General features: G+C 44.1%; 1 protein-coding gene across 1 annotated transcript; it reads right to left on the reverse strand.

Annotated features, from left to right (window-relative positions):
* Nucleotides 1–18057: 18057 nt before the first annotated feature.
* Nucleotides 18058–74795, reverse strand: LOC122932137 (thioredoxin-like). Its single transcript, XM_044286388.1, has 5 exons — nucleotides 74714–74795; nucleotides 39554–39658; nucleotides 36822–36881; nucleotides 27256–27321; nucleotides 18058–18283 (listed from the first exon to the last, which is right to left on the reverse strand). Exons 1-5 carry the CDS (start codon nucleotides 74738–74740, stop codon nucleotides 18221–18223), a joined length of 321 nt encoding a protein of 106 aa, XP_044142323.1. The 5' UTR covers nucleotides 74741–74795; the 3' UTR covers nucleotides 18058–18220.
* Between the last annotated feature and the right edge of the window lie 69384 nt (nucleotides 74796–144179).

The raw sequence follows: 144179 nt of genomic DNA on the forward strand, positions 1-144179 counted from the left end.
GGTACCACATTCAGTTTTTTATCACAAGCGTGCAAAATGCATTGCACCCGCGCGATAAAAACTGAACAACGGAACGCAATTGCATACCTACTTGCACGGGTTTGCCTCAACGCATCTGGACCTTACCCGGACATGCTCGTGTGAAAGAGGCCTTAGGGTTTAGTTTTAGCCTGGGGGATGTAGCTTAAACCTTTAGTGACCAGCCTGTTTGGTCCTTACTGACCAAGCGTTTTCCTTCCTTTTTTCATCGTCGCCTTCCAAGATCTATAGCTTTTTTATTTTTCTGTCTATCTTGTTGTTTGAGGGCTTGTTTTTTGCGGGACAAGTTGTAGTTTTTAATGGTGCCAATTTGGGCTACACACTTTATTATTAATGTTAATTAACTCTTTCTGGGAGGGGGACGGAAAAAAACTGCAATACTGACACTGAGTTTTTACATTATAAATTTTCCCGTGTTCATTTTTTGGCACAAATAACATAATATATATATATATATATATATATATAATATATATTCTCTGGGTCAGTACAATTGCAAAAACATATAGATGTTTTTACGTTTGTGTAATAAAACCCCCTTTTTTTTTTTTTTTACAAAGAACATTTTTTTCTATTAGCCGTATCCCAAGACCTATAACTTAAAAAAAAAAAAAATCTTTGAGTTGTGTGAGGAATTGATTTTAAAGGGCTTCTGTCACCACCCCAAGTCATTTTTTTTTATTTTAGGCTAATTAAAATCCTTATACTGCGATTTTTCAATATATAGGGTTCTTACCCTTTTCTGTTGGCTAGTTTCTTTAAAAACTGCACTTTTATCATATGTAAATTACCTCTCTACCAGCAAGTAGGACGTCTACTTGCTGGTAGCCGCCACATCCTCCTTTAAAAAAAAACGCCCCCTCCTCCTGCTGATTGACAGGGCCAGCGAGTGCTCTCCTCCTCCGGCTGTCCCTGTCTGCAATTCAAATCCCGCGCCTGCACCTCATTTGGCGCAGGTGCTCTGAGCGAAGGACGCTTGCTTCTTCAGCACTCCCTCAGTGCGCCTGCGCCGATGACGTCGCCTCTAAACCTGAAAGAGAAGACGTTATCGGCACAGGCGCACTGAGGAAGTGCTGAGGAAGCAAGCGTCCTTCTCTCAGAGCGCCTGCGCCGAATGAGGTGCAGGCGCAGGATTTGAATTGCAGACAGGTCCAGGTTGGGGGGTGACAGAAGCCCTTTAATGGGACGACGTATAGTTTTCATTGGTATCATTTTGGAGTAAATAACCCTTTTTGATTGCTTGTTATTCACTGTTTTCGGTAGTGACTAAGAATAAATTAGAAATTCTGGCATTTTATAGTTTTTTTTTCTGACGTTAACCGTAAGGGATAATTTACATGATATTTGTTAAGTACAGGTCATTACGGACACGGCGATACCAAACATATGGGGGAGATTTTATTTTTGCTATTATTTTCATTGTACAGTGTATTTTCAATGAATTTTCATTTTCAATGAAAACTTTTTTATATAATATTTTTTTAAGCTTTTTTTTAATCACCTTTTGATTGCTTCTAAATCCCAATGCATTATCCCTATAGTGCTTTACATTTTAATGTCGGTGCTATACTGACATTGACCAGCAGAGCCAGCCAGAGAGGAGTAGCCTGCTGGGAAACACTCAAGGCAGGCATGGGGCCCACATCAGCCAGCCCATACACATTTCAGCACCCTGCAAATGCGATCACGGGGTGCTGCTCCCTCCTACACCACTTACATGCGGCGGGCATCATTGCCTGCTGCATGTAATGCGTTAAACAGCCCAGATTGGTACTCTGGCCGGTCCAGGCTGTAAGAGCAGGAACGTGGCTCTCATTTGAGAGCTGAGCCCCCGCTGTCAGCTGCAAGGGGAACCCATGCAGTGATTAGACTGGGGTGCCTAAGGCCCCTTAGTGACCACCGTGAAAGGGAGTATGGGTGGTCAGTAAGAGGTTCATAGTTAAATGATTTCTTTGTTTGCATTCCTGTCAGTACATTAGACCACTACAGTGCTGCCTCATTGGGAGGCAGGGTATGCGTGTGTTGTGTGTGTTTTTAGACTCAGTAACAAGCAGCTAGCATCAAAGGAAGTATACAGTCGTGGCCAAAAGTTTTGAGAATGACACAAATATTAGTTTTTACAAAGTTTGCTGCTAAACTGCTTTTAGATCTTTGTTTCAGTTGTTTCTGTGATGTAGTGAAATATAATTACTCGCACTTCATACGTTTCAAAGGCTTTTATCGACAATTACATGACATTTATGCAAAGAGTCAGTATTTGCAGTGTTGGCCCTTCTTTTTCAGGACCTCTGCAATTCGACTGGGTATGCTCTCAATCAACTTCTGGGGCAATTCCTGACTGATAGCAACACATTCTTTCATAATCACTTCTTGGAGTTTGTCAGAATTAGTGGGTTTTTGTTTGTCCACCCGCCTCTTGAGGATTGACCACAAGTTCTCAATGGGATTAAGATCTGGGGAGTTTCCAGGCCATGGACCCAAAATGTCAACCTTTTGGTCCCCGAGCCACTTAGTTATTACTTTTGCCTTATGGCACGGTGCTCCATCGTGCTGGAAAATGCATTGTTCTTCACCAAACTGTTCTTGGATTGTTGGAAGAAGTTGCTGTTGGAGGGTGTTTTGGTACCATTCTTTATTCATGGCTGTGTTTTGGGGCAAAATTGTGAGTGAGCCCACTCCCTTGGATGAGAAGCAACCCCACACATGAATAGTCTCAGGATGCTTTACTGTTGGCATGACACAGGACTGATGGTAGCGCTCACCTTTTCTTCTCCGGACAAGCCATTTTCCTGATGCCCCAAACAATCGGAAAGAGGCTTCATCGGAGAATATGACTTTGCCCCAGTCCTCAGCAGTCCATTCACCATATTTTCTGCAGAAGATCAATCTGTCCCTGATGTGTTTTTTTTTTGGAGAGAAGTGGCTTCTTTGCTGCCCTTCTTGACACCAGGCCATCTTCCAAAAGTCTTCACCTCACTGTGTGTGCAGATGCGCCCACACCTGCCTGCTGACATTCCTGAGCAAGCTCTGCACTGGGGGCACTCCGATCCCGCAGCTGAATCCTCTTTAGGAGACGATCCTGGCGCTTGCTGGACTTTCTTGGACTCTCTGAAGCCTTCATAACAAGAATTGAACCTCTTTCCTTGAAGTTCTTGATGATCCTATAAATAGTTGATTGAGGTGCAATCTTAGTAGCCACAATATCCTTGCCTGTGAAGCCATTTTTATGCAACGCAATGATGGCTGCACGCGTTTCTTTGCAGGTCACCATGGTTAACAATGGAAGAACAATGATTTCAAGCATCACCCTCCTTTTAACAGGTCAAGTCTGCCATTTTAACCCAATCAGATTGACATAATGATCTCCAGCCTTGTGCTCGTCAACATTCTTACCTGAGTTAACAAGACGATTACTGAAATGATCTCAGCAGGTCCTTTAATGACAGCAATGACATGAAGTGTAAAGGTTTTTTTGGGATTAAGTTAATTTTCATGGCAAAGAAGGACTATGCAATTCATCTGATCACTCTTCATAACATTCTGGAGTATATGCAAATTGCTATTATAAAAACTTAAGCAGCAACTTTTCCAATATCCAATATTTATGTAATTCTCAAAACTTTTGGCCACGACTGTATGTACACAAACAGAGAAAAATGATCACTGGCTCTTCTAATGTTACAGTGTTACAAGTAGCTAAATGACGCTGTGGAAAACAAACAGCAACACTCCTTAGGCTACTTTCACACTCGTGTTTGGTGCGAATCCATCTGTGCAGATCCATGACGGATCCGCACCAAACGCGAGTGTGAAAGTAGCCTAAGGAGTGTTGCTATTTGTTTTCCACAGCGTCACTTAGCTACTTGTAACAGATAATACAAATGCTTCCTAGCTGGCTTACATTTAGACCATATTCTATGCCTAAAACAGGCATAAACATTGATGAATGAGATGGGTCTGCCCACCCGTCCCCACCCACGCCACATCCACTTTTTTTAGACCGGGTGTAAGGGGGTAAAAGTCACAGATTGCGGAACAACTAACTGTTGCGCCACCATCTGCACCAGAAATATGTACACCGGATATAAGTGTAATGGCTCATGCACGCGGCCGTTGCCCGGCCACGGCCGTATTGCGGCCCACATACGGCGGGTCCGCAATACAAGGGCACCGGCCATGTGCATCACGGATCGCGGACCTATTCACTTGAATGAATCCACAATCTGGGAGTTGCGGAACGGAGGCACGGATCGGAAGCCCACGGAAGCACTGGTGCCTTTCACAGTAGTTCATGTGTACTACTGTGAAAGGCACCAGGAAACTGGTGCCTTTCACAGTAGTACACATGAACAGTATATAGAATGTTTCTTCATAAACTGGTTTAAATTCATTCCATTACAATTTTATAGAAGATCATTGGGCACATTTTTGATTGTACCATCAAGAAATAACACATTGCTTTTTAAAGCATAAAACGAATTAAGAACATGATGCCTGTGTCATTGTTTGTATGGAATGTAAATCGTTTATATGGTTTTTCACATCTCTCTCTGGTGTATGTTTAGTTTCTTGCATGGAATACAGGGATCTGAGGACACCTAGTGGCAACAATCAATGCTGACATAAATGTAAAAACTAGCACAATTACAATATAATTGTAATTGTATGTTTGTAATAATGTTTTTAGCAAAAAGTTGTTATGCGCAATTGTCAAAGGGTATGCCATTATTACAGTATATGCCATTATTAATATTTGTTGCTAACATCAGATATTTTATTGCTTTAATGCACATGCAATCAGTCGAAATGAGCAGTTTTCAACTGTTCATGGGAGCCTCCGACTCCCGTCCCTGCAGTTCCGTCTTATAGGTCTCATACCACTAGGCTTGAAGCCTATAAGGCAGTAGAATGGTGTGGAATGTTGCAATGACATCATCACAACATCCTGCACTGGGTCGTGGGTGGCGCTGATATCACATGGTCAGGAAAGACAGGCATTCATGTCTTATTGTGCCGCCTGAGATCTGGCACAGGTCGAGGAGATGTTACTGTGACCCCCTTCTACACATGCGGCACACCTTCACCAGTAGCTCAGGCAAATTGGGGTAGGTTTTGAGAAACCGCTGAACCACTAAGTTTAAGACGTGGGCTAGGCATGGGATGTGTCTGAGCTTGCCGAGCTCCAAAGCTGCCACTAAGTTACGTCTATTATCAGACACAACCATGCCTGGTTCTTCTAGGTTGAGTGGCGAGAGCCACAGCTCAGTCTGGTCTCTTATAGTGCTGAGCGCGAATATTCGAATAGTGAATTTTTATTGCGAATATCACCACTTCGAGAATTTGCGAATATTTAGAATATAGTGCTATATATTTGTTATATCGAATATTCAGCATTTTTTTTCCATCTGAACACGATTTCTCTCTGCTTCTTGCTTGTGGGACAAGGAGAAGGAAGCAATGTCAAGTTCACAACAATACTTAGTACACCAATCAGTAATCTGTAGTTAGACCTCCTAAAATGTGAAGTTGCACGTAGTGCGAAAAAATATTCTAATCACTGCCGATTAGCGCAATCGCAAATATATTGGAGCACTTGACTCTATCTGCATATAAAGCTATTGTAATGTTCTGCCGTGCCAACCATTTTCTCCAGTCTCAGGAGAAACTCATGAAACTTCTAGCAGCTTGAAAAATGTAGCCAAAGTGACCCTCGACTGTATTTCGCGTTACGAATGCGCATTACGCAATTTTTACATTGCCGATTTTCGCATTCAATAAAATAATCTTAAATTCTTGGATTCGCAAATATTTGACAAATATTCTACAAAATATTAGTGAAATATCACAAATTTGAATATAGCCCCTGCCACTCATCACTAGTCTCTTATCCCCTGCCAGAGCTCTGCGGCGGTGTGCTGTTTGTCCCCTAAGCATATCAGCTTTAGCGTGGCCTGTTGCCGCTTCCCCACTGCAGTGCTACACTGCTTCCAGCTACCGACTGATGTCTGACTGGTGCTGCACGCGGATAATTCGGAGGTGGAAATTTAGGAGGAGGAGAAGTGGGGGTTGGAGCCACTAACATAGGTGCTGGCGGAAACCATGATTGACGTAGGGCCCGCAATCCTTGGCATCTGTAGCACCTGTGCCATCCCAGGGTATGACTCGCTCCCGGCCTCCACAACATTCACCCAGTGTCCCGTCAGGGAAATGTAGCATCCCTGGCCGAATGCACTTGTCCATGTGTCCGTGGTTAAGTAGACCTTCCCAGTAACTGCGTTGGTCAGGGCACGTGTGTTGTTATGGGACACATGTTGGTGTAAGGCGAGCATGGCACACCTTGAAAAATAGTGGCGGCTGGGGACTGCGTAATGCGGGAAGGCCGCCAACATCAGGCTGCGGAAAGGCCTCAGTGTCCACAAACCTAAATGGCAACATTTCCAGGGCCAGTAATTAGGAAAGCTGCGCATTTAGTGCTATGGCCTGTGGGTGGGTGGCTGGGTATTTGCGCTTGCGTTCAAATGCCTGGGGTAAGGAAATTTGTATGCTGCGCTGGGACACGAAAGTGGATGTAGTCGCTGATTGTGCTTGGAAGGTCCAGGTGCAGGGCGGGAGGCATCCGGGCCTGCGTCTAGGACAGGGGATTAGCCAGCACGTAATACAGGGGAAGAGGAGGCAGTGGTGTGACCCGCAGACACAGATTGTGGACCCAGGCGTTTGGCTTACCTATTACAGTGCTTTGATGCCATGTGGCGGATCATGGTGAGGTTGCTAGTGTTCACACCCCTGCTCATTTTTGTATGGCACAGGTTGCAAATTACAATTCTTTTGTCATCCGCACTTTCCTAAAAAAAAAAGCGGCATACTGCGGAACACCTACCCATTTAGCAAGGGAGATTTCTGCAATGGGGTGCTCCATGGAACAGTTGCGGGCCTGTTTGGTTTGGCCCGCCTTCTCCCTTTTGCCACCCCACTATCTCTTCCAGTCAGTTGCGATGCTGCAGATCCCTCCCCCTCTGTACTACTGTCCTCGCTCGGTCTTCCTCCTTCCCAGGTTGGGTCAGTAACCTCATCGTCCACCATCTTCTCTTCCACTTCCTCACTCTGATCATCCTCCTGATTTGTTGACCTAACCACAACCTCAGTGATTGACAACTGTGTCTCATCCTTTTCCTCAACCTCTTGAGACAGTAATTGCTGTTGAGTTATTGGCAACGGTGTCATTATCCACCTCATGAAACAGTAATTGCCGTTCCCTACCGTCATGTTCTTGTGACTGTGGATGCTCAAGAGTTTGAGAATCAGGGCACAAGATCTGTCCCTCTTCAAGCGTGCTTGGCGAGAGGGCCAAATCAAGGAATTGCGAGAGAAAGAGGTCATCGAAATATCCGAGTGTGGGATTACTTGTTTGGCAAGATTCTCCATGGTGGGAGGAAGGAGTATCAAGACTGGACTTGGTGGAAGACAGGGTGGTGCTTAACCGACTGGAAGCATTATCTGCTGCAATCCAACCGACCACCTGGTTGCACTGGTCTGACTTCAGGAATGGTGTCCTGCGCCGCCCTGCAAACTGGGACATGAAGCTACTGTAGGTATCGTGGATGACTGTTTTTCTTGTGCTCTGGCAGCAGGCACAGTTTCAACGCGCCCAGGGCCACGGCCTCTGCGTGCACCATCAGCATCATGGCCACTTCCCCGGCCCTTACTGCTTGCCTTCATTTTAAATGTGATATATGCTTGAAAGTATGTCACACGTACAGTAACGTAGGATTTGGTAGTGTATTCACAAAAAAATTTAAAAGGGTATTTGGGATGTGGAAACGTCACACAGGAGATATCCCGCAGACAATGTCAATGCTGTGACCAGTTGCTAATAAAAAATTACAGGGAATGTCACAGGTATTTAGGATGAGGAAACGTTATACTGGAGAGATACCACCGGTTAATGTCACTGTCCAAAGCGTCTACGTAAAAAGTACACTTTATGTCACAGATAAAAAATTTAGCCGCACACGTTACACTTGAGATGTGGCGCAGCTAATTTCACTGTCCGCAGCGGACACCATCTACGGAAAACGTACACTGGATGTCACTGATGTTTTAGGAATGCACACACTTTACACAGGAGATGTGGCGCAGCTAATCTTACTGTCCGCAGAGGACACCGTCTATTGAAAAGGTACACTGGATGTCAGATATTTTTTGTATGCACACACTTTACACAGGAGATGTGACGCAGCTAATGTCACTGTCCGCAGCGGACACAGTCTATGGAAAAAGTACACTGGGTGTCACTGATATTTTAGGGATGCACACACTTTACACAGTAGATGTGGCACGGATAATATAACTGTCCTCAGCGGCCCATCAGGTGCTATTTAGCGCAGGATGTGCTAAAAATATATATTGCTGCTGTCACACACAAAAGTCTTTAAAAGAACTTTTGGGTCTCTGAAAAGTTTTTGTAATAAAAATCTTCCAATAACACTCCCTACACTGTCTGTCCCTTCCTATGCACAGCTCTCCCTGACTAAGACAGAGCCGAACACGTGTTTATAGCACCCAATGACGTGTTACGGCCAGCCAATCACTGTAGTGCCAGTAGCCAACATGGCTACGGTATTAGAGTGTGTGCCAGTACCTCCCTGCACGTTTATTGGCTGAGTAGCCATGTGCCGAGCATCGAGTTGCTCGAGCCGAACTAGTGTTTGGCCGAGCATGCTCGATCAACACTAATGTATAACACTAGGGCTCGGAGGAAAGGTTGGATTGAGAATTTGGCACCAGGGGGAGGGGGTGGATGCCATTTCAGTTTTCAACTCAGGCAGCAGAAAGGTTAGGGCAGCCCTGCTGATGCATCATATGTGTGAGTGCACAACCTATTAGACCCCTAGACAATCGGCAACTCAAGTTATGAGATCCAACTATTTGACTCTTTGGTGATGGGTTATTAGAATTTATTGTATGGCTGAAGCTGCATGATAACTTTGGCTAAGACAAATGTTGCATGACCAAAGATTGCTGTGTAGCTCTGAAGCATTGCAATATAATGGAAGTAAACGGGAGAGCAGCACAGCAAACAAGTTGCAATGACCAAGACACTGTGGGTGTGCTTTTGGAATACTTTCCACCAAGTGGATGGTGTTCATGTCGTCCCTACAGATGGATCCAGGCAATGCCACCCTGATAATTCAAGCCTGTTTTGTCCTACACAACTTCATCAGCTTCCTTGGATGCTGAACTGGACCAATGAACTTGAACCAGACCCTGCATGGTCAACCCGTAATTTCTAGACTGGTTGTGTCACGAGGGTGTCAAGAGCCACGTCTGACTCCGTTATACCCGGGGTCAGGAAGTCGCAGCGGGTGGCTGCGCGCTCTATGTCTAAAGATCACGTTGTTTCTTAGTGATTGTTTTCTGTGTTTGCCTTGCAATCCTTTTTGTCTCACTCAGGGATCCGTAGCTTCTCCTCCTCAGCTGTTTCTTGTCTGCCACTCCCAACCTCCTTATATTCTCCTCTCACACTTCTCTAGTTGCCAGTTATAGAGCTTCCTGCCTGGACTTCTATACTGACCCACTGGAGCTGTGAATCCTGGTTGTTGTTCCAGAGTGCTACCCTCCGGATCCCTGTTGGGCTTTTTGTTGTCTCCTGTTGTCGCCCACCTGGGATTATATGTTTAGTCTGTATTGTCTGTCCTCCCCTTGGTGTTTTCCTTTAGAGCTAGTGGTGCGGACTAGTGTTCCCACCGCCCTGTTCACTATCTAGGGCTCATCTTAGGGAAAGCCAGGGTTTTAGGCACGTGATCGGCGTACGGGTGAGGAACCCGTCTAGGGACGTCAGGGCAGCCAGGTGCCAGCCGCAAGGTGAGTCAGGGGTCACCACCTTCCCTCTCACTTGGGCAGGGCCTTCCTCTTTCCCTCCCTCTGTGTCACGTATGTGATAGTCACGCCGATCGTGATATTATAACTGGCCTTTATTTTTTTTGGGGGAAAAAAAAAAATATATTTTTTTTCTCTCTACTTAGAATCCAATATGGATCCTATTGCTGCTTTGGCAAAACAGCTTCAAGGCCTGTCTTTGGAGGTGGCAGGATTGAAGGCGTCTGTCCTCCAACAACAGCAGCAAATGCAGCAGACCGCAAGCCCAGCGGTTGCTATGGGTAACCAGGTTGTTACAGAACCCAAGGTTGTTCTTCCTGACAGATTTTCTGGGGGAAGGGACAAATTTGTGACGTTCCGTGAGGCCTGCAAATTATATTTTAAGCTGCGCCCTTACTCCTCAGGTAATGAAGAACAGCGGGTGGGGATTGTTATTTCCCTGCTTCAGGGGGACCCGCAATCCTGGGCGTTCTCGTTACCCCCTGGTTCCCAGGCTCTCCGGTCAGTGGAGGGATTTTTTGGGGCTTTGGGTCTCATATATGATGACCCTGACCGAGTCGCCCTGGCTGAGTCGAAGTTACGGAGACTCCTACAGGGAGATCGGCCAGCAGAGGAATATTGCTCAGAGTTCCGTAGGTGGGCTACGGATACTCAGTGGAACGACCCGGCTCTCAGGAGTCAGTTCTGCTCTGGGTTATCTGAAAGGGTTAAGGATGCGCTGGCGCTGTATGAGACCCCCCTTTCCCTTGATGCTGTTATGTCCCTCTCTATCAGAATAGATAGACGTCTTAGGGAAAGATCGAAAATTCCTGAGCAATCGGTAACCTCTCCCAAGCAGCAGTTAGTCTGTACTGACTTAGATGAGCCTATGCAGCTAGGAGGAACTTCTCGTCAGGTCCGTCCTCCTGAGGTTCGCCGTAGGTGGGGGGCTTGTTTTTTCTGTGGGGGGAGGGGTCATTTCATTAATGTCTGTCCCTCCTTTCTCAAAAAAAAAAAGACCGTCGGAAAACTACTAACCCCAGGCTGTGCGGAGGATGTCAGCCGGGGGGTATACGTTTCCTCCATACGAACATCTCAATTTGTGTTGCCAGCGGTTATTGTTTTTGGTGTTAAGACGGAGTCTATTTCTTTTTTTCTAGACAGTGGAGCAGGGGTAAATTTGCTAGATGCCCATTTTGCCCGCACTATGGGTTTGTCTCTCTGTATGCTGCAGAGACCTATTCCCATATTCGCTATTGATTCTGCTCCTCTGTCTCAGAGAAACCTCACTCACATTGTCCATAACTTACACCTTCGGGTAGGGGACCACCATAATGAGTGTCTTTCATGTTACGTTCTGGAGGGCCTTCCCTCTCCTGTGGTATTGGGTCTTCCCTGGTTGGTAGCGCACAATCCAGTGGTGGATTGGCAGGCCAGGGAGATATTGGAGTGGAGTGAGCATTGCAGAGAGAATTGCTTAAATAACAATTGCTTAATCGCCTCCATAGCTTCCCTACCTACATTTATTTCGGACTTTGAGGACGTTTTTTCTGAAAAGGGTTGTCAGAAGCTACCACCTCATCGTCCTTATGATTGCCCGGTTAACCTGATTCCCGGTGCAAAATTACCCAAGTCCAGGTTGTATAATCTTTCGGGTCCCGAGAGACAAGCCATGAAAGATTATATCTCCGAGAGCCTGGCTAAGGGACACATCAGACCCTCTTCTTCACCCGTGGCTGCAGGGTTTTTCTTTGTTAAAAAGAAAGATGGGGGCCTGCGTCCTTGCCTAGATTTCCGTGAGCTAAACCGGATAACCATCCGAGACCCATACCCTCTTCCTCTCATTCCTGACCTTTTTAATCAGATTGCGGGTGCTAGGTGGTTCTCCAAACTTAGGGGGGCCTACAATCTGATTCGTATCAAGGAAGGGGATGAGTGGAAGACAGCTTTTAACACCCCTGAGGGGCATTATGAAAATGTAGTCATGCCTTTCGGTCTGACCAATGCCCCTGCTGTCTTCCAACATTTCGTTAATGATATTTTTAGTCATCTCATCGGCAGGTTTGTAGTCATATACCTAGATGATATCTTAATTTATTCGGCTGATCTGAAAACACATGAAGTACATGTCAGGCAAGTACTGCAGGTCCTACGGACGAATAAATTATATGCGAAAATTGAAAAATGTGTCTTCGCCGTTCAGGAAATACAGTTCCTGGGATATCTATTATCTGCTTCAGGTTTCCGTATGGATCCTAGGAAGGTCCAGGCAATTTTAGATTGGGATCTTCCTGAGAACCTTAAAGCTCTACAACGGTTTTTGGGTTTCGCAAATTTCTATAGAAAGTTCATTAAAAATTATTCAGTGATCGTTAAACCCCTTACTGACATGACTAGGAAGGGGACTGATTTTTCTAAATGGTCTGACGCCGCTAAAATTGCATTTTCCTCTCTAAAAGAGAGATTTACCTCGGCACCTGTTCTAATTCAACCTGATGTCTCCCAGCCTTTTATTGTTGAAGTAAATGTGTCAGAGGTGGGAGTGGGGGCTGTATTGTCTCAGGGTCCGTCTCCTGGCAAATGGCGTCCTTGCGCTTTCTTTTCCAAAAAGTTATCTACAGCAGAAAAGAACTATGATATTGGAAATAAGGAGCTGTTGGCGATTAAACTGGCGTTTGAAGAGTGGCGTCACTTCTTAGAGGGAGCAATCCACCCCGTCACTGTGATTACGGATCACAAAAACCTTCTGTACCTAGAATCGGCTAAGCGTCTCACCCATAGACAAGCTAGGTGGTCGCTATTCTTTACCAGATTTAACTTTGTAATCACCTATCGTCCTGGGGCAAAAAATACCAAGGCAGACGCATTATCTCGTAGTTTCCCTGGAGGGGGTAATGTTAGTGATCCGGTACCTATTTTACAAAGAGGAGTGGTTGTCTCTGCTGTACACTCTGTTCTAGAGGGAAAGGTGTTAGAGGCCCAGGGGGACGCCCCGGCCTCTTGCCCCTCAGAGAAATTGTTTGTACCGTTAAACCTGCGTCTTGAATTATTAAAGGAACATCATAATTCGGCACTTTCTGGGCACCCGGGTAGTAAAGCAACCTTGGAGCTATTGTCTCGTCGTTTTTGGTGGCCAAGGTTGCGTCAGGATGTAATGGATTTCGTGTCTACTTGTTCTACTTGTGCACGCGCGAAAGTCTCTCATACACGTCCAGCAGGGTCTTTATTGCCACTTTTCATCCCCAATAGGCCATGGACACATCTGTCAATGGATTTCATCACTGACTTACCGTTGTCTGCGGGTAAAACAGTTATCTTGGTAGTAGTAGACAGGTTTAGCAAAATGGTACACTTTATTGCGCTACCCGCACTTCCTAATGCTAAGACTCTTGCTCAGGTGTTTATCAGTGAAATCGTGAAGCTTCACGGGGTCCCTTCCGATGTGGTTTCGGATCGGGGAACCCAGTTTATTTCTAAGTTTTGGAAAGCTTTTTGTTCCCGTTTGGGGGTACACTTGTCCTTTTCCTCAGCTTTCCATCCTCAGTCGAATGGACAGACTGAGCATACCAACCAAAACCTAGAAACATATTTAAGGTGTTTTGTGTCTGAAAACCAAGAGGTGTGGTCATCATATTTACCGTTAGCCGAGTTTGCCATAAATAATCGCTGTCAGGAATCCACTGGCAAGTCACCATTTCTTGGTGCATACGGTTTTCATCCCCAATTTTGTACTTTCAAAGAGGGGGGGTCTTCTGGGGTTCCCGAAGAGGAACGGTTTTCTTCATCTCTTTCATCGGTATGGCAGAAGGTGCAAGCTAACTTGAAAAATATGAGTGGTAAATATAAATGCATGGCCGATAAGAAACGGTCGCCAGGTCCGGACCTAGGAGTGAATGACTATGTGTGGTTGTCTACTAGGAATATTAAGTTGAAGGTTCCCTCTTGGAAACTGGGCCCTAGGTTCATTGGTCCTTATAAAATAGTAGCCGTCATTAACTCTGTGGCTTTTCGCCTGGAGCTACCTCAGACTTTTAAGATCCATAACGTCTTCCATAAGTCGTTACTCAAGAAGTATGTTCCACCTCTAGAACCATCACCGCTGCCACCTCCTCCTGTTATTGTGGATGGTAATCTGGAGTTTCAAATATCCAGAATTGTTGATTCTCGTCGGGTCCGCCGCTCTCTTCAGTATCTGGTGCATTGGAGGGGTTACGGTCCCGAGGAAAGAATGTGGGTTCCAGCGTCAGAGGTAAACGCCAACAGGTTAATTCAGGCTTTCCATGCCTCTCATCATGAGAGACCGGCTCCTGAGTGTCCGGAGGCCCCTCGTGAAAGGGGGGGTACTGTCACGAGGGTGTCAAGAGCCATGTCTGACTCCGTTATACCCGGGGTCAGGAAGTCGCAGCGGGCGGCTGCGCGCTCTATGTCTAAAGATCACGTTGTTTCTTAGTGATTGTTTTCTGTGTTTGCCTTGCAATCCTTTTTGTCTCACTCAGGGATCCGTAGCTTCTCCTCCTCAGCTGTTTCTTGTCTGCCACTCCCAACCTCCTTATATTCTCCTCTCACACTTCTCTAGTTGCCAGTTATAGAGCTTCCTGCCTGGACTTCTATACTGACCCACTGGAGCTGTGAATCCTGGTTGTTGTTCCAGAGTGCTACCCTCCGGATCCCTGTTGGGCTTTTTGTTGTCTCCTGTTGTCGCCCACCTGGGATTATATGTTTAGTCTGTATTGTCTGTCCTCCCCTTGGTGTTTTCCTTTAGAGCTAGTGGTGCGGACTAGTGTTCCCACCGCCCTGTTCACTATCTAGGGCTCATCTTAGGGAAAGCCAGGGTTTTAGGCACGTGATCGGCGTACGGGTGAGGAACCCGTCTAGGGACGTCAGGGCAGCCAGGTGCCAGCCGCAAGGTGAGTCAGGGGTCACCACCTTCCCTCTCACTTGGGCAGGGCCTTCCTCTTTCCCTCCCTCTGTGTCACGTATGTGATAGTCACGCCGATCGTGATAGGTTGTTTGGAAACTCTATGTGGACTACTTCAGCAGCCCTGAGGGAGCAATTTTGTGGCAGATGGATGCTAATCATGGCAGATTTGATCTTTTCTAGTTAGTTATTGAATTCATGTCCCTGTTGTTGGTTAGTTAGTGTAGAGACTCACAAGAGAATGAGTACCCTGTGAATGGGCTTGTGAGCTAGGGTATTTTCATGTCCAAATTTCAATTTCTTTAGAAGTTTAATTGTTTTAAACACATCAAATATTGTATAAATTACAATATAAAAAGGCAATATTTAGAAATTGGAAAATACCTTCCAATACCGCGTTGTAATAAACCTTTTTAAAGTCGGGCCAAACAGTATGATGAAGAAAACTATTTAAAAAAATTACATTTTTAAGAAATTAACAAAAAATTTTAGAAAAATCTGACAAAGGAAAATGTGAACTGTTTGAGCCCCAGAGTTTTTTTTTGTTTGTTTTCACTCCCTGCCTTTCCATGGGCCATAACTTTTTTATGTTTTCTGTACACATAGCTGTATTATGACTTTTTTGTTGTTGTGTAGGACAAGTTGCATTATTGTATTGTTCATGTATATTAATTGTCAGGAAAGGGGGCGAATATTTTAATATTTTTGTAATATCTTTAAAAACATTTTTTTTTTGTACACATTTTTTTTATAGTTCCCATAGCATTAGCATTGTAGTGTATGAGAAATACACTGTATTGGTAGGAACTAATGGGTGACAGCTTTGTATTATTGGGGAATACAGAGGCTGCCGCACACACACTACAACTCCACTGATTCTCGCTGGGGGAGCTGGAACACACCCAGAAGCACACTTCCAGGTTTTGTGTCTCCAGATGCCATGGTCATATTTGACTATGGAATGTTAGGTGTTAAAAGTCCACGATCAGCATTACTGCCAATTGCAGAAATTTGGCCCAGGTGTCTGCTGTGTGAAACAGTAGGCACCCGATTTCTATGGCGACCACTCTGCTCCAGAGCCGGCACCATCTTTGAAGACCTGACATGTGACGTACTATTACATCACATTTCGAGAAAGGGTTAATAACAATCTGTTTGCCTCATGACAGCCGTGAACCTGAAACTAGGTTTTCCAAAAGCCATGGATGTTTCTCAGTTTGCTTGATTTTTATGACTGATTATCTATGCCAGCCCTCACGGTCTGCCACCTCTGATACTGATCCAAATAGCAAAGTCTGTGGGAGATATTAAAGGGGAACTGTAACTTCTCCTGACACATCTGTGTTAATAACGCCTTTATCCATAAACTTCTAGCAAAAATAATTGAAGAATGGCACAACACAGAGTCAAAAAAAAGATGCTCCTGAATTGACTGTGAAAACACAAATGTTTTTTTTTTTTAATCTATAATCCCAAACCAATGTTTGGAGTTTGCAAACATGACTGTCTTTATATATAAATATATTTATAGGACTTTGTAATGACAAGCCTACTCAATGAAAGAAAAGGTAACTAATCACTAGTCAGACCACACATGGAGAACTTTCTCTGGGCTCCAGTGAACAAGGCAGACATAGCAGAGCTGGAGAGGATTCAGAGGAGGGGGGACTACAGTACCCCGAAAGATTATCAAAATAAGGTTTGTCACATTAGAAAAAAGACGAGGGGGTATCTAATTACTATCTCTAAATATATCAGGGGCCAGTACAGAGATCTCTCCCATCATCTAGTGACAAAGGGACATCCTCTGCGTCTGGAGGATAGAAGGTTTATCCCCTTATGTAATTCGTTTAGTTCTTTATACTTTATAAAGGCTACAGCTGACCCCTCAGATTTGTATTTCTAACTCTGGGTTCACACCTGAGCGTTCTGAAAGGAGCACTCTATATGCGCGATTGTACCGGCGTTTACAATCGCGCATACAGAGACAAGCGAACGCCCATTGTCGCGCGTTCCCGAAAGTCTATGTACGGGAACACGCGACAAAACGCCCCAAAGAAGCTCAAGAACTTTTTTGAGCGTAGGGCGTTTTTAAACGTGCTGTAAAACGCTCAAGTGTGAACCAGGGCCTTAGGGAAGCATTGGTTTTCATGTGTTGAGCGTTTTACAGCGCGTTTGAACGCGCTGTAAAACGCTCAGGTGTGAACCCAGCGTTAAAGTTACCAGTGCTTAGTGAACACTGATTTGAACAGTAAAGACTGAATTCAATGGAAGCTGTAAACATACAGTATATAGGTGGTGAACTCCTCCTAGTGGTAGCTGCAGGTAAACACCATGACAGCATGGAAAAGCAGATGCAGTTGCGTTGCCTGCTCCTCTCTGCCCTTTGGAAGGTATTCAGCCATTGCATATATGATAAGAAAAATCATCTGTATGCTATATGGATATAGGCTGTACTCATACAGCCTAAAGCGTAATTGTTTCCCATGAGAATGAAGCCCAAAAATTGGAATAGCACATGTGACAAAAAATATAACTGTGTGAATACAGTCTGATCAAGTGTTATGCCCTCGTTATTCTATTCATTTATAGTTCAGGATAATCCAAGGTGGACAACCTCTTTATACACTGGTAATATGTTCTTTCATATGTATTATTATGAGCTCTCCTATTAATTCACAGTTTTTTTTCCTGTGGACAATTAGGTCATGTAATTTTTAATTGGACATAAAATGTAAATTTATGGACATTTTTTAAAAATTTACACTGCCTTTTATAGCCAATGTAAACATATCAAAGCCAGGTAACGTAGCACATGGTAAAAGGGGTTCTCATGATTATTGTAAAAAAATTAAGTTCAGTCTGCATATAGTGGATGGCAATCTCTTGCCAAAAAAGCTAAAACCTGCGCTGTACCACATATGGCTCCAGAGTTTCCATCATTGTTCTGCTAGATTTATTTCAAGCTGACTGCTCAGGGCATGACCTTTCTGCTGCAGCTCTCACAGCAACCACATCTCAGGGGCTGTGTCCTTTCTGCTGCACCTCTTTCCTTATCACAGCTCAGGGACATGCCCTTTTTGCTGCAGTTCTCTCCCTATCACATCTCAGGGGTTGTGTCCTTTCTGCTGTAGCTGCCTAACAGCAGATGGCTGCTGGGATTTAAAGGATGGATCTGATCATGTGCATTCACCACAGAGATGTTACCGAACTGTACAGAGAAATAAGGAAAAGGACAAACTGTAGATGGTGTTATACAGATACACTTTATTGAATATCTCAGTTGCTATACTCGATTTTTATTGCATGCCATTACAAACGTATTCAAATACAGGCTTGAAAATGTAAAATATTTTTCATGGGACAACCCATTTAGACAATTTTAACTGAATGGCAGCTGTTGAAAGATCAGTTCATTTCCATCAGATTGTTTAGCAATAGCTCCATGTTGGCCCCAATGACTTGATATTTCTGTAATACAAAATGTGAATTTATTAATAACATTCATTAGAAATGGATTGTGGCTTTGACTTTACAGCAGTATGGTTTTATGTAACACAACGAAACAATAACCGTTAAACTGACATGTATGCACGGCTAGCATATTGGTAGACACTAATATAAGGTGCAGATAAGCTGCTGATTACAGTGCCTGCATTTTATATGCAAAGTATGAGGACATCTCTCGAGTGGAAAATATCCGCAATGTGCGTTCATGTCCTAGGGCAGAGGTGGTGAACCAGAGGGGGGCACTGAGAGCCCTCTCTGTGGGCATGTGGCTCTGTGTGGGCTGTGCGTAAGGTTGCCACCTGTGCACTATTAGTAGTGATGAGCGGCAGGGGCAATATTCGAATTCGCGATATTTCGCGAATATTTGGGCGAATATTCGCCATATATTCGAGAATTCGCGAATTCATGATCTCCAGGCATTATTCTCGCACACATTTTTTTCGCATAAAAAATTCGCATGAACTGGTATTTCACAAAAAGCGAATATTCGCAATTACGAATATATTTTGCGAAATCCGAAATATTCGCAAATTCTCGAAGTGCCGATATTCGCGATTAAAATTCGCAATTCGAATATTCGTGATCGACACTAACTATTAGTAACGAGCCCTTCCATTGTGGAGTGCTCACTAGTACAGCCTTTGTCCCCCTCTTCTGCTTGTGTTAAAAAAATTAATAAATAAAACTCACCTCATCCATTTGACTGCACCGCGGGGAGCACTTGCTACTCACTGGATGCCCAGGACAGAACCTGCGCTCCAGCGTGATGACTGAAAAGAGCAGGACCTGTAGCGTAGGTCTTGTCCTGCGTATCCAGTGAGCAGTGAGTGTTCACCACAGTATGATCAAAGTGAGGTGAGTTTTTATTTTTTATTTTTGCACCAGAGGAGTAGGGAAGGGGGCATTAATACTACTGTGGTCTCTAATGGGGGCATTATTAATACTGGGGGCCACTTATGGAGGAAAATTTTTACTGAGGTATTCATTTTACTGGGGGCCATAAATGGGGGCCTTATTAATACTTGTGGCCACTAATTGGGCATTATTAATACTGGGGTCCACAAATGGGGGTCTTATTAATACTGGGGCCACTAATGGGGGCATTATTAAAACTGGGGGCCACTAATTGGGCATATTAATACAAAGAGGCCTTATTAATACTGATGGTCAATACTGGGGGGCAGTTAATACTAAGGGCCACTAATGTGACATTTTTAATACTAAGGGGTGCCAATGGGGGCATTAATTTTACTGGGGCCTGCACCCCCACAGTTTAACTTGGCTAATATTTTTCATTATTCAGGTTAAATTGCCTTGTTGGCACTTTGTGATAAGTGGGTTTTGGGTTGCAGTTTGCCATCACTAGGGGTACTACTAGATATCAGTGCATTCATGTCCTAGGGGCACTACTATATGGCTTTTGGCCTGTGATCAATTCTATCTGGTTTATACAACTGTATAGGCACTCTGTTGAGACAGTCAATTACTGCTCGGTGACTAAAGGACTATGGCACTATATTATGGGTATCTGAGATGTATCCTGGGAACTTCACCATTGTTCTAACTCAAGTAACTTATTAAAACAGGTTCTCTGGTTATAATGATTTTAAGGAAGTGCCCAGCCTGCTAAGACAGAAGATTCATACTTACCTGCTCCATGTGTGGAGGACAGGAGCAGCGTGGAGCAGGTAAGTATGAATCGTCTGTTGCAGAAGGAAGACTATAATTGGAAACCCCTTTCAAAGATCATCTCTCCTGACCTGTTGTTGTGGAATCATATATCTATATATCTAGTATCAAATGTATACTTGCTTGTATTATATCTAACAGTTTGCTTAACAAACAAGATGGCCCCTGAAGTAGCAGCCAGCTCCCTTAATAATCCCTTACTAAACACTTTATGATATTGAAATTGCTGACATAGTGCTGACATTGCTAAAGTATGGAGTGATAATGTGATACCTTGTCATGGGACTTAGTAATGTGACAATTAGATCATCAAATTAGCCGAGTCATAAAGTTCCTCTTTTTTGCTATAAAATATCATGTAATCTCAATAAACGCAGCATCTTGCATTGACTGACTTCTCTGTGACAGTCTGTGTGTGATCTCTTTCAAGGCGTACGTATGCCAATTATTTTATATCATTCGGAGCAATACATCAACAATACATCACTGACTATTGGAGTCAGATCCAGAACCATATCAGTTGGCGCCAAACGACGTGGGGCCTGAGGATTGGACCTCCTGCTGGCGTACCCCCAGAGACTGGACCCAGAGAGACAAGCCAACGGACACCGGGACCGCGGCCCGTAATAAGAGGTGAGAAAATATATTCATCTTACCTATTCTGTGTCCCTTGGCTTAGTCTATCCATATTTGTTCTAGGGAGGGGTGCACCGACAGTGAGGCATCCTCAGGGGCATGAAAGTAAGAACCCCATTGTATTGATAAGCTTGATGTATTGTGTTTTATTATTTTTTTGTGTATGGTTGGTTTCTCTGGTCTCTGGGAGAAAGGAGAGGCATAGACTGACAGAACAATAGAAGTCTCCTAAAGTGCCTACATTGAGGGGTAACCCTGGTGTGTAACCCCAAGAAATAGTAGAAGGGAAGGAGACGGCTTGCTGATAACCCAGTGGTGTGTTAATCTCAAGCTCAAGGTGTTTGTTTGTCAGTGTCTGTGCTAATCCAACTATCAGAGACAGAAAGTGTTGAAGGCTCCAGAAAGTGTTGAAGGCTCCAGAACGTGTTGTTTTGAAAAGATGGGTAACCGAAATAGTGTCCCGAAGGGCTATTGTTCACCTGAACAGTACGTGGCGGACCGGAGAGGAAAAGGTTATGTCAAAGGACTAAGCAAGTTAGAAAAGAATTATGGTATTGCAAAAGGAGGTGTGTTGTGTTCTGCTGTGTGGCAGACATTGTTGACTGAGAAAAGAGGCAAATTGAATGATGATAAGTTGATAGATACAGTCAGGATATGGCTGGACTGTAGCAAAGAATTTGAACAGACAAAAGGAGAAGCAATGTTTGATGAAAAATCAGGACTCCATTACTATCGGCCTGGCCCAGTCTTAGTACAGGAACAGCCACCGCCCTATAACAGTGGCGCAGCTGAAAGAAAAAGGGGAAGTTGGACTTGTACACATTGTGGTCAGCAGAACCCTGCCCCCCGTGATACGTGCTTAGCCTGTGGTGCTCCACGCCCACATAATCATGCTCTTTTAGCCCCCCAGCACGTCTCACCAGTCCCAGCAGTGACGCCATCTTGTCCTCAGCCAACGCCCAAGGCTGGACTTGTAATCTCCCCAAACCCTGCTCTTTCTGTCATGCCACAAGTCACTGCTATATACCCACTTGTAAATCCTGACGGCACCTACATGCTACCCAGTCAGCCCATAGCTCCAGCTCATATAATGGTAGGAGGAAGTGGTGCTGTAGATCAGGAAGATGAGGATGGGGAGAAACAAAAGGAAGATGCAGGGGAAGACTCACAGCAGACAGTGGACTATGCACCTGGTACTGCAGTACACTCCCCCCTCCCACGCCTCCAGAGAGTACTGCAAACCTTTCTGGGACTCATTTCATACTGTAGACCATGGATCCCTGATGCATCCGTTCTAATGCAGCCACTATTTGATTGCATACCCCGTATTGCTACTGTTCCTTTCCAAATGACTGCAGAAGCCATAAAAGCATTCCAATCTCTCAAACAAATCATTGTCACTGCCCCAGCTCTTGGCATCCCTAACTATCAGCTTCCCTTTCGCCTTTATGTCATGGAACGTCAGGGTCATGCCACTGGAGTTCTCACCCAGAGCCATGGGGGTCGTAGTAGACCTCTAGGCTACTTCTCAAAACGTCTAGACCCTGTAGCCAGAGCCACCCCTTCCTGTGTCAGGGCCGTTCATGCTGCTAGTTCTCTCCTGAACGCTACAGCTGACATCGTCCTGGGACACCCACTCACCATCATGGCTCCCCATGACATCTCAGCTATCCTGCAACAAACACAACCTAAACACCTCACTGCACAACGCCACCTCAGGCTCCAGTGTAGCCTGCTTCTGCCAGATAATGTCACCATCCAGAGATGCCACATCCTCAATCCTGCTGCACTCCTTCCTCTCCCAAGGGGGGAGTGTACTGCAGATGGAGATTCTGCAGATTTTATTGATCTACGTGCTGAAGAAGATCTTCAGGAAGAAGAACTATGGGCCTCAACCGACTCTCTTTACAAAGAACAAGAACATGATTGCATTACAATGATGGAAGCTGAAGTAGGAACTCCACCATCAATACAGGATACTCCTTTGCAAAACCCACACTGGACACTCTTTGTAGACGGTTCAAGGTATACCGATGACAAAGGGAAATTCCATACAGGCATGGCAGTTACTAGTGAGTATGAAGTACTGTGTGCAAGGCAATTGCGCCCAGACCAGTCAGCACAAGAGGCTGAACTCATAGCCCTTACTGAGGCCTGCCTCATAGCAAAAGACTCCACTGCTAACATCTACACAGACTCCAGATATGCTTTTGGAGTAGTTCATGATTTCGGAATAATATGGAAGGCCAGAGATTACATTACAGCAGCAGGAACCCCAATTAAACATGCTTTAGCAGTGGAGGCTTTGATGACTGCAGTACTCCTGCCCACCAAAGTAGCAGTAATCAAAGTAAAGGCACATACCCGTGCTGACACACCAGAAGCCAAAGGAAATGCATTGGCGGACCAAGCAGCCAAACAGGCAGCAATGGAAGAGGAAAGAGCACAGCCAGATAAAATCATGTTAGCACAACCGGATGTCAAGCAACAAGAAATATCATGGGATCTACTGAAACAGATGCAGAAGCAAGCCACCCGCTCAGAAAAGGAAACCTGGTTAAAGGAGTCAGCCCTGGAAAAAGAATCCGGACTTTGGACACAAGGGAAGAAAGTGTGCTTGCCTAGAGCACTCTATCCTGTAATAGCCTCTGTGGCCCATGGGCCCACTCATCAATCTAAGACAATAATGAAAGAGCTCATCGATAAAATATGGGTAGCCCCAGGAATCACTCCTGTACTAGTGAAATATGTCCAGTCATGTTTAATCTGTGCCCAATGCAATCCAGGTAGGACTGAGCCCACGCCCAAAAAATGTCTCCCAAAAGCCTTATACCCCTTCCAGAGGATCCAGATTGATCATATCCAGATGCCAATGTGCCAAGGGTTTCAATACGTGTTAGTAGTGGTAGACATGTTCTCTGGGTGGCCAGAAGCCTACCCCGTCAGGAATCAGACAGCAACAACTACTGCTAAAAAATTGATACAGGAAACTGTCTGTAGGTACGGGGTACCTGAGGTCATTGAGAGTGATCAGGGCCCAGCATTCACTGCTAACCTAACCCAAGAGGTCTGGAAGATGGTAGGGTCACACCTGGCATTCCACACCCCTTACAGACCCCAAAGTAGCGGCAAAGTCGAGAGACTGAATGGGGTATTAAAGTCAAAAATGCTGAAAATGACTAGGGAAACAGGGCTCAATTGGGTTCAGTGTTTACCAATAGCACTCTTTGCAGTCAGACACACTCCCAAACCTCCCCATAAGCTGACTCCACATGAGATATTGTTTAGATCGGGACCCCGGATGGGGCTGTACTTCCCTCAACAGTTGCAAATGCATTATGAATCTGTTGCAAAGTATTGATAGCTTTGAGCAAACAGTTGTCTAACATCCATGTACAAGTCTTTTCTTCCATTCCAGATCCTGACTCCCTAGAAGGCAGCCACACTCTGAAACCAGGAGAGTGGGTAGTGGTCAAGAAACACGTCAGAAGTACCCTAGAACCACGCTTCGAGGGGCCTTACCAAGTACTACTGACCACTCCAACTTCTGTAAAGCTCGAAGGGAGATCCACCTGGATCCACGCCTCTCACTGCAAAAGGATAAGGAACCCGCCAGATTCAGAAATAACAAAATGATTTTCTTTTATCTGCTAGCACCAGTGCATACATTCCTCCCCCGGCGGAAATGGATGATGACGGGTGGGACAATAAGTTTGTCAAACATCATCAAGTGTTGTATAAAAGCTTCCCTAATAGTAGTAGCATGGGATGGGTCCCCATGGCTAATGATAAACAGAACAGGACCCTCAGCTCAGAATAGCAATATGCCCTGGAATGACTATATGTGGAGCAATGTATCCTGCTTCCCAAATTGGACCCACTGTTACTGCCTACAGGTACAAACCCATGGTATGGTTTTCAGTTCCCATAACAGATCAGGCTGTAATGATTCCAACCCAGACAGTCCAGTACAGTGCATTGGTATATATGCTGAAGCAAGTGGTGATCTGGCCTGCGCCCGGCGCAGTGTAAAGGACTTGACAATAGGGATGACTAGTGAAACCACAGAGGGTCAAGAAAAGGGTCAAAAACTGGCAGAAGGTATCAAACTAGCCCACTTAATCACTCGTTTGTTCAATAGCACAGTGGTTTCGGTCCCAAAAAATATATACCTAGTATGTGGACACAGGGCATATAAATGGCTCCCTTCGGATTTCAAAGGTTTATGTACAATTGCTAGGCTCACACCAGCCACTTTTACACTGCCTCATGGAAAATTAAATGTCAATGCTATCCCCAAACACACCTTATATAAAAGAGCCGCAGATAACATTCCTAGACCAAATGGAAAACCCCATCTTGTGGAAATGAGTGGTGCCAACAAGTTCTTTAGTACTCTATTAATCTATCCTATGCTTACACAAACATATGACAAGCTAGTAATGGCTACCGACTACTTGGATGATCAGATTTGGGAAATTATGAAACTGATGAATACATCTAATGTTGTCCAGAATCAGCTCATCATAGTCACTAATCAACACACTTTAGTATTAGACTACTTGACTGCAAAGGATGGAGGTATGTGTCAGGTAGTAGGTACTGCATGCTGCCATTATATCGATCCACAAGGTAATCTACAAGTAAAAGCTGGTTTGGAAAAGATGAGTGAGATACGTGATGAATGGCTAGAGTCTCACAGTGCAGATAAGTCAACATGGTGGTCTGACACTTTCTCATTCCTTAATCCCAGTAACTGGTTCAAGGGAATTAGTGGATGGACGATGGGAATAATTCAGGGAATATTACAGATAGCCCTAATATTGATGGTAATCTACATATTTATCAAATTTGTTGTTTCCTGCATTAACCGTATCACCAACAGAAAGAAGCCTGCTGAAGAAGCCATACTACTTCTCTATGAACAAATGGCTAGCACCGCAATAGATGTGGATGTCGTCCCTGCATTCCCGACACCCCCTACATTCCCGACACCCCCGCCTTCTCCAACTCCCGCGGATGAAGCTCCTCCACCCAAGCCTGAAGATCCAAGAGATGATGAAAATTAGGGACAAATGAATCCCAGGGTATTACCAGAAGTCCGCTCAATCGGGAACTTATTCACAAGGGATAGGTTGTCGCCACTGTGGGTGAAGAGGATACGAATGGTATGCCAGGGGATTCGCTAGGTTTAGGGAAAGTCTACAATCAAGTCTACAAGGGGGGACTGTTGTGGAATCATATATCTATATATCTAGTATCAAATGTATACTTGCTTGTATTATATCTAACAGTTTGCTTAACAAACAAGATGGCCCCTGAAGTAGCAGCCAGCTCCCTTAATAATCCCTTACTAAACACTTTATGATATTGAAATTGCTGACATAGTGCTGACATTGCTAAAGTATGGAGTGATAATGTGATACCTTGTCATGGGACTTAGTAATGTGACAATTAGATCATCAAATTAGCCGAGTCATAAAGTTCCTCTTTTTTGCTATAAAATATCATGTAATCTCAATAAACGCAGCATCTTGCATTGACTGACTTCTCTGTGACAGTCTGTGTGTGATCTCTTTCAAGGCGTACGTATGCCAATTATTTTATATCATTCGGAGCAATACATCAACAATACATCACTGACTATTGGAGTCAGATCCAGAACCATATCACTGTCTCTTTTCATATAGATTTATTTATTCCACATGAGATAACAGTTCTGGAGCATATTATTTTTGAGATCTTTGCTATGCCATTCCTCTCTTATTCTTCCTGAAACTTTTTGAATAGATTGAAAAATGTGTGTTACCATTCCCCTTGTCCAAAAATTGGGTCCCTGCACAGTCACCACTGATTGGACCGTGTCAGAGTGTGAAGGAACACCACTAAATAAATGGTAATACCCAGCTGTCAGTTTATTCATAAGCTACTAGTAATTATTTACTAAACCAGATCAGGTCTTCTGTAAGTATCAACGCCTATCTTTTACTAAAGGGGACCTTAATACATGTAGGGGAAATGTATCACTTGCAGTAGTTTTGGTGTCAGTTTTAAGTCTGTTTTGCTTTGTAAGGTGGAGCCACATTTATAAAATTGCACACAATAATAATAATATATTTGCAGCAAGTCCAATGTAATGTATGCATATATCTGCAAACGTTGCCTAGAGTGGAGATGGAGCTTTTTAAAAATTCATCATAAGTGAGACTTAGGCCTCGACCATATCCGTTTTTGTCCGGAAATCACAGATCTGCAAAACACAGATAACAGCCATGGACCATGCACCAAATGTGCAGGCATCAGTTCCAACTTTTTTGCACCATAATGCTGGTGTAGAAGATTTGATTAAAAAAATAATAAAAAATATAGTTTATAGGAAATCTACTGTACATTATGATTGGTAATATATCCTTTCAGCTCATCAAGTCTTAGAACATTTCAGTTCTTTATGGTCATGGCTGAAGAATGACCACCCAGAATGAATTCCTCTGAACTCAAACTGACCAAGAATTATCTAGTTAACATACCAGCTACCAATTACATAAAATATGAAATGCTCCATATTTTTCAGATATAATGTTAATGTGCTAGTTTATAAATTCACATACCACGATACCATTTTTGAATATGAAAGTTACTGGTACACTGTTAATCTCAAATTCATCCATCAGATCCTAAAGATGATAAAATAAAACACAGTTTAAGAGAAAAGCCTCCAGTTTATTTCCAGCATATCCAACCTCACACTTAGGGCTCATGCGCATGACCATACGCCCTCTGAGACATACGGTCCGTGAGCGGGCCATATGTCCTGGAGCAGCATACATCGTGCGCACGGGAGCCAACAGCATCAAAAGTTACTATGATACTGTGCGCTTTGGGCCACTCATGGGACTTTTGTCCTGCACTCATATGATCATATGAGTGCAGGACACTAGTCCTGCAGGCGGCCTGATGCACACAGTATCATAGTAACTTTTGATGCTGTGCGCTATGTATGCCGCTCCAGGGACATATGGCCCGCTCACGGGCCGTAAGTCTCGGTGGGCATACGGTCGAGTACATGAGCCCTTATTCAGGCCAGAGTTTCCATGACTGATTTTCAGTTCCACCATTAAAGGGAGTCTATCAGCAGGATGTTGCCTATCAAACCAAATGTATTGACTGGTAGGGCTTAAAGAGACTATTAAAAGGGTTTGTGTCACTTCAGCAAATGACATTTATCATTTATCATGTAGAGAAAGTTAGTACAAGCCACTGACTAATGTATTGTGACTGCCCATATTTAAAGATGAGCAAAGTTTTGAAAAATTCAATTCGGCAGATTCACCGAAAGTTCGACAAGAAATTATATTTGTTACAAATTAATTTGGCATGGATTGTTATAAATCAGGTATACTCAGGTCAATCTGCCTAAAAGTGACAGGCCTGTAATAATGATGCACAGTGCTGTAACTCTACAGCTAAGGGTTCTTTCACATATGTGTTTATGCTGGGCAGTTTACAATACAATACAATACAAACGGCTGTATCTGTTCAGAACAAATCCAGTTGTATTACATATATATCGAAAATGAAGAAACCAGATCCAGCACTAAAACCATTGTAAGTCAATGGGCGTCGGATCCGTATCTGAAAATGCAGGAAAACGCATATGTGAATGTAGCCTAACAGAATGGATTAGCTGTGAATATTGGTGCACTGCACACTTCTGTACACGGTGATAAATTAAACCTGCCTGTAATACTGACGGCACAGTAACTCTACAGCTAACAGAATGGATTAGCTATGACTCTTGGTGCACTACACAGTTATGTACACTGCAATAAATTGTAGCAGAGTCTGTAGTTCCGTAGTCCCCTATGCTTCCCCTGCAGTCTCCCTGCACTCTCTCTTCAATATTGTTCTACACTCTCTGTTAACAGTTTTTAGCAACACTGTCCATAGTGCATGAGCGTCTTGTCACATCTCTCCCTATGCTCAGCTCACAGAAAATGGGGGCAACCATGCAGGATCAGGGTTTTATAGAGCTCTGCCTATCTGTGACCTCACAGGGGGATGACTACCTGCTTGGCATTATGGGTGATCCTGCATTCTTGGGCTTGTCTCCTCTACATTTACTTTCACTTTCTAACATACGCAGCCGACATTTTATAAAAACTGATTCACGACCACAAAGCACAAGGAAATTCGGATTAGTTTAGAATTGACATTTTCCTAAACTTACCAAATTCCACTTCGGATGCTTCGCTCAATTACCCATTTTGTCTCCATTGCCTTGATTTCCATCACATTATAGTGTACACTGCTTGTGTCCAGAGGTTGCAGTCACCACTGCAGAGAAGATATGAGGTGGCTGGGATGGGAGATGCCGCACATTCGTGCCTAGTCATGGTTCCGGCCACTGGAGAGACTAGCACTTTTTCTAATAGTGTGCAAGCACAGCAACTGCTGCTTGATTACAAGTAGTGTTGAGCAAATCGAAGCATCCAAACTGGAATTTGATCCGAAATGTAGGAAAATTTGATTCACACCTAATCCAAATTTCCTCGCTCTTCGTGATAACAAATCGATTTTCTCCTAAAATGGCGGCTACACGTGTTACAAGGTGAAATTAAGAAGCCAAGAAAAGTGAGATCACCCATAATGGCGTGCAGACAACCACTCAGCAGCTATCCAGCTCCTGTGATGTCACAGCCCTTTAAAAGCCTCATCCCGTGTGGTCTCTGCCATTTCACTGTGAGCTGAGCATAGGAAGAGATGTGGCAAGCACTAGGGACAGTGATTGAGAAAGCCTTTAACTGTAAAATGCTGGATAGGGACAGTGCAGGGACAGCATAGGGAGATCATAGAGAGATTTTGAAACCCTATAGGGAGCGTGCAGGGACTCATTTGAACAGTGTCCCCCTTGGTTTATAGATAATCAATTCTATTATGCCCAGATTCCCTAATTGGGGTGAAAAAGCAGTCTAAGACTGCTGCTATTGGGGTGTCCAAATTGTTTTATAGATCAGTCATTCTAAAATGCCTTAATTCTCTAATTGGGGTAAAAAGCGGCCTAATGCTACTGCTATTAGGCTGTCCACATTGTTTTATAGATAAGTCATTCTAAAATGCCTTAATTCTCTAATTGGGGTAAAAAGCGGCCTAATGCTACTGCTATTGGGCTGTCCACATTGTTTTATAAATAAGTAATTTACTATATTTGGATATTTGTTTTTGCTGTCTATTGTTAGGCCTCATGCACACGACCGTTGTGTGCATCCGTGGCCGTTGTGCCGTTTTCCGTTTTTTTTCGCGGACCCATTGACTTTCAATGGGTCCGTGGAAAAATCGGAAAATGCACCGTTTTGCAGCCGAGGCCGTGATCCGTGTATCCTGTCCGTCAAAAAAATATTACCTGTCCTATTTTTTTGACGGACAACGGTTCACGGACCCATTCAAGTCAATGGGTCCGTGAAAGAACACGGATGCACACAAGATTGGCATCCGTGTCCGTGATCCGTGGCCGTAGGTTGCTTTCATACAGACGGATCCGAAGATCCGTCTGCATAAAAGCTTTTTCTGATCTAAGTTTTCACTCCGTGAAAACTCATTTCCGACAGTATATTCTAACACAGAAGCGTTCCCATGGTGATGGGGACGCTTCTAGTTAGAATACACTGCAAACTTGGTACAAGACTGCCCCCTGCTGCCTGGCAGCACCCGATCTCTTACAGGGGGATATGATAGCACAATTAACCCCTTCAGGTGCGGCATCATATCCCCCTGTAAGAGATCAGGGCTGCCAGGCAGCAGGGGGCAGACCCCCCCCCCTCCCCAGTTTGAATATCAGTGGTGGCATAGTGTGCCAACCACCATCGGCCCCCCTCCCTCCCTCTATTGTATTAAATCGTTGGTGGCACAGTGTGCCAACCACCATCGCCCCCCCCCCCCCCTCTATAGCAGTAACATTGGTGGCAGTGTGCGGTCTCAACAGTAGAAGATTCATACTTACCTGCTTCTTGCTGCTGCGATGTCTGTGTCCGGCCGGGAGCTCCTCCTACTGGTAAGTGACAGTTCTTTAGCAATGCGCCGCACAGACCTTTCACTTACCAGTAGGAGGAGCTCCCGGCCGGACACAGACGTCGCAGCAGCAAGAAGCAGGTAAGTATGAATCTTCTACTGTTGAGACCGCGCACTGCCACCAATGTTACTGCTATAGAGGGAGGGAGGGGGGGGCGATGGTGGTTGGCACACTGTGCCACCAACGATTTAATACAATAGAGGGAGGGAGGGGGGCCGATGGTGGTTGGCACACTGTGCCACCAACGATTTAATACAATAGAGGGAGGGAGGGGGGGGCACACTGTGCCACCAACGATATTCAAACTGGGGAGGGGGGGGGGCTGCCCCCTGCTGCCTGGCAGCCCTTATCTCTTACAGGGGAATATGATAGTACAATTAACCCCTTTAGGTGCCGCACTTAAAGGGGTTAATTGTGCTATCATATCCCCCAGTAAGAGATCGGGTGCTGCCAGGCAGCAGGGGGCAGTCTTGTACAAAGTTTGTAGTGTATTCTAACCTGAAGCGTCCCCATCACCATGGGAACGCCTCTGTGTTAGAATATACTGTCGGATTTGAGGTTCACAAAGTAGCTCATATCTGACAGTATATTCTAACATAGAGGCGTTCCCATGGTGATGGGGACGCTTCAAGTTAAAATACACCATCGGATTGGAGAAAACTCCAATCCGATGGTATAAAAGAACTCCAGACTTTACATTGAAAGTCAATGGGGACGGATCCGTTTGAAATGGCACCATATTGTGTCAACATCAAACGGATCCGTCCCCATTGACTTGCATTGTAATTCAGGACGGATCCGTTTGGCTCCGTGGATCCTCCAAAAATCAAGGAAGACCCACGGACGAAAAAACGGTCACGGATCACGGACCCACGGACCCCGTTTTTGCGGGCCGTGAAAAAAAACGGTCGTGTGCATGAGGCCTTACAGTTATTTTGATTTCCAAATTGCTTTATTGATAAGAAGTTCTATAACACCTTGATTCTCTAATTGGGGTCAAAAAGTAGTTATTTGGGTGTCTACTTTGTTTTATAGATAAGTAATTCTATAACGCAACGATTTTCTAATTAGGATGAAAAAGCAGTATAAGGCCTCATGCACATAAATGTATTTTGTTTCTGTATCCGTTCCATTTTTTTTGCGGATAGGATGCAGACCCATTAATTTCAATGGGTCCACAAAAAATGCGGACAGCACACTGTGTGCTGTCCGCATCAGTATGTCCATTCCATAGCATCGCAAAAAAAAATAGAACATGTCCTATTCTTGTCAGTTTTAGGCATTGTTACAATGGATCCGCAAAAAAAACAAAAACGGATGTCATCCTTTTTTTTGCGGATCCGCAATTTGCGGACCGCAAAACACATACCTTCGTGTGCATGTAGCCTAAGACTGCTGCTATTGGGGTGTCCACATTGTTTTATATATACAGTCAGGTCCATAAATATTGGGACATCGACAAAATTCTAACATTTTTGGCTCTATACACCATCACAATGGATTTGGAATGAAAAGAAACAAGATGTGCTTTAACTGCAGACTGTCAGCTTTAATTTGAGGGTATTTACATCGAAATCAGGTGAACGGTGTAGGAATTACAACAGTTTGCATATGTGCCTCCCACTTGTTAAGGGACCAAAAGTAATGGGACAATTGGCTTCTCAGCTGTTCCATGGCCAGGTGTGTGTTATTCCCTCATTATCCAAATTACAATGAGCAGATAAGTCCAGAGTTCATTTCAACTGTGCTATTTGCATTTGGAATCTGTTGCTGTCAACTCTCAAGATGAGATCCAAAGAGCTGTTGCTGTCAGTGAAGCAAGCCATCATTAGGCTGAAAAAACACAACAAACCCATCAAAGAGATATCAAAAACATTCGGCATGGCGAAAACAACTGTTTGGAGCATTATTAAAAAGAAGGAACGCATCGGTGAGCTCAGCAACACCAAAAGACCCGGAAGACCACAGAAAACAACTGTGGTGGATGACCGAAGAATTCTTTCCCTGGTGAAGAAAACACCCTTCACAACAGTTGGCCCGATCAAAAACACTCTCTAGGAGGTAGGTATATGTGTGTCAAAGTCAACAATCAAGAGAAGACTTCACCAGAGTGAATACAGAGGGTTCACCACAAGATGTAAACCATTGGTGAGCCTCAACAACCGTAAGGCCAGATTAGAGTTTGCCAAACAACATCTAAAAAAGCCTTCACAGTTCTGGAACAGCATCCTATGGACAGATGAGACCAAGAGCAACTTGTACCAGAGTGATGGGAAGAGAAGAGTATGGAGAAGGAAAGAAACTGCTCATGATCCTAAGCATACCACCTCATCAGTGAAGCATGGTGGTGGTAGTGTCATGGCGTGGGCATGTATGGCTGCCAATGGAACTGGTTCTCTTGTGTATTTATTGATGATGTGACTGCTGACAAAAGCAGCAGGATGAATTCTGAAGTGTTTCGGGCAATATTTTCTGCTCATATTCAGCCAAATGCTTCAGAACTCATTGGATGGCGCTTCACAGTGCAGATGGACAATGACCCAAAGCATACTGCAAAAGCAACCAAAAAGTTTTTTTAAGGGAAAGAAGTGGAATGTTATGCAATGGCCAAGTCAATCACCTGACCTGAATCCGATTGAGCATGTATTTCAATTTCTGAAGACAAAACTGAAGGGAAAATGCCCTAAGAACAAGCAGGAACTGAAGACAGTTGCAGTATAGGCCTGGCAGAGCATCACCAGGGATGAAACCCAACTTCTGGTGATGTCTATGCATTCCAGACTTCAGGCTTTAATTGACTGCAAAGGATTTACAAGCAAGTATTATAAAGTGAAAGTTTGATTTATGATTAGTATTCTGTCCCATTACTTTTGGTCCCTTAACAAGTGGGAGGCACATATGCAAACTGTTGTAATTTCTACACCGTTCACCTGATTTGGATGTAATTACCATCAAATTAAAGCTGACAGTCTGCAGTTAAAGCATATCTTGTTTGTTTCATTTCAAATCTATTGTGGTGGTGTATAGAGCCAAAATTTTAGAATTGTGTTGATGTCCCATTATTTATGGACCTGACTGTAAGTCATTCTATAACGCCTTGATTCTCTAATTGGGATTAAAAGTGGTTATTTGGGTTTCCACCTTGTTAAGGTAAGTTATTCCCTTAGGCCTTGAATCTCAAATTGGGGTGAAAAGTAGTCGAATACCACTGCTAGTTGGGTGTCCACATTGTTTGATAGGTAAGTCATTCATTTCTATGGGGCTGTGCACATGATTTTCACGCATCACTTGTGCGTAGCATGAAAAATTGCAGCATGCTCTATATTGTGCATTTTTCACGCAACGGAGGCCCCATAGAAGTGAATGGGGCTACGTGAAAATCGCAAGGATCTGCAAGCAAGTGCGGATGTGTTGCAATTTTCACGCTTGGTTGCTAGGAGATGATCGGGATGGGGACATCGGGATATTATTTTCCCTTATAACATGGTTATTAGGGCTGTTTCACACGAGCAGATTCCGTGCGTGACATCCGCTCCGTGAATGACAGCCAAGACCCGATGCAGACTGCTGAGGCACGGAGCATTAACATGACTGATAATGCTCCGTGCCTCTCTGTGATCTCTTTACTACGAATTCACAATGACAACTTTATCTCACTGTAATTTCGTAGTAAAGAGATCACAGAGAGGCACGGAGCATTATCAATCATGTTAATGCTCCATGCCTCTTCAGTCTGCATCGGGGCTTGGCTGTCATTCACGGAGCAGATGTCACACACGGCATCCGCTCGTGTGAAACAGCCCTAAGGGAAATAATAGCATTCTTAATACAGAATCCTTAGTAAAATAGGTTAGTAAAAAATTACATTTTTTTTTTTACTCGCCTTAATCAACTTGTTCGCGCAGCCCGTCTTCTCTTCTGAAGAAGACAGAAGAGAAGCCGGGCTGCGCGAACAAGTGGATGAGGTGAGTTAAATTCTTTTTTATTTTTTTTTAAACCCCTCCATCCCTATTTTACTAAGCATTCTGTATTTGGAATGCTATTATTTTCCCTTATAACCATGTTATAAGGGAAAATAATAAAATCTACACAACACCTAACCCGAACTTCTGTGAAGAAGTCCAGGTACCAAACATGCCAATTTTTCTTATGCGCTTGCAAAACACATTAAACGCTTTGCACTCGCATCTTTTCCGGCCCTCACCCACAACACCCGTGTAAAAGAGGCCTAAAGCCTTCATTCTCTAATTGGGATGAAAAAGCAGTCTATTTTTAGCTATTTTGGTTTCCGGATAAGTTAATTCCACTAGGAATCTCAAATTGGGGTGAAAAAGTGATATAATGCTAAATGTGGTGGTAAATGTGGTTCAGGTCCAGGCACACCAGCAACTTGACCAGGTTAAGGCAACAATGTCTCTGCATTGTAATCGTGGTATTTTTGGGCCAATGTCCTCCTCTGCCTCTTCATCCTCCTCTGTAGGCACAGTTCAGAGTGGTCTTCCAGCATAGTGAAGAAAATCTTCTAGTGATAAAACCATTCTTATAGCAATAAAATGTATTCTTCAAGTGATAAAATTATTCATCTATTGATAAAATTATCTGCCCCCCCCCCCCACTCTGTCACAGGGCCAATTTTGTCACGGTTACTGCCACTACTGCTGCCGCCACCGTCCCCGTCACTCTGTCATGGAACCATTACTGCCGCTGCTGCTGCTGTCACTGTCGCCGCTCATTTATAGGGACACTACTTTGAATCTTGGGGCACTACACGGTTAAGTCCATGGTGATAAATAAGACCTGACGCTATCATTAACTTGTTATACTGACGCACAGTAATTCCACAGCTAACAGAAGGGATTATCTATAAATCTTGGTGCCCTGCACAGTGATGTGGACAGCGATTATTACACCTTCCTGTATTACTGATGGCACAGTACCTACAGAACGGATTAACTATGAATGTGGGTACACTAGAACATCAATATACTCTCCCTGCCCTCTCCTTGCAGTTTAAGTTCCAAGCCTTTATAAACCCTGGGTATGAGCAGTGTATAATGTAATGGAAAAATGAATCCAGCCAGCAAAGGAGGCAATATGGACAATCACATTACATTAGTAAGTGCCTTGTGATAACTTTGTCTGACAAATGTCATTTGCTGAAGTGAAACAACCCCTAAATAGAAGTACCTTTATGATAATTATAATGAATTGCAGTTTGTTTCAACAAACAAGCAGACCCCAGACCCTCGGTGTACCCTTTATTCCTCTTCATGTCAATAAAGCTCCTCCTTTCCTTAGGTGGTTTACAGGGCCAGGGTCTGAATCCTGCACTCGCCTGGCTCCATTGCATGGAACAAAATTGTGGCTTACAACGGTGGTGCCAGTTAAGTGAAGGATTCAGACGTCTTGTTCTATCTATCACCATGGAAAGGAGGAGTTCCATGGACATCAGAAGAGACAAAAGGGGGCATTGAGGGGCTAGTGCCTGCCCTCGGTCCAACAAACAGCTCAGTACCGTATTAGAACATTATGGTTTTTTACTGAACACAGCAATGGATTACAATAACTGTCTTAATAATTTCCTCAAGTCCTATCAACCAGTATGATTGGTTTGATATGCAAAATCTGCTGACAGACCCTTTACACATATTGTTCATGTTCTTTGAGAAGACCACCACTCTTGAAGACCACTTTTCAATATAATTGTAAGTGATTGCTTTGAAAAGGCTTTACTGTATATATAATATTAGGGTACATTCACACTATCGTTATTAGAATCAACTTCAAGAACACTTGGTAACGGATCTGGCATTAATACATCTCTATGGAAATTAATGCCGGATTTGCAAGTGCGATATTGTTCCTGGATTTTGGCCGGAAAAAATACCGCAGCATGGTGTGGTATTTTCTAAGGTCAAACACCGTAAAAGGAACGGAACAGAAGACATCCTGATGCATACTGAACAGATTGCTTTCCATTCGGAATGCATTAGGACAAAACGGATGCATTTTTTTCCTGTATTGAGACCCTTTACCGACATTCAATACTGGAAAAGAATGACGCTAGTGTGAATGTACCCTTAGACCTTATGTTGAAAGAATAGTTACTTTTGAAACGTCAACATCCACGATCCTGAAGATAACATTAGGCATCTTTTGTTGTTGTGACTGCAGAAAATAGAACACAATTATTTGTTAATTTAGCTCTTTAACCTGTTTGACAATGTTCTCTATAACACTCTAAAAAACAACTATACATTTTAGAGTAAGCTTAGATTAGATGGTGTTCACCTTCAGCTTCGTGCCCAGTATGGATCATATACATATATATACATTCGTAGATTGTAGATTGTAAGCCCTCGCGGGCAGGGCCCTCTCTCCTTCTATACCAGTCCGCACATGGCCGGAACTATAATAGAAATGCCTATTCTTGTCCGTGGCTGCGGACAAGAATAGGACATGTTGTATTTTTTTGTGGGGGCATGGAACGGAAGTGTGGATGCGGAAAGCACACTGTGTGCTGTCCGCATCTCTTGCGTCCCCATAGAAAATTAATGGGTCCACACCCGTTCTGTCAAATTGCGGAACGGATGCGGATCCATTTTACGGATGTGTGAATGGACCCTAGTGCTTCCTCAGTATTCACCCTTTAACCCCTGTACATGGATCTGGACTTCGCCCCAAGGTAACAACCAGGCCATTCACTGCTGGGATAGTCCCGGTGTCACGGCCATGGCTATGACCGTGACTCTTCAACCGCATGTGGTTGTCAGCGGTTTTGGTTTTGTTGTCAATCACAGGTGAGGGCACTGGTATTTGCCTCACCTGTGGTTGCCGCTGACAACGCTAGTCTGGTCGCAGCTTTCCTGCTGTGCATGCGGTTGCACCTAGCAACCTCTATGTTAGGTGTCTCCGTGCATACAACACATGACCTAGTGCACCACAAACAGACAAAGGGAGTGCACATAAAACACATTGCCAAGGGCAACCGCACGCATGCCTGTTATCCGCGGCAACCGCACCTGAGGCAAACCACTAAGTGCCCCCAGCTGCGGTTGACACAACACCAAAACCGCGGGTAACTGCATGCGGCTCCCAAGGAGTCACGACCATGACCAAGGGTCGTGACACCCGGTGTAGTTGGCAGCTGACCAACTGGGGTCAGGAATCTGGTGCAAGCACTAGGACCTTAGGATGCAGAAAACACACACATATGAATGGGCAATTAGAAAGGTTTTTGGTAACTTGGAGTCTTAGCTGCACAGAAACATGAAGACACCGATAGGTTGCAGGCTGGAGGGTGATCAGACTCAAGAAGGGTTAACAGGCTGGATACTGGGCAGAAGCATGGACAGTACAGACAATCTAGTTGAACAGAACTTGACACTGAAAACTAGAGGTAATGGAATACAGTAGAGATACAGGTAAACACTGAAGAACACACAAGTGAGAAAATGCAGAGATAATGCAGGCAAGATGCAAGAAAATAGCTAAAGCACCAAGGGATCAAGCAAGGCATGGCCTGAACAATCCAAAGTCTGGGCAGGCTGAGTATGTACATATTCCAGATCGCAAATTCAAGGTTGGGGCAAGTGGCAAGGAGCAGAATTGTTAGACAGAAAGATCCCACCACTAGAAAACCCTAAGATCAGGCTCCTACCCCTTGGGGAGGCTGCCTTAAATACCAAGGGAACCTCAGCCCATGGCTAGGGAAGGATTTACAGATGCACGCACTGGCCCTTTAAGAGGCCACAGATGAAAGTGCTTGTGCCCTAAGGGAATGGAGACTGGAGCAATGGAGGCAGCAGCTGGCAGAAGTCACTGGGTGTCATAGTAAATAGCAGAATAGTGGCATGGGTGGACTGCTGCCTTGACACCCTTTCCACATTCACACTGTACTACTGCTGCTGCCAAATAAAAGGGAGAAATTTTCCAGGCTTGTTCAATTTCAGAGTTTCTTCTGACAATTAACACTTGTGCGTGTATAAAAAAAAGGCAGGCATTTTGCCCCCATTAATGCATTATTTTTGTATGCTTGTGCAGTAAAAGCCATTGTTTCTTCTGACATTAATATGTCTGTGTATAAACAAGGGGCAGGGATCTGCCTCCGTTAAGGTATAATTTTTGGATGCATGCTTTCAACAAGCCACAGTTTTTATCGATAATATTGTGTGTCTTTAAACGCCATCTGCCTCCAATAGGGGACAATTTTTGGAACATTTCTAATATTAAATACAATAACAAATGTGACAAAACAAATTGTATTTTTAAATGTGCTGTTTGTTCACACAAATGATGTCAGCGTCACTCTGACAGTATTTGCTTATGCTATGATTACGTTAAAGAGCCTAAAGAATGAGGGAGAAAGAGAGCAAAAATTAGACTTAAAAACATAAAAAAAGACAGAACAAGATATAAGAAATCATAGAAGACCTCAAAATGTCATACCAATTTTCATACCAATTAGAGGACTTAATTTGTGTAGAATCAATACAGCCACAAATCAAAGTTTTTTTTTAAACATTTGACAAAATAAATTTGTTTTTGTCGAAACAAATTTCAATTGATTGAATGCTGATACAGTCCAGTTACCTCTTTCTTTTTGAGGTAAGATTACTTCATTCCTCATGCGTTTCCTACTTTCCTCTGGATCAATAAGGAGAAATATTTTTCCCAAATATACCACTTCCCTTCATACATGTCACCTCCCATCAATTTATTGGATATATGTCATTTTTCAAGCGAGTTATGAAAACTATATATTTATAAATATATACTTAGATTTCAAGGTATATTTGAAATGTATTGTCACTTAATTAGTGTAATAGGACACTACTTACTTCAAGAAAGGTCATTAGTCTTTTGCAATGCCCACATTTAGGAGATATGAAGGAAATTGGTACAGGTTTTTCTCCAGCACCTCTCAAAACTCCTTCCATTAATTGCTATAGAAAAATGAAAAAATAAAGCATGAAATAACATACTTCTGTGAAAGGACTAATAAATGAGTTCACAACTTAAAAAAAGGAAAGTTATTATATGTTTAAGCTCCCCAGTAGCTCTATTACACTATAAAAGCCTCAAATGTGAAAAAACACTTCCAAACTTGGAACCGAACTCAGCTTCGGTTCCGAGTGGTACCTTGGAACTGAAGCCAAGTTCGGTTCCAAGTTTTTCCACCGTAATAATCAATTAGCGAAGTAATTCAACAGTCTTGCGCAACTTCATGAATAACTTACTTCGGCTTATCGGACCCCATACATTATAATACTGTATGGAGACGAATCCCTATACAGTATTATAACAAATTTTTTAGCAAAGCAGCTTTGGATGTAGCATCCGAAGTCACTTCGCTCATCTCTAATAAAAATGCTTGATACAGCTGGAGAAGGGTTATGCGAATGCTGAGCTGCCTGCAGAGGAAAATTCTAGGACCCCCAGTTGGGTAAGTTTCGACTGGTATTTATGGCACTCTGCCATATTAAAAAGGAAAATTAGCGAATTTCAGGTTACCACGGACCATAATGCAATTCTATGATGGAATGCATAACGGAATGCCTTTAGAGGCATTCCATCATATTAAAAGTCTATGGGCTGCAAAATGGATCTGTCCAGTTTCCGTTATGCAGGGAAGTCCTCTCCCCTCTTCGCTCATCTCTAGTTCAAACATTTCTGCTGATAAATTTTTAAATATATCTATAGCAGTTGGAGATATCTTTTCTTAACCCCTTAGGGACCCATGACGTACCGATACAGCATGGTTCCCGAGTCCTTAAGGACCCATGACGTACCGGTACATCATGTATAGTTCCGATCACCGGCGGGCGGTGATCGGAACCCGGTGCCTGCTCAAATCATTGACCCCCCGTGTCGGCGATCGCCGCAAACCGCAGGTCAATTCAGACCTGCGGTTTGCTGTGAAGAGCCTGTGAGATCCAGCCCCCTGGATCTCACAGGCCGGAAGCTGTATGAGTAATACACACAGTATTACTCATACAGCCAATGCATTCCAATACAGAAGTATTGGAATGCATTGTAAAGGATTAGACCCCCAAAAGTTCAAGTCCCAAAGTGGGACAAAAAATAAAGTGAAAAAAAAGTTGAAAAAATAAAGTGTCCCCCCCCCAAAATTAAAAGTTTCAAGTAAAAATAAACAAAAACTTCATTTTCCCCAAATAAAGTTAGTAAAAAATAGAGGGGAAAAAAGAGTATATATATTAGGTATCGTCGTGTCCGTATCGACCGGCTCTATAAACATATCACATGACCTAGCCCCTCAGATGAACACCGTGAAAAATAAAAACTGTGCTAAATAAACAATTTTTTTGTCACCTTACATCACAAAAAGTACAACAGCAAGCGATCAAAAAGGTGTTTGCACACCAATATTGTACCAATCTAACTGTAACCTCATACTGCAAAAAAAGAGCCCCTACCTGAGACAATCGCCCCAAAAAATAAATAAATATGGCTCAGAATATGGAGACACTAAAACATAATTTTTTTTGTTTTAAAAAAGCAGTTATTGTGTAAAACTTACAGAAATAAAAAAAAGTATACATATTTGGTATCACCGCGTTCATATTGACCGGCTCTATAAAAATATCACATGACCTAACTCCTCAGATGAGCACCGTAAAAAATAAAAAATAAAAACTGTGCAAAATAAACAATTTTTTGTCACCTTACATTACAAAAAGTGTAATAGCAAGTGATCAAAAATTCATATTCACCCCAAAATAGTGCCAATAAAACCGTCATCTCATGCCGCAAAAAATGAGACCCTACGTAAGATAATCACCCAAAAACTGAAAAAATTATGGCTCTCAGAATATGGAGACACTAAAACATGATTTTTTTTTGTTTCAAAAATGATATTATTGTGTAAAACTTACATAAATAAAAGAAAGTATACATATTACGTATCACTGCATCCGTATCGACTGGCTCTATACAAATATAACATGACCTAACCCCTCAGAGGAACACCGTAAAAAAATTAAAATAAACAATTTTTGGTCACCTTACCTCACAAAAAGTGCAATAGCAAGTGATCAAAAAGTCACACACACTCCAAAATAGTGCCAATAAAACCGTCATCTCATCCCGCAAAAATAATACCCTACCCAAGGTAATCACCCAAAAACTGAAAAAATTATGGCTCTCAGACTATGGAAACACGGGGCGTGGCCTGGACGTCTACAGAGATGGCGGCGTGATCCCTGAGCTCCGCTGCTCCTGCTTCTAACTTGGGCCAATTCCGCTTACAGCGGCGCGTCACATGGGGAAGAAGTTGCCCCTAAAGAAGCCCACTACACACCCGTCCTCCCGAGGGGAAAGAACCCTGGATGCTTACCTCACCCGCGGCTCTCAGCTCCCGTCTTCCCAGTGCGGCCTTCTCCAGCGTCTCGTCACAGGCGCCATTACAGCTCCGGCGGCTCCCGCCTTCACTACCACGGCAGGTGAGCGCAGCGGCGTAATAGCAGGGGAGTCCTCTCTTTGCCCCCTGGCTGCAGATTTTGTGCCGATTCGGCCCACCGGTACTACTAACCTGTGCCTGGAGTCCCATGGCTGGTTACAGGGTTCCCAATTTACAGCCTCTAATATGCCGCCCAAAACGGCTCCTAAACAGGCCAGGCAGCCTGCGGCTACACCGGCACGCCGCCGAGAGTGGGGAGACGGCCCTGATACTGAGGCGGACACAGCCTCGGTCCCTTTGCATCCCCCTGGGGAACTAAATGTGTGGGGCCAGCATGCAGTCTCTGGGGATGAGAATGGCGATGATCCCCCCTGCGCTTCCCAGGATATGAAGTCTCTGCAGCAGGCTCTGCAGCAGATGCCCACAAAAGAGGATTTTAAAGTAATGGTGGCTGGGGTGCATGATGCCTTTAAAGCAGAAATTTCCTCTTTAAGAATGGACTTTCAACAAGTGTCTGCTCGTGTGGATCAGATTGAAACGGAGCATGATGACACCAGGCGTTATGTGTCTAAGCTACAGTCTATTATAGCCACTCAATCCCAAGCTATTAAAGAGAATACTAATCATCTGGAGGATCTAGACAATAGAGGACGCCGTAATAATATACGGGTGAGGGGTTTGCAAGAATCAGACTCTGATGAGGACCTGGACATTATATTGAACGAACTCTTTAATTTGATTTTGGCGCCCCAAACACCGCTGGCCATCAAGCTTGATAGGGCTCACAGAGCGCTTAGGCCGAAAAACACTACGTCACAGCCACGAGATGTGATTTGCTGCCTGCATGACTTCCGCCTGAAGGAATCCATTATGGCCAAAGCGCGCGCTTTACGTACGATCTCTTTTAAAGGCTCAAGCGTTCACCTATACCAGGACTTATCTTGGCTGACTTTACAGAAAAGGAGAAATCTTCAACCTCTCTTAGCATGTTTGAAAGATCTCAAAATCCCATACCGTTGGGGCTTTCCCTTTGCTTTAATTGCTACGAAAAATGGCAAATCCTCAGTATTGCGCACACACGCGGACTTATCCCGTTTCTGTTCTTCTTTGGGCCTTAACACGCCGGCCCTTGATGACTGGGAGATTCCGGACCCTCCCTCAGCTCCGGCCCCATCATGGCACACAGTCCAGCGGAAGAGAAACCGACCTCCATCCCAAACGAGTTCATCTGGGTCCCCCCATCGTGACGCGCCTCCTTGAACGTTTTTTTTTTTAGGGGGTCTGACCCCCTCTGAGGCCTTCAATTGGCTGTTCTGAGCAGCAGCTCTAAGAGTTAATGTAATTGTTTTTCAGTGCATTGTTTATCTCTTTCTCTTTTTGACCTGATCTGTCTCAGGTGTCCCCTGAGCTATTGTTCTAGCCCCGCCTGTTATGGCGTCCAGTCAGGTCCCTACCGACAGGACTCTATTTGTTGCCCTCTCTCTTTCCCTCACTCTGATTTTTGAGGTGGGACAGACGCGGGTTTTTTTTTTCACTTTAGCCCATGTTATCTTGAGTCCTGACTGGGTGGTCACACCCATTGTTCAGAATTATATATCCTGTTTATTGTCGTATATGTTGTCCTTTGTCTTCCCTTCTTCCCTCCTGTCTCTCCACCCTAGGTGCCTTAATGATGTTACACGGAGACGAGTTTCAGTAAATGGAGGAAGATGCCCACTAAAGGGTCCCTCTCTGGTCATTGGCAAGTATTGTTCCACCACATACACTCATGATTAAGTGCATTTCCTTGAATGTTAAGGGTCTCAACTCTAATGCAAAAAGACGTCTGGCTCTCACTGAATGTAAATCTCAGAAAGCAGACGTTGTTTTCATGCAGGAGACGCATTTTGACAGAGAGGGCTCCTTTAAATTTGCGGCCCGATCTTACCCACGAATATATTCAGCCACTGCTGACACAAAGACTGCTGGGACTGCTATTCTTTTATCTACTACCTGTCCTATACAAGTTGAATCCACACGGGTTGATAGCCACGGTATATATATAATACTTCAGGCCTCCCTCCACGGTGCCCCTCTCATCTTATGTAATATTTATGCCCCAAATTCGAATCAGATCCCATTCCTGAAGACGGTCTTTAGAGAACTAGAGGATTTTCTGCCAGCAGCGCTTGTTATAGGTGGAGATTTTAATGTCGCTTTTTCTGAGCACTGGGATAGGCTGCCTTCAGGAAACACGCCACCGTCTAGGGCCCAACGGAAAATATCACGTCTCTTTAGAAAGCTCATCAGACAATATGCTCTGTATGATCTGTGGAGGGTTAATCATCCCTCGGCTAGGACGTATTCATTTTACTCCCACCCCCACAGAACTCATACTCGTATAGACTATTTCTTTGGGAATACTCCTGCCCTTAGAATGATGACAGATGCTGAGGTAGGCAATATTACGTGGTCAGACCACGCGCCGATCTCTGTCACGTTTAATCCTGGGGGTGCCCGCCCTAGGATATGCCACTGGCGGCTTAATGAATCTCTATTGACTAAATTGCCAACTAGGCAGGAGTTAGGAAGTTCCCTGGAGGAATACTTTGCGTTTAACCAGCCCTCGGCCCCGTCTACAGCTATATTGTGGGAAGCGCATAAAGCCGTTTTTAGAGGCAAATGTATTAGCGTCAGCACCAGAGTAAAAAGGGATTATAATCTCCGCTATAATAACACCCTTGACCAGCTAAAACAGTTAGAAGCCCGTCTGGGATCTCATCGCTCCTGTCACTTGCTAAGGCGTATAGTACTCCTCCGAGTTCGATTACGTGAGATGGCCTTTGAAAAAACGGGTAAACTCCTACTATATTCGCGACAACGGTTCTACATGTGGGGGAACAAATCACACACTATCTTGGCCCGTCAGTTGCGGGATTCAACCGCGGCTACTACCCCAATGTCCCTGAGAAAGGGCAATGGAGACATGATATATGACCCCAAAGCGATACTCGACCAATTTCAGAAATACTATGCTTCTTTATACTCCCTTACACCACAGACACCCTCCGACCCAGCTGATCGCCAGACACTATTTAACTCTTTCCTAGCTCACAGTAGTATACCCAAATTATCATCAGAGGCAAGGTCTGCGCTTAATGCCCAGATCACAGCTGAAGAAATTCAGGGGGTGATCTCCCAGTTACCTAATGGCAAGTCGCCTGGGCCAGATGGGTTACCCTATTCTTACTACAAAACTTTTTCATCTCTTCTCATACCCCATTTGTGTACGCTGTTTAACTCATTCTTACAAGGTACAGCTATACCAGAAACTATGCTACATTCCCATATAACCCTTATTCCGAAGCCGGGAAAGGACCCCTTAGATTGCGCAAACTACCGCCCTATTGCTCTTCTAAACTCTGATCTGAAGATATTCACCAAGCTGTTGGCAGACCGGTTGGCGCGTTGGCTCCCGCAACTGATACACTCAGATCAGGTGGGCTTTGTAAGAGGTCGCCAGGGTGGAGATAATACGAGAAAACTTATCAATTTAGTAGATATTGTCAATAGGCAACATCAACAAGCATTACTATTGAGCCTGGACGCTGAAAAAGCGTTTGACCGCTTAAGTTGGCCGTTTATGTTTTCTACCTTGCAAGCTTTTGGTTTTTCGGGTCCCTTTCTCTCAGCCCTCCGTTCACTATATAGCCGTCCTACAGCGACAATTAAATTGCCATATGCAAATTCAGCTCCTTTCCCGATAAAAAACGGCACCAGGCAGGGATGTCCGCTCTCCCCTCTCCTGTTTGTGCTTTGTATTGAACCCTTAGCTACGGCGGTCAGATCCCACCCAGACATTCATGGAATCATGGTCAACCGAGTTGAATATAAAATATCACTATTTGCAGACGATGTTCTACTTACTCTATCAGACCTACATATTACCCTGCCCAATTTATTTGGTTTGTTAACACTGTATAGTCGGCTTTCCGGATATAAGATTAACTCCTCGAAAACAGAAGCTCTTCCCTTGAATGTGCCGGCAGACGTTCTAGCTACATTACGATCTAATTATCACTTTCGATGGCAAGATGCTGCCCTGCGTTATTTGGGGGTTAATTTGGCGGCAACGTATTCTTCCATATATACTCATAATTTTCCTGCCCTTTTTCAGGAACTTAAGCGTCAAATGGCTAAATGGATGTCTCTTCCCATATCCATGTTCGGCCGCATAGTGGCAGTTAAAATGTCTATTTTGCCGAAATTACTCTACCTATTTGAGACCCTCCCGGTCCATGTACCAGGGACGGAACTTCGAGCATTGCAGGCTGGGATATTTAAATTCATATGGAATGGGAAGAGACACAGGATAGCTAGTAGTACCCTTATGGCCCTGAAGTCTCATGGTGGATTGGCGGTCCCAGATGTAGCCAAATATTATTGGGCCACGCATCTTAGACGATTGCCAGCATGGTCTAAACTCTATGCTTACTCCAGGTGGGTGGAAATTGAAAAATTGTGGATTGCTCCGATACACCCTAACTCTTTGTTGTGGTCCCCAATTCCTCAAGCTCAATTACCGGATTTACTAGGTCCAATGCTACATACATACAAAATATGGCAATATTGTAAACACCGTTTCTCTCTGGTTTCTGAGAAATCCTCCATGACATTGTCATGGTCTTACCTTCTCACTGTTCTCCTTCGTTTGACATGTGCTGGCGGCCATCTTGGTTTCTGGGGTTCTTGTAGCCTCCCACCCTGCGGTTCCTCCTTCCCACTGGGAGGAGCTGGATGCCTAGCTCATATATATAGAAGGTCTGTGGCTTCAGTTCCTTGCTTGGTCCTCCTGTGTGCACATGCTTCAAAGACTGCTGCTGCTTCTGGTTCCTGATCCTGGCCACGTCTGACTACCCCGTTGGTTTCCGATCCTGGCTTCGTCTGACTACCCCGTTGGTTCCTGATCCTGGCTACGTCTGACTACCCTCCTGGTTCCTGATCCTGGCTACGTCTGACTACGCAAGACCCTGCTTCTGTTTAGCCATCCGTTTGGACTTTAGCTACGGCTTGATTTTCAATAAAGCCTTCTTATTCCACCTATCTCTGTTGTACGTCTGGTTCATGGTTCCATGACATTAGGACCAAGCCATGAATTCTGACGGTACAGGGCCATCCTCGCTACCTACGCTGGTTGCCAGACTTGATCAGCAGGATCACCTGTTGGGTCGGTTCGCTGTGGCGTTACAAACCCTGCTTGAACGCACGGCTCATTTAGCTTCCGTTGCCGATGGGTCGGTTGTCGCTCCTGGGCCCGCTCCTACTGCCGCTCCGGTTGTTGCGCCAGAGTCTACCCCGACACCTGTTGCTGCACCTGCGGTGTTTCGGGGTATGACCGGTTCTGCCCCCCTTCCACAGCGCTTTGGGGGAGAGCCAACTCAGTGCCGAGGTTTCCTTAACCAGGTGGCCATTTATTTCGAGTTGCTGCCACATGCCTTTCCTACTGAGAGATCAAAGGTGGGCTTCTTGATCTCGCTGCTCTCGGACAAGGCCTTGGCCTGGGCCAGCCCTTTATGGGAGAACAACAATCCGGTGGTTGCCGAGTTTTCCGGTTTTGTTGCTTCTCTTCGGAAGGTATTCGATGTGCCGGCTCGTGCTGCCTCTGCTGCGAAGCTCCTTATGTCCATCAGACAGGGTTCACGATCCGTAGCTGAATACGCCATTGAGTTTCGTACCCTGGCAGCAGAGGTGGGCTGGAATAATGAGGCTCTGGTCGCTGCTTTCTCTCATGGTCTCTCGGATGCCTTGAAGGATGAGATTGCAGCCAAGGACCTACCAGTGGAGCTCGAGTCCCTTATTTCTTTCCTGATTTTGATTGACACCAGACTCAGGGAGAGACCTTCCTTTAAGGAGAGCCTGCGGAGGCCTTCTAACAGATTGGCGCCTACGTTTGCTGTCCCACCCGTGCCTCCCTCTCCTCCCACGCCTCCTGGGGATGACTGGTCTGGGGGTCAACCCATGCAGCTGGGGGTTGCTCGCCTGTCCGAGGGGGAGAGGGTACTCCGGAGACGCGAGGGCCGATGCATGTACTGTGGTCTCGGTGGGCATTTTCGGTTGGCATGCCCGAACCGTCCGGGAAACGCTCGCACCTGAGATCCTGTCGGGGGCAGATCTTGGGTGGAGTCTCCTCGTCCCCGGTTTCCCGTGTTGACAAACCACTGATTACTGTTGTCCTCTCCTGGGTCAGGGGCTCGGTGACGACCCAGGCGTTGGTGGACTCTGGTGCTGGTGGCTTGTTCATTGATAGTGTGTTCGCCGCCGCCAATTCCATTCCTCTGCAGCCTCGAGGTTCCCCACTGGCTCTTGAGGCGATAGACGGCAGACCCCTTCTGCCGCCACACGTGACTCAGGAGACCCTTCCAGTGGGGATGGCCATTGGTGCCGTTCACAGAGAGTCGGTCTGTCTCCAGGTTATTTCGTCTCCACACTACTCGGTGGTCTTGGGGTACCCCTGGCTCCAGAAGCATAATCCGATTTTCGATTGGAGATCGGCCGAGATCCTCTCGTGGTCACCGCAGTGTGGGGCTAGTTGCATCCATGGGCCTGTCAAGTTGCTGTGTACTTCCTCGGACTCTCTGTTGCCTCCTGAATACGAGGAGTACCGGGATGTATTCGATAAGGTGCGTGCGGTTGCCCTACCTCCGCACCGCCCATACGATTGTGCCATAGAGTTACAATCTGGTGCCGTTCCTCCTCGTGGCAAAGTCTATCCACTGTCGGTAGCGGAGAATGAGGCCATGGAGGAGTACGTGAGGGAGGCGCTTTCACGCGGACACATTCGCAAATCCTCGTCCCCGGCAGGGGCTGGATTTTTCTTTGTGAAAAAGAAGGGCGGTGAGTTGAGGCCTTGCATCGACTACAGGGGTCTCAATCGCATCACGATCAAGAACGCTTACCCGATACCCTTGATTTCCGAGCTGTTCGATCGCCTCAAAGGGGCCACGGTCTTTACCAAACTCGACCTGAGGGCGGCATATAACCTGGTAAGGATCAAGGCGGGCGATGAGTGGAAGACCGCGTTTAACACCAGGACCGGTCATTATGAATCCTTGGTTATGCCCTTTGGGTTGTGCAATGCGCCCGCAGTCTTCCAGGAATTCATCAACGATGTTTTCCGTGACCTGTTGCAGCAGTGTGTGGTGGTCTATTTGGATGACATCTTGGTATATTCTGCATCCATGGAGGCCCACATTCTGGATGTCAGACGAGTGTTGCAACGCTTACGAGAGAACAAGCTGTTCGGTAAGCTTGAGAAATGTGAATTTCACCGATCCCAGGTAACCTTCTTAGGTTACATCATTTCCGCTGAGGGGTTCTCCATGGATCCTGAGAAGGTTTCGGCTGTCTTACAGTGGCCCCAGCCCAGTGGGCTTCGTGCCCTGCAGCGCTTTTTGGGCTTCGCCAATTATTATCGGAAGTTCATCAGGGACTTTTCCAGGCTAGCCAAGCCTCTCACGGATCTGACCAGGAAGGGCAGTAATCCTCAGGTCTGGCCGCTCGAGGCCATCCGAGCTTTTGAGGCTCTAAAGTCCGCCTTTGTGTCGGCTCCGATTCTGTCGCATCCCAACCCTGGGTTGCCTTTTGTCCTCGAGGTGGACGCGTCTGAGACGGGAGTAGGCGCCCTCCTGTCTCAGCGTAGAACACCAGAGGGTCCTCTGCTTCCTTGTGGGTTTTACTCCCGGAAACTGTCTTCCGCGGAGTGCAACTATCAGATTGGTGACAGGGAGTTATTGGCCATCGTGCAGGCCCTTAAAGAATGGAGGCACTTGCTCGAGGGCTCGGTGGTTCCGGTTCTCATCCTGACGGACCACAAGAATCTGACCTACCTCTCTGAGGCCAAGAGATTGACACCACGTCAGGCCAGATGGGCTCTGTTCTTGTCACGTTTTAATTACGTGGTCTCCTACCTACCCGGCTCCAAGAACATCAGAGCGGATGCCTTATCACGGCAGTACTCCGAGCTGTCCGGGGAGGAGTCGATTCCGACTACGGTCATACCCCCGAATCAGATCCTGGCTGCTATTCGCACCAGCCTGACCTCTCCTCTGGGTGAGCAGATTTTGGCGGCTCAATCTGGTGCTCCCTCTGGGAGACCCAACGGCAGATGTTTTGTGCCTGAGGAGTTGCGCACTCGGTTGTTGCGAACCTACCATAACTCCAAGGCCGCGGGGCACCCTGGAAAGAATCAGCTGTCCTGGGCGGTTTCACGTCTGTTCTGGTGGCCTTCTCTACGTTCCGACATCGCCGCATATGTAGCGGCATGCTCCGTTTGTGCCCAGAGTAAGTCCCCTCGGCACCTTCCGTTGGGCCTTTTGCAACCCATAGCCACCGGGGAGCGTCCATGGTCACACCTGGGGATGGATTTCATTGTGGACCTTCCTGCATCCCGAGGCCATACGGTCATTCTCATGATTGTGGATCGGTTTTCCAAAATGTGCCACTGTGTTCCTCTCAAGAAGTTACCCTCTGCACAAGAGTTGGCCTCGATTTTTGCCAGGGAGGTCTTCCGGTTGCACGGTTTGCCCAAGGAGATTGTGTCGGATCGGGGGAGTCAGTTTGTGTCCAGGTTCTGGCGCGCCTTTTGCTCCCAGTTGGGGATTCATCTCTCTTTCTCCTCGGCCTACCACCCTCAGTCCAATGGGGCCGCAGAACGATCCAATCAGGCCTTGGAGCAATTCCTTCGTTGCTATGTCTCCGATCACCAAGACAATTGGGTTGACCTCCTGCCTTGGGCTGAGTTTGCCAGGAACACGGCGGTGAACTCTTCCTCTGGGACGTCTCCCTTCATGGCCAATTATGGGTTCCAACCTGCCGTGTTACCGGAGGTATTCTCTCCCCAGGATACTCCGGCTGTGGAGGATCACCTTTCCGTCCTACGTACTTCTTGGGTACAGATCCAGAGGTCCCTTGAGGTCTCTGCGCAACGCCAGAGACTCCAGGCTAATCGCAGACGAGCGCCCGCTCCTTCCTACCAGGTCGGAGACCGTGTATGGTTGTCCACCCGCAACCTCAACCTTCGAGTGCCCACTCCCAAGCTGGCGCCTCGCTTTGTTGGTCCCTTCCGAGTGCTTCACAGGGTAAACCCGGTAGCCTATGCCCTTGCGCTTCCTCCTGGCATGCGGATCTCCAACGTGTTTCATGTCTCCCTGTTGAAGCCATTGGTGTGTAATCGTTTCACTTCCTCGGTTCCTCGGCCCCGTCCGGTCCAAGTGGGCAATCGTGAGGAATATGAGGTGAGCAATATCCTGGACTCACGCCTGGTCCGCGGTCGGTTGCAGTTTTTGGTCCATTGGCGTGGTTATGGTCCAGAGGAGCGTTCCTGGGTTCCCTCCACAGATGTCCATGCTCCTGCGTTGCTCCGAGCCTTCCACGCACGCTTCCCTCTGAAACCGTTCCTTACTCCGCGGAGGAGGGGCCCTTGAGGGGGAGGTACTGTCATGGTCTTACCTTCTCACTGTTCTCCTTCGTTTGACATGTGCTGGCGGCCATCTTGGTTTCTGGGGTTCTTGTAGCCTCCCACCCTGCGGTTCCTCCTTCCCACTGGGAGGAGCTGGATGCCTAGCTCATATATATAGAAGGTCTGTGGCTTCAGTTCCTTGCTTGGTCCTCCTGTGTGCACATGCTTCAAAGACTGCTGCTGCTTCTGGTTCCTGATCCTGGCCACGTCTGACTACCCCGTTGGTTTCCGATCCTGGCTTCGTCTGACTACCCCGTTGGTTCCTGATCCTGGCTACGTCTGACTACCCTCCTGGTTCCTGATCCTGGCTACGTCTGACTACGCAAGACCCTGCTTCTGTTTAGCCATCCGTTTGGACTTTAGCTACGGCTTGATTTTCAATAAAGCCTTCTTATTCCACCTATCTCTGTTGTACGTCTGGTTCATGGTTCCATGACAGACATCTTTTCTGTTTACGCCGCTTTTCAATGCTGGGTCAGAGGTGTCCTTTTTTAAACCTTGGTTTGCCAAGAAAATGTTTAGGTTTGCAGATATGATTGATTATAGGACGCTGCAATTACTGTCTTTAGATGAACTTCGAAGTTCTAGATCACTTACGGAAGTCACTAGGTATCAATACTTGCAAATCCAACATTTGTTTACTACGTTGTTCCACTCAAGACAAGTATCTATCCCCACGTCTTTTGAGAAGATGTGTAAGCTCTCAGAGTCTACTAAGGGTCTTATATCCGAAATATATGTGCTTCTCTCCTCCCCGGCCTCTCTTGCATCAATCCGTCATTCGTATATGTCTAAATGGGAGTCCCTCCTGCACCGTTCCATTTCAGTAGCGGATTGGAGGATAATCTGGCAGAGGGCTGCGATGACATCTACTTGTGCCATTTATAGAGAGAACACTTATAAAATAATGATGTTCTGGTATCACACTCCACAGTTGTTACATAAGTTTAACCATGACATTTCGGATTGCTGTTGGAGATGCAACACGGAGGAGGGTTCACACATTCACATCTTCTGGGAATGCCAGATTCTAGCCCCATTCTGGACTATGGTACAGGAAATCCTGTATAGTCTGTTTGAGGTGAGGTTCCCCTTAGATCCTTATATATATCTGCTGAATATCCCACACATACCTCTGAAGAAACACCTATTAAAGTTAATGTTATACGTCTTGACTGCAGCTAGGCGTTTGTTAGCAAGATTTTGGAAAAGGACGGATTGCCCAACACGAACTGACCTCATACATAGTGTATTGGAAGTTAGACGCTTCGAGCACATGTCGGCTACACTGCTTGCCTCGGTAGATAAATTTGACCAAGTCTGGAAGCAATGGGACACGGTGTTTGATGTCTCAACTGACTGAGCTTTCACCTTACTCCCTTCATCCTAATCCTAATGTGTCTTGTCTTGTCATTCCCCACTGTACGTCTATATCTTTATTACATTACATTTTGTATAACTTTGCATAGTTAATGCGAATACAGTCGCTTTGTTACTATAATAGCCTATAGACACTTCTTATAGTACATACTCATTCATGACTATGGTATATGTATTTTTTCAGTCTTATTCAATGTAAAGGTATGTCATTTTTCTACTCAATTACCATTGATTCTTTTTCTGTACCATAAGTAATGTACTCTGAAGTCATGTTCTTTCATGTGTACGTGTTTATTTTTGGAAAAAATGTCAATAAAAAGACAATTGATAAAAATAAAAAAAAGACTATGGAAACACTAAAACATGATTTTTTTTTTCCTTCAAAAAAGAAATCATTGTGTAAAACTTACATAAATAAAAAGAAGTATACATATTAGGTATCGCCGCATCCGTGACAACCTGGTCTATAAAAATATCACATGATATAACCTGTCAGATGAATGTTGTAAATAACAAAAAATAAAAAAGGGTGCCAAAACAGCTATTTCTTGTTATCTTGCCTCACAAAAATATATTATATGTAATATAGAGCAATCAAAAATCATATGTACCCTAAACTAGTACCAACAATACTGCCACCCTATCCCGTAGTTTCTAAAATGGGGCCAATTTTTGGGAGTTTCTACTCTAGGGGTGCATCAGGGGGCTTCAAATGGGACATGGTGTCAAAAAAAACAATCCAGCAAAATCTGCCTTCCAAAAACCGTATGGCATTCCTTTCCTTCTGCGCCCTGCCGTGTGCCCGTACAGTAGTTTACGAACACATATGGGGTGTTTCTGTAAACTACAGAATCAGGGCCATAAATATTGAGTTTTGTTTGGCTGTTAACCCTTGCTTTGTAAAAGTAAAAAAAATATTAAAATGGAAAAATCTGCCAGAAAAGTGAAATTTTGAAATTGTATCTCTATTTTCCATTAATTCTTGTGGAACACCTAAAGGGTTAACACAGTTTGTAAAATCAGTTTTGAATACCTTGAGGGGTGTAGTTTATAGAATGGGGTAATTTTTGGGTGGTTTCTATTATGTAAGCCTCGCAAAGTGACTTCAGACCTGAACTGGTCCCTAAAAATTAGGTTTTTGAAAATTTCAGAAAAATTTCAAAATTTGCTTCTAAACTTCTAAGCCTTGTAACATCCCCAAAAAATAAAATATCATTCCCAAAATGATCCAAACATAAAGTAGACATATGGGGAATGTAAAGTAATAACTATTTTTGGAGGTATTACTATGTATTATAGAAGTAGAGAAATTGAAACTTGGAAATTTGCTATTTTAAAACATTTGGGGTAAATTTGGTATTTTTTTATAAATAAAAATGATTTTTTTACTTCATTTTACCAGTGCCATGAAGTACAATATGTGACTAAAAAGCATTCTCAGAATGGCCTGGATAAGTCAAAGCGTTTTAAAGTTATAAACACTTAAAGTGACACTGGTCAGATTTGCAAAAAATGTCCAAGTCCTTAAGGTGAAATAGGGCCGAGTCCTTAAGGGGTTAAAACAAATCTCCAAAGTTGTATAAGCATAAATTTAACAGAACATTCTTGCTTCTTGCAGACACCACTAGAGGGACTTAAGATCTAACTGCATACTGCTTTACATCACACATAATAACAGAATGACATAAGCTCCAATGCTCCCTCTAGTGATTTAAATTTACATTTGCACATCTCCCATTTAAATGATTTTCCAGAGCATGATTTTATATTTTATATTTATACTGATATATTTTATACTGATGCTTATTGAAGTTTGGCTGGCTTCATTGGTTTTGGCGCGCTTAGGACATTAGTGAGAACTCTGGCTATGCAGATTTTTACTTATTCTTTAGCCAGCCATGTTATCTTTTAAATATTAGTCTACGCAGAGAGTCAGAAAAACAAGCTCTAAGTTATATGTTGGATGTGCCCTAAATATTGTAGATGATGAAATGTGGAGATGCACTTTAAAACTTTTTAAAAAAGTGACCTAGGAATCAATGAAAAATATACAAATACAATACAAAAAAGGTCTATTAATGCGGCCTAAGGCTGTGTTCACATATTTCTATTGGAAGTTTTGTTCAGTGCCCCCGTCATAAATTCTGTCAGTTTTGAAAATAAGAATAGCAATGCATGTGATGGAGACACCGATAGAACCCAATATACCTCATTATAAAAAAATAATTCACATCATGTTATGGCCTGAAATCAGAAATAGCAGCAAAGTTTAATAATTATGTTTCTTTGCCACTTTTTAGTGTGATATTGGAATCTGCTCAATACCAAAATGATACTTTATGAAGGTGCTTTTGAAAAAAATAGTCCAATACACTAATGTCAATATTTCTGTATGTAAGATAAATATAATGCCCTAATGTCTGGTTTCATTGTTGTAGGACAAGTTTCCATTTTGGGAATAATGCAATGATGTGTACACTATGCCTGTGTCCACCAGTGGTGTACCTGTTACGGTTGCATAGTTACATAGTTAATGCGGTTGAAAAAAGACAAATGTCCATCAAGTTCAACCAGGGATAGGTAGGGACGTGAATCCCAGAAGGAAGTGAGTCTCAGATTTGTACACGTTTTCATAAGCATGAATGTTTTTTACTTTAAAGAATTCGTCTAAACCCTGTTTGAAACTGTCCACTGTTCCTGCTGTGACCACGTCCTGAGGAAGTCTATTCCACAGCTTCACAGTTCTCACAGTAAGGCCTCATGCACACGACCGTTTTTTTTTAAGGTCCGCAAAAACGGGGTCCGTAGGTCCGTGATCCGTGACCGTTTTTTCGTCCGTGGGTCTTCCTTGTTTTTTGGAGGATCCACGGACATGAAAAATGAAAAAAAAATCTAAGTCAAGTTTGCCATTGAAATGATAGGAAAAAACGGACACGGATCACGGACACGGATTACGGACACGGATGACAATCTTGTGTGCATCCGTGATTTTTCACGGACCCATTGACTTGAATGGGTCCGTGAACCGTTGGCCGTGAAAAACATAGGACAGGTCATATTTTTTTCACGGCCAGGAAACACGGATCACAGATGCGGCTGCCAAACGGTGCATTTTCCGATTTTTCCACGGACCCATTGAAAGTCAATGGGTCCGTGAAAAAAAACGGAAAACGGAACAACGGCCACGGATGCACACAACGGTCGTGTGCATGAGGCCTAACGAAGCTATGACGCTTCTGAAGACTGAACTTTTTCTTCTTTAGTCGGAGGCAGTGCCCCCTTGTCTTTTGAGCACATTTTACATGGAACAGCTTTTCGCCATATTTTTTGTATGGCCTATTTATATAATTGTATAGGTTAATCATGTCCCCCCTTAGACGTCTCTTCTCAAGACTAAATAAATTAAATTATTTTAATCTTTCTTTATAACTAAGACCCTCCATGCCCCTTATCATTTTAGTCGCTCTCCTCTGTACTTTTTCCAGCTGCAGTGCATCCTTTCTATGTACTGGTGTCCAGAACTGGACTGCATATTCCAGATGAGGCCGCACCAGTGCTTTGTAAAGTGGTAGCATTACATCCCTGCCCAGCGAGTCCATGCCTCGTTTAATGCATGACAATATCCTGGTGGCCTTAGAAGCAGCTGATTGACATTGTATGCTGTAATTTAATCTACCATCCACAAGGACACCCAAATCCTTCTCTATAAGTGACTCTCCCAGTGCTGCATCACCTAGGACATATGAAGCACAGATTATTACTACCAAGATGTATAACTTCACATTTGTCCACATTGAACCTCATTTGCCAAGTTGATGCCCAATCACTCAGAGTGTTCAAGTCAGCTTGTAGTTTGTGGACATCTTCCATAGACCGTACAGTTCTACACAGCTTAGTGTCATCTGCAAAAATAGATATGGTGCTATTCATCTCGTCCTCAATATCATTAATAAATAAATTAAATAATAAAGGGCCCAGCACTGAACCTTGGGGTACACCACTTATAACCTGGGACCATTCTGAATAGGATTCATTGACCACAACTCTCTGGACACAGTCCTTCAGCTAGTTTTCAATCCAATTACAAACTATACTTTCCAAGCCAATAGACCTTACTTTACTTATTAGGCCACTTTCACACTTGCGTTTTGCAGATCCGTCATGGATCTGAAAAAACTGATCTGTTACAATAATACAACCGCATGCATCCGTCATGAATGGATCCATTTGTATTATCTCTAACATAGCCAAGACGGATCTGTCATGAACTCCATTAAAAGTCAATGGGAGACGGATTTGTTTTCTATTGTGCCAAATTGTGTCAGTGAAAACGGAACTGTCCCCATTGACTTGCATTGTGTGCCAGGACGGATCCGTTTGGCTCAGTTTCGTCAAGCGGACAGCAAAACGCTGTAGGCAGCGTTGTGGTGTCCGCCTCCAGAGCGAAATGGAGACTGATTGGAGGCAAACTGATGCATTCTGAATGGATCCTTTTCCATTCAGAATGCATTAGTGCAAAACTGATCCGTTTTGGACCGCTTGTGAGAGCCCTGAGCGGATCTCACAAACAGAAAGCCAAAACGTGAGTGTGAAAGTAGACTTAAGCGTCTATGAGGGATAGTATCAAAAACCTTTGCAAAATCCAGAAACACTACATCCACAGCCACCCCTCTGTCCATGCTACTACTCACCTCCTCATAAAAACAAATCAGGTTAGTCTGACAACTTCTGTCCTTGGTAAACCCATGCTGGTTATCACTTATAATATTATTTATAGTCATATACTGTATATAGTCCCTTAAGAGTCCTCCAAACATTTTTCCCACAACAGAAGTTAAACTAACTGGTCTATAATTACCTGTGGAGGACCTTGTTCCTTTGAATATGGGCACCACGTTTGCCTTGCACCAATCACTTGGCACTGTACCAGTCCCTAGAGAATCCTTAAAAATTATAAACGGGGCACAGCAATGACTGAACTGAGCTCTTTAAGCACTCTTGGGTGTAATCCATCTGGACCCAGAGTTTTGTTCACATTTTCCCCTATTTAACTTCTCTTGGACCATATCAACAGTTAGCTAATTGAGTATATCACTGGATGTACTAACAGCCCCGGAGCCAAAGATATCAGCTCCTTTCTTTTCATTTGTATATACAGAGCTATTTAGGAACTCTTCCTTTTCCTTATCTTCAGTGACAACCCCTCTCCTACCTGCTCATGTAGTGTCCCACTAGGTAAATGTGGGCACTACACAAGGGCCAATATGGCCACGTTATTCTCCACCTCCTGTGGAACATGGTCATTGTATTTTATACAGTATTTTGTATTGCATTATAGTGTGTATTTTCCTGTTATCTCATGTACCAGGCCTGTTAGGGGTAGCTCCTCCTCCTAGACAGTAGAGGGAGCTAGGGAACCCCCTAGTATATATATAGTTAGGCCCAGACAGGAAAGAGTCAGTGCAGTTTAGTCCAGGAGGCTAGTTAGTGCAGTCTAGCCTGCCTGAGGTTCCTAAGCAAAGAAGCTCAGAAGTTGCATCCAGGGAAAGAGTTTGCCTCCTGCAGTTCCCTTAAAAGTACAGTGCAAAGCCAAGTTTATTCCATCCAAACAGAGAGCTGAAGGGCAGAAGTATATACTACAGCAGGGAGACATATACCAGAGGAAGGTTTCCCTATCCAAGGATAAAGCCAGCAATAGGGCATACGGGCCTTGGAGAAAGCCAGACAGGAACTGAGGAAAATACAGCCTGATCTGTAAGTGAAAATACAGCCTAATCCCTCTGAGTATCTTGCAAGGACTTTGCCTGCCGGTTTATATAAAGCCTGCCTGTTACAACCTTTTACATGTGGAACTGACTAAAGACTGTAAATAGTTGAACTGTTCAGTAAAAGGAAGTTCTGGTTCACTGCAACTTGTGTTCCTCAATTATTACTACAATAAATCGGTGTGCCACCGTTACCGGCACTGGCGTCACGAACTTAAAGGGATCTTGCCAACTGGCACATTAAACCTGCAACACCCAGGGCACCTCACCTACCACCCGGCCTTGTCCCTTTACATAGAGAGTGCCCCAGAGGATCCATGTGCCAGCCTCTCCATCACTGCTGTATGCCCGCCCAGGGTATATAAAAACTGTGAGTACCAGAAACACCCTCGGTTAGTAACTACCCCTGTGACCTCACCATCGCTCACCCTGCAGGGCTGCGTACTGCACTCAGACCTAGGGTTTTTAGCATATATATATATATTTAAAAAAAACTTTGGGGGATTTGTTTTTCTTTCTTTTGCTACCTGCTGTTCATTTGTAGCTTTGCAAATTTTATCTCCTTTTTGCAGATTTTATTAAGCCCTTTGTAATCTTCAAACGCTACAGCTGACCCCTCAGATTTGTATTTTTTAAATGCCCTATTTTTGTCTTTTATTGCTCTTTTTACAGTAGCTATAAGCCATGGAGGATTTAAATTTAGCCGTTTAAACTTGTTACCTAAAGGAATACATTTTTTAGTACATTTACTCAATGTGGATTTGAAGCTCTCCCATTTATCCTCTATATTATTATGTGACAGTAGCTGCTCCCAGTCTATGCACTGAAATGCTGCCCTCAACCCAGGGAAATTAGCCTTTTTGAAATTCATTGTCTTTGCTCTGCCTGACAGAGTTTGCTTTTTATAGTTTAGGGGGAATATAATTATATTGTGGTCACTATTACCTAGTGTTTCTCGAACAGTAACAATACCAACAAGCTCTGCATCATTAGAAATCACCAGATCCAACAGACCATGTTCCCTAGTGGGAGCTTCTACAAACTGGCCCATAAAGTGGTCCTATTTTAAACCTATGTAAATACTGAATTGGTAGTTGTAATTACGAACACTATCACAGAAGTCAACTACCTAAAATTTAACTTTTAATCAAAAATCAGCTAAAAGATACACATATATGATCCCTCACTTGGGGATTGATAGACAAACAGAAGACATACACAGAAAAAATAGAGCCATGTTAAGGACCAGGTCAAGGAGGGCCAATCTCGTGATATGGTGGGGCCATAGACCATAAAGTGGTCCTGCAGCAAGTTGAGGAATTTCCTCCCCTTTTCAGTTGAGGCAGAACCATGACCCGAGTTAATGTCTGGGAAGTTAAAATCTCCCATTATGACCACTGTACCAGCCTGTGCCGCCCGCTCTATTTGGTTATACAGTTGCGCTTCTATCTCTTCTGTGATGTTAGGGGGTCTATAGATTACACAAAGTATTATTTTTTCAGTTTTTATATCCCTTTGAACTTCCACCCATAAGGTTTCCACATCCTCACCATGCGCACCCCAAATTGCCTCTTTCACACTTGTCTTCCGATCACTCCTCACATACAGGCACACACCACCACCTTTTCTATTGACCCGATCTTTCCTAAATAGTGTAAAACCCTCAATATTTACAGCCCAGTCATGCGAAGAGTCCAACCATGTCTCAGCACACCAACTATATCTATGTGTTCTTCTAGTACCATAGCCTCCAGCTCCGCCATTTTGCAAGCTAGACTTCTGGCATTTGTGAAAATACATTTTAAATTACTTGTAAAGTGATTATCCGGGATTTTTTTGTTACCTTGGTTAATTTTTGTATGTAACAGGTTCTTGTTACCAGCAGTTCTATTTTTTATAAATGTATAGTTATGCCCAGTCTTCTCCCTATTTTCCTCACTAACTCCAGCCCCCACTAAATCCCCACTCTCCCCTTCTATGACCCACTCTTTGACCCCAGGGCAGTTGCACCCACCCCATTGAGGTGCACCCGTCCCTACTGTAGATCCTGTAACCGACCTCGAAGTCGGCCCAGTTCTCCATGAACCCAAACCCTTCCTTCCTGCACCAGCTTATGAGCCACTTATTTAACTCCCTAAGCTCCCGTTGTCTCTATAGTTCTGGCACTATTTCTTTCCCTGACAAGAAAACACAGCATTTTCATGCAGCTACCACTAAGCCACCAATGCAAAGAGATTATTTCAGCTTACATTCCAGTAAATGGTAACTGTATAAATTCCTAGGCACTAAGCCCCCTCTAGTGGGGACTGCTGCCAGTCAGATTTGTGATAAAAGAGAAACAAATGTATTAATGTGGTGGGTTCAGTCAGCACGCACAACCCTGTATGCAGGTGCACATTGCTATGGCGAAATACACATACAAACGCAAAAACACAAATGCAATGGCACTCTGCAACCAGCACTCTGCCCTGCCTCCATGCTGGATGTTGAGTAAGGCATTAGTGTACATTTTGGCCAAAGCGTAATAAGCCACTCACCACGTCAAGGTCGCCTCTATGAGTGGTCCCTAACACTAGTTCCTACCTGTTATGGGCCATGACAGCCACACAAAGTCCAGGGAGCGCAGGTACAGCATGCACGCCAGGCACACTCTGCTTTTAACCCCGTCCGGTGCCTTAACAGCGTCCATCGGATCCAGGGATGCAAGTGCCAACATGCATGCTGAGCCCACTATATACTTCTCCTGGAGCCAAATGGCTACTGGTAGGCGCTATAAAAGCAGACTCAGTTTTATACTGACTTTAAAACCAGCCTTCAGGGCAGACTAACTGGTCAGATGTGCATGACTGCATGGAGATCGCCACGCCTCCAATATATACTACAAAGAAAAAAATGTAGGGGGTTCAGTCAGCACAACCCTGTATGCAGGTGCACATTGCTATGGCGAAATACACATACAAACGCAAAAACACAAATGCAATGGCACTCTGCAACCAGCACTCTGCCCTGCCTCCATGCTGGATGTTGAATGAGGCATTAGTGTACATTTTGGCCAAAGCGTAATAAGCCACTCTGCATACAGGGTTGTGCTGACTGAACCCCCCACATTTTTTTCTTTGTAGTATATATTAGAGGCGTGGCGATCTCCATGCAGTCATGCACACCTGACCAGTTGCTCTGCCCTGGAGGCTGCTTTTAAAGTCAGTATAAAACTGAGTCTGCTTTTATAGCACCTACCAGTAGCCATTTGGCTCCAGGAGAAGTATATAGTGTGCTCAGCATGCATGTTGGTACTTGCATCCCTGGATCCGATGGAAGCTGTTAAGTTACCGGACGGGGTTAAAAGCAGAGTGTGCCTGGCATGCATGCTGTACCTACGCTTCCTGGACTTTGTGTGGCTGTCATGGCCCATAACAGGTAGGAACTAGTGTTAGGGACTAGGGATGAGCGAACTCGAACTGTATAGTTCGGGTTCGTACCGAATTTTGGGGTGTCCGTGACACGGACCCGAACCCGGACATTTTCGTAAAAGTCCGGGTTCGGGTTCGGTGTTCGTCGCTTTCTTGGCGCTTTTGTGACGCTTTCTTGGCGCTTTTTGAAAGGCTGCAAAGCAGCCAATCAACAAGCGTCATACTACTTGCCCCAAGAGGCCATCACAGCCATGCCTACTATTGGCATGGCTGTGATTGGCCAGAGCACCATGTGACCCAGCCTCTATTTAAGCTGGAGTCACATAGCGCCGCCCGTCACTCTGCTCTGATTAGCGTAGGGAGAGGTTGCGGCTGCGACAGTAGGGCGAGATTAGGCAGATTAACTCCTCCAAAGGACTTGATTAACTGATCGATCTGCAGCTGTGGATCATTGAGCTGCTGATCCTCAATTGCTCACTGTTTTTAGGCTGCCCAGACCGTTTGTCAGTCACATTTTTCTGGGGTGATCGGCGGCCATTTTGTGTCTTGTGGTGCGCCAGCACAAGCTGCGACCAAGTGCATTTAACCCTCAATGGTGTGGTTGTTTTTTGGCTAAAGCCTACATCAGGGTGAAGCTGTCACACCAAGTGCATTTAACCAGCAATAGTCTGTTCATTTTTTGGCCATATACAAAATCAGGGGCAAGCTGCGCCTGTCACCAAGTGCATTTAACCCTCAATGGTGTGGTTGTTTTTTGGCTAAAGCCTACATCAGGGTGAAGCTGTCACACCAAGTGCATTTAACCAGCAATAGTCTGTTCATTTTTTGGCCATATACAAAATCAGGGGCAAGCTGCGCCTGTCACCAAGTGCATTTAACCCTCAATGGTGTGGTTGTTTTTTGGCTAAAGCCTACATCAGGGTGAAGCTGTCACACCAAGTGCATTTAACCAGCAATAGTCTGTTCATTTTTTGGCCATATACAAAATCAGGGGCAAGCTGCGCCTGTCACCAAGTGCATTTAACCCTCAATGGTGTGGTTGTTTTTTGGCTAAAGCCTACATCAGGGTGAAGCTGTCACACCAAGTGCATTTAACCAGCAATAGTCTGTTCATTTTTTGGCCATATACAAAATCAGGGGCAAGCTGCGCCTGTCACCAAGTGCATTTAACCCTCAATGGTGTGGTTGTTTTCTGGCTAAAGCCTACATCAGGGTGAAGCTGTCACACCAAGTGCATTTAACCAGCAATAGTCTGTTTATTTTTTGGCCATATACTACATCAGGGGCAAGCTGCGCCCGTCACCAAGTGCATTTAACCCTCAGTAGTGTGGTTGGTCAAGCTGTGACACCAAGTGCATTTAACCAGCAATAGTCTGTTCATTTTTTGGCCATATACTACATCAGGGGCAAGCTGCGCCCGTCACCAAGTGCATTTAACCAGCAATAGTGTGGTTATTTTTTGGCCATATCCCAGTCTAATTCTGTCACTAAATCCATACCGGTCACCCAGCGCCTAAATACTAGGCCTCAAATTTATATCCCGCTAAATCTCTCGTTACCGCTGTCCTGTTGTAGCTGGGAAAGTTATTTAGTGTCCGTCAAAGCACATTTTTTGTTCTGGGTTGAAGTACAATTCCCAATTTAGCAATTTCATAATTTAGTGGTTTCTGCTATATCAGAGCTATTTGAAATCTATCCCTAAAAGGGTATATAATATTCAAGGTGCACATTGGGTCATTCAGAATAACTTCACACACACCCGCTACTGTGTATTTTCAAGTCTAATTCTGTCACTAAACCCATACCTGTCACCCAGCGCCTAAATACTAGGCCTCAAATTTATATCCTGCTAAATCTCTCGTTACCGCTGTCCTGTTGTAGCTGGGAAAGTTATTTAGTGTCCGTCAAAGCACATTTTTTGTTCTGGGTTGAAGTACAATTCCCAATTTAGCAATTTCATAATTTAGTGGTTTCTGCTATATCAGAGCTATTTGAAATCTATCCCTAAAAGGGTATATAATATTCAAGGTGCACATTGGGTCATTCAGAATAACTTCACACACACCCGCTACTGTGTATTTTCAAGTCTAATTCTGTCACTAAACCCATACCTGTCACCCAGCGCCTAAATACTAGGCCTCAAATTTATATCCTGCTAAATCTCTCGTTACCGCTGTCCTGTTGTAGCTGGGAAAGTTATTTAGTGTCCGTCAAAGCACATTTTTTCTTCTGGGTTGAAATACAATTCCCAATTTAGCAATTTCATAATTTAGTGGTTTCTGCTATATCAGAGCTATTTGAAATCTATCCCTAAAAGGGTAGATCATATTGAAGGTGCACATAGGGTCATTCAGAATAACTTCACACACACCCGCTACTGTGTATTTCCAAGTCTAATTCTGTCACTAAACCCATACCTGTCACCCAGCGCCTAAATACTAGGCCTCAAATTTATATCCCGCTAAATCTCTCGTTACCGCTGTCCTGTTGTAGCTGGGAAAGTTATTTAGTGTCCGTCAAAGCACATTTTTTGTTCTGGGTTGAAGTACAATTCCCAATTTAGCAATTTCATAATTTAGTGGTTTCTGCTATATCAGAGCTATTTGAAATCTATCCCTAAAAGGGTATATAATATTCAAGGTGCACATTGGGTCATTCAGAATAACTTCACACACACCCGCTACTGTGTATTTCCAAGTCTAATTCTGTCACTAAACCCATACCTGTCACCCAGCGCCTAAATACTAGGCCTCAAATTTATATCCTGCTAAATCTCTCGTTACCGCTGTACTGTTGTTGCTTGGAAAGATATTTAGTGTCCGTCAAAGCACATTTTTTGTTCTGGGTTGAAGTACAATTCCCAATTTAGCAATTTCATAATTTAGTGGTTTCTGCTATATCAGAGCTATTTGAAATCTATCCCTAAAAGGGTATATAATATTCAAGGTGCACATTGGGTCATTCAGAATAACTTCACACACACCCGCTACTGTGTATTTCCAAGTCTAATTCTGTCACTAAACCCATACCTGTCACCCAGCGCCTAAATACTAGGCCTCAAATTTATATCCTGCTAAATCTCTCGTTACCGCTGTACTGTTGTTGCTTGGAAAGATATTTAGTGTCCGTCAAAGCACATTTTTTGTTCTGGGTTGAAGTACAATTCCCAATTTAGCAATTTCATAATTTAGTGGTTTCTGCTATATCAGAGCTATTTGAAATCTATCCCTAAAAGGGTATATAATATTCAAGGTGCACATTGGGTCATTCAGAATAACTTCACACACACCCGCTACTGTGTATTTCCAAGTCTAATTCTGTCACTAAACCCATACCTGTCACCCAGCGCCTAAATACTAGGCCTCAAATTTATATCCTGCTAAATCTCTCGTTACCGCTGTACTGTTGTTGCTTGGAAAGATATTTAGTGTCCGTCAAAGCACATTTTTTGTTCTGGGTTGAAGTACAATTCCCAATTTAGCAATTTCATAATTTAGTGGTTTCTGCTATATCAGAGCTATTTGAAATCTATCCCTAAAAGGGTATATAATATTCAAGGTGCACATTGGGTCATTCAGAATAACTTCACACACACCCGCTACTGTGTATTTTCAAGTCTAATTCTGTCACTAAACCCATACCTGTCACCCAGCGCCTAAATACTAGGCCTCAAATTTATATCCTGCTAAATCTCTCGTTACCGCTGTACTGTTGTTGCTGGGCAAGATATTTAGTGTCCGTCAAAGCACATTTTTTGTTCTGGGTTGAAATACAATTCCCAATTTAGCAATTTCATAATTTAGTGGTTTCTGCTATATCAGAGCTATTTGAAATCTATCCCTAAAAGGGTATATAATATTCAAGGTGCACATTGGGTCATTCAGAATAACTTCACACACACCCGCTACTGTGTATTTCCAAGTCTAATTCTGTCACTAAACCCATACCTGTCACCCAGCGCCTAAATACTAGGCCTCAAATTTATATCCTGCTAAATCTCTCGTTACCGCTGTACTGTTGTTGCTGGGCAAGATATTTAGTGTCCGTCAAAGCACATTTTTTGTTCTGGGTTGAAATACAATTCCCAATTTAGCAATTTCATAATTTAGTGGTTCCTGCTATATCAGAGCTATTTGAAATCTATCCCAAAAAGGGTATATAATATTCAAGGTGCACATAGGGTCATTCAGAATAACTTCACACACACGCTTCTGTGCATTTCCAAGTCTAATTCTGTCACTAAATCCATACCGGTCACCCAGCGCCTAAATACTAGGCCTCAAATTTATATCCCGCTGAATTTGAATACAATACATTGGGCCAAATAATATATTTGTTGTTGTGGTGAACCATAACAATGAGAAAAACATCTAGTAAGGGACGCGGACGTGGACATGGTCGTGGTGGTGTTAGTGGACCCTCTGGTGCTGGGAGAGGACGTGGCCGTTCTGCCACATCCACACGTCCTAGTGTACCAACTACCTCAGGTCCCAGTAGCCGCCAGAATTTACAGCGATATATGGTGGGGCCCAATGCCGTTCTAAGGATGGTAAGGCCTGAGCAGGTACAGGCATTAGTCAATTGGGTGGCCGACAGTGGATCCAGCACGTTCACATTATCTCCCACCCAGTCTTCTGCAGAAAGCGCACAGATGGCGCCTGAAAACCAACCCCATCAGTCTGTCACATCACCCCCATGCATACCAGGGAAACTGTCTCAGCCTCAAGTTATGCAGCAGTCTCTTATGCTGTTTGAAGACTCCGCTGGCAGGGTTTCCCAAGGGCATCCACCTAGCCCTTCCCCAGCGGTGAAAGACATAGAATGCACTGACGCACAACCACTTATGTTTCCTGATGATGAGGACATGGGAATACCACCTCAGCATGTCTCTGATGATGACGAAACACAGGTGCCAACTGCTGCGTCTTTCTGCAGTGTGCAGACTGAACAGGAGGTCAGGGATCAAGACTGGGTGGAAGACGATGCAGGGGACGATGAGGTCCTAGACCCCACATGGAATGAAGGTCGTGCCACTGACTTTCACAGTTCGGAGGAAGAGGCAGTGGTGAGACCGAGCCAACAGCGTAGCAAAAGAGGGAGCAGTGGGCAAAAGCAGAACACCCGCCGCCAAGAGACTCCGCCTGCTACTGACCGCCGCCATCTGGGACCGAGCACCCCAAAGGCAGCTTCAAGGAGTTCCCTGGCATGGCACTTCTTCAAACAATGTGCTGACGACAAGACCCGAGTGGTTTGCACGCTGTGCCATCAGAGCCTGAAGCGAGGCATTAACGTTCTGAACCTGAGCACAACCTGCATGACCAGGCACCTGCATGCAAAGCATGAACTGCAGTGGAGTAAACACCTTAAAACCAAGGAAGTCACTCAGGCTCCCCCTGCTACCTCTTCTGCTGCTGCCGCCTCGGCCTATTCTGCTGCTGCCGCCTCGGCCTCTTCCTCCGCCTCTGGAGGAACGTTGGCACCTGCCGCCCAGCAAAAAGGGGATGTACCACCAACACCACCACCACCACCTCCGTCACCAAGCGTCTCAACCATGTCACACGCCAGCGTTCAGCTCTCCATCTCACAAACATTTGATAGAAAGCGTAAATTCCCACCTAGCCACCCTCGATCCCTGGCCCTGAATGCCAGCATTTCTAAACTACTGGCCTATGAAATGCTGTCATTTAGGCTGGTGGACACAGACAGCTTCAAACAGCTCATGTCGCTTGCTGTCCCACAGTATGTTGTTCCCAGCCGGCACTACTTCTCCAAGAGAGCCGTGCCTTCCCTGCACAACCAAGTATCCGATAAAATCAAGTGTGCACTGCGCAACGCCATCTGTAGCAAGGTCCACCTAACCACAGATACGTGGACCAGTAAGCACGGCCAGGGACGCTATATCTCCCTAACTGCACACTGGGTAAATGTAGTGGCAGCTGGGCCCCAGGCGGAGAGCTGTTTGGCGCACGTCCTTCCGCCGCCAAGGATCGCAGGGCAACATTCTTTGCCTCCTGTTGCCACCTCCTCCTTCTCGGCTTCCTCCTCCTCTTCTTCCACCTGCTCATCCAGTCAGCCACACACCTTCACCACCAACTTCAGCACAGCCCGGGGTAAACGTCAGCAGGCCATTCTGAAACTCATATGTTTGGGGGACAGGCCCCACACCGCACAGGAGTTGTGGCGGGGTATTGAACAACAGACCGACGAGTGGTTGCTGCCGGTGAGCCTCAAGCCCGGCCTGGTGGTGTGTGATAATGGGCGAAATCTCGTTGCAGCTCTGGGACTAGCCAATTTGACGCACATCCCTTGCTTGGCGCATGTGCTGAATTTGGTGGTGCAGAAGTTCATTCACAACTACCCCGACATGTCAGAGCTGCTGCATAAAGTGCGGGCCGTCTGTTCGCGCTTCCGGCGTTCACATCCTGCCGCTGCTCGCCTGTCTGCGCTACAGCGTAACTTCGGCCTTCCCGCTCACCGCCTCATATGCGACGTGCCCACCAGGTGGAACTCCACCTTGCACATGCTGGACAGACTGTGCGAGCAGCAGCAGGCCATAGTGGAGTTTCAGCTGCAGCACGCACGGGTCAGTCGCACTACAGAACAGCACCACTTCACCACCAATGACTGGGCCTCCATGCGAGACCTGTGTGCCCTGTTGCGCTGTTTCGAGTACTCCACCAACATGGCCAGTGGCGATGACACCGTTATCAGCGTTACAATACCACTTCTATGTCTCCTTGAGAAAACACTTAGGGCGATGATGGAAGAGGAGGTGGCCCAGGAGGAGGAGGAGGAGGAGGAGGAAGAGGGGTCATTTTTAGCACTTTCAGGCCAGTCTCTTCGAAGTGACTCAGAGGGAGGTTTTTGGCAACAGCAGAGGCCAGGTACAAATGTGGCCAGCCAGGGCCCACTACTGGAGGACGAGGAGGACGAGGATGAGGAGGAGGTGGAGGAGGATGAGGATGAAGCATGGTCACAGCGGGGTGGCACCCAACGCAGCTCGGGTCCATCACTGGTGCGTGGCTGGGGGGAAAGGCAGGACGATGACGATACGCCTCCCACAGAGGACAGCTTGTCCTTACCCCTGGGCAGCCTGGCACACATGAGCGACTACATGCTGCAGTGCCTGCGCAACGACAGCAGAGTTGCCCACATTTTAACCTGTGCGGACTACTGGGTTGCCACCCTGCTGGATCCACGCTACAAAGACAATGTGCCCACCTTACTTCCTGCACTGGAGCGTGATAGGAAGATGCGCGAGTACAAGCGCACGTTGGTAGACGCGCTACTGAGAGCATTCCCAAATGTCACAGGGGAACAAGTGGAAGCCCAAGGCCAAGGCAGAGGAGGAGCAAGAGGTCGCCAAGGCAGCTGTGTCACGGCCAGCTCCTCTGAGGGCAGGGTTAGCATGGCAGAGATGTGGAAAACTTTTGTCAACACGCCACAGCTAACTGCACCACCACCTGATACGCAACGTGTTAGCAGGAGGCAACATTTCACTAACATGGTGAAACAGTACGTGTGCACACCCCTCCACGTACTGACTGATGGTTCGGCCCCATTCAACTTCTGGGTCTCTAAATTGTCCACGTGGCCAGAGCTAGCCTTTTATGCCTTGGAGGTGCTGGCCTGCCCGGCAGCCAGCGTTTTGTCTGAACGTGTATTCAGCACGGCAGGGGGCGTCATTACAGACAAACGCAGCCGCCTGTCTACAGCCAATGTGGACAAGCTGACGTTCATAAAAATGAACCAGGCATGGATCCCACAGGACCTGTCCGTCCCTTGTCCAGATTAGACATTAACTACCTCCCCATAACCATATATTATTGGACTCCAGGGCACTTCCTCATTCAATCCTATTTTTATTTTCATTTTACCATTATATTGCAAGGCTACCCAAAGTTGAATGAACCTCTCCTCTGCCTGTGTGCTAGGCCTAAATATATGCCAATGGATTGTTGCAGTGGTGGCTGACGTGAAGCCTCATTCTCTGCTATGACATGCAGACTGATTCTCTGGTGACATGAAGCCAGATTGTCTGTTACGGGACCTCTCTCCTCTGCCTGGGTGCTGGGCCTGAATTTATGACAATGGACTGTTGCAGTGGTGGCTGACGTGAAGCCTGATTCTCTGCTATGACATGCAGACTGATTCTCTGCTGACATGAAGCCAGATCCTCTGTTGCGGGACCTCTCTCCTCTGCCTGGGTGCTGGGCCTAAATTTATGAAAATGGACTGTTGCAGTGGTGGGTGACGTGAAGCCTCATTCTCTGCTATGACATGCAGACTGATTCTCTGCTGACATGAAGCCAGATCGTCTGTTACGGGACCTCTCTCCTCTGCCTGGGTGCTGGGCCTAAATTTATGAAAATGGACTCTTACAGTGGTGGGTGACGTGAAGCCTGATTCTCTGCTATGACATGAAGACTGATTCTCTGCTGACATGAAGCCAGATCCTCTGTTACGGGACCTCTCTCCTCTGCCTGGGTGCTGGGCCTAAATATCTGACAATGGACTGTTGCATTGGTGGCTGACGTGAAGCCTGATTCTCTGCTATGATATGAAGACTGATTCTCTGCTGACATGAAGCCAGATTGTCTGTTACGGGACCTCTCTCCTCTGCCTGTGTGCTAGGCCTAAATATATGCCAATGGATTGTTGCAGTGGTGGCTGACGTGAAGCCTGATTCTCTGCTATGACATGCAGACTGATTCTCTGGTGACATGAAGCCAGATCCTCTGTTACGGGACCTCTCTCCTCTGCCTGGGTGCTGGGCCTAAATTTATGAAAATGGACTGTTGCAGTGGTGGGTGACGTGAAGCCTGATTCTCTGCTATGACATGCAGACTGATTCTCTGGTGACATGAAGCCAGATCCTCTGTTACGGGACCTCTCTCCTCTGCCTGGGTGCTGGGCCTAAATTTATGAAAATGGACTGTTGCAGTGGTGGGTGACGTGAAGCCTCATTCTCTGCTATGACATGCAGACTGATTCTCTGCTGACATGAAGCCAGATTGTCTGTTACGGGACCTCTCTCCTCTGCCTGGGTGCTGGGCTTGAATTTATGACAATGGACTGTTGCAGTGGTGGCTGACGTGAAGCCTGATTCTCTGCTATGATATGAAGACTGATTCTCTGCTGACATGAAGCCAGATTGTCTGTTACGGGACCTCTCTCCTCTGCCTGGGTGCCGGGGCCTAAATATCTGAGAATGGACTGTTCCAGTGGTGGGTAACGGGAAGCCAGATTCTCTGCTATGATATGAAGACTGATTCTCTGCTGACATGAAGTCAGATTGTCTGTTACGGGACCTCTCTCCTCTGCCTGGGTGCTGGGCCTAAATTTATGAAAATGGACTCTTACAGTGGTGGGTGACGTGAAGCCTGATTCTCTGCTATGACATGAAGACTGATTCTCTGCTGACATGAAGCCAGATTGTCTGTTACGGGACCTCTCTCCTCTGCCTGGGTGCCGGGGCCTAAATATCTGAGAATGGACTGTTCCAGTGGTGGGTGACGGGAAGCCAGATTCTCTGCTATGGAACCTCTCTCCAATTGATTTTGGTTAATTTTTATTTATTTAATTTTTATTTTAATTAATTTCCCTATCCACATTTGTTTGCAGGGGATTTACCTACATGTTGCTGCCTTTTGCAGCCCTCTAGCCCTTTCCTGGGCTGTTTTACAGCCGTTTTAGTGCCGAAAAGTTCGGGTCCCCATTGACTTCAATGGGGTTCGGGTTCGGGACGAAGTTCGGATCGGGTTCGGATCCCGAACCCGAACATTTCCGGGATGTTCGGCCGAACTTCTCGAACCCGAACATCCAGGTGTTCGCTCAACTCTATTAGGGACCACTCCTAGAGGCGACCTTGACGTGGTGAGTGGCCTATTACGCTTTGGTCAAAACTTACACTAATGTCATGTCAACATCCAGCATGGAGGCAGGGCAGAGTGCTGGTTGCAGAGTGCCATTGCATTTGTGTTTTTGCGTTTAAATGTATTAATGACTTTTTGCCTGTTATCTGGTGTAAATATATTGAGAAATACAGTGTTCAGAATGAGTGCCATATTTATGAAGCACCTGTTCCACTATTTACAGCACTGAAGTCGGATAAAGTGGGTGAGATGGGGGGTGACTTTTTTAAATGATGATGTTTTAAAATCAGAAATTCATCAGAAATTCGGGGCATTCAACATTGCGTTAACCGGGAGTGATATTTACATGTGTGCTGGGAAAGTAGATGAGGCAGGTCCATACTAAATTTAGCAATGAACCCTTTGAGATTTGTGTATGACCCTAGTGTCAGTATCTAATTTATAGCAATGGCATGATACTATCACTGTGATGGCTAACCTCCAGCACTCCAGCTATGGTAAAACTACAACCAGGCCCGCTTTTGCCATGAGGCGAGATGAGAACTTCGCCTCAGGCGGCATCTTGCGCTGGCTTTGAAGTTGCGGCATCGGCACAGCCTGTGCCCAATGCTTAACTTGCCAGTGGTGCTGTGTATTTCCCTTTATAAGATGCAGTACATCATATAAAGCGAATACTAGTGAGCGCTTCCATAATGGAAGCGTTCACTAGTATGCAGGAGGCGGGGAGAGAAGCGCTCACAGCGCTGTACTTATGCCTCCTCCCGCTTGCTCTTCTCAGGGCCCACGCTGCTTTGTCCTGGCTGCCTACAGCATCAGGACGTACAGAGTGCATTCTGACCTGTCGCTGCGGGAGGTGAGGTGACTGCAGTGCGGACCCTGAGAAGAAAAGAGAGCTGGGAGACCGCTGGACCTGGAGAGTGGTGGCAGAGCAGGAGAGGTAAGTTAATTTATTTATTTTTAAGTCTGATCTGAGTGCTGATATGCGGGGTCTGAAGTTGGATATGGGGGGTCTAGAGGTCTGAGGCCTGATATGGAGTTCTGGAGGTCTGATTGGGGTCTGGAGGTCTGATTTGGGAACTGGAGGTCTGATTGGGGGACTGGAGGTCTGATATGGGGGTCTGGAGGTCTGATATTAGGGGGTCTGGAGGTCTGGTTTGCTTGAGAAAGATCGGGAGTTCGATACCTCGTAATTTTTGGTGAATAAAGTTGCCGTTTTATTTTTTATTTATTCTGGGTCTGGAGGTCTGATATGGGGGGGTCTAAGGTCTGAAATTGGTGTCTGATTGGGGGTCTGATATGGGGGCCTGGAGGTCTAATGGGGGTCTGAGGTCTGATAGGGGGGTTTGTAAGTCTAACGGGGGTTTGATATGGGGGTCTGGAGATCTAATGGGGGTCTGATATGGGGCTCTGGAGGTCTGATATGGGGGTCTGGAGGTCTGATATGGGGGTCTGGGTGTCTAAATGTCGGGTCTGAGTACTGATATGAGGGTCTGGAAGTCTGATAGGGGTCTGGAGGTCTGGTCTGAGGTCTGATATAAAGTGGTCTGAGAGGTCTAATGGGGGTCTGTGTGGTACCAGTATTTTCAGCGGAACTGTTTCTGCAATATAGTATTGGGCTCTCATAGCCCTACCTTCTCTTCAAACAGCTGATCGGAGGTGGTGCCGGGTGTCGGACCCCGACCAATCTGGAGGGAATAGGTTAGGTTGAGAATTTGGCATGTGGGTGATGTTTTACCTCAGGCAGCAGAAAGACTAAGTGCTCCCCTGCCCCTGGCCACAAAGCACTGAGGGAGGGGAATGGGGGGTGCCATTTCCTATTGCGCCTTAGGCATGGAACATGGGACTAACACAGATGCCTTCAGCTGCCAAGTGCACATGCAATAGGTTAGTCATTTTCATAGGGGCAAATCTGCTTACAGATGCCCTTTATCGTACCTCAAAATCCCTTTAACATATAGTGGGTTTTATTGCTGTGTTAGCTTCCATAGAAATTCAACAGAAAAACAAATTGTGCTACACCCCATTAGATTCTGTAGGTATGATCCTATGAAAGCATATGATGCCTGATAAAGACCTACGGCAGTGCACAGAGACAGTGTGGCTCTTTACTAGAGAGACATATGGCCTCCGTACACTGCCATTATTCAATAACGCAATATGGAATTTTTCTGAAAAACTCTAATAGTAAAACCAATTACTATAAAAAGTACATACAAAGGAATAAATATAAAATAATTTATAAAACTGGTGTAAAGTAGAACTGGCTTACTTGCCCATAGCAACCAATCAGATTCCACCTTTCATTTTTGACAGCTCTTTTGGAAAATGAAAGGTTAAATCTGATTTGTGTTTACTTTGCACCAGTTTGATAAATGGCCCCAATAGTTCCATACCTGTTTCTAAATGTGCATATAATAAACGTTAGATTCCACTGCATTATAACAACTTTAGCATGGCAAAATGGGAACCCAGTATCATGACTTTGGAGCCAGAGATCTTCAAGATACATGGACCTCAGTCATCTTATATATTATAGTTATCCCCTATGCACAGGACCCCCACCAATCTAATAGCTATCCCCTATTCTATGGATTGGAGATAACTTAAGTACCAGAATGCCCCTTTACATTTCTAATGCAAAGTGAAGAAATATACCTTATTGTGTATCTGTTCAATTGGCATCTTGAAAACAACCTTGAAAACCAACGCTCACTTCTTTCTCTCAAGAGCTTTCTCCAACTACTGTCATTACTACTTATCAATTTATACTAACGTGGTTATGGGCAGACATCCAAGAATGCTATTACTATGTTAATTAAAATCTTGGGATTGGCGCAGATTAATGAAGGTGTGCAGAATAATTTAGACCTGTACAAAATGTCCATCACATGACCAGGATACACTATCCACTGGAAGTACACATAAAGGTTCTTAAGACAGCGATTAAAATCTCAAACAGAATAAGGAAATATTTGAAAATAGTATAACTTTTATACAGTCAGCAACCTTTATTTGTTCAAGCTAGAATACCCCTTTATTTGTAAGGTGGATAAGGGAAGGAACCGTAAATGCTATGATGGCCCCCTTAAAAACGTATACTTGCTGTGTTCAGCCTTGAGACAAATGTTAATGTGATGATGTTTAATGCTGTACCCACAGAGTGGGCATCCTCTGTAGTCTAGAGTAGTTATTAGTGAGCCATTATTTAAATTTTCACTATTCGCATTGGCTATACTCAAGATCAGTCACCAGTATCAAATCAGAAGAGGTTCAACACCCAGCACCCCCACCAATCAGCCAACACTGCAGACATTACAGGGGCGTTACTAAGGTCTCAAAAGATCAGAGGCCCAAGCCCCAATGAATATGGTCCAGTTCTCTAAGTTGCACACACCGCATTTTGCTGTACTTTCTATACAGCAGCACATACCTGTCACATCCAGGGCCTCCCAGGTGACGTCTCCTCTGATGTAGATCTTCTCTGTCATAATCTTCTCCATTTGGTCCGTACAATTTCTTTCAGCTGCCAGGTCTCTGCAGAGTGTGACACACAGACATCTTAGCTTCCTCACATTTCTATCATGATCTCCGAACCTAGAGTCCCCACAGTGTTATCCTGCTCCTCGCTGTGCTCCCCAATACCCCCAAATACTACCCTGAAGAAAAATGTGTGCCCCCATAGTAATACTGCCCCCTACAGTGCCCCAAACTGTGATAATGCTCCCCAAGAGTGCCCCCATTAGTAGAAGAGCCCTCCAGTATTAATAATGCCCTCAGAGAGCCCCCATTAGAAATAAGGTCCCCCCTATTGTTCTCCTAGTGGTAATAAAGCTATCTCGTTCTATGCCAGGAAGCTGTGTGCATCATGTTTCCCAGATACTAAAGATAATAACCACCTGTGCAAGGTAGAAGTGGGAGATACTCTGCCAGTGGCTTTGTTGGGAGTCTGGTGTCCCTGGTAAGAGCTACCCTGGTGCGGCCCGACGAGTATACTGACCGAAAAATCGGGGTCGTGTGCATACATGGAGATCTAAAGGACTTTCCCACCACCCTGGTGTCTCTGTCCACGGGAGGCGACAAGTAGACCCACAAGGTGGCCGTTGCCACCACTTTACCTTATGAACTAATAATAGGGAGAGACCTTCCGGGCTTCCTGGCCAGCTGTGATAGTTGTTGATGCCCCTGTCAGGGGTAACTTCAGCAGAGTGGCCTGACTTGGGCGGGAGGCCAGAACCCTGGGAATCCAAGGCCGAAGGGCCAGTGGTCGGTGATCGCCACTTCGGTGGAAGAGGGGGAGACAACTGCTGAGTGTGTTGGTAGGAGACATTGAAGACTTGCCGCCGGGTACTGACTTGGCAGACCTCAATGTCTCCGGTAAAAATTTTGGAACCGCACAACACCGGGACCCAACCTTATTCCGGGCCTGGAAGAATGTAGTAATAATTGATTTTTCCATGTTTTATCGTTCACCAGGAAATGCTGCATCGGGTAAACCAACTACGGGGTGAGCATATTGAACAGCTGGTGGTGCCCAAGGCATATTGCAAGCTCATATTGGAGGTTGCCCACCAACATGTTCTTGGGGGTCACTTGGGGTGGCATAAAACGCAGGACCGGATACTACAGCAGTTTTACTGGCCCAGTGTGTTCAGAGAGGTAGAAGAGTTTTGTAAGTCTTGCCCGACCTGACAGATAAACAGCCCCCAGCCACATTTCCGGAGCCCCCTGGTGCCTCTCGCGATTATCGAGGTCCCGTTCGAGTGGATCGCTATAGATCTCATAGGCCCAGTATCGAAGTCCACTAGAGGGCACCAACACATCTTGGTCGTCCTCGACTACGCCACTCGGTACCCGAAGGCGGTGCCACTGCGACATACATCAGCCAAACTCATAGCTAAGGAGTTAATGGAGATTTTCTCCAGAGTAGGAATACCTAAACAGGTTCTGACAGACTAAGGGACCCCTTTTATGTATAAGGTCATGAGGGAACTCTGTAAGTCGCTCCACATAAAACAGCTACGGACATCCATGTATCATCCGCATACGGATGGCCTGGTAGTGAGATTTAATCAAACATTAAAAAACATGTTAAAAAGAGTGGTGTCTAAGGATGGGAGGGACTGGGACCTTCTTCTGCCCTATCTCATGTTCGCATTGCAAGAGGTGCCCCAGGCCTCTACTGGGTTCTCGCCCTTTGAACTGCTATATGGCAGACACCCTCGCTGTCTGTTGGACATAGCCAAAGAAGCACCAGCTGGGGTGGCGAAAGCCGAAGCAGGTGTACCATGTGAATTTACTAAAACCATGGAAAGATAGGGAGTCCTCTACTGAAGACTAGCCCGCGGCCAGGTTTTGTAGGAGAAAAGGTTCAGTCTCCTCTGTCTGATGCAAGAGAAGCAGTTGCCACAGTAAAAATTGCTGACAGCCTCTCCTCTAAACAGGCTCAGGAAGCCAGGGAGTTCATTAGTCGAAACACGGATGTGTTCTCAGACCTCCCTGGACGCACTTCCATAATCCAGCATGACATTGTCACTGAGCCTCAGGCAAAAGTCCGGTTAAAACCATACCGGGTACCCGAGGCTTGGCGACAAGCCATTGCAGTGGAAGTGCAGCTAATGTTGCAACTAGACGTCATTGAGGAGTCCAAAAGTGAATGGGCCAGTCCGATAGTCTTAATACCCAAACCAGACGGGATGTTACGGTTCTGTAATGATTTTTGCAAACTAAATGAAATCTCCAAGTTTGATGCGTATCCCATGCCCCGGGTAGATGAGCTTATCAAGAGGTTAGGACAAGCCAGATATTTTTCTGTTTTGGACCTCACGAAGGGCTACTGGTAGGTGCCCTTAATGGAGGCTGCCAAAGAGAAAACTGCCTTTGTCACCCCTGAGGGGCTGCATCAGTATAAAGTGTTACCCTTTGGTCTGCATTGTGCCCCCACCAACGACTCATGGACATTGTACTTTGTCCACATCGTCGGTACGCGTCGGCTTACCTGGACGATATCGTCATCCACAGTACCGACTTGGAAAGTCATCTACCCAAAGTGCAAGCTGTAGTGGACTCCCTTAGGAAGGCTGGACTGACCGCTAACCCAAAGATATGCACGATAGGGTTAGAGGAGACTAAGTACCTGGGGTACATAATTGGATGTGGAGTTATCAAACCACAAGTTAATAAAATAGAAGCGATTCGGAATTGGCCACGACCTGTCACCACGAGGCAAGTAAAGTCGTTCCTTGAAATGGTGGGCTATTATATGAGGTTCGGAGCTGTACTCTCTCAGGAAATCAATAGGGAGGAACATCCCATTGTTTTCCTGAGCCGCAAACTCACCCCAGTTGAGACTAGGTACAGTATAGTAGAGAGAGAGTGCCTAGCCATCAAATGGGCACTCGAGTCTCTCCGCTATTATCTGTTGGAGAGAATGTTCCGTCTGGTGACTCACCACTCCCCTCTCAAGTGGATGAGCCAGGCCAAAGAGAGGAAAGCTCAGGTCACCAGATGGTTCTTGTCATTACAGAACTTCAAGCCTGCATTTGGACTGCTGGAGGCAGAACTGCCAGCAAGGTGATGTTTTTTTGTTATGCACAAACTTTTCTACTCGGTGTGAGCAAAGACCAACCCTGCAAACAGTTTTTCGTTTGACCTTATGTGTGAATATTCACGGACATTTGAATTACTTTGCCTCTGTACTGCACCCGCTTATTCCAACTACCAGAGCGAATCCTCACAGTGGATAAAACCTTGACACATTTTTTGGATTTGCTACAGTGCCTCTTCTCTGGTGGTTTGTGGATTCAGGTCAGATGATGAAAGGAATTGAGCACCCTTTAGGAGAATATACTCTTGGGGGTCATTTATTAAGACCAGTGTTTTAGATTCCGGTCTTAATAAAGCCCTATAGCTGGCGGTGGATCGCCGTAGTTTTAAAGAGGCACCAGCCTCTTTATAACTTCTCCGCCTCTAAATTTAGGCATATTTCAGCATAAGTCACCCCCTTGGTCTTCACATAGTTTCCCCACAAATGTATTATGTCTTGCAGGAGGAGGAATACAAATTATAATAAGCCATTATGTGATGCCCCGAATGTGACTTGATGGTGGATATTGTGGCACCAGAAGCCCTGCATGTCTTCAGATGGGGTTGAAGTAAATCCATTCATCTTGTATTTGGCTCTTCTAGAGTGAAGTGAGTATGTGTGCAGCAAGCTCATGAGTGACCATCAGACCGTTAGGTGCAAGACTGGGCAGAGATTTAGACAGCCAGCAATTTGGGAGAAAAAGAAGATCCAATGGTCTGACTTAAAGCCTGAGGAGGAGGGGACTCCGTTAAACTGCTTTACGATGACAGTGTGAGCTAGAGAGTGAGATGAATCTGGAAGCTGAAGCTGCAGAGGCTGGTGAGTTTGAGAAACTGTGGCAAGGGAGCCAGTGTCTAAGTTTAGCTTCATACTAGGATTAGTAAGGATTGGAGTGGTAGTAGCAATGATAGTTTTACACAGAGATCACAGTGGCAATACTCAAACCTATACCCCTAAGGTCGTGCAATGACAGGAAGGTGTACCCTTTTCTTCTCTTCGGAGCACACTCTGATGTTGAGGCTCCTGCCTGGTGGTATGGATAGGAGTAGTAGGAGCAGTACCAAATAACTGTGCAGTTCCAATGCAATAGCAATATACGGATAGCAGCAATAATAGAGGTTGTGATACTCCTTCTCTTTGTCTTTCTAAAGAGTCTCTCTCTCTCTTTCTCTCTCTCTCTCTCTCTCTCTGTCTTTCGCATGCAGCTGAGGTTCTTATAAATGTTTCCCTAATTCCCAGGCTAAGGGGTACAGAATTAAGATACAGCTGGCCAAACTATCTCAAAGTGTGTAAGGGTACATTAGCTATGTTCCCTCATATTTCAGCAAAGTCTCTCTCTGCCATAACTGTGCACAATACCTTGCTGTCTGACTTTGGACCTTTTGTAATAGAGTACCTTGCTTGAATAGCTGTAGTCTCAAAGGTGAAGATTCTCTGAGCTCAGGCCTAGCTCTCAGAAACCCGTACAACATAGGTTCTTCCTTTTTCCTTAGCTAAGCTCAGACTTTCCACTGCGTAGGGGGTAGACACTAGTCCATCCTCTAGAAACTTAAAGGGGTTTAGTCAAGGTGTTAAACTTAAATTATCCATACAATTCTGTTTGGTATACAATTACAGTAAATCAGAACATTTCACAACATTACAACAATACCCTTTTGCAGTAACTCTGTTCTCGGATGCTCTATCAACTTAGAAAGCGAGTGTGTTATGAGTGGAGTAAGCAATAAAATATGTATACAGGGAACTGAAACACTGATACAGTATCCTCATCCTGCAAGTAGAGATTGGCGCAAGAGACACTAACTTGTCCAAAGTACAGTCGTGGCCAAAAGTTTTGAGAATGACACAAATATTAGTTTTCACAAAGTTTGCTGCTAAACTGCTTTTAGATCTTTGTTTCAGTTGTTTCTGTGATGTAGTGAAATATAATTACACGCACTTCATACGTTTCAAAGGCTTTTATCGACAATTACATGACATTTATGCAAAGAGTCAGTATTTGCAGTGTTGGCCCTTCTTTTTCAGGACCTCTGCAATTCGACTGGGCATGCTGTCAATCAACTTATGGGCCAAAACTGATAGCAACTTATTCTTTCATAATCACTTCTTGGAGTTTGTCAGAATTAGTGGGTTTTTGTTTGTCCACCTGCCTCTTGAGGATTGACCACAAGTTCTCAATGGGATTAAGATCTGGGGAGTTTCCAGGCCATGGACCCAAAATGTCAACTTTTTGGTCCCCGAGCCACTTAGTTATCACTTTTGCCTTATGGCACGGTGCTCCATCGTGCTGGAAAATGCATTGTTCTTCACCAAACTGTTGTTGGATTGTTGGAAGAAGTTGCTGTTGGAGGGTGTTTTGGTACCATTCTTTATTCATGGCTGTGTTTTGGGGCAAAATTGTGAGTGAGCCCACTCCCTTGTATGAGAAGCAACCCCACACATGAATGGACTCAGGATGCTTTAGTGTTGGCATGACAGAGGACTGATGGTAGCGCTCATCTTTTCTTCTCCGGACAAACCTTTTTCCTGATGCCCCAAACAATTAGAAAGAGGCTTCATCGAAGAATATGACTTTGCCCCAGTCCTCAGCAGTCCATTCACCATATTTTCTGCAGAAGATCAATCTGTCCCTGATGTGTTTTTTTTGGAGAGAAGTGGCTTCTTTGCTGCCCTTCTTGACACCAGGCCATCTTCCAAAAGTCTTCGCCTCACTGTGCGTGCAGATGCGCTCACACCTGCCTGCTGACATTCCTGAGCAAGCTCTGCACTGGTGGCACTCCGATCACGCAGCTGGGCACTCCGATCACGCAGCTGAATCCTCTTTAGGAGACGATCCTGGCGCTTGCCCTGAAGCCTTCTTAACAAGAATTGAACCTCTTTCCTTGAAGTTCTTGATGATTTTATAAATTGTTGATTGAGGTGCAATCTTAGTAGCCACAATATCCTTGCCTGTGAAGCCATTTTTATGCAACGCAATGATGGCTGCACGCGTTTCTTTGCAGGTCACCATGGTTAACAATGGAAGAACAATGATTTCAAGCATCACCCTCCTTTTAACAGGTCAAGTCTGCCATTTTAACCCAATCAGCCTGACATATTGATCTCCAGCCTTGTGCTTGTCAACATTCCCACCTGACTTAACAAGACGATTACTGAAATGATCTCAGCAGGTCCTTTAATGACAGCAATGAAATAGAGTGGAAAGATTTTTTTGGGATTAAGTTAATTTTCATGGCAAAGAAGGACTATGCAATTCATCTGATCACTCTTCATAACATTCTGGAGTATATGCAAATTGCTATTATAAAAACTTAAGCAGCAACTTTTCCAATTTCCAATATTTATGTAATTCTCCATTTGGCCACGACTGTAGTACAACAGCGCTCAGCGGCGCACTGTCTGGAAGGAGATGAAATCTAGCTTCCCAATAAAAATTTTAGCCTTTATTTTTCAAGTGATAAAACTCCCATGTACAGATACACTCTCATCTACGTGTTTCGGATTGATATATCAAGATCCTTACTCATGACACTAAAAATGTGTATGGCCCACATTAAAATACTAGCACTCCTCCAATCAAAGTTGGAGTATTGCATGTTCATCAATGTTGGTATCAAAATCATATACATAAACTGGAATGGAAACTCCATATCAAATGGGTGAGCAACCCAAGACACATGTATAAAAATAAAACAATGTAGCGGCATTATAGCATGCCAGTTACATACACACAGATGAGGTAAGTCAAGGAGATTCTAGAAACAGGTTGCATTCGCAGAGACCCATGGAGATGTTAAGCCATCATATGCAAATAATCTGTGTATTTAGGCCATTGGGTTGAGCATGGAATTGATAGTAACTAATCAAATATGTTCAAAATAATTAATACTAACTGCATTTGCGAGACTGACATCTTGGTCCACCCTAAAGTGGAGAGGATGCTCCTTTGTCTGAAGCTGCCATCTCCACTTCTGGGTGTACTAAGATGTCAGCAACGCAAGCACAGTAGGTATTTGTGCTACTCAGCTGGCAGCAGCATATACTTGTTGCTTGCATTGAGGTTTGGAGCAATGGCACAGACATGATTCACAAGGCCAGGTGAGATGGCGATGTCGTTCAACTCTAATCTGTGTACCTCTTCTACAGACCATTACACTTATATACCACTTAAAGGGAATCTGTCCCCAAAGACCATATGTCTATCTATTTGAATAGACACATAGCTGTGGTTCACCTGATTAAAACACTAATCTGAGGCTCAGTTCCCAAGTTATGACACTTTTTCTTAATATGAAAAGTAGTCCTTTAGTGGAATAAGGGTGTTCCCATTGCTCTTGTTGCACCAAAGCTCCACTTCTTTTTGTGGCCAACTCCTCCCTGCCCACTTGGATTGACTGGGTCCAACAGTGGGAAGGCAGCGAGGGAGGGGCTGGCCTAATTTGCATATTAACAAAAATGATCATAACTCGGGACTTGAACCTCGGATTAACAAAAGAAAAACAGCATTTTAATCAGGTGAAGCACAGCTATGGGTCTTCTATGCAAACAGTTTTATAGGGAGGTCGCTGGTGGCAAATTACCTTTGTGACAACTGCTAAAAGAGAGTTGTGCCATTACATCAGAAATAATCAAAAAGTGTCATTTCTGCAGGGTTCTGTACAATTCTTATGTACAGAAATTAAAAATATTGTTAACCAACAGCTCTAACAGTAATAATTGTAGTACAAATTGTGTATTATTACGTGATTTTTTTACTGTATGCTTCTGGCTGTAGCTACCAGTAAGGAAATAATTGCAAAGGTTAACAGAAACAGGATTGGGTCTGGACCTGCTCCCTGCCAAGAGGAGGAGTTCCTGTCCAGAGACAGATAGGAGAGGAAGCACACCCTGAGCTCCTGCACTGGATACAGGATTCTTCAGAGAGAACTATTCAAACTGTCCTCAAGTAAAGCCTTGAGATTCCAGACAGCAGTGTTATCTGCCTTTTCAGCATCTACAGACAATACTGTAAGGTGAGGGACTACAGCCAAGACACCGATCAACAAACAACCACTAGTCCAGTATCACCTAAGTGTAGAATTGCAGCCATTAATCCTGCCTCTATATCCTGTCTGTTGCCAGTAGAAGAAGTGCATTAAGGTTTTTTTTTCCAGCTCAGACAATCGGGGCATATTGCAAGGATATGCTACCTTTGCGTTATATGTGTGGAAAAGGACCTTTTTGTTTACATTTTTACACTACTAGGCTGAGGCTTCCACCTAGCAGAGTTCCTGGTATGTCAATGGGTCTTCAGAAAAATCCCTGACTTCGGAGATCACTGTTAAGGGGGCGGACTACTGTGGAGGTCATTGTTAAGGGGGCAGGGCACTGTGGAGTTGACTGTTAATGGGGCATGGCACTGTGAAGGTTACTGTTAAAAAAATGCTAATTATAAATGTCCTCCTAATCTTTATGATTGTGTGATCCGGTTGAGCGGACGTCTATTAAAGGGTATTTGTCAGGTCTGCTATGATACCCTAGCAGAGGACCACATAGGGAAGATGCTGTGCTTGGAGATATATAACTTTCTATTATTAGGTTTAATGCTGCTTAAATACTGCCATGACTCAGAGAAAGCCTGAGAGTTCTGTTTCCACCGCCCCACACAGAGTGATTGTCAGCTCTCCCCACATACAGGAATAGCCGTCAGTCACTGTGTGAGGACAGGGGAAGCAGGATTTTCAGGCTTTCTGTATGAGTCAAGACAGCAAGAAATGGGAAGGAACAGAGTGAGTGTAAGGAGAGTTTGTTAGAACAGTACTGGAAAGATGTTGTCTTATTTATAATGAGAGAAGCCATAAACTGCAGGCCAAAGCTGCAAAACTGTCCTCATGGGACCATTATTAACAACTGAATTCATGTCAATTACTATATCAATTCATGTCCGTTTATATAGGTGCTGTTTATCTGGGCAGACAGAACAGTGAGGCATACTGCAGTTCACCTAAGGCAGTGGCAGTAGATCTATGCATATTGTGGGCAGCACAGTATCTCAATGGTTTGCACTTTTGCCTTAAAGGGGTTGTCCCAGGAAAAATATTCTACATTTTTCAAACCAGCACCTTGATCTGTATACTTCTGTAATTGCATGTAATTAACAATTTTGTATTGCCACTGAGTTATTCAAGAAAATGTGTCTGTATAGTGCCATTTAATTTCTTATTTTCTTGACCGGCTCATTAAGAAGGCTGCACATGCTCAGTTTAATCTTTCAACTGCCTCCTGAGCTGTGATAGGGAGAGCATGGACACGCCCCCTTAGCTGCAGCAGTAAAGACACTCCCCTTGAGCTGTCAGCTTGATATACCCTGTAAATCTAGCAGAGCAATGAATGGGAGATCTCTGGATCCATGGGAGGTACAGGGCTGGTTCTAGCTTTGTTAGAAAGAGATTGTCATGTACTATATGATGTCTGATTTTCATTTTTACATTATTCATGGGACAACCCCTTGAAAGAATTGGTTGTTCACTGTGTCTTGAAACATGTTGTGGTCTGAAACTTAGGCCCCACTCACATGACCGTATTTTCGTTGCACATCCGATATGCATTTTTTGTGGATTGGATGCGGACTCTTTCATTTCCATGTGATGTCCGCATCCACATGTCCGTTCTGCAGCCCTGCAAATAAGATAGAACATGTCTTATTCTAATAATAATTCTAATAAGAATAGGCATTGTAACAATGGGTCTGAAAACAAAAAAACAGATGCAACAAGGACATCACGTGGAAGTCATCCGTATTTTTTGCTGATCCGCATTTTGCGGGATGCAAGATACATACGGCCGTGTAAATGCACCCTAATAAACTTAAAGTGTAAATGTCATTTTGGTTTATTTTTAATATAGTGTAGGGACAGGGATGTTAAACTTTTTTGTAATATACTTTATCAGGGAAAGATGTTTCTTTCTAATACGCCAGACCCTGACTATGTGCATATGCCCTAACTATCCCTGCCCATGATCCTGCCTACCTGACATGTTACACACAGGCACCTCCAACTCTCAGTAAAACGCTAGAGACTGAAGACAGACTCTACTTAGCAACACTCCGTTACAGCTTTGCTAAGAAGACTCCTTAAACCCAAATAGTAATATGCAAAAGAACCGTGGAGCCCCAGTTATGGGTCTACAACACAGTGAAAGCCAGATATCCCTCCAGGGAAAGAAAACCAAGCAAAGGGGTGTCCTCATTACAGAGATCACCAGATTAACCATATTAAGTGGCCCCTATGTCAAGATCCAGCTCCTTTACAAGTCTTAAGGATGTGACAGGGGAAGACCAAAGCCAGTTATTTATCCTCAGACAGCAGTTTCAGGGTGATGTCCCTCATCAGTGTGGAGTAGGATATTGGCTAAGGGCTCATTCACACGCCCGTGGTTTGGTTCCGCATCCAAGCTGCATTTTTTGCAGCTCGGGTGCAAACCCATTCACTTCTATGGGGCCGCAAAAGATACGCATAGCACTCCGTGTGCTGTCCGCCTCTGTTGCTCCGTTCCGTGGCCCAGCAAAAATAATAGATCATGTCCTATTCTTGTCTATTTTGCGGACAAGAATAGGCATTTCTATAAAGGGCCTTCTGTTCCGTTCTGCAAATTGCGGAAGGCACAGGGGCGGAATCCGTGTTTTGAAGATCCACAATTTGCGGACCACAAAACATGGCACGTTCGTGTGAACAAGACCTAACTGGGAGCAATGCCTTGGAGACTACTCAAACAAAACAATAGCTGATCAAGAGTAACACATTAATATTACTTGTAATGTACTTGTAGAGTGTCTGCTGTGGCTGTGGCTATGAGAACAAGGTAATGCCAGTCCTGTATTCTTTCTTTCATCGTTATTGCAACACCTCACCAAGGGTAAAATCTCTGTGGGGGTTATATGTTCTACATGTTTGTGTCGGCTTACTTAGGGTTCTCCGTTTCCTTCCTCACTCCAAATACTGATATGCAATGAAAAAAAAGTTAAAAGGAGAGATTTATCAAACTGGTGTAAAAAAGAACTGGCTAAGTTGCCCATAGCAACCAATCAGATTCCACCTTTCATTTCCAAAAAAGCTTTGAAAACTGAAAGGGGGAATCTGATTGGTTGCTATGGACAACTAAGCCACTTCTACTTTATACCAGTTTTATAAATCTCCCCCAACGTTATATATTTTTTTAAAACTAGCAAAACAAACATTTGGTATTGCTGCAATTGTACCAACCCATAGAATAAGCGTGTTATGCCATTTGTAGAGCGCAATAAAAGTCTTAAACACAACCCCCCCAAAAAAAAGTCAGAATTGCATTTTTTTTCTATTTCATCCCTTTTTTTCCCATTTTCCAATACAAACTACTCCTTGTCCCACAAAAAGTAAGCCATCGTAAAAGCCAAATGATGGAGACTTTTAAGAAAACTTATGGCTCTCGAAAGGTGAAGAGGAAAAGTGAAAACTGCCCATGTCCTTAAGAGATTAGGCGAGTTCTACACGTGCGTGAACAGGCTGTCGCAGCTCTCTGGATCCAGCGTTGCCACAGGGCCACATGCCTGCCAGACCCCACTGACTATGATGATATGTGACACGGATCCGGTCACTCTACAACATTTATATATGGCTATCTGCCTTTGTTTCTGAGTGGAATCCACTACAAGAATTGATATGCAAATTCTTTTTCACCTTGGAAAACTCGACAGACATATGAACTATGGCGCAAATTCCCAATGATAAGAACGGGAGGTCTATTCCGCACCACCATATATGTGAAAAATTAGCTGGGTGTTAAAGTACATTAGTTAATTTGTAATGATGACACAAGTTGTCCAAACCTGATGGACCACATACCTAATGATAGTTTTTCTTCATCATATATAATAGCAGTACTCAACATACCTAATAATAAGTAGCTATAGCGAGGTGTGTCAGTATCCACTGAATATAGGTTACAATATTAGCCAAAAGTATCATGCAAAGTCAGGTGTCCCAGATCACACAATAAGTTCTGTTCAGACCTGAATCGATTGAGGCCAAACCAAAGTTGCCCCAATTACCCTGAACATTGGTATATAAACCCTCCCAGCCTCCTAGGAATCAGAATTTTTAGGAAAAGGTGTTATCTCTTCTCATTTATTTGTTATGATTTTTTTCCCCCTCCCCTCCTCCCCAAACTCTGGAACACAATGATACTAAAAGATATCTGAGTGACACTGACATACTGTACATAGCTATGGATAAACGCACATTTGAAAGTGTGCAAAAATTGTCCCTTATCAGGGTCAGATAATGTTTAACCACTTCACATCCGGCCCATTTACCCCTTTCCTGACAGAGCCTAATTTAGCAAATCTGACATGTGTCACTTTATTTGGTAATAACTTTGGAACGTTTTTGCTTATCCAAGCCATTCTGAGATTGTTTGTTTTCTCATGACACATTGTACTTCATGGCAGTGGGAAATTTAAGTCGATATATTTCACCTTTTATTTATAAAATAATCCCAAGTTTACAAAAAATTTTGAAGAATTCGCAATTTTAAAAATTTCTATTTCTCTGCTTTTAAAACAGAAAGTGATACCTCATAAAATATTTATTACTTAACATTTCCAATATGTCTACTTTATGTTGGCATCATTTTGTAAATGTCATTTTATTTTTTTAGGACGTTAGAAGTAGGGTTGAGCGAACCCGAAATGTAAAGTTTGGGTTCGTACCGAACTTTAGGATTTTTGGACCCCGTACCCGAACATTTCAGTAAAAGTTCGGGTTCGGTGTTCAGCGCTTTCTTGGTGCTTTTTGAAAAGCTGCATAGCAGCCAATCAACAAGCGGTTAACTGTCTGACCTTAGAAGCCATCACAGCCATGCCTAATAATGGTCACTCTGCTGTGCTTAGTGTAGGGAGAGGATGCTGCTGGTGATTTCAGGGAGAGAATAGGAGAGACTTTGCTCAAAATCTGAATCTAACTCAGCGATCTACATACACTACGTGCAGAATTATTAGGCAAATGAGTATTTTGACCACATCATCCTCTTTATGCATGTTGTCTTACTCCAAGCTGTATAGGCTCGAAAGCCTACTACCAATTAAGCATATTAGGTGATGTGCATCTCTGTAATGAGAAGGGGTGTGGTCTAATGACATCAACACCCTATGTCATGTGTGCATAATTATTAGGCAACTTCCTTTCCTTTGGCAAAATGGGTCAAAAGAAGGACTTGACAGGCTCAGAAAAGTCAAAAATAGTGAGATATCTTGCAGAGGGATGCAGCACTCTTAAAATTGCAAAGCTTCTGAAGCGTGATAATCGAACAATCAAGCGTTTCATTCAAAATAGTCAACAGGGTCGCAAGAAGCGTGTGGAAAAACCAAGGCGCAAAATAACTGCCCATGAACTGAGAAAAGTCAAGCGTGCAGCTGCCAAGATGCCACTTGCCACCAGTTTGGCCATATTTCAGAGCTGCAACATCACTGGAGTGCCCAAAAGCACAAGGTGTGCAATACTCAGAGACATGGCCAAGGTAAGAAAGGCTGAAAGACGACCACCACTGAACAAGACACACAAGCTGAAACGTCAAGACTGGGCCAAGAAATATCTCAAGACTGATTTTTCTAAGGTTTTATGGACTGATGAAATGAGAGTGAGTCTTGATGGGCCAGATGGCTGGATTGGTAAAGGGCAGAGAGCTCCAGTCCGACTCAGACGCCAGCAAGGTGGAGGTGGAGTACTGGTTTGGGCTGGTATAATCAAAGATGAGCTTGTGGGGCCTTTTTGGGTTGAGGATGGAGTCAAGCTCAACTCCCAGTCCTACTGCCAGTTTCTGGAAGACACCTTCTTCAAGCAGTGGTACAGGAAGAAGTCTGCAAGGTACGAAAAACATGATTTTCATGCAGGACAATGCTCCATCACACGCGTCCAAGTACTCCACAACGTGGCTGGCAAGAAAGGGTATAAAAGAAGAAAATCTAATGACATGGCCTCCTTGTTCACCTGATCTGAACCCCATTGAGAACCTGTGGTCCATCATCAAATGTGAGATTTACAAGGAGGGAAAACAGTACACCTCTCTGAACAGTGTCTGGGAGGCTGTGGTTGCTGCTGCACGCAATGTTGATGGTGAACAGATCAAAACACTGACAGAATCCATGGATGGCAGGCTTTTGAGTGTCCTTGCAAAGAAAGGTGGCTATATTGGTCACTGATTTGTTTTTGTTTTGTTTTTGAATGTCAGAAATGTATATTTGTGAATGTTGAGATGTTATATTGGTTTCACTGGTAAAAATAAATAATTGAAATGGGTATATATTTGTTTTTTGTTAAGTTGCCTAATAATTATGTACAGTAATAGTCACCTGCACACACAGATATCCCCCTAAAATAGCTAAAACTAAAAACAAACTAAAAACTACTTCCAAAAATATTCAGCTTTGATATTAATTAGTTTTTTGGGTTCATTGAGAACATGGTTGTTGTTCAATAATAAAATTAACCGCTTGCCGCCACGCTAACGCCGAAAGGCGTCATTGCGGCGGCTCTCCCAGGCTACGCTAACGCCAATAGGCGTCATCTCGCGTGAGCCAAGATTTCCTGTGAACGCGCGCACGCAGGCGCGCGCGCTCACAGGAACGGAAGGTAAGCGAGTGGATCTCCAGCCTGCCAGCAGCGATCGCTCGCTGGCAGGCTGGAGATGTGTTTTTTTTTAACCCCTAACAGGTATATTAGACGCTGTTTTGATAACAGCGTCTAATATACCTGCTACCTGGTCCTCTGGTGGTCCCTTTTGTTAGGATCGACCACCAGAGGACTCAGGCAGCTCACTAAAGTAGCATCAAACACCACTACACTACACTACACCCCCCCCCCTGTCACTTATTAACCCTTTATAAACCACTGATCAGCCCATATAGACTCCCTGATCACCCCCCTGTCATTGATCACCTCCCTGTAAGGCTCCATTCAGAGGTCCGTATGATTTTTACGGATCCACGGATACATGGATCGGATCCGCAAAACGCATACGGACGTCTGAATGGAGCCTTACAGGGGGGTGATCAATGACAAGGGGGTGATCACGCATATAGACTTCCTGATCACTTCCCTGTCATTTATCACCCCCCTGTCATTGATCACCCCCTGTAAGGCTCCATTCAGACGTCCGTATGATTTTTACGGATCCACTGATACATGGATCGGATCCGCAAAACACATGCAGACGTCAGAATGGAGCCTTACAGGGGGGTGATCAATGACAGAGGAGTGATCACCCATATAGACTCCCTGATCACCTCCGTCATTGATCACCCCCCTGTAAGGCTCCATTCAGACGTCCGTATGATTTTTACGGATCCACGGATACATGGATCGGATCCGCAAAACACATACGGACGTCTGAATGGAGCCTTACAGGGGGGTGATCAATGACAGGCGGGTGATCACCCATATAGACTTCCTGATCACCCCCTGTCATTGATCACCCCCCTGTCATTGATCACCCCCCTGTAAGGCTCCATTCAGACGTCCGTATGATTTTTACGGATCCACGGATACATGGATCGGATCCGCAAAACACATGCGGACGTCTGAATGGAGCCTTACAGGGGGGTGATCAATGACAGAGGGGTGATCACCCATATAGACTCCCTGATCACCTCCGTCATTGATCACCCCCCTTTAAGGCTCCATTCAGACGTCCGCATGTGTTTTGCGGATCCGATCCATGTATCAGTGGATCCGTAAAAATCATACGGACGTCTGAATGGAGCCTTACAGGGGGGTGATCAATGACCGAGGTGATCAGGGAGTCTATATGGGTGATCACCCCTCTGTCATTGATCACCCCCCTGTAAGGCTCCATTCAGACGTCCGCATGTGTTTTGCGGATCCGATCCATGTATCCGTGGATCCGTAAAAAATCATACGGACGTCTGAATGGAGCCTTACAGGGGGGTGATCAATGACGAAGGTGATCAGGGAGTCTATATGGGTGATCACCCCTCTGTCATTGATCACCCCCCTGTAAGGCTCCATTCAGACGTCCGCATGTGTTTTGCGGATCCGATCCATGTATCCGTGGATCCGTAAAAAATCATACGGACGTCTGAATGGAGCCTTACAGGGGGGTGATCAATGACAGGGGTGTGATCAATGACAGGGGGTGATCACCCCATATAGATTCCCTGATCACCCCCCTGTCATTGATCACCCCCTGTAAGGCTCCATTTAGACATTTTTTTGGGCACAAGTTAGCGGAAATTTTTTGTTTGTTTTTGTTTTTTCTTACAAAGTCTCATATTCCACTAACTTGTGTCAAAAAATAAAATCTCACATGAACTCACCATACCCCTCATGGAATACAAATGCGTAAATTTTTTTAGACATTTATATTCCAGACTTCTTCTGACGCTGTAGGGCCCCTAAAATGCCAGGGCAGTATAAGTACCCCACATGTGACCCCATTCCGGAACGAAGACACCCCAAGGTATTCCATGAGGGGCATATTGAGTCCATGAAAGATTGAAATTTTTGTCCCAAGTTAGCGGAAAGGGAGACTTTGTGAGAAAATACAAAAAAAATCAATTTCCGCTAACTTGTGCCAAAAAAAATAATTCTAGGAACTCGCCATGCCCCTCACGGAATACCTTAGGGTGTCTTCTTTCCAAAATGGGGTCACATGTGGGGTATTTATACTGCCCTGGCATGTTAGGGGCCCGAAAGCGTGAGAAGAAGTCTGGGATCCAAATGTCTAAAAATGCCCTCCTAAAAGGAATTTGGGCCGCTTTGCGCATCTAGGCTGCAAAAAAGTGTCACACATGTGGTATCGCCGTACTCAGGAGAAGTTGGGGAATGTGTTTTGGGGTGTCATTTGACATATACCCATGCTGGGTGAGATAAATATCTTGGTCAAATGCCAACTTTGTATAAAAAAATGGGAAAAGTTGTCTTTTGCAGAGATATTTCTCTCACCCAGCATGGGTATATGTAAAATGACACCCCAAAACACATTCCCCAACTTCTCCTGAGTACGGCGATACCAGATGTGTGTCACTTTTTTGCAGCCAAGGTGGGCAAAGGGGCACACATTCCAAAGAGCACCTTTCAGATTTCACAGGTCCTTTTTTACACATTTTGATTTCAAACTACTTACCACACATTAGGGCCCCTAGAATGCCAGGGCAGTATAAATACCCCACATGTGACCCCATTTTGGAAAGAAGACACCCCAAGGTATTCCGTGAGGGGCATGGCGAGTTCCTAGAATTATTATTATTTTTGTCACAAGTTAGCGGAAAATGATGATTTTTTATTTTATTTTTTTCCTTACAAAGTCTCATACTTCACTAACTTGTGACAAAAAATAAAAAATTCCAGGAACTCGCCATGCCCCTCACGGAATACCTTGGGGTGTCTTCTTTCCAAAATGGGGTCACTTGTGGGGTAGTTATACTTCCCTGGCAATTTAGGGGCCCTAATGTGTGCGAAGTAGTTTGAAATCAAAATCTGTAAAAAATGGCCGGTGAAATCCGAAAGGTGCTCTTTGGAATGTGTGCCCCTTTGCCCACCTAGGCTGCAAAAAAGTGTCACACATCTGGTATCGCCGTACTCAGGAGAAGTTGGGCAATGTGTTTTGGGGTGTCATTTTACATATACCCATGCTGGGTGATATAAATATCTTGGTCAAATGCCAACTGTGTATAAAAAAATGGGAAAAGTTGTCTTTTGCCAAGATATTTCTCTCACCCAGCATGGGTATATGTAAAATGACACCCCAAAACACATTCCCCAACTTCTCCTGAGTACGGCGATACCAGATGTGTGTCACTTTCTTGCCGCCTAGGTGGGCAAAGGGGCACACATTCCAAAGAGCACCTTTCGGATTTCACAGGCCATTTTTTACACATTTTGATTTCAAACTACTAACCACACATTAGGGCCCCTAGAATGCCAGCGCAGTATAACTACCCCACAAGTGACCCCATTTTGGAAAGAAGACACCCCAAGGTATTTCGTGATGGGCATAGTGAGTTCATGGAAGTTTTTATTTTTTGTCACAAGTTAGTGGAATATGAGACTTTGTAAGAAAAAAAAAAAAAAAATCATCATTTTCCGCTAACTTGTGACAAAAAATAAAAAGTTCTATGAACTCACTATGCCCATCAGTGAATACCTTAGAGTGTCTACTTTCCGAAATGGGGTCATTTGTGGGGTGTTTGTACTGTCTGGGCATTGTAGAACCTCAGGAAACATGACAGGTGCTCAGAAAGTCAGAGCTGCTTCAAAAAGCGGAAATTCACATTTTTGTACCATAGTTTGTAAACGCTATAACTTTTACCCAAACCATTTTTTTTTTTACCCAAACTTTTTTTTTAATCAAAGACATGTAGAACAATAAATTTAGCGAAAAATTCATATATGGATGTCGTTTTTTTTGCAAAATTTTACAACTGAAAGTGAAAAATGTCATTTTTTTGCAAAAAAATCGTTAAATTTCGATTAATAACAAAAAAAGTAAAAATGTCAGCAGCAATGAAATACCACCAAATGAAAGCTCTATTAGTGAGAAAAAAAGGAGGTAAAATTAATTTGGGTGGTAAGTTGCATGACCGAGCAATAAACCGCTAAAGTTGTGGAGTGCCGATTTGTAAAAAAGGGCCTGGTCACTAGGGGGGTATAAACCTGTGGTCCTTAAGTGGTTAATCCTCAAAAATACAACTTGCCTAATAATTCTGCACTCCCTGTACATTGTGTTTTGTGGGGCAGGGCACCATTCTTTTTTTCCTGCCCTGAGCCCATTGACCGAAAAAAAAAAAAAAACTTTAATACTTTAATAAGTCAGTTAGGTAGGCAGCGGCGGCCATTTTATGCAAGCTCAGTGCACCAGCACTGCACCTGAACTTTTGGGATATTGAAAATCCAATTTTTTTAGGGCAATATACAACATCTGGATTTGTCAATGTGCAATTTAAGCTAGAAATACACCCATCATTTTCTGGGGTTTTAAAAACACACTTTTTTGCCAAAAACTTTTCAGGCCTTGCAGCATCAGCACGTGTGAAATTACAGGCTTATATACTGCTGTCAAATTCTGTTGTTAAACAAACACTCGTTTGGGCAAAAAGAAAATTAGTTGGCAGCCTTTGATGCAGATGTCATTGTGAGATACACCCTTAATACATTTGGGTTAGATCAGTGGCGTACATATAGGGGTCGCAGGGGTCGCAGTTGCAACCGGGCCCGGCACCCCGGGGGGCCCGGCCGCCTGCGGACCCCTGGGCCCTGCTGCAGCTGCGTCTGGCATCCATCCGTCCGATTCACATATTCAATCACATCACATTTAAGTTGCCCGCCCGCCCCCCGCCCTCCTCCTTCCTCCCTCCGGTCAGCGCCGGCGCCGGGCCCGTGAACTCCCGCGAGACCCGTGTGAACTCCTGTGCAGGTCTCGCGGGAACACGCGCCTGAACTCAGACGGGATCCGGACGTGACTCAGAGAGGACATCAGATTCGACAAGAGGACCGCTGAGGCGCCGACCGGAAGAACAGAAAAAGAACTGAAGTTCCCCTGCCCTGCCAGCCGGTAACTCAACGGTAAGTAAAAGCCGGGGGGGGGGAGGGGGCGGGAGCGTTAAGGTCTTTGGGGCCCGCCCTGGGCTGATGCTGATCTGAGGGGTCTTGACTCTTTCGGCTGATGATTGATCTGGTGGCTGATGGGGGGGTCTTTGGGCTGATCTGAGGTCTGATGGGGGCTGACTGGGGGTCTCTGGGCTGATTTGAGGTCTGATGGGGGCTGACTGGGTGTCTGTGCTGATCTGAGGTCTGATGGGGGCTGACTGGGGGTCTAGGCTGATCTGAAGTCTCATGGGGGCTGACTGGGGGTCTTTGGGCTGATTTGAGGTCTGATGGGGGCTGACTGGGTGTCTGGGCTGATCTGAGGTCTGATGGGGGCTGAATGGGGGTCTGGGCTGATCTGAGGTCTCATGGGGGCTGACTGGGGGTCTTTGGGCTGATCTGAGGTCTCATGGGGGCTGACTGGGGGTCTGATGGGGGTAGGAAACTAAGATGTCTGTCTGTCAAACTCTGCAGAGATGAGAGATGGCTGAAAGAAATCATCATGGTGGTCCGGTCTGAATGGAGAAGATGAAGAAAGAGAACATCTACATCAAAGGAGATGTCACTGGATGTAAGAGGTATGGGCGCGATATATAGGTAGGGCTGTGTGTAGGTGTGGCTTGAGGGTAGGCGACTGGGCGGGGACACTGGGGGGGGGCGGGGGGCCCTTGGATCAGTTTCGCACAGGGGCCCCATGGATTGTGTGTACGCCACTGGGTTAGATTCAGAGATTTGAAATACATCCATTTGGTGCACCAATCTTTAATTCAGGCCTACTGTGGGTCAGGCTGTGTGAGATACACCCTGTATATACAGGGCTTATATTCTTTCGTTAATAAAACACCCTTTTTGGGGCAAAATACACAATATTTCAGGCCTTGCAGTATAAGCACATTTGAAATTCCTGGGTTATATACTGCTGCCATATTGAGTTATTAAACAAACACAACCGTTTGGGCATAAAAAATTTATTTGGCAGCCTTTGCTGCATATGTCATTGTGAGATACACCCTTAATACATTTGGCTTAGATTCAGAGATTTGAAATACAGCCATTTTGGGCAAACAAATCTTTAATTGAGGCCTACTGTGGGTCAGGCCGTGTGAGATACACCCTTTACATACAGGTCCTTCTAAAAAAATTAGCATATTGTGATAAAGTTCATTATTTTCTGTAATGTACTGATAAATATTAGACTTTCATATATTTTAGATTCATTACACACCAACTGAAGTAGTTCAAGCCTTTTATTGTTTTAATATTGATGATTTTGGCATACAGCTCATGAAAACCCAAAATTCCTATCTAAAAAAATTAGCATATCATGAAAAGGTTCTCTAAACAAGCTATTAAACTAATCATCTGAATCAACTAATTAACTCTAAACACCTGCAAAAGATTCATTACTCAAAACCGCAATCATGGGTAAGACTGCCGACCTGACTGCTGTCCAGAAGGCCATCATTGACACCCTCAAGCAAGAGGGTAAGACACAGAAAGAAATTTCTGAACGAATAGGCTGTTCCCAGAGTGCTGTATCAAGGCACCTCAGTGGGAAGTCTGTGGGAAGGAAAAAGTGTGGCAGAAAACGCTGCACAACGAGAAGAGGTGACCGGACCCTGAGGAAGATTGTGGAGAAGGACCGATTCCAGACCTTGGGGGACCTGCGGAAGCAGTGGACTGAGTAAATGGGCTACAGGTGCCGCATTCCCCAGGACCAAGCCACTTTTGAACCAGAAATAGCGGCAGAAGCGCCTGACCTGGGCTACAGAGAAGCAGCACTGGACTGTTGCTCAGTGGTCCAAAGTACTTTTTTCGGATGAAAGCAAATTTTGCATGTCATTCGGAAATCAAGGTGCCAGAGTCTGGAGGAAGACTGGGGAGAGGGAAATGCCAAAATGCCCGAAGTCCAGTGTCAAGTACCCACAGTCAGTGATGGTCTGGGGTGCCATGTCAGCTGCTGGTGTTGGTCCACTGTGTTTTATCAAGGGCAGGGTCAATGCAGCTAGCTATCAGGAGATTTTGGAGCACTTCATGCTTCCATCTGCTGAAAAGCTTTATGGAGATGAAGATTTCATTTTTCAGCACGACCTGGCACCTGCTCACAGTGCCAAAACCACTGGTAAATGGTTTACTGACCATGGTATTACTGTGCTCAATTGGCCTGCCAACTCTCCTGACCTGAACCCCATAGAGAATCTGTGGGATATTAGGAAGAGAAAGTTGAGAGACGCGAGACCCAACACTCTGGATGAGCTTAAGGCCGCTATCGAAGCATCCTGGGCCTCTATAACACCTCAGCAGTGCCACAGGCTGATTGCCTCCATGCCACGCCGCATTGAAGCAGTCATTTCTGCAAAAGGATTCCTGACCAAGTATTGAGTGCATAACTGAACATGATTATTTGAAGGTTGACTTTTTTTGTATTAAAAACACTTTTCTTTTATTGGTCGGATGAAATATGCTAATTTTTTGAGATAGGAAATTTGGGTTTTCATGAGCTGTATGCCAAAATCATCAATATTAAAACAATAAAAGGATTGAACTACTTCAGTTGGTGTGTAATGAATCTAAAATATATGAAAGTCTAATGTTTATCAGTACATTACAGAAAATAATGAACTTTATCACAATATGCTAATTTTTTTAGAAGGACCTGTACAGGGGTTTGATTCAGGTATTTAAAATACAGCCATTTTGGGCAAATAAATCTTTAATTGAGGCCTACAGTGGGTCAGGCCGTGTGAGATACACCCTTTACATACAGTGGTTTGATTCAGGTATTTAAAATACAGCCATTTTGAGCAAAAAAATTTAATTAAGGCCTAATGTGGTTCAGGGTGTGTGAGATACACCCTTTACATACTGTTGTTCTATTCTACTATTAATTAAACACCCATTTAGGCCTCATGCACACAAACATTGTTTTATTCCGTGTCCGTTGCGCCGTTTTTTGTGATTTTCTGCGGACCCATTGAAAACTCGGCTAATGCACCGTTTGCCATCCGCGTCCGTGATCCGTGGTTCCAGTCCGTAAAAAAAATATAACCTGTCCTATTATTTTCACGGAAAATGGTTTGCGGACCCATTCAAGTCAATAGGACCGCTAAAAAATGTGGAGGCACACATCCGCGTGTCCGCGTCCGTTTTTTCCCATCATTTGCATGTCAAACCTGTCTTAGACTTTTTTTTTACATTCCTTTATGTCTGGTGGTCCTCTGAAAATAAAGGAAGACACACGGAAACAAAAACGGAAACGAATCACGGAACAACAGAACCCCATTTTGCAGAACGGAACACAACAACGGTCGTGTGCATGAGGCCTTAGGGCAAGATCTGAAATTCGAGAAATTTGAGGAGAGCGTCAAATAAGGAACGTGGCCCAGGTCGTGGTGCTGCTGTTGGAGCTCCTGTTGCAGGGAGAGGACGTGATCGATCTGTGCCAGCTACACGCACAGGTGAAAACCCTTCCTCAGGTGTGAGTAGTCGACAGAACCTGCAGCGGCATTTGGTCGGGCCTAATGCGGCTCTACGAATGGTGAGGCCTGAACAAGTACAGGCGATAGTAGATTGGGTTGCTGACAGTGGATCCAGTTCATTCACATTGTCTCCCATCCAGTGTCCTGCTGAAAGACCACAGTTGGCACCTGCAGCTGATGTCCATCAGTCTTTCACCTCACCCCCTTGCAAATCAGCCAAGCAGTCTGAGCCCCAAGTCATTCAGCAGTCTCTTCTGCTTTTTGATGACTCTGTTAGCAGAGTTTAACAGGGCCATCCACCTAGCCCAGATGAGTACATGGGAGGCCCATCGCAGCATGTCTCGGATGATGACAAAACACAGGTGCCAACTGCTGGGGCTTTTGAAAGTGTGCAGACCGACAAGGAAGCCAGGAGTGAAGACTGGGTGGAAGATGATGTGGAGAACGATGAGGTCCTCGACCTCACATGGAATCAAGGTCATGCGAGTGACCTATGTAGTTCGGAGGAAGAGACGGTGGTCGCACAAAGCCACCAGCACAGCTGAAGAGGGAGCAGGGTGCAAAAGCGGAACGGCCGTCCTCTAGACAGTACGACTGCTACTCCACACCAAAGCCAGCTCCAAGGAGTTCCCTGGCGTGGCAGTTCTTCAGACTATGTGCTGACGACAAGACACGAGTGGTTTGCACGCTGTGCAATCAGAGCCTGATGCGAGGCATAAACGTTCTCAACCTGAGCACAACCTGCATGACCAGGCATTTAAGTGCAAAGCACGAGCTGCAGTGGAGTAGACACCTCAAAAACCAAGAAAGGTCTCTGGCTCCTCCTGCTTTCTCTTCTGCTGCAGTCTCGGCCTCTTCATCCACTTCTGGAGTGACATTGCCACCTGCCACCCCGCAAACAGAGGATTTGCCAGCAACACCAACACCTGGGTCACCAAGCATCTCCACAATGTCCTACGGAAGCGTTCAGCTCTCCATCTCCCAAACACTGGAGAGGAAGAGAAAGTACCCCCCTACCCACCCGCGATCCCTAGCCCTGAATGCCAGCATTTCTAAATTACTGGCCTCTGAAATGCTGTCATTCCGTCTGGTGGAGAGGGATAGTTTAAAAGGCCTTATGGCGGTGGCTGTCCCACAGTACGTCGTGCCCAGCCGTCACTACTTTTCCAGACAATCCATCACTTCTCTGCACAACCAAGTAGGGGACAAAATCAGGTGTGCACTGCGCAACACCACCTGTGGCAAAGTGCACCTGACTACGGATACGTGGACCAGTTAGCACGGTCAGGGACGTTATATCTCCATAACAGCACACTGGGTAAATGCAGTGGCGGCTGGGCCTGATGCGGATAGCAGTTTTCCGCATGTCCTTCCACCACCGAGGATTGCAGGGTGCTTCAGTTTGCATCCTGTTGCTTCCTCCTCCTACTCTGCTTCCTCATCCTCTACCAGCTCCTCATCCGGTCAGCGCAATACCTTCACCACCAACTTCAGCCCAGTCAGGGGGAAACAACAGCAGGCAGTTTTAAAACTTATCTGTTTGGGGGACAAACCTCACACCGCGCATGAGCTGTGGATGGGCCTTGAACAACAGACCGATGAGTGGTTTGTGTCAGTCAGCCTCAAGCCCGGCCTGGTGGTGTGCGATAATAGGTAAAATCTCGTAGCAGCTCTGGGACTAGCCGGTTTGACGCACATCCCTTGCCTGGCACATGTGCTGAATTTGGTGGTGCAGAGATTCTTTAAAAATTACCCCGATATGTCAGAGCTGCTGCATAAAGTGCGGGCCATCTGTGCGCGCTTTCAGCGTTCTCACCCTGCTGCTGCTTGTCTGTCAGCACTGCAGCGTAACTTTGGCCTTCCCGCTCACCGCCTCATATGCGACGTGCCCACCTTGTACATGCTGGCCAGACTGTGCGAGCAGCAGCAGGTGATAGTGGAGTTTCAGCTGTAGCACGTACGGGTGAGTCACTCGGCGGAACAGCACCACTTCACCACGAATGACTGGGCCTCCATGCGAGACCTGTGTTCCTTGTTGCGCTGTTTCGAGTTCTCCACCAACATGGCCAGTGCCGATAACGCCGTTCTCAGCGTTACTATCCCACTTCTATGCCTCCTTGAAAAATCTCTCCTGGTGATGATGGAAGAGGATGTGGCACAGGAGGAGGAGGACGAGGAAGAGGGATTATTTCATAGGGTTTCTGGCCAGTCATTCCCAAGTGGCTCCGAGGGTGGGTTCCTGCACCCACAAACCCAAGGTACACAATTGTCCAGTCAGGGCACAGTTCTGGAGGATGATAAGGTGGAGGATGAGGAGGAGATGGAGGAGGAGGAACCATGTTCACAGCAGGGTGGCACCCAGACTAGCTCATGGCCATCTCTGGTGCGTGGATGGGGGGATACAGAGGACACAGACGATACACCTCCTCCAGAGGACAGCTTTTCGTTGCCTCTGGGCAGCCTGGCACACATGAGCGATTACATGCTGCAGTGTCTCTGCAATGACCGCCGAGTTGCCCACATTCTAACTTGTGCTGATTACTGGGTGGCCACGCTGCTAGATCCTCTATACAAGGACAACGTACCATTCTTAATTCCGTCACTGCTGCATGATCGTAAGATGCGTGAGTACAAGCGCACGCTGGTAGACGCGCTGCTGGTGGCATTCTCACTTGATAGCGGGGGCACAGTGGAAGCGCAAGGCGAAGGCAGAGGACGAGGAAGAGGTCGCCAAACCCAGCTGGGGCACCGCCAGCACCTCAGAAGGCAGGGTTAGCATTGCTGAAATGTGGAAAAGATTTGTCAGCACGCCACAACAACCAGCACCACCAGCTGATATGGAACGTCTTAGCAGGAGGCAGCATTTCACCAACATGGTGGAGCAGTATGCGCACACGCCTACATGTACTGAGTGACGGGTCTGCCCCCCTCAACTTCTGGGTCTCCAAATTGGGCACATGGCCTGAGCTTGCCCTTTACGCCTTGGAGGTGCTGGCCTACCCTGCAGCCAGTGTATTATCTGAACATGTGTTTAGCACGGCAGGAGGCGTCATCACAGACAAGTGCAGCCGCCTGTCAACAGCCAATGTGGACAAGCTCACATTCATTAAAATTAACCAGGCATGGATCCCTCAGGACTTGTCCGTACCTTGTGCAGAATAGACATTAACCAGCCATTGTTATACTGTAGCGCAATTGCTCATTCTTGTATTTTGGATATTTCACACTCTTTTAGAGTGTACCCTAATTTTAAAAAATAAAATTGAAACCAAAAACCTGTGTTGGCTACCTCGTCCTCCTCCACCGCCGCTTCCACCGCTACGTCCATCGCCTCCTCAAACTTCTACTCCATATGGAACTCCACCTAATAAATCAAATATTTTTTTTTAATTTGTACGTATTTTATATAATAATTGTCATAATAACTTTTTCGGAAAAAATTCACCAATTTTTGGGTGTGATGTACCACTGCTATACCTAGTAGGCCTTTAAAAAAAATAAAAAATTGTCAGTTACATTTTCATTTGAAATTCCATAATTTTTGGGTGTGATGTACCACTGCTATACCTAGTAGACCGGTAAAAATAAAAATAAAAAATTGGCAGTTACATTTTCTGGTGAAATTCTGCAATTTTTGGGTGTGATGTACCACTGCTATACCTAGTAGACCGGTAAAAAAAATATATAACATTTGTCAGTTACATTTTAGGGTCAAATTCACCAATTTTAGGGTTTAATATACCCCTCCTCTACCTAGTTGACAGCTTAATAAATTTCAATAATTTTTATTTTACATTTTCGGGGTGACAGTAAACAATTGTTTTCTGTCATAGACCCCTGCTCTACCAAGTAGACAGGTTAATACATTTCTTAAATTTTTTTGTTACATTCTTGGGTTGACATTATCCAATTTTAGACGTGAATAAACCCCTGCTCTGCATAGGTAACAGGGATTAAAATTTCTGAAATGCTTCTTTAATTGATGCGCTCCACCTCCTTTGATTCATTGCTTAAACTTAAACAAGTTGTACCACATTTGCATTTCAATAATTTGTCCCACATTTCCGCTATACTCTTTTGGCCAACATTTACGCCTCAATAGGTTTTCCCACAATTCCGCTTGACTCTTTTGGCCCACATTTGGGATTCTGTAATTTGTCTCACATTTGCGCCTCAATAGCTTTTCCCACATTTCTGCTCGATCCCAATTTTTTAAAAAATAAATTTATCTCCCTTAAATTTGGTCTCTTTTTCTCACGCTCCCTCTCCGGCCTGGAACCCTGATTTCCCGCCACCCGTGATCACCATGGTAGGCGCATAAAAAAACATTGAAAGTTGATAGAGCAGATATCAAATTGGATCGTGAACATCACGGGGACGTGCGACATGGTGGGGCAGCAAGTATGCACACACCTATACAAACTAACTGTCAGGGGTCAGCCCCTGCAACTTCTGGGTCTCCAAATTGGGCACATGGCCTGAGCTTTCCCTTTACGCCTTGGAGGTGCTGGCCTGCCCTGCAGCCATTGTATTGTCTGAAATTGTGTTTAGTACGACTGGAGGGTTATATTTCCCAATGTTTTGGGGTGTACCATAATAAATAAAAAAAGCAGTGTAGGCTGCCTCCTCCACTTCCACCGCCACTTCCACCTACACCGCCACATCCACCGCCTCCTCAACCTCCTACTCCATATGGACCTCGTCCTTCTAGATCAAGATTATTATTTTTAATTTTTATGTATTTTATGTTATTTTAAGTCATTTCCCTATCCACATTTGTTTGCAGAGCACTTGCCATGCTCTTAACCACATTTTGATGATATTTGCAGCCCCCTAGCCTATTCCATGACATTTTTACAGCCATTGTAGTACTCAAAAGTTCGGGTCCCCATTGACTTCAATGGGGTTCGGGTTTGGGGTCAAGTTTGGGTCAAGTTCGGGTCCCGAAGCTCGGCCGAACCCGTCGAACCCGAACATCCAGGTGTCCGCTCAACTCTAGTTAGAAGGCTTAAAATTTTTGAAGCAATTCTTAAAATTTTTAAGAAAGTTTCCAAAACCCACTTTTTAAGGACTAGTTCAGGTCTGAAGTCACTTTGTGGGGCTTAAAGGGGTTCTTCACTTTCATTTAACTGATAATCTATCCTCTGGATAGATCATCAGCTTCTGATCGGCCGGGGTCCGACACCCGGTACCCCCGCGATCAGCTGTTTGAGAAGGCAGCGACGCTCCAGCAGCGCCACGGCCTTCTCACTGTTTACCGCCGGCCCAGTGACGTCACGACTTGTATCAACTAGAGTGGGCGCGGCTAAGCTCCATTCAAGTGAACAGAGCTTAGCCGCGCCCACTCTAGTTGATACTAGTCGTGACGTCAGTGGGCGGGCGGCCCGGCGGTAAACAGTGAGAAGGCCGTGGCGCTGCTGGAGCGCTGCTGCCTTCTCAAACAGCTGATCGACGGGGGTCCCGGGTGTCGGACCCCGGCCGATCAGAAGCTGATGATCTATCCAGAGGCTAGATCATCAGTTAAATGAAAGTGAAGAACCCCTTTAAATATTGGAAAGCCACCATAAATGACCCCATTGTAGAACCTACACCCCTCAAGTTACTCAAAACTGATTTTACAAACTTTGGTAACTCTTTAGGTGTTCCACAAGAATTAAAGGAAAATTGACATTTTTAAATTTCAAATTTTTGGCAGATTTTCCATTTTAATCCATTTTTTTCTTTAACACATCGAGGGTTAACAGCCAAACAAAACTCAGTATTTATTACCCTGATTCTGAGGTTTACAGAAACACCCCACATGTGGTCGCAAACTGATGTAAGGGCACACGGCAGGGTGCAGAAGAAAAAGAGTGCCGTATGGTTTTTGGAAGGCAGGTTTTGAATTGGTTTTTAGTTGTCATGTCCCATTTGAAGCCCCCCTGATGCACCCTTACAGTAGAAACTCCAAAAAAGTTATGCCATTTTGGAAACTAGGGGATAAGGTGCCAGTTTTATTGTTACTATTTTGGGGTACATATGATTTTAAATTGCTCTATATTATGTTTTTTTGTGAGGCTAGGTAACAAAAAATTGGCTGTTTTGGCACTGTTTTTATTTTTTACAACATTCATCTGACAGTTTGGACGCAATGATATCAAATATATCTACTTTCTTTGTTTCAGTTTTACATAATAAAGCATTTTTGAAAAAAAATATGTTTTTGTGTCTCCATTTTCTGAACGCCATTTTTCTTTTATTTTTCTGCCATTTGTCTTGTGCAGGGGCTCGCTTTTTGCAAGAAGAGTTGATGTTTTTAATGGTACCATTTTTGGGTAAGTATGATTTTTTGATCATTCATTATTACACTTTATGGGGCAAGGTGACCAAAGAATTGGTTGTTTTAGCACAGTTTTTATTTATAATTTTTTTCAGCATTGACCTGATGTGTTAGTTCATGTGGCATTTTTATAGAGCAGATCATTACGGACATGGAAATACCTAATATGTATACTTTTTCTTATTTATTTAAGTTTAACACAATAGCATTTTTGAAACAAAAAAAAAGGTATTTTTGTGTCTCCATAGACTGAGAGCAATAATCATTATTTGCAGGTGAAGGTTTGATTGCTACTAATTTGGGGTGCATATGCCTTTTTGATCACTTGGTGTTGCACTTTATGTGATGTTAGGTGACAAAAATGGCTTTTTGGCACTGTTTTTATTTTTTATTTTTTTACAGTGTTCATCTGAGGGGTTAGGTAATGTGATATTTTTATAGAGCTGGTTGCTACGGATGCGTCGATACCTAATATGTCTACTTTTTTAAATTTTAGCAGTTTTGAAGCAAAATAAAAAATATTTTAGTGTCTCCATTGTCTGAGAGTCATAGTTTTAGGTAGAATCAAATTTTTTGCGGGATGAGGTGACAGTTTGATTGGCACTATTTTGGGGGGCATACAACTTTTTAATCGCTTGGTGTTGCCATTTTTGTGATGTAAAGTCACAAAATATAGCTTTTTTGGCACTGTTTTCATTTTTATTTCTTTATGGTGTTCACCTGAGGGGTTATGTCATGTGATATTTTATATAGCTGGTTGTTACGGATGTGGTGATACCTTATATGTATATTTTTTTATTTATTTCACTTTAACACAATAATAGCATTTTTGAAACAAAAAAATGATGTTTTAATGTCTCCATGTTCTGAGAGCTATGGTTTTTATTTATTTTTTAACAATTTTCTTATGTAGGGGCTCTTTTTATGCGGGATGAGGTGATGGTTTTATTAGTACCATTTTGTGGGACATACGCCTTTTTGATCACTTGGAGTTGCACTTTTTGTGATGTAAGGTGACAAAAATGGCTTTTTTTTTACACAGTTTTTATTTTTATTTTTTTATAGTGTTTATCGGACGGGGTGGATCATGTGATATATTTATAGAGCCGGTCGTTACGGATGCGTAATTACCAAATATGTCTATTTTATTTTATTTTTCTATTTTTAACATGTTTTTTTAATTACTTAATTGGGGATTATTATTTTTTTTACACGTGAAACCTTTTTTTTTTAAACACTTAATTTTTTTTATTTTACACTTTGCATCCCCCATAAGGTCATACAAGACCTCTGGGGGACATTTAACTTCACTTTTTTTTTTTTTTTTTACTATTGATTTCTCCTGTAACTGGGGCTGAAATAGTAGCCCCAGTTAAAGGGGAAATACACCCCCCCAGAGAGACTGTACAGCAGAATACAACGCTGTACAGCCTAAGGGCTAATCGACGTCTATGGACGACCTGACAACTCCTGCACTCTCCCGGCCCGGCGGTCACATGACCACGGGGCCGGGACAGGAAGAGCATATCGCGTCATGATCTGTATACACAGCACTGGTTGAGTGCTGTGTATACAGCGATCTAGAAGGCAGGGACACCTGAGAACTGTCTCTGCCTTCTCTCTGGGTTGCCCTGCTGTCACTGACAGTGGGCCCCCTGCTCGGCAGCTGCATGATTAGCGTGTAGCTGCCATATCTGAATGGATGTTCCAGAACACGGTGCTATGGAATGAAAAAATAAAAACAACTAAAAAGTGGCTTAGGGGGACTAAGCGTCCATGTCTTGACACCTTGATGGGGTTAGAATGCCTGCCCATGTGACAAGCACAAGTGTTGATTATCAAAAGAAAAAGTGGGAGCAGCAGCAGTGCAATGTGTATCTGGAAAGGGTACAGATATAATGGCATGTGGCCGCAATTGTAGTGGCAGTGGACACAGCATAGAATGGCACATACAAGACAGTATGATGGCTGTTAATGAATAGTAGTAGTAATAGTAGTAGTGCTAGTAGTGGCAGACGCTTTACGTTATTAGTGGTGACAATAGGGGATTAGCAGGGAGGAGCAGCAGCAGCCATACGGTACATTTTGGCTGGCAGCAGTGGCATGCTGGAGGCAGCAGCTATGCAGAATACGTTGGTTGCCAGGTTGTAGCAGTGGCATGATGGCAACTGAGGCATGATGTCAGAAACAGCAGCAGCTATGCATAATATCTTGGTTGTCAGGTCACAGCAACGGCATGATAGTGGCGGTGACATGATGGAGGTGGCAGCAGCCATACAGAACATGATGGTTGGCAATTCACAGCATTGGCATGATGGTGGAGGTAGCATGATGGAGATAGCAGCAGCCTTACAGAACATGATGGGTTGCAGGTCGCAGCAGTGGCATGATGGTGATGGTAGCATGATGAAAACAGCAGCAGCCATACAGAACATGATGGATGGTATGTCACAACATTGGCATGATGGTAGCAGTGGCATGATGGAGGCAGCAACAACAGTAGCCGTACAGAACATTATGGTTGGCAAGTCACTGCAGTGGCAAAATGGAGGCGGTAGCATAATGGGGGCTGCAGCAGCAGTAGCTGTACATGGTGTCTTAACTCCTTAACACAAAACCATTACTTTATCCACCTATATAAATAACCAAAGATTACTCCATTTTCATTATTTCAATGATCTTTATTAAAATGGGATCTTTATTAAAATGGATAATATTGGCCACGGTGTGTATATGTTACTTTAACTTCATATATAAATACCTATATCTCAACTTTTATATAACTGACCAATAAACATATTCAGATAGTCCACTCAAAGAGTGACTATTCCCCCATACTACACACCATGACATTCAAGGAAAAAGGGGAGGGAGGGGTCTCAGTCGCTGCCGTTACCTGAATGAGCACCAACTGACATTTTCTCTCTTTTATAGGTACCCTCGAGCCAGGATGAGATTCCCTCCAATCAGCTGAAGAAGATAGCCGCATGAGAACCGCAGACTGCACCAATTGGCATCTGTTACCAGGTAAGAACCAAATACTGCTGAATAATTGCACATGCAATTAACAGGTGTCGTGTTAATTGCATCTGCAATAAGGTTTGATCATAACATGATGGTTGGCACATCGCAGCAGTGAAATGATGGAGGCAGGCAGCAACAGTGGCAAGATGGGGCACCACCAGCAAGGCCAGTTTTATTCATCGGCATAAGGCGGATAAGTATGAAAATCCTCCTGAATCCAGGCTTGGTTTGACAAAAGTGATGTTTTAGACAACTTGGTCCATTTTGGTGTCAACACACTGAAAATGTTCACTAGGATGACTCTGGAGACTGGGCAAGAAAGAAGAAAGAGGGCATGCTGTGCCAGTTCAGGGAACAGGGTATGCAGCAGAGATTGGCCAGGTTGTAGTTAGGCCTAAACCTGGGTGTGGAGGTGGGAGCTGTTGCCTTACGGACAGGCCTCGGCCTTTCACAGCACATGGAAAAACTTCTCCATCATGTTGAGAAGACTTAACTGGCTGCTGCTGCTGCAGCTTGTGTTGGCTGGAGTGAGGTGACTCTGTGGGGAGTTGGGTAGAGCAAAGAGAGGCCTCCCTTTTCAGACACTGGCAGCAGGCATCTACTCGCCAAAAGCAAACTGCTTACACAGTGTTTCCCGATAATTACCATATTTTTCGCCCTATAAAACGCACATTTTCCCCCCACAGCGCAGCTGGTGGTGTATCAGCAGGGAAGGAAAAGGGGTGGGGGCCGGCTTCTGGTGTTGTAATGGCAGCGGGGCCTGGTGCAATAACTGTATTCTATTACACCAGGCCCCACTCGCTGTAGTATTAATAGGTAACGTGTAGGCATGGGCGCTGTTTTAAACTATAGTAATCCTCTGCTGCATAGAGAAATCTATGTAGTACGGTACTTACTTGAAACTCCTGTAGGCAGGCCAGGCGGGCGGCGACAGCATAACGTCATTCGCTACGTCACCCGCCTGCTCCACTTTATGAATAAAGCAGGAGGAGCAGGCGCGTGACGTAGTGAATGACGTTATGCTGCCGCCGCCTGCCCAGCCTGTCTACAGGAGTTTCAAGTGAGTACCATACTACATAGATTTCTCTATGCTGCAGAGGATCACTATAGTTTAAAACAGAGCCCATGCCTACACGTTACCTATTAATACTACAGCGAGTGGGGCCTGGTGTAACAGAATACAGTGACTGCACCGGGCCCCGCTGCCATAACAACACCAGATGCTGGCCCCCACCCCCTGCATTGGTGGTCATTCACTATTTTACACAGGACACTGTTATGGGGGGGGGGGGGGGGGGTTGTGGATGACACTGTTATGGGGGGGGGGGGAATCTGTGGATGACACATATATAGCATAAGATGCTATATGTGTTTCATCCACAGATCCCCCCATAGCAGTGTCATCCACTGATCCCCCATAACGGTGTCATCCACAGATCCCCACATAACAGTGCCAGCCACAAATCCCTATAACCGTGCCATACACAGATCCCTGTAACAGTGTCATCGACAGATCCACCAAAACAGTGCCACCCACAGATCCCCATAACAGTGCCATCCACAGATCCCCCATAACAGTGTAATCCACAGATCCCCCATAATAGTGTCATCCACAGACCACTATTAGTTCAAAACCCACCAAAAGCACACCTTTTGATTCAAAATATTTTTTTTTATTGTCCTCCTCCAAAACCTAGGTGTGTCTAATGGGCCGGTGCGTCTTATAGGACAAAAAATACGGTATGTAATTTGTCTTCCCTTTCTACAGGAGGAAAACATTCTCCCATTTTGCTTTGATAGCAAGGGTATAAAAGCATGGTGTGGCAGGCGCAGCACTATGAAGTGCCTTTTGCGCTGTGGCATTAGAATAATTTTGATATATCCGACTTTTAGTCTAACCAGACTGTCCATTACTCTGTAATTCCTATAGCGCCTTTCTATGGAAACAGTAGGTTTAAAGAGCACACCAAATGCTTCAAAAAACTTCTTTATTAACTTCAACTTTTCTTTTATATAACACTGCCACCTCCGCAGCAGATAGTCCATGTACAATTTACAAAACACGTGTTGAAAAGATATCACAAAATGGCGGTATACATAAGATGGTGGTTCAACTGTTCAATCTTGTCATTCAACATAAAATGGTGGCTATATTTCTCTCGAGTATCTGTATTCTCAGTTTGAGTTATTTAAGCACTTTATAATCTCTCTGAGAGGTATATCTGAGGTCTGAATAATAGTTCACTTGCAGTATGCAGTTAGCAGTGACTATTTGCAGATTGGTTGAGTATGATCTGGTATGTATGTATGCAATTTGGATTGCAACATGGAATCTGAATGCTTGCAATTGTATGTTTGCAATTGTAGCTTGCAATTTGAAACTTGCAATTGAATTTGTATGGTAGCAATTGGTGGAACTGTAAGTAAACACATATACATTAGTATTATAAAAATACACCTTTGCACTCTTGTCTGTGCAAGTCCTATGAGTCTCCTGCTAACACTAGCGGGATCCCACTGCTGGATATAGGTTCCAGTCCCCCTCACAGGGCTGACAATGTAATAGAATTATATATATAATTTTAATAGTGTATCCGCGCAGGCTCTTATTAACAACTTCAGGCAATGTGTATCCTTCCTCACAAGTTCCTTTTAAAATTGCATGTATGATCGCATAGTTTCCTACCTTACAATGTTGTAATTCCTTGTCCTTCTATGCGGGCATGCACCGGGAGCTTGTTGCGGGATGTTCAAAATTTCGGCTCAACTGTTGTTTCACGTGCTGCCCCGGCCGGTGGCAGACGTTGCGCGCAGGAGTCACTGTGTACACAGAAATCGTGTGACGTCACACTTATTCCTATTGATACCCCCGCGGGACAATTCTCATCCTACGCGTTTCGGGGCCTACGGGCTCCATCATCAGGGACCCTGACGAAGGAGGCCTGTAGGCCCCGAAACGCGTAGGATGAGAATTGTCCCGCGGAGGTATCAGTAGGAACGAGTGTGACGTCACACGCTTTCTGTGTACACAGCGGCTCCTGCGCGCGGGTCTTAAACACATATACAGTATATCTAGTTCAGTATACAGTTCTAAACACAATACTAACAATATGAACATTATATAACTTGTTTTAAATACCTATATTGGCCTCTTGTTCCCAAAAAACTCAGCTCTCAGTGGATTGAATGTCTCTTCAGCTCCTGTCTCTGGTGAATAATGATTATATCAGCAGGAACTGGGGGAATTTCCGGACAGGCTGTCTGTGAGGCTGGCTGTAATTGGTGAAAACTCTTGCTGTATGACAAGCTGGCTGTGATTGCTCTATACTTCTGCCCAGTAACAACAGATTAACACTATGCTTTCTGTTGTTTTTGCTGTGTCACTGAGCTTACGTTACCCTTTAAAATGAATCTTAAAGGCATATTATCTTTCTGCTTCTGTGAACACAAAATATAACCGTTATATGAAATCCAAAACATGATGTCACAGTAAATAACTCTGCTTTTGTCTTTAACACATAAACATAGGAACTGCACTAAGGCTCTTGGCAGGTCTAGCTGTATACACATACAAGCTACACTAGCAATCCGGGACAGGTCTTAGCTAGCCAGTTACACTCCCACAAAAATGACTTATAATTCTATGTTCTTAGTGGTAGGACTTGAACATAGAAACATAGAATGTGTCGGCAGATAAGAACCATTTGGCCCATCTAGTCTGCCCAATATACTGAATACTATGAATAGCCCCTGGCCCTATCTTATATGAAGGATGGCCTTATGCCTATCCCATGCATGCTTAAACTTCTTCACTGTTTTTGCAGCTACCACTTCTGCAGGAAGGCTATTCCATGCATCCACTACTATCTCAGTAATGTAATACTTCCTGATATTACGTTTAAACCTTTGCCCCTCTAATTTAACACTATGTCCTCTTGTAGCAGTTTTTCTTCTTTTAAATATTCTCTTCTCTTTTACCTTGTTGATTTACTTTATGTATTTAAAACTTTCTATCATATCCCCTCTGTCTCCTCTTTCTTCCAAGCTATACATGTTAAGGTCTTTAATCTTTCCTGGTAAGGTTTATCCTGCAATCCATGTACTAGTTTAGTAGCTCTTCTCTGAACTCTCTCCAAAGTATCAATATCCTTCTGGAGATATCATCTCCAGTACTGCGCACAATACTCCAAATCAGGTCTCACTAGTGCTTTGTAGAGCGCCATGAGCACCTCCCTCTTTCTACTGTTAATGCCTCTCCCTATACACCCAAGCATTCTGCTAGCATTTCCTGCTGCTCTATGACATTGTCTGCCTACCTTCTTCTGAAATAATGACCCTCAGATACTGAAGTTAGGACTGTATCACTGATTTTATATTCTGCTCTTGGGTTTTTACGCCCCGGGTGCATTATCTTGCACTTATCAACATAAAATTTTAGTTGCCAGATTTTTAACCATTGCTCTAGTTTTCCTAAATCCTTTTCCATTTGGTGTATCCCTCTAGGAACATCAACCCTGCTACAAATCTTTGTGTCATCAGCAAAAAGACACACCATCGAGGCCTTCTGCAATTTTGCTGATAAAGATATTAAACAATATGGGTCCCAGAACAGATCCCTGAGCTACCCCACCAGTAACAAGACCATGGTCTGAATATACTCCATTGACTACAACCCTCTGTTGTCTGTCCCTCAGCCACTGCCCAATCCATTCAACAATATGTGAGTCCAAGCTGAAAGACTGCAATTTATTGATAAGCCTTCTATGTGGGACAGTATCAAAAGCCTTACTAAAGTTACTTTTAGTCATCCAATCAAAAAAATCAATAAGATTAGTTTGATATGATCTCCCTGAAGTAAACCCATGCTGTTTTTCATCTTTCAATCCATGGGATTTAAGTTGTTCCACAATCCTCTCCTTAAGTATGGTTTCCATTAATTTCCCCACTATTGATGTCAGGCTAACTGGCCTATAGTTGCCTGATTCCTCCCTACTACCTTTCTTGTGAATGGGCACAACATTTGCTAATTTCCAATCTTTTGGGATGACTCCTGTTACCAGTGATGGGTTAAATAAATCTGTTTAATGGTTTTGCTAGTTCATCGCTAAGTTCTTTAAATAGCTTTGGGTGTATCCCATCAGGACCCTGTGACTTATTCGTATAAATTTTAGACAGCTGACTTGGAACCTCTTCCTCTGTAAAGAAACATGCATCAAAAGATTCATTAGTCTTCCTTCCTAACTGAGGTCCTTTTCCTTAATTTTCCTTTGTAAAAACTGAACAGAAGTATTCATTGAGGCAGTCAGCTAGTTCTTTATCTACTTCCATATACCTTCCATCTTTTGTTTTTTATTTGGTAATTCCTTGTTTTAGTTTCCTTTTTTAATTTATGTATCTGAAGAATGTCGTATCACCTTTTTTCACTGACTGAGCTAATTTCTCTTCTGCCTGTGCTTTAGAAGCTCTTATAACTTGCTTGGCCTCTCTCTGCCTAATCTTATAAATTTCCCTGTCATACTCATTTGTTTAATTTTATTTTTTTACATGAATTTGAGGAATTTTCCATCAGGTTCTCAATTTCTAAGTGTCTTTTATCACTCTCTAGTAGAACAACTAACTTCTGTATAGGACGTTCCAACTTGAGTAGTGAGACGTTTTTGTCAATTTTTGAGTCTCCTATTTGTAGCAACACTCTTTTTACTAGTTTGTCTTCATCCTTTTGAACTTCTAGAATTTTCTATTGACTTCTAGGTAAATCTTCTTCTTTCACTAACACTATGTCACCAATTTGGACATTTCTTCTGGGTGTTTGCCATTTACTTCTTAGCATAAGATTGGCTAAGTGGTCTTTCCTCCATCTATTCAAAAACTGTTCTGATATTGAACTCTTCACCATCTCACATTTAATGAGATATGACAGATAGGTGATCCCATTCATTGGCTGTTTCACAGGTAGGTATGCGATCTCGATCTAGAGGTATATTGTCTTTTGCATAAGCTGGAGGTAGATCTAATGTGCAGTTTGAATAAAGTCCTCTAACTCTCAGTCCTTTGACCCTTTGACTGTTAACTAATGTTTCTCTCTCCGTCATTGTGGTGAGTTTGAGCATCACTGGTTTTCTAGCCACTTGTAATTTCTTGCAGATTTCTTGATCAATGAAGGTGACATCACTCTGGGTATCCAGTAGCGCATAGGCGTATACCTTCTTGTTCCTCCTTTTAGAATTTAAAATACACCATGTTACAACCATTGATGTGCCATTGCTTTCTCCTTCCCTCACTCTGCAAGAGAATACCGATACTTTCTTTCTTTCCTCAGTATCTTTAGGTATTGATGATTTATCTTTCTTTGGATGTTCTTCATGTAGTGGTGTAGGATGGCATCCTTTGAAAATGTTGCATGTGGCCTTTCTCTTACATTCCTTAGTAACATGGCCTTTTTTTAGGCATCCGAAACACAGTTGGTTATCCATCACAAATTTTTTCATCTGGGGACTTCTCCTCCAATTTTTTGCACTTGTGTATGGAGTGGTTCTCTCCACAGAACATACAAGGTATGAAGGTAGTCTGAAGATTTGTCGGTTCTCTCTACTGATCCCAGTAGTGACTTTGAACTTGCTCTTGTAGGTATCTGGACCTTTAACTGCTGTGTTGGTTGCAAAGCTAGTTGCTTTTGCATGTCTTATATCTCTTGCAGGCCTTTCTTCTAAGGATTTTAAGACGCTACTGGATTATATGCTATCTGTGCTTCCTTATTTATGAACTCAGAGAACTCTTTAAAACTTGGGAAGTCCTTACCTAGATTTAACTGTTCAGTCACATAGCGATTCCATCTAGAAGCCACTTCTTCAGGTAGCTTAGATAGCATCCTGTGGTTTTCTAGATAGTCGTTCAGTACTTTTAGTCCTTTTCACGTGTGGGATGGCATTGCTTCATGCTTGCAGGAAGTCACCTTACTCTTGGAGTCTGAAGTGTTCTTTAGGACCTATTTTAGGCCAGTTATTCAATTTCTCTCTAAAAGCTCTTTGTACTAAGAAAGGATGACCTTATCTTGCATTTAATTTTCCAAAGCTTGCTTGTAGGCTTCTTCGTCTTTTCTATAGAAGTTACCTTCAAGAAATTTCTTTGCTTCCCCACCAACATATCTCTGAAGGTGGAATAACTTGTCGATTGGACTTAAGCAATGATGCTCAATGATCATTTCAAAACTTGCCTTCCACTCTATGAACTTCAGTACGTCTCCTGAAAATACAGTGGGTTCCGGCATGGGAAGTCTAGCAAGGACTGTTTTTTGTTGTCCTGTTGGGACAATTGTTGTAACACTCTCCTGAGCACTGCCGTGGCATCTAGGAATAGAATCATCCGGTTCTATTTTCTCACTTAGTTCTGAATTAGGTGAGTCCTTTTCTTTATCTTTTATGGTAGAGATAGAGGGTAAATTCACACACCTTTTTCCTAACACTGGACTAGGCCTCTCTTTGTTTTTATGAGCAGGGATAGAAGGATAATGACTTATTTCTTCACTACATGCTGGAGATTTCCTGTCATTCTCCTGGGCATATGAAGGAAAGTAGGAGTCTTTTTCTTCACTTAGTACAGATTTGAACCTATGACTACTCTGACTCATATCCTCCTCATGTACTCTGAGCCTGGCTTCTATGATCTTAACTTCTTTCTGCCTCTTCAGACTTTTTAATTCATCTTCCATTTGATGGCTGTGCCTCCATTTCAGCTTCCATTTGATGTCGCTGTGCCTCAATTTCAGCTTCCATTTGATGGCGCTGTGCCTCTATTTCAGCTTCCATCTAATGGAATTGTGCATCCATTTCAGCTTCCATCTGAAGGCGTTGTGCATCCTTTTCAGCTTGCTTTTCAGCCATCAGTTGACGCTGCACCTTGATGGCAGCTTCCATCTGCTTACTTCACAGCAAGTTGTTCAGCTAATTCCTTTCTTTTGGCTGAAGTATTTTAGGACTCTGATATGTGGGTGGCACTTTTGCTAGCAAAGAAAGTCACACTTGAGATTGTGGTTCCCCCTAAGGACCTAGCATAGTTTCTCATAAAAAGCTCGCTCATTCTACTTCTGCTTTAACTTTGAAAAATTTCAAAGGGAATTGATCCTAGAGATGGACTATAAAACACCTCAAAAAGAGATTGTCGTTAATTTAAATATATTGTGCAATCAGTAAAATAAGGTACAAGCGTCTATGCAAAAATATAAATAATTTATTATACAATAACTCAGAATACAATCAAAGCTTAATCAATAGAAAAACTCAATAACATGCAATAACACACAGTGATATGCAATACACAAAATTCGACAATAGATGGCTCTAACATGACTGCCCACATTCCATATCACCTCTCAAACATTAATATGTAATAAAAGCGTTCCGACGACAATTATGAGATATACACAATAGTGATAAGGACGGATACGAACCCTTGCTCTGCTCAAACTATGACCAATCTCGGATATCGGGTAGTATTGCTATACAACTTATAAATTATCAGGCCAGATATTGGCTATGGAATGAATATTCCAATCACAGATTCTCTCTGATATCAATATTAAATCTTTTATTCAGTAATATGCATATTTACTGAATAGTGATAATATTGATTTAAGACATCTAACATTACACATCTGAAATAAAGCAGGACTTTCCTAAATGTCAAGCCAATTAATTTAATCAATACTACACATAATAAAGTTATACGTTACCCGAGAGAGCAGTTGATATGCAGAGTCTAGGGGAAGTCAGCTCTCAAGTCTGTTCTGATCATTGGGATTTTTCTCCTGGGGTCTCTTTTTTCTTTCTTTGTTTCTCTGTGTTTCCTGTGTTTTCCGTTGCTCCCTGTTGTTCTCTTTTCTCATGTGTGTGTGGTTTATGATCACAAACTTATCAGTTAGACACACCTTCCTAACTTGGAGCTTTCCAATCATTGTCGGTTAGGCGTGTACATATGATAATGACTGTGATGTCACTGTATCACCCAGAATGCATTTCAGCTGTGGGTGCAATGTTACCTATTCAAACCTAGGTGGCACTATTGCACAGGCTACTAGCATCATCGCTATTAAGGATTAACTGTCCAGGTCTGATTTCTCTTACATTCTATACACATAATATATGGAATCCTAAATCAGAGCTAAGGGATTATGTCTGACACATAAACCAATCAAGGCATAGACTTTTTCGTACCATTTAGACTTTTCCCATACTCTAAAATTTATGTACCGATAAGAATATAATGGACCTTATACTCTCACAGACATGTGTGTCTCCTCTGTTATTTCAATGGTTGATTGATTGTTAGTTAAAATAATTTACACTTAAAATATTTCTCACCATTCTTTAGGAGTGTATGCATTCCTAGTGAGAAATATACAAATGCATTGACATCCTTCATAATATTCAACAACACAGTACAATACATATGTCCTATTGATTATCTTATACTAAAACTTAATGTTCATTATATATATATATATACATCACAGATTTTCTGCTTCATCAATAGACATTAAACCGGAGGGATAATTAGCACCTATAAATTAGCATGTCTATAAAATATCCTTATCTCAGTCATAAATCTATAAGGACACAAGAATCACTCTTCTCAGATGGGTACATCTACAGAGAAGAAATTACATGAACTGTGTTCCTCTTCATGAACCTATTTTGGCCTACTTTAAAATATATATCAAATGGTGAATATAACACAATATGGCCTATTATATATCAAATCCACTATATTCGGATATTTATATATAAATGTTATATACCTATGAAAAGCACAACACTCCACAGTATGGTGTCAGAGATTTGAGCCATCCAACCCACAATCTCATCCTCTTTCTCCTGAACGATAATGCTGTGCCTTTCCAAAGCTAGGGACAACTGCGGCCTAAAACTACTACTTCTGGCCAGATAGCTGGTGCTTCTACTACCCACAGTCTGGCTCTGGGTCTTTCATTTGGAACCAATCCATATCCCTGACATTTTTGGACCTAAATGACCACAGTCACACATTAGAACGGTTTGCAGATCTGGTTTAAAGGAACTTAAAGACAGGTAGGCGCAATACATTGTCCTTCCTTTTCCACTAACACACTGAAGAGACTCCTACCAGTAGTTGATTTTGGAAATGCTGCAGTATCGGCGTTAGGTTTGCATCCAATGTCTTTTGTTTGTTAAAATATGCAGATTCTGAAAAAAAAATTCTTCAGTGTAAAACACAAGTTGACAAACTACTATGCAATTATTTCCATCAACCCCCCCCCCCCCTTCCCCACCACACCAACACTTGTAGTGCCTGGAGATGCACCAACTTTTAGCCTAGTTTCTCATGTTACCATTTACTGATGTTAACCTGTCCCCTACCCTGTGTATTGTAACACATGTATATGCTGAATTTAAAACCTTCAACCTAAAAAAAATCAATTTAAACTGTGTGGAGATGAAAAAACACAGATTTCAGCCTAGTCGCTCATATTATCACTCACAGATACTTTGGTCCGCTACCCTGCGCATTGTAAGACACGTATGTGCTGCTTTGCAAAACTTCAACAAAATAATTTAATTTAAACTGTGTGGAGATGAAACAACACAGATTTTGGCCAAGTATGTTATGTTAATTCCTGTATTTTTGTCTGTTACCCTGCATATTGTAGCACATTTATATGCTGGTTTTTTAAACTTCAACACAAAAAAATCATTTGATCTGTGTGGAGATAAAAAAAAAACACAACTCTATGCCTAATATTTCACGTTATCACTCACAGATTATATGATAACATCTGTGAGTGATAACATGAAATATTAGGCATAAATCTATGTTGCTTCATCTCTACACAGTTCAAATATAACTTTTTTGGTTTGTGTTTTGAAAACCAGGATATACATGTGTTACAATATGTAGGATCGCAGACAAATATACATGACATAACATGACATACTAGGCCAAAATCTGTGTTGTATCATCTCTATATATATATTTTTTTTGGATTGAAGTTTTAAAAAAAAACATAGGCTACATTCACATCTGCTTCCGTTAGGATAATACAATCGGCTGCATCCATTATGAACGGATCCGGTTATTATATCTAAAATACATACATGAAACACAATGTAAGTCAATGATGGCGGGTTTGTTTTCTCGGACACAAAAGAAAATGCATCCGGCGCCCATTGACTTACAATGGTTTTAGTGCTAGATACATCTTGCTCTGTATCCCATGACACACTCAAAAATGCTGCTTGAGGCACTTTTGTGTGCTTCATGTGAACCCAACTAAATTAAACAGAATGCATTCCGTTCAGTTCAGTTTTGTCTTCTTTGACAATGAATGGGGACAAAATTTGAAGTGTTTTCCTCCGGTTTTGTGATCCCATGACAGATCTCAATACCAGAAAAGTAAACACAGATGTGAAGCCTTATACATGCCTTACAATATGCAGGGTAGTGAAGGATAACATTTGAACTGTGTGAAGATGCACCAACACGGACTTATGCCTAAAATTTCACGTTATGACCCAGATATTTTTGTCCTCTAACCTGCGTATTGTAAGATATTCTTTTAATTTATACAAAAAAAAATGTAATTATGTAACTGGAGATGCCTTTACACAGAGTTTGGACTAGTATTTCACTTGTTTTCATAGAGATTTCAACTGCTACATTTATCGTCTGGATGGTAAAACACACATTATACAGTTTTGTGCTTATTCCACCCAAAAAATTGTATTTCTGTTAAAGGGGTTCCCCGGGCTCTCCTATATTGATCACCTATCCTCAGGTCATGAATATCACATCAGCGGGGGTCGGACACCTGGCACCCCAGCCAAATAGCTGTATGAGGAGACGACGCGCGCAGTGTGCACCTGCTGTCTCCCTTCTCTCTTCCTGCTCACCGCTGCTGTCTATGGCAAAGCTGATGGGCGGTGGTGCCATGGTGTGCTCACCAGTACCATAGTGTGTCTAAATTATCAATGTGTCATCTGGTCATTCATTATTGAATCTTTCAAACGTTCCAAGGTGGAGGTGGGCGGACGGTTTCCCAGTTAGTCGCACATGTGTCTGGCATCTCTACGGTATGACTACACATGCTCGAGTTCTATAACATACCTTCACTCACATTGGTCTTCTCCCGCTCGCGTCACAATAACAGGTGATTCCTTCCGTCTCACGTGACCACTTTGTCATTATCCCAAGACCCTGCCGTTCATGCTCCATCCAGAGAACATCCCATGTTCCCATTGCAGCAATCTCGCTGGGGTGGCACTTCTGTACTCAAACTCGCACCCTTGCAAGGAGTCATACAGGTGCTACAGCTCATGGGTCATCACAGAAGTACAATTAATGTCTATCAATCTATAATGCTATGTAAAAAACTGACCATGTATGGTGTTATGGGGCTGCCATATGTAAGTATCAGACAATCCAGTGCACCAATGGCAGTCCCTTTGTTCCATTATCCACCTACAATAAAACAAACAACAGTGTGAGCTACCATTAGAAACAATGTTAAAAACAACTCCATATTCTCCTAAATCTAATCAATACTGTTGACATTGAATTCAATATTCACACCTCGTGACCGCAATGATTTCAACACAAATATCCATTTTAGTTCCTTCTTCCTCAAGATTTTTTCTCTATCTCCACTACTTATTAATACTCCCACTGGGTCAATTACTCTAAATCTGAGCTGATTAATTGAGTGTCCAGCTTCTATAAAAATGTTTTGCTACAGGTTTATCTAACATGCTTTTTCTTATAGTATACACTAGCAGAAGGACCCAGCTTTGCACGAGTATATTTTATCTATTTAATTTAATGTTTCTGTGTGTTATTGAAAGATATTGACAGTATCCCCTATAGCAGTGACCTCCACAGTGTCCGCCCCCTTAAGAGTGACCTTCACAGTGTCTACCCCTTAACAGTGACCTCCACAGTGCCCGCTACTTTAACAGTGACCTCCACAGAAGCCTGCCCCCTTATCAGTGACCTCCACAATGCCTGCCCCTTTAACAATGACCTCCACAGTGCCCGCCCCATTAAAAGTGGAAAAAGAGAGATTCTGCTTCGACTCAAAATCACCGATGGAGACGGTCTTAATGGATGTATTCTTCTTATTTAATAGAAACAACGCGTTTTGGGGATTAAAATCTCCCCTTCATCAGGTTTCACAATAATACAATAAATATAGTACACAGGTCAGTATTTTTATAGATAAAACATATAAAAAAAAAAAAAACGCAAAAGAGATGCACCTGGGTGAAACCCCCTGGAGGAGGGGCTGCCCTCAGGTGTCATCCAGGTTGCATACTAAGTTCATTAAATCGAATACTGTGGGACTATTCCTATCATTTGGACACATGATCGCTTATAGATTTAATAGAAAACGAGCATTATTGGTGAAAATGCAGCTTAAAGACTTCTTCTGTATGTATAGACCTCTCGGTCATGTGATCGCAAGGGTAAGCGGTCACATGACCTGGGAGGCCGGAAGTAAAAGCATCCTCTAGCGATCGCCTCTCTTCCCATGTGGAGAAAAAACAGGGGGAAAGGCCAGTCACCACAAGACCTTATTTGTGGGTGGGCGCATGCTCAAATGTCTTCAACTATGAACCAGCGGCTGCAGTTTGTGGTGTCCACAGGTGACGTAGGGTGTCATGTGATCACATCTGTGCGGTCACATAATCTCTTGTCCTGGGAACGGAGATGCTAATAATCGAGAGGTGTAGCTCATAGGAAACACTGGCATATCCTGAAAAGGGATCCTATACTCAGCCAAATCATTCCAGAGATCCCCTGTTTCACCTATAGAAGAGCAAGGACTCAGAAAAATATTCTAGCGCCCAGCAAATTAAGATCAGCTACATATCCTACTAATGATCAGGACCAGGACACTAGGGCCCCAAAGGCAGCTTTAAATGCAGCCACCAAAAATGTCTGTGTTGCACCAGCATTTATCAAAGATCAACTTTTCATAGCCGAACCACTGAAGACTCCTTCGTAATTCAACATCATTTAACCTGTAATTCTAATCATGTGATATATTTTCTCGAGTGCCCATGCCATCTACAATACGTAGGCCGTACCATCCAGACTCTGTGCAACCTCTCGATTTGTATGTATACTAATTCCAGAATCCTGACATAGTCCTGCCACTTTACAAATCACTAGTCAGACCACACATGGAGTACTGTGTATAGTTCTGGGCAGACATAGCAGAGCTGGAGAGGGTACAGAGGAGGGCAACTAAAGTAATAACTGGACTACAGTACCCTGAAAGATGATCAAAATTAGGGCTATTCACTTTACAAAAAAGACGACTGAGTGGAGATCTAATTACTATGTATAAATATATCAGGGGTCAGTACAGAGATCTCTTCCATAATCTATTTATCCCCAGGACTGTGACTGTGACGAGGGGACATCCTCTGCGTCTGGAGGAAAGAAGGTTTGTACACAAACATAGAAGAGGATTCTTTACGGTAAGAGCGGTGAGACTCTTTGCCTGAGGAGGTGGTGATGGTGAGTTCACTAAAAGAGTTCAAGAGGGGCCTGGATGTATTTCTGGAGCGTAATAATATTACAGGCTATAGCTACTAGAGAGGTGTCATTGAACAAGGGAGTTAGTCTGATTGCCTGATTGGAGTTGGGAAGGATTTTTTCCCCTAAAGTGAGGAATATTGGCTTCTACCTCACAGTTTTTTTTTTTGCCTTCCTCTGGATCAACTTGCAGGATAACAGGCTGAATTAGATGGACGGATGTCTTTTTTCAGAGTTATAAACTATGTTACTATCTTACTCTTATGTTTGTTAATTATTTCCCTTATCTCCATTGTCTTTTCCCCTATATAGATTAAACTGCAGGGACACTGAATCATATACACTACATCCCTAGAGCTACATGTGTATCATTTTTTCATACGAAATGTCTGCCCCGTAAAGGGGCGTGCAAGCGTATCCCCCCTAATTAGGTTCCCACAGTTACAACATCCGAAGCAGGGAAAAAATGGGGGGGGGGGGGGGGGGAGAGCTATGTCTGTCCATCTTTTTTCTGACTTCACCAATTTGTCTTTTAAGTTCACATTTCTCTTATAAGACATAGGGGGGCATCCAAAATTATCTGTCTTACAAGAGGAATGTTAGCTATAGAGTTACTCTGTGTTAGTTTACAGGCAGATCTTAATTTATCGCTGTGCAGTGCACCAAGAGTCATTGCTAATCTGTTCTGTTAGCAATACAGTTATTATACACTATGGCCAACAGACAGTTGCCTTGGCCCTCCAAAGGAACTGGCATTGGCAAAAATGTTGCTGTAGCCAGCACAAGTAGCATCAGAAGAAGAGATGGTGATAGCCGCAGCAACAGGCCAAAGCTGCCACTGTCATCCAGTATTCATGTTTTGACCAACAATCCAGCTGTACTGCAATGGTTGACTCACTCTTCACAATTATCTTAAGTTACAACAGATACAAATAGCCAGGGATTAGTGGGTTCCTCTGACAGCACGCTTAGTTGGGATGGCCCAGGAATTGCCTCTATGCCCTCAACTGCCTCTTGCTTTTTGGTCTGTTAGCCAAGTAATGGTAGCTGCCGGCTCTGCTCCGCTTTTCAGCAACGATAACCTATTTGAGGACAGTCAGGAGTTACAGGCCAGCACAGACTTGGAGGAGAGGTCAGCTGCAGACTCCTTTAAGTTTGCAACTACAGATAATGACAGTCTTGTGGGATCACATGTTGCGAGAGGTCAGGGACACGCGCAAGAGATAGGTGACTTGCAATATGTAGATGATGATGTAGCTGATTGCACGTGGGAGCCGAATGAAGAGGAGGCAACGTCATCATCAGGGGGTGAGGGTGGCAGAGTGACCGTGAGACAGCAGCATGAAAGCGTGCCCTTGAGACAGAAGGGTAGAAGCAGTGGGAGATCTGGAGCCATGAAAGCATCGGCAAGCAGGCATCATGCAGTGGTGAACGGAAAATGCGATACTCAGCAGTGTGGGGACATTAGTGTGGCACTGTGCAGGATGTGTGGGCAGAAGGTGACGTGTGGCCAGGGTGCTAATGTTGGCACAACGGCCTTGTGTCAACACATGGAGTGTCACCATAAAGTGGCACGGGAAAACCGTTCCACTTATTTAGTGTTACTGCCTCATGCAGTAACGGCTGCATCTCCCACCAGCCTGCACCCCCTATCAAACAGTCAGGGCTCGTCAGCAGAAGGAAGCTGTCATTCCTTCCCATCAAACCTCAATGTCGTCTATTGCTCCTGTTGTTAATCCTCCTCCTCGTCACTTGTTTCGACAGCAATCACTGAGGCAATTTCAAAAAGACAATAGTATGCATGCACTCATCCAGTTTAACAGAAGCTCAACGTGCACCTGGCCGAGTTGTTGGTACTACAGTCCCTTCCTTTACATGTGGTTGACTCTGAACATTTCAGAGCATTGATGGCTTGTGCTCACGCAAGGTGTAGAGTCCCAAGCAGTCTATACTTCTCTATAAAAGCTGTACCAACCCTGCACACGTATGTTATGAAGAAGGTGGGCCAGTCCTTGATCTTGTCAGTGTGTCTGGTACAGTTCATTCCAGTGCAGACGTGTGGAGCTGTAACTATGGTTGGTCAAGGACAATATATGTAATTCACAGCCCACTGGATAAATGTGGTTACAGCCCACGCACAGCAGCAACTTGGCCAGGTGATGACAATGCTGCCTCTGCATTGTAATGATGGTATTTTTGCGCTAATGTCCCCCTCTACCTCCTCATCCTCCACCTTGTCCTCACCCTCCCCTCTAGGCACAGTTCACAGTGGTCCTTCATCATATCACCTATGCAAAGCTAGGCGTTGTCAAACGGTTCTGCACCTCATCAGTCTGGGTGAACAGAGTCACACCAAGGAAGAATTACTCCATTTTATCAATAAAGAAATCGAACACTGGCTCTCTCCTCACCAACTGGTGGTAGGAACCATGATTACTGAAAACGGGAAGAACATTTTGTCTGCTTTGCCGCAAGGAGGGCTTACCCATGTGCCCTGCATGGCGCATGTCTTCAATCTCATTGTCACTAAGTTTCTCAAGTCTTTCACTGGACTGCAAGAGCTGTTAAAAATTGCCAGGAAACTGTGCATGCACTTCAGCCACTCTTACTGTGCAAAACATGCACTCCTTGAGCTTCAAAGGCAAAATGCTCTTCCCCAACATCACCTGGTATGCAACATTTCCACCTGCTTGAATCCATGTTCCATATGTTAGACCGCCTGTATGATCAGAGGAAGGCGGTCAACAATTTTTAATGCAGCAGATGGACAGGCTTTCTCCCCAGTGTAATTTCCATCTTAGCAAGTGGCAGCTCATACATGACATGTGCCGTTGTCAGTTGGCAGAACTATGGGATGAATAATGTCATTCCACTCCTTCACATCCTGGAGAGGATGCTGAGAAATATGATTGGTGATGGGACAGAAGACGTGGCACCTAGATCTCACGGCCACCTGACCCCTGAGGAGGATAAACTGGCAGAGGAGGAGGAAGAGGAAGGAGGACTTAAATGCCCAGAAATTTTATACACTCCTAAGTAGTTTATCTGCCCAAGGGTCAGGAAAGGAGCCAAGGAACTGGAGGACAATGACTAAGACGACACAGATGACCCCGACAGACTATGGCAGTATCCAGTGGAGATGGAGGCAGGGAGGCACTCCTAGTCCCTTGTTCAAATGGCCAGATGCTGTCATGTTTGCCTAGTGACCTAGTTGCCTAGTACTTTATACAACTTTTAATGAAATTTATTAGACACTTGACCAGCACACTGGGATTGAGCCCACAAGTTGGTTAAAAATACTACGTTATGCAGCTGTAACTTCCAAGCCTTCACACTAAGATTGGGCCACCAAGTGAGAAAAATATGGTATGCTTTATGGTGGGTTCACACCAACGTTTCGCTGGTTTTCAGTCTTTCGTTCGACGGATCAGCCTGCCGAACGTTTCCATTTTATTTAAGCAACACTTCAATGGAGGACAGATGTCTTTGCTCCAATTATGTCTAAAATAAGTTTTTATGCCAGATTTGAAAACGCTGTTGTGGCCTGGGTATACCTGATTTATAGCGATTCATGACAAATTCATTTATAATGAATCAAATTTCTTGTCGAACTTCGGTGAAGCTGCTGAATCTCATTTTTCTAATCTTCACTCATGTCTAGAGATTACGTTTGTTTGGTTGTTCTTTTTTCTTTTTTTGGATCCTGGGGTTAGTGGCCCTTTAACATAGCATTATACAGTAGTAACAAGTGACAGAAACAATAGCAGACATGTTACCCAGTTACTTGTGAAAACTTTCATCTGGCCCTGTAAGTAAGATGGCAGCCCCCATAAGGAAAGAATAAAGATTATAAAATAAAAAAGTATAGTCAGGCATAAATATAATCAATTGATTTCATTTTATGCTTAATGCAGAGTTTATAAGCTAATAAAACTAACAGAGATTGTATATAGTTGTATATAATATATAACACATGCATCCAAAGAAAAGAAAGCCATACTGTATGTCTGAAGTTCCCCAATCATTGCTTCTAGATGGAAGTCCTTGGATCATTGCCAAGGTTTCCAAATGTGGTGGCAATTGGCATAAATCTGTCACCTGTTAACTCCCTACTAAACAGACAAATGTAGCAATGACAACTTTTTTTTATCACAATACAGAACATAAGACAAAAGCCTTGTGGTTCATTATACAGAAGATATGTAGTGATTAGATTTCAGCCTTGAATAATATCAGTGTTACCCAGACATCCGCAGATGTTGCAAGAGCATGCCACCTGCGTTGTGCAGCACAGATCGGATCACAAAAGTGTAACATGCCTGTCAGAGATGCTTATGTAATAATATGCATACATCTTCTTCTACCAGTGTGTTCCTTGATTTGGCAATGATGGCTGAAAAAGATTTTGTTATGGATAATCAAAGCAATTGCTCGCAGGCTTATTCTCCAAGCAGCGTATCTAAGGAATGTCATTCATGGCCTGCCAAAATAATAAAAAGTCCTGTGTTGTGGAGGCCTTGAGGTTACATTTGCTGACTATTATATTTTGAAGTTTTTGAACTATAACAGGGGGAACGCTGAAACGTCTTTAAGACATTATTCAAAGAGCTATGAGACATGCCATATTACGACTGTTCAAAAGTCATGTAAAAATAACAGTATAAAGAACAACAAAGAGTGTGATGTTAATAGTGACTAATTACTGATGAAGGCCTAGTGGTGGTTATGAAAACAGTCAAGGAGGTTGTCCAACATCAAAAATTATTTTTCTGCGGTGTGCAAATTGAAAACAAAAAAAAACTTATTTCAGTCCCTGCTGTGTGTTGTACTAGAAGTGGAGCTTCTACTGCCAGCTTTCTGTCTATCTGTAGTTGACCTGAATATCCCCTTAAGGACGCAGTCTAATTTGGTATTCTATAACTTTTTATATTTTTGAGAGGTGACAGTTTGAAAAAAAAGACTCTATTCTGCTATTGTTTTTAGGCTTTCGTTTTTCCCTATGTGGTAAAAAATGATATACTAAAGTGTTTGTCTGGTCAAGGACTGAGGACATAGCCCCTGCTACTAATGTGTGCCAAAACCCCAAAATACACTCATCTGTCCAGAGTCCTGCCAATCCAATGCCACGGCTCCCTTCCAAGTTGATTTAAGTCCCTACTGGACCGGTACTGGATTGGTCCCATGACAGCTGTGGCCAATCACTGTTCTCAGCAGTTACATTTCTTTGAGCTGTATGTCAAGATGAATGACGTACTATCCAAACACAAGCCAGATTGCTTTGTGTCACCATATTTTGACACTCATAACTCTCTTATGTTTCTGATTACGTAACACTGTGAGGCATCATTTTTTGCAGGGCGAACTATCATTTTTATTGATACCATGTTGGGATACATGCAATATTATAACAGCAGCATCTTACAGGCACAACTGTTCTGCTCACACATCTCTGTGGCCTGAACTCACCTCCTGCCCTCCCCTTCTTTCCGGCAACCCAGGTTTGCTCCATCGCTCCATGGAGATTGCGACCTGCTTGTCGGGTTCTGCCCATGGGGCATGCGTGCTCCTTCTAGCTAATAAAGGGCCAGCGTGTGCACTCAAATCTTCACCATCTAATGACTGGCAACTCCTGTGAGAAGGTGTCCTGCATAATAATGTTCTTAGTCCACTAGTTCCTGCAAAGGTGTGCTATATTTCACCAGCCAATGTACTGACCTTTGCCTGTTTACTAGATTCTGATGTTCCACTGCCTGAACTGACCTGTGCCTGACCCCCGTATTAACCCTTTTCTGCCTGCCCTGACATTGGACCATTCACCATATTGCACAACTCTGTCTGCCCTAACCTTGGCTTTTCCATGACTACAATTCTGCCTGAAACTTAGGTGTCTTGCCCCAGTATCTTTGACCCCTGAAGGTTAGTCATAGAGAGACTACTATAGGAGGTAGTGGCCTTTTTGTTTCCCTGTAGTGAAAGTCCAGGGTTAAAAGGTTAAAACCAGGGAACTGCCAGGATAAGGTCCTTGGGAGTAACCCAAAGTCAAATCTGTTGTTTCCACACCCACTGCCTTAACAATTATCATATCAAGTCCCAAACTGTTTCTCTACTTTTGTAGTCATCAGAGGATGATGTGCTGTATTTAAAACCCAGCTCCAGTGGAACTACTCATGATTACCAGCTCCCTGGAGAAATTTTGATGGGAATGGGGAGTAGATGTCATTTCCTGAGCTCTGGTTGGTGTCCCCATGTGTGAGTGCAGGAGAGAAAGTTGAATATCCCAATGCGGAAGTACCCTGCTGTGCACTCAACAGGATATTTAGTAAGACTCCCATGTTGGCTCGGAGATCCAACCATAATGAAATAGAATTGCAGTAAACGTACGAAATTCAGGAGCAAACCATCACATTTCTGGATCTAGTTATCTAGACAAATGGGTTTATCTGCCAAATTATTTAAGAAAATCATCACTATAAATATTATACTCCACTAGCACTGTCTTAATCCTTATTCTCTGCATAAATGGGTCCCTTATGGGCCAGTATTGCCTACTTCGGAGGCATCGGTCTGTACTATAAACTCCCTTTTGAAGTCGGGCACCACCAAAACCGGGAACCCGCACTGGGCCGACTTCAAAGTGGAGAAAAACTCTTCTGCTCGATCATCCCAGCGAACCATCATTGAATTGTGTCCCTTCAAGAGTCCTGTCAAAAGCGCGGCTAGAGTAGCAAAGTGGGGAACAAACCTCATGTAATAGCCCTCCATTCCCAGGAATTAATTTATTTGCCTAGTGGTGACAGGTCGGGGCCAATTCCATATCGCCTCTATTTTGTTCACTTGGGGTTTGATGACTCTGCGCCCAATAACATACCCTACTTAGTCTCTTCTAACCCTATCGCACATTTTTTTGGGTTAGCGGTTAGGCCAGCTTTCCCAAGGGAGTCCGCTACAGCCTGCACTTTAGGTAGGTGACTTTCCCAGTCGGTACTGTGGATGACAATATCGTCCAGGTAAGCCGAAGCGTAGCGATGATGTGGACGAAGCACGATGTCTATTAGTCACTGAAAATTGGCTGAGGCGCCATGCAGGGTAAGACCTTATATTGATACAGCCCCTCAGGTGTGATGAAGGCAGTTTTCTCTTTGGCAGCCTCCGTTAAGGGCAACTGCCAGTACCCTTTCATGAGGTCCAAAATAGAAAAATACCGGGTTTGTCCTAACCTCTCGATGAGCTCATCCACCCGGGGCATGGGATGCATATCAAATTTGGAAACCTCGTTAAGTTTTCGAAAGTCGTTACAAAACCACAATGTCCCGTCCGGCTTGGGTATCAATACTATAGGACTGGCCCACTCACTTTTTGACTCCTCAATGATGTCTAGCTGCAACATTAGCTGCACCTCCTCCGATATGGCTTGTCGCCAAGCCTCGGGTACCCGGTATGGTTTAATCAGACTTTTGCCTAAGGCTCAGTGACAATATCATGCTGGATTATGGAAGTGCGTCCAAGGAGGTCCAAGAACACGTCCGTGTTCCGACTAACCAACTCCCTGGCCTCCTGAGTCTGTTTAGAGGAGAGGCCGTCAGCAATTTTTACTGTGGCAGCCCCCTCTCTTGCATCAGACAGAGGGGCTGGTACCTCTTCTAGAAAACCTGGCCGCGAGCTGTCCTCTGTACAGGTTTCCCTATCTTTCCACGGTTTGATTCAATCCACAGGCTTTCACCGCCCTGGCTGGTGTACCTTGTAGTTTACATCTCCAATGTTCTCGAGTACCTCGTAGGGCCCCTGCCACCTAGCTAGGAAATTACTGTCCACTGTCAGCACCAGAACCAAAACCCAATCACCCGGGTTAAAGATCCGGACCCGATCCTGCCGATTATATAAACGACTCTGGGCTCGCTGAGCTGCCTCCATATGCTCCCTAACAAGAGGCAACACTGTCTCTATCTGATCTTGCATCTGGGTAACGTACTCAATGACACTTTTATGTGGAGTAGGTTGTTGTTCCCACGCCTCTTTTGCCACGTCCAAGGGACCGCGAGGGTGTCTGCCATATAGCAGTTTGAAGGGCGAGAACCCAGTAGAGGCCTGAGGTACCTCTCGCACTGCGAACATGAGATGGGAAGGACTGGGACCTCCTTCTGCCCTTTCTTTAGCCACCACCCTTTTCAACATATTTTTTAATGTTTGGTTAAAACTTTCTACCAGACCGTCCGTTTGAGGATGGTAAACGGACGTCCGTAGTTGTTTTATGTGCAGCAACTTACAGAGTTCCCTCATCACCTTGGACATTAAAGAGGTCCCTTGGTCGGTCAAAACCTCTTTAGGTAGTCCTACTCGGGAAAACATCTCCATTAATTCCTTAGCTATGAGTTTATCCGGGGTATGTCGCAGTGGCACCACCTCCAGGTACCGAGTGGCATAGTCTAGAATGACTAAGATGTGTCGATGCCCATCGGTACTGGCCCTATGAGGTCCATAGCTATTCGGTCAAACGGCACTTCTATAATCGGGAGAGGTACTAGGGGACTACCGAAATGTGGCTGGGGGCTAGTTATCTGGCAGGTCGGGCAAGACTTACAAAACTCTTCCACTTCTTTGAATATGCTGGGCCAGTAAAACTGCTGTAGAATACAATCTTGAGTTTTCTGCAGGCCCAATTGACCCCAGAGAACATGTTAGTGGGCTAGATCTAACACAAGCTTGTGACAAGCCTTGGGGACCACCAACTGTTCAATAGGCTCACCCCGTAGTTGCTTTACCTGATACAACATATCCTGATGAACCACAAAATGGGGAAACACTGACTCTGCCTCAGGTTGTTGTGGTTCACCATCTACTGATAACACATTTTCCCAGGCGCGGGACAGAGTTGGGTCCTGACATTGGGCGGTACCAAAATTATCCCTGGAGACATTGAGGTCTGCCAATTCAGGACCCGGCGGCAAGTCCTCCACATCTCCCACCATCACACTTAGTGGGGTTGTCTCCCCCTCTTCCACCGAAGTGGCAGTCACCCCTACCTCTGGCCCTTCGGTCTCAGGTTCCCAGGGTTCTGGTCTCCCCCCTGAGCTGGGCCACTCTGCCAGGGTTACCACTGTGCCATGGGTATCAGTCACTCTCATAGCAGGCCACAGTGTCGGGAAGTCTCTCCCTATTATGAGTTCATAATGTAGATTTGTAGCGACATCCACTTTGTGGGTCCATCTACCGGCTACTTTAGTTAGAGACACCAGCGCGGTGGGGTAGTCTTTTAAGTCTCCGTGGATGCACATCACCCCGACTTTACGGCCAGTATACTTAGGGGACCGCACCAGGGTAGCCCTTACTATGGTAACCAGACTCTAAGTGCCGCAGAGACTCCGCTGGAGTGTCTCCCACTTCTACCTGGCACAAATTATCTAGAGACTCTGGGGTACCTGTTCAGACTTTAGGCAATTGACAAAACAAGCAGTCATAATCAAACAAAAAATCACCTTACGGTGTTGGTGGTAATTCACACCATGTGGCAATTCTGCCTCAAAGAGTCCTTGACCATAGCAGCACCAACCTGTTTTCAAGCCAAATAGGTAGCAAGCCTTGATCCAGACACAAGGTTCCCAGATCCCAACACAGAGACCTGGCTTCTGAGCCCAGCTGGCTATTTAAGGACAGCCAGGTGCTGCCAATACCCGGACCGGCACTTAAAATCCGGTCTGTTATTTGACCTCACCTTGCTGTAAATCAGTCCAGCAGCACATGCTGGGAGGAAAATACATGTTTTCCCAGACAAAACCTCTCACTGTGTCACAATATGTACATTATCTTTGCAACCAATTTATGCCTAGGAGATACCCTCCTTGGATTCTAGGAACTGCCTTCCAGAATGCAGTCATTAGAAGTCAGGGGGGCCTGTTTCTACCAAAAAAGACTGATGCCTCCACAGTTTTATGGTTTAATGTGGTTTTATAGTGATAGTGTGACATTGTTTGCACACCGCTTTTGTACACGTTTCAGTGATTTCAACGTTCAAAGTTGTCTCAAAATGGATAGTTTCAATGTTTCAAGCCATCATATCTCTAATGAGAGTGAAAGCTATGTGAAAGCAGAACTGATGATCCAATCACTTCAAGAATTTTGTGAAAAGAACTGCTGGGAGTTCTCCTATCTCAGCTCAGCAACAAAGTTAAACAATAGCCTTCCCTGACTTCAGTGCTGCCTGTATAGTTTTTTTTCCCTCCTGATTCGAGTGCATCTGGTCTCAATTTAGTGATGTCACAAGAAGGCTTCATACTGGTCCAAAATTAATTCCAGATGCCTCATATTTATAGCATCTTGGACTTTATGTTTATAAACACAATGAAGGTCACATTTCGAACATATGCAGCTACATAGATAGACTTCAAGTAGCTTGAATGCATGCTGCATATGCAGATAAAGAAAATCTAATATATATTTTAGCACTGTATGTTTTGGGGTGGTGGCTACCTCTATCTTGGTTGTGCACTACCCCCATCTGTCCAAGATGGTTTTTAATAAGAACAGAATAGAACTGGTTCCTAGGCCCAAGACAAAGCTGGACCCAATTGTACAAGGGTGCATGTATATAGCAATTTGTATAGTAAAATAGCCATATAAACATATTTTTTTTACATTACATTTTTTTACATGCAATCTTTGTCAAATATATCATAACACTGACTGGCTAATAAGACTATGGACCCCTAGGATAACATCTTTTCACTGTAAGCCATACAAATCTACTTAAGGGTGCTTTCACTCATAGGTTTTTGGTGGTGTTTTTCTGTACCTTGTCTTGTGTACTTACAGACCTTTTATGCACCTGCGTTTTTGCTGCTTTTTTTTTTATATGAGATCTGCAGAAGTTAGCTGGAGGTATATAGGAAATATAAAACATGCAATACAGAAGTGTATTAATCAGGAATTTTGACATCACCTTTATCATCTCCCTATAAAATTTTTGGGTAAAAAAAAGTTGCAAGCCCCATGTTTGTTTGCCTCCCTAGTCACTATCCAGGGCCGTCTTTAACGCGGGGCAAAAGGGGCAGCTGCCCTGGGCCCAGTTGCTCCAGGGGGGCCCAAGGCAGCTGCCTCTTGAGCACCGCTAGCCACTGTCCACAAATTCAATGACATTGTTTAATAGCATTCTTTAATACACAATGCCTGAGCTCCGTGACGTCAGCGCAGGTCCTGCTGAATGAAGATAGAAAAAACCTGTATTTTCATTAAGCAGGACCTGCGCTCACGTCACCGCGCTCACGTCATCGAAGGTCCTTTTTCAGGACCTGCAAGAAGAAGAAAGAAGACCATATTGGCTGTGTGATCAAGCAGATGAGGTAAGTAATTATTTTATTATTTTTTAATACCATTTATTAACTGCCTGAATAAATAGAACGCTTAAAATATCATTTTATTAAATACTACTTATTAAAAACTTGTGGCTCTCCACTAGATTTACAAAAACAGGCTTAATGTGAAAGGCCGGTGTTTGTCCACAAATTATAAGGTGTGGGAGTTTAGCTCTATCTCCAGGGTCTCAGTCACAAAAATTCTCACTGACAACCGTGTTGATTGTCCAAACAGTGCATTTATTTTTGACACCAGCACTAACAAACACGGTACAAAATTAAAACATGCCCGTTTGGGCTCTACCCAAACATATAACATAAATCCCTGACTAGCACGGTCAGTCCAGACTATCTCCCAGCCTCATGGTCTCTCAGCCTTGTCCAGCTGAGACCACACTCACAGAGCCTCCAGCAGGACTGGGTTTCACAAAAAACTGTCTCCTTTCCCAGACTGGGAGCCACACCCAAGTCCAACAACAGGATTAAATACCATCCCTGGGCATGGGCATATTCTAAAATCCAGGACTGGAGCATGGGGAACAGGCACCCACCCAACACATTTCCTGTTCCCACTAAAAGCCCGCCCCAGACTAGCTGGAGTCAGCTAAGCTAACTGTCTTGGTGTCCACCAACTAACTTGGTGGCCACCTATATCTAGAGCCTTTTGTCCACCAAGCCCGGGCCCCTTGGTGACATGCTCCTGGTGCAAACAACACCCCTTTTTCATGCTTCCCCGGGACTTTACTGCACCCATCACTATTCACATTGCCACAAAGGACACAGCAACCATTTCACTGTTCTCTCTCACACATTAGTATATAGTTGTCCACTGTGGGAGATGTCTGCCAATATTGTTTATTTACAGTGTCAGTGTATATCAGCACACAATATATCACTTTCCTTTTAAAGTGGTGTCTATTAGATACAATGGGATGTTGTCCCATCCCAGGATCACTCATTTATATGCAAGTAATATTGTTTTATGTGCCAAATCTGGCCACCAGCACCATACATCCAGGGTGTGGCCAGGGATCTAATAATGTATGGTGCTGGTGGCACATAAAACAATAGCGCTTGCATATGAATGAGTGATCCTGAGACAACATCCCATTGTATCTCATAGACACCACTTTAAAGGGAAGTGATACATTGTGTGCTGATCCACACTGACACTGTAAATAAACAATATTGGCAGACATCTCCCACAGTGGACAACTATATACTAATGTGTGAGAGATAACAGTGAAATGGTTGCTGTGTCCTTATAATTTGTGGACAAACACCGCCCTCTCACAATGAGCCTGTTTTTGTAAATCTAGTGGAGAGCCACAAGTTTTTAATAAGTAGCATTTAAAAAAAATGGTATTTTAAATGTTCTATTTATTCAGACGGATAATCAATGGTATAGAATTTCATATAACGCAAAGCTAGTCATCAAATATAAGTTAATCCTTATTATTTTATAACCCTCAATGGACATTTTACTTAGCATTCTGCATTAAAGAATGCTATTATTTTCCATTATAACCATGTTATAATGGAAAATAATAAAATCTACAGAACACCGAACCCAAACCTGAACTGTCTGGGTACCAACATGCAGTTTTTTATCATGTGCGTGCAAAACACATTGCACTCCCGTGGAAAAAACTGAACAACGCAATGCAATCGCAGACAGAACTGACTGAAATTGCGTGCGCATGTGTGTTGTGGTGGAGGGCGTGATTGCATGCTAGGGTGTGGGAAAGTGGGATCCAGGGGACCCAAGTAAATTCTTGCCCAGGATACAATCAATAGTAAAGACAGCCCTGTCACTATCCCGAAAGGAGGCGTGGTGAGGGGACATGGGCAGTAGGCCTTGCACATTTATCTTCTTTTACACTAGTTTTGTGGTATAAATGAAGACTCAAGTCTTCAGCATCTACGAACTACTGTATATTTCAGCTTAGATGCATGGACTGCTGGAGGATAAATTAAGCCAATCCACTCGCAGTACAAGGGATATCATGACCGGCGTAGCACACGCTGCTCTTGATAAATCTGCCCCACTGTGCAAAAGACAACACAAAAGCAGCAGCAAAAAACTCAATTGGCAAAATAATTGCTTTCACTTATTTGGGTATTTTTACAGGTAAAGAACACCAGAGCCAAATTCATGTGTGTAGGTACCCCAATGGAGTTAGGGTCAGAAAGGGGATTATTGTCTGATTGGCAGGGTCTTACAATGCTTGGCTATTTCCGACAGTCCCATAGAGTTAAATGGACTGGCATTGGGCATGTTTGACCCTTGCTTCATTTAAATGGCTGGGCACAGAGCCTGTTCTTGTGATTGGCGGGGGCTCCTGCGATCACACTCCCACCGATCAGAAACATCCCATATCTTGTGGGTAGGGGAAAAGTGTTTGCTGTGAGACAACCCCCGTCAAGGGAATATGTATTTTTCATGTTGCATTTGAAGTCAAATTAATTTCCGAGGATGCAACACACAGCAATTGTATAATAAATTATTTTATAAAGCACCATTGAGGAAACATATATGTTAACAGCAATCGGTCTTCAAGAACATGGACATATATGTTTAAAAAGTATTGAATTCCAAAATGTATCTTAGGTTTTCAGGCGCCCCATGATGTCAGAGAATCTGTACCAGTGAAATTAGACTGTGAGCTCCACTGTGGAGCGGCATTAGTGTACAGTATATGGAGCACATTCTATGTTCATTGCTGCAGAATATACTGGAGAAATATAAATAATAGTAAGAAATCAATGAAAATTACAGTAGTAACACATTATTTTATTCCCTGCCCGCAGAGGTTTTGGATGCTGAGGATATCTAAAGTTGGGCAATTGCTATGGAAAGTGACAAAATGCTACGTTTACCACATGAGTAGGAGATCAGAATATGCACCGTATATATGAAATCGAACTTCCTTGATTTTAAAACATCTTTATTTACAGGAACTCTGCAGAACATACATGAAAATGACCACTTGGTGGGGCTTTATACTAACAGATTCCAGATGCCAGCAAAAGAAAGCAATAATAAGGAAACTATGAAATATGTTAAACTATGTTGCAAGAAAAGCTATTTCACCACAATGTTGTTAAGTGTTGTATAGCCGTAGACCACTTTAAAATCTATATCTTTATTTCTTTTTGTGTAAATCTTGCTGGTTGTGCACAGGCTTTGCCATGACCTTCAGCTGCCCTTCCTGTGTGGCAGTGAGGCAACACAAGGGAGTCATTGTCCTTCTTCTCTGCATGGCCTTTTCCTTTCTGAAAGCTGAACTAGTCCTCATTAAACAGCAGTTCTCAGACAGTTTCCCAGCCACAAGGTCTTTCACTTTCCTGTCCTCATCACACATACAAATGAATTCCCTGCTTTTAACAAAGTAGGACGGTCAATATTTTTGTAGCACTCTTAATCGTCTAGAGACATGGCTGTCAGCAAGCAAACTGTGCACTAATGGTGAAGCAATGGTTCTTTGCTTCTCAGCATAGAAATGTGCTAAAATGTATTTCCAGGAAAACTAAATTTAACATTTTAAAACTATTTAAAATAGCAAGGCTCCAGACACCTAGACATAACACTTCTCACCCATCTTGTAGGCTACAGTTCTAAAGGATGGTGTAACCATGCATTCATTGTCTTTGACGTTAAAGTTTATGCTTAAAGGTCAAAATTCACACACACAAACATTCTTGAAACTGTCTAGTTTAAAAAAAAAATCTCAGTCCTATTCACTGTCCTAAGCCCCTTTATTTCAACTAGTGACATAATTGTGTTAGGTGTGGTGACATGACTTATCGACTTGTATACACTGATAGGCTCAGGTGCTGGTCCACCATCAGTTCCCATTGTCTTTGGATGGAAGAAGTGTCAGGATTCTGATAGTTGTCATGAGATATTGCGATAACTAGTGTGATTTTGCAAGTTCAGTCTATGCCATGGGAAGCCTTCCGAGAGGATGCTCATACTCAGGTCAAAGAAAATTTAATAAATCTCACTGATTGTGAGATGACATGACTGACATGGTCTTTTCTACAGGAAGATCCTCAGGTCCCTGGATTGTGAGATGGCATGGTGACATGACTTATAGTATACCCTTCTGATGGTCACTTACAGGGTCAGGTAGTGGTCCATCACCAGGAACCATAGTCTTTGAATGGAAGTCAGTCAGTAATGAGCAGCTGAACATTAACACATATCATTCCTTGTTTTTAAGACATATAGGCAGATGGCATAGTATATGGCTGATAAGATCCATTTTCAGATCTGCAATGTAATGAAATTCTTCAGATATGCAATATAATGAAATTATAGGAAATCTATAAGCAGCTTGTATATAGGGACAGTGATTGTAAGTTCATAACTTGGATATAATAAGGGAGCACATAGTAAAGATTATTAACTAGAATTCCTTTGTGTATCGAGAGGGGGGTAGCAGTCAAAGTCTACTCCCCAGAGGAACTGTATGGTATGCAGTCAAAGAGGTAAGGATTGCATTGAGGAGTAAACAAACACCAGGACTTTTACTTCTACAGTATATTCACCAACGGCTGAAGAGGTTTACTCTGTGGTACATACTTCATGGTCTCAGGAGTTACTTGCAGAGAAACACAGAGCAGTACAGGCAGCTTTCTCTTTGAGGTGAGCCAGAAGTGAGCTGTGAGGTGAACCAGACATCTGCATGCACATACTCCTCTAAATTACTATAGTCACGCACTGAAGATGTGGATGTGAACGAAAGACAGGAAAGGCCTCCTGATTTTAGTTAATAAAAAATCAGACCCACAAAAATATAATAGTGCAAATAAAATTTAAAAAAATTCAAGAAAATACAAAAATAGCTTCTTTAGGGAGTGCATATTTCCAACTCTTATCTCTGGAGCTGACATATGCTTCCTTTCTGATGGCTCACATCATGCGCAGTGCAGCTGATGTCACATACTGTACCCAAAACCTCCCACAGCATGAACCAGTGAGATCTTGATAGTGTGAGACATAAGGACAGTAATTAAAGGTTATATAATTATAGTATATTAATTCAGATTTTTTTTATAACAAATTTTTATTTTATAAGACATAAGCATAAGTACAAGTTTGGAAATTGGTCAGCATGACCTTTTATTGACATATCACTGAGAGAGGAAGCTTCCCCACATATCATAATAAATGCAGAACATGTAATGAGTGCTATTAAATCTGAATTCGTACATGGACAATAGTATGTTCATATTATTATTATTATTTATTATTAAAGCGCCATTCATTCCATAGCGCTGTACATATGATAAGGGGGCCCTGCCCGTGAGGGCTTACAATCTACATGGTATGGGAGAAGGACACAGTAGGTGCGGGTTAAGTTGGTCATGGCGGTATAGAGGCAGCAGGGTCACTGGTTGTAGGCTTGTCTGAAGAGGTGGGTTTTCAGGTTTCTTTTGAAGGATTCCACTGTAGGTGAGAGTCTGATATGTTGGGGTAGCGAGTTCCAGAGTGTGGGGGATGCACGGGAGAAATCTTGGAGTCGATTGTGGGAAAAGGCGATAAGAGGAGAGGAGATAAGGAGGTCTTGTGAGGATCGGAGAGTGCGTCTGGGGATGTATCGGGAAAGTAACTCATAGATGTAGGGAGGGGACAGGTTATGGACGGCCTTGTATGTATTTGTTAGTACTTTGAAGTGAATTTGTTGGGCAATGGGGAGCCAGTGAAGGGATTGGGAGAGGCAGAGGAGTAATAAGGTGAGAGGTGGATTAGTCGGGCAGCAGAGTTGAGGATAGATTGGAGGGGTGCGAGAGTGCTAGATGGAAGGCCACAGAGAAGAATGTTGCAGTAGTCTAGGCGGGAGATAATGAGGGCATGTACAAGCATTTTTCGCAGATTCAAAGTTAAGGAAAGCACGGATGCGGGAGATGTTTTTGAGTTGGAGGCGGCAGGTGGTGGAAAGGGCTTTGATGTGCGGTCGGAAGGAAAGGGCAGAATCTAAGGTCACTCCAAGGCAGCTGACTTTGTTGACTGGGGAGAGTGTGCAGCCATTGATTATGATAGATAGGTCTGTTGGGGGGGTTGAACAAGATGGGGGAAAGATTATGAATTCTGTCTTATCCATGTTAAGTTTAAGAAAGTGAGAGGCGAAGAAGGATGATATAGAAGATAGACATTGTGGGATTCTTGATAGTAAGGTGGTGATGTCTGGACCAGAGAGGTAGATTTGTGTGTCGTCAGCGTAGGAGTGATACTGAAAGCCATGGAACTCTATGAGCTGTACCAGGCCAAAAGTGTAGATAGAGAAGAGCAGGGGTCCTAGGACAGAGCCTTGCGGGACACCAACAGAGAGGGAATGAGACGAGGAGGTGGTGCGGGAGTGGGAGACGCTAAACATCTGGTCTGTGAGGTATGATGTGATCCAGGAGAGGGCCAGGTCAGTGATGCCAGGAGATGAGAGAGTTTGCAACAGAAGGGATTGCTCCACAGTGTCGAAGGCAGAGGACAGGTCAAGGAGAAGGAGGACAGAGTATTGTTTTTTGGTTTTGGCTGTCAGTAGGTCATTGGTGACTTTGGTAAGGGCAGTCTCGGTCGAGTGGTGGGTTCGGAAGCCAGATTGTAGGCGGTCAAAGAGGGAGCAGGAGGAGAGGTGGGAGGACAGTTCTGAATGGACATGTTGTTCAAGTAGCTTTGAGGCATACGGAAGAAGTGATATGGGGCGATAACTGGACAAGGAAGATGGGTCAAGTGAAGGCTTTTTGAGGATGGGTGTAATGGTAGCATGTTTAAAAGAAGAGGGGAAGACACCAGAGTTTAGTGATAGATTGAAGAGATGAGTTAGGGCTGGGATAAACACTGCATTGAGGTTAGGGATGAGGTGGGATGGGATTGGGTCAAGTACACAGGTGGTCAGATGAGATTTGGAGAGTAGAGTGGAGAGTTTTTCTTCTGTAATGGTGGAGAAGCGGGTTTTGGGGGAAGAGGACCGAGCAGTTGTGTAGTAAAGCTTTCTCTGAGCTTCATATGTACGTGTACTAATTCAGATTTAATAGCACTAATTTTTTTAACTGCCTCAGGATATTCTGATAGCTAGGGAAACATCATAGAATCAGTAAATGCCACAGGAGTTGTGAAAATGAAACATTGGTAGCACAGGCAGTGGCGTGCCTGGGGGGGAAGGGGGGGTCTGCCCCGGGTGCCGACTCTAACGGGGTTGCCACTGCCAGGTCATTGGTGAATCGCTGACGCCCACATACTGCGGCAGAGCACAGGAGTGGAGCGCATAGTTCTCTGCCCCGCCGCCAATCACCGCCATAGGCTTCAGGCCTAGTAGTCCTAGCCCCAATAAATATGCAAATAATGTTGTATAAAATATTTCAAAAATGTTTATTAGTAATAGAAATACATACACTTAGGTGAAAACATGGGGGGGGGGGAGGCCCCTAGGACCCCTCCACCACAAAACCCCTGGTAATAGAGACCTCCCGGGAGCAACTGCAGGTCACAGACCCATGGGATATACAATTAATGGTGCTCGCAAACAATACACATGTATGCAGCCTGGTTAAATACAAAATGTAAACATTATTAGAAGAATGCTATACTTGTAAGCAAAAATATCCTACAATCCTGCATTGTGTAGAGACCATTAGAAAGCGGGAACCAGTGCCCAATATCAAGGATGCATAGTAACAAGTCTACACAGCAGGGCATCGATACACAAACTGTATGGCAATATAATGACACTGGCAGCTATGACAACATGAATAGATTACCCATATCGGACAGATGACCCGAGGCTCCCGGTATACTGATGCCTTAACGCGCATTTCGCCAACCCACTGGCTTTGTCAGGAGGCTTAAACAAGTGAGTTAAGATAGGGGTATATGTATTAAAAATGCACCTGGAGTCAATCATGGTCGCATGTCCGGCATGATTAGGGGGGGGGGGGCCGCATCATCATAGCGTGCCACCTGTCACCCCGTGACCGACGCCGTGCCTGCTTACGCACCTCCTAAAGTCCATCCACAGAGTGGATGACGCTAGGCACAAGGCACTGCCCACATCGGTCACCAGGGTAACAAACTGCCATGGAGCACTACATGATGCGCCCGCCCAGTGCATGCGCGGGGTGCGTCCACCCCAGGACCGAACAGAGGCTACACAGTAAGAAGGAGATGTGTAAGTACCCCATGAGCTAAATGTGTCTCAAGAGGTATATAGATACCATACTGGATAGTAGTGTAATAAAGCAAACATAAACATCATATACATAAATATATAGATGAATCAAAGTGCCAAGTGCCTAATTATATTTATATAAAAATAACATAATTAATCCACAGTGTAATAAAATACATAATAATAATTCATACTATCACAGATAATAGTGTATACAGTGCAGCATATTGTGAACCAAAAATAACTAAAGTAAAAACAAAAGAATCTTTTAAAACCAATACAATTCATAATGATAAAATGACAAGTGCGTTATGTAAGAGACATCTTCCACTTCGATCCTCATATTTCAAGTGGTGTACCACATCTCGCTGGAGGGTAACATGGCATTATAGGTGCTATAAACAAAAAAGACATAGGGTTAGGATACAAATTACGTATAACCACACAGTCTTCTACCCCAAATAAAGACAAACACAAATAACAATAAAAAAGCGCAATTATAGAAAAGACCTGAAACTAACTGCTTCATTTAATCCCTGGGGGATCTCAGTATTCAGCATCACTATCCATTTTGTTTCCCTTTGGAGTAGTAATTTTTTAATGTCACCTCCTCGACAGCCCAAAACCACTCAATGCCCCTGACTTGCAGACCCCTCGGATCACAATTATGCTTTTCTTTAAAATGTAGGGCTATAGGTTGCAACTTGACCAGATCCTCCATCTTCATCGTACCTGCCGATCGAATTTTGCTGGCATGTTCCAAAATTCTTACCCGGAGCTCCCTAGTGGTCATGCAATAAAGAAGATTGCAAGGGCATGCTATCAAGTAAATAACTGCTGTTGATCTGCAGTTAATGTGGTGGACAATCTGATATTCTTTGGTCCCATTAGAGTCTTTGAAAGTAGATATCCTCATCATATACCTGTACGCCTGACAGTTTCCACAGGAGAATGACCCTCATCTGGGGCCCCTTCTGCCAAAAAAGCTCTGCATTACAGGTGGGACATAGTGGCTTCTTGTAAGCAAGTCACCCAAATTCTTGTCCCTCTTCCACGTGATGAGGAGGTAATCTGAAAGTGACCCCTCTAAGATCACTGTCTGAAAGTAGAATGGGCCAGAATTTAGTCATGATGCCCCAAATCATCCCCCAGTGTGCATTGAAAGGCGTGATAAATCACGCTTTTTTCTATCACTGGTCTTTTTTTTACTCACCAGAAGGGAATCTCTAGAGGAGGACTTTGCTCTTAAGTAGCCCTTTCTACTATTAAATTAATTGTACCCCCTATTGTAAAATCTGTTGGACAGGTCATCAGATTGGGTCTCAAAGCGTTCGTCACTGGAGCAGATTCGACATAGTCTTAATAATTGGCCTGTAGGTATGGTCTTTTATAGTCTGTGGATAGTGAGAGGAGTTAGCATGTAGCAGGGCATTTGTTGCTGTCGATTTCCTGAAATGGTCTGTGGAGACCCTGCCATCCATCTCCCTCCATAGCAAGATATCCAGGAACTCAATATATTCCCGGCTATATTTCCATGTCAGTTTGATATTTAAGTCATTAACGTTAAGTTGTTGAAGAAAGCCGTTGAGTTCCATTATAGGACCCTGCCAGATAAACAAAATATCATCGATATACCTTGACTACGAGACCACTGAGTCATGACCAGGCAGATTCTGGACATTCTCTCTTTCCCACAGCCCCAGGAACAGATTGGTGTATGAGGGCGCACAAGTCGCCCCCATCGCCGTGCCCTTGAGCGGTAGGAAGAGGTGGTCTTTAAAATAAAATTGTTGTGCTTAAGTGCAAAGTCCAGAATATTAATGACAAACTGTATTTCTGGTTCAAAATCCATCATTTGGATTTTGACCCGGATCCCGGATCCCATGATTATATTGACGTATACAGGGCCTCTACGTCACAAGTGACGAAAATTATGTCGTCCTCTAAAGAGACCCCATTGAATTTCTTTAGGACATCAGATGTGTCCTTTACATAAGATGGCAGGCTCTCCACACAGCC

Source organism: Bufo gargarizans, chromosome 1, assembly GCF_014858855.1.
Source record: "Bufo gargarizans isolate SCDJY-AF-19 chromosome 1, ASM1485885v1, whole genome shotgun sequence".
In the NCBI taxonomy this organism is placed as follows: Eukaryota; Metazoa; Chordata; class Amphibia; order Anura; family Bufonidae; genus Bufo; species Bufo gargarizans.

What these genes read in the sequence shown, in the direction of transcription:
- LOC122932137 (XM_044286388.1), bottom strand. Translation starts at nt 74,740, where the DNA reads ATGCCAATTGAACAGATACACAATAAG. An exon ending in GACTAATGACCTTTCTTGAA is followed by an intron (nt 36,882 to 39,553) that starts GTAAGTAGTGTC and finishes TATTTTCTGCAG; the next exon opens with TCACAACAACAAAAGATGCC. An exon ending in TGGATGTTGACGTTTCAAAA is followed by an intron (nt 27,322 to 36,821) that starts GTAACTATTCTT and finishes TATCATCTTTAG; the next exon opens with GATCTGATGGATGAATTTGA.